Source organism: Talpa europaea (assembly GCF_964194135.1).
Source record: "Talpa europaea genome assembly, chromosome: 4".
Lineage (NCBI taxonomy): Eukaryota > Metazoa > Chordata > Mammalia > Eulipotyphla > Talpidae > Talpa > Talpa europaea.
Genome location: NC_140070.1, coordinates 100,505,779 through 100,649,957, shown reverse-complemented (window position 1 = coordinate 100,649,957; position 144,179 = coordinate 100,505,779). Strand labels below are relative to the sequence as shown.

At 38.9% G+C, this 144,179-nt stretch overlaps 1 protein-coding gene across 4 annotated transcripts; it reads left to right on the top strand.

Moving 5' to 3' along the window:
• Window positions 1–27,524: 27,524 nt before the first annotated feature.
• Window positions 27,525–138,597, top strand: IGSF11 (immunoglobulin superfamily member 11; the record flags this gene model as incomplete). 4 transcript variants are annotated; one of them, XM_084232438.1, is made up of 7 exons in its annotated part: window positions 27,525–27,576; window positions 109,156–109,319; window positions 110,275–110,482; window positions 112,523–112,678; window positions 134,808–134,858; window positions 135,808–135,874; window positions 138,156–138,597. In XM_084232438.1, 7 exons carry the CDS (start codon window positions 27,525–27,527, stop codon window positions 138,595–138,597), a joined length of 1,140 nt encoding a protein of 379 aa, XP_084088564.1. The 4 variants fall into 4 exon arrangements, with proteins under 4 accessions (XP_084088564.1, XP_084088562.1, XP_084088563.1 ...); XM_084232436.1 differs by having other exon boundaries at window positions 135,724–135,874; XM_084232437.1 differs by having other exon boundaries at window positions 134,808–134,930.
• Between the last annotated feature and the right edge of the window lie 5,582 nt (window positions 138,598–144,179).

Below are 144,179 nucleotides of genomic sequence, written 5' to 3'. Positions count from 1 at the left end.
GCTGCCCGCAGCCTCTGTGGCGCTGGTTCGATCCCCGGCTGCTCCCCGGCCACCAGAGGAGGGTCCCACATGGCGCACAGACCTCTCCTGCCGCCCACTGCTCCCCTCAGCAGTGTACTTCGGTCCTTCTGCCTGCTCTGCTCCCCGCTCTGGCTCTGGTGAATTCTCTCACCCTCCCACGCTTCTGACTGTACCCAGTGCATGTATAAACAAAACAAACAAACAAACAAATAAATAAATAAATAAAACATGCCTCTATTAAAAAAAAAAAAAAACTTTAACCACTAAGCATATAAAAATCATAAAAGGAGAAACTTCTAGAAGTTAAGTTGAAAGACAAGAATACATACGGTTAGAGAGCCAAATGGAAAATTATAAAGGTCAAGCTAAGAAAAATTACTCAAGAAGGCAGATGTTCACATTGATAAGTACTTAATAGGTCTGTAATTTGGCCTAATTTTTATTTATTTTTGTTATTTTATGCATAAAAAAACTGAGATATAGGCCAGAGGTGTGGGGGGTGAGAAGACTCACCAGAGACAGAGAGGGGAGCAGAATAGGCAGATCCATTGAAATACACTGCTGAGGGGAGCAGCGGACGAGACAGGAGAGGTCTGCTGTGCCACATGTGGGTTAGCTCCCTGGCCAGGGATCGAACTTGTGCCACAGTGGCTGGTGATAGCTTGATAGCACTGAGACTTTAACCTCTATGCCACAGGTGAGGAATTTGGCTTAACTTTTAATGCTACATTGGCAAAAAGTTAAAGGGCTAATGAGACTAAGGACTCATAAAGGATGGTAATGGAAAAAACATGACTTGGAGTCAACTGGACTTGAGTTTAAGTATCTACTCTGCTTTTTACTGTAGTACTCTGATTTTTGAATGCTCTGAACTTTTTGAATTTTTACTTATTTTGAGAGTTAATGTCTTAGAATAGTATCATTTGGTTACAAGGAGCAGAAACTTCTTTAAACCATATTAAGTATAGTAGATGTACTGTAAGGAAGCAAAAGAACCTCATGGAACACAAGTCACTAAATGTACCTTGGCTTTATAGAAATTATAAAGTTTCTAGGCAGCTTTTCCTTTCTCTCGGTATCCTTCTAGATTCTCTTATTTCTGACTCTAGTGCAAGATTTGCATTTCCTGAAAAGATGCTCAACATCTTCAGGACTTGGAATTGCAAGTCAAAACCACAATGAAATATTACTTCATATCTACCCAGACAGCTATAATCAGGGAGATACTCAGTATTGACTAGGACATAGAGAGATTGGACTCTTTAGGCACTGCTAGTGGAATGTAAAAGGTCTAACACTTTAGAAACACCTTGGTAGTTCCTCAAAAGGGTAAACATAAGTTATTGTATGACTTAGCAATTCTGTCCTAGGAACACACCAAAGAGAAATGAAATAAGTCTACACAAAAAACATGTAGATAAATATTCCTATCAGGATTATTCAAAATTTTACAAAGTGGGAACAACAATCTTACAAGTGGAAACATGTCCATCAACTGACGAATGAATAAATTATATATATTCATATATATTCATATAGTGGAGTACTCTTCAGCATACAATGATACATATTATAACATGGATGACTCTTGAAAACATTATTTTAAGTGAAAGGAAACAGTCACAAATTCTATGATTCCATATATATGAACTGTTTAGAGTAGGAATATCTATCCAACAGTAGATTAGATTAGTGGTTGTTTACACATGGGGAGGGATTCTAGTGGGGATGGAGTGCATAATAACGACTAATAAATATGGGGGTTCTTTTGGGTGATGAAAATGTTCTAAAATTTTTTGTAGTTATGATTGCAGAAAACTGAGTAGACCAAAAACCATTGAATGATACATTTTAGATGGGTTATATGATAGGTGAATTATGTCTCAATAAAGTTATTTTTTAAAAAAGATTGAGTTATGGTGGTTTTGATTTGCTTATGGTGGAGAAGATTTAATGTAATACCTAAATATCCCAAACTCATACATAGTTTCTCAAAAATGGAGTGTGAGAGGAACTGATGGTTACTCTAATACAAAAATATTATATATACCTCAAAATTGGGGCATGGGGTTTAATGAGCTAATATGTAAAGTATCAAGAAAAGTACCTTTTGATTTAACTTTTACTTCTTGTTGAACTGAATCAGCCATTATTAGAGGTATCACTTATTGCAATTCTTTGTGGCTGATTGTCTGAGAGGCCAGGAAAGTGGGGTATTTTGCACAGCCTGGCATTGGGGTCAATTCTGATCAGCCTAGACCACACGGTCTTAAGGATCTTCCAGAATCTAGGGCCTCCCTGGTGGTGCAGCCGGTTGAGCGCCATGCTGTGAAGCTGTCCATAGCTTCTTCAATGCGGGTTCAATTCCTGGCCGGCCAGGGAGATTCCCACATGGCGAGGCAGACCTCTGCTGCCTCGCCCGCTGCTCTCCTCAGCAGTGCTTTCGGTCAATCTGCCTGTTCTGCTCCCCACTCTGTCTCTGGTGAATCCTCTCACCTCGCACCTCTGGCCTGTTCACCAGCTATTGTATAAATAAATAAATCTTTAAAAAAAAAAAAAGGAATCCTCCAGAATCTTTGAGGTTAGTGAGGTTCATCCTTTACCATGATTGCTAGGGCTGGGATAGTGGACTATGGACTCTGAAAGGACATTGGTAATGAACTTGAACTTGTTGAGTGACTGTCAGTGGTTGTGAGCCCCTCAAGTATTCCCAGAATTCTGGTGCAGCTCTGAGGCCTGTACTGAAGCCTGGGTTTTCTTGAGAACAAGAACCACCTCAGTTCAGATTCATACCAGAGGGTTTCCTCAGGGAACACCAGTGTCACCTAAAACAGAGAAGTGTTGGGCCTCCCTGGCACTCTAAAATAGAGAAGAGTTGGGCCTCCCTGGTGGTGCAAGGGGTTAAGACACAACCCATAAGGCTATCTGCAGCCACTGCAGTGTAAGTTCGATCCCCGGCTGGCCAGGGAGCTGCCCACATGGCACAGCAGACCTCTCCTGACTCACCCGCTGCTTCCCTCAGCAGTGTATTTCAGTCAATCTGCCTGTTCTGTTCCCCACTCTGTCTCTGGTGAATCCTCTCACCCTCCGCACCTCTGGCCTGTACCCCAGTTCTTGTATGCATTAATAAATAAATCTTTAAAAAAATAAAATAAAATAGAGAAGGGTCTAGAGCTGGTCTTTACTCTTCAATGTAGGCAAGTCAAATCCATGATAACTAACAAGTGAGCCTGTAGCAAATGATTTGCAAACTCTGCGTGCTTAATTTTAAACTTTTGTTAGGGGGCGAACTATTCAGTTTATGTAGTTGAATTTGATATTCTGGATTTCTAATAAAACTTTTGCCATGCAATTATGATTTTTCATATAAGGGTTGACTTGAGGTCTCCATTTTAACAGGTGTCTCATTAGACTGAGGCCCGTGCTGACCATGAGCATCAGTTAGTATTCCTATATATGTTGTTTTGAGAGTAGCCATCTACAGGTAGACACTCCCACATGATTACCTCCAAGACTTCTGATTATGTAAAATAAGCCTTTCTCAGCAGTAAGAACATTTATTTTCTATCAGTTTCTTTGTATACCTGGATAGTGTATACTAGACTAAAGTAGATCAGATCTTTCTATGGTCATGCAGGTTTGCTTGGGCTCCACTGGTGTTATAGAACAGAATACAGGCACATGAATTGCTTTGAGAGGGCCAAACATAGAGGTACCTCTGAATCCTCATAATTTCTCAGAATATACGAAGTTATTCAGTAGCTTTGAGAATCAGGCTCCAAATGATATGAACCACTTGCAGCAGATAAATGTAGGGTAGTACTACTGATGCTTCTGCATCTGTTGTATACATGGTTTGTTTTTAATAGGCTGCTTTCACATCACTTTATGTTTAATAGTAATATGAGTGAGTGAAAAGAGGATTGAATTTATAGGCAGACAGATTTGTATCATTTCCCCAATATCAGTAAAACATGAATTGTGTTCCTTGTAATTGTCTCTTGACCTTGGTAAGATGACCATAATTTTTCTTATTAAGTTGTGGTAAGGAGTAAATTGTGTATAAAATCATACAACACAGTACCTGGCACAAAGAATAAGATTCTCATTGAATAGTCATTTATAGTTGAATTCAGCAATCTGAGGAACTTTACTTATTCCTTGAGACCCTCTCCACGTTCTTGGTGATGTAATTGTAATTGGGTCTTTGCATTTTCTTAATCTCTTTAGACCTCTGTGGTAACAATTTTATCATGTTTTAAATGCATTGCTAGGAGACTATTTGAGTATTGGTGATTTTCCTTGCAATGCAGGCCTAACCTCTTTCATGCAGTGCTGTGATTTGCAGAGAACAGTCACTACAGGGAGTTATCATTTTCTCCCATGGCGTTGAATTGCTGGCTAAGCTTTCTGGTGATAAAGCACTGAATGAAAAACCAAGCATTTTCTTTCTATTTTTTTTTTTAATTATTTATTTATAAGAACTGGGGTACAGGCCAGAGGCGCGGAGGGTGAGAGAATTCACCAGAGACAGAACAGGGAGCAGAACAGGCGAACTGAGCAAAACACTGCTGAGGGCAGCAGCAGGTGAAACAGGAGAGGTCTGCTGCGCCATGAGGGTTTCTCCCCGGCCGGCCAGGAATTGAACCAGCACTGCTGAGGGGGCCAACAGCATCATAGTGTTGCGCTCAACCCGCTGCACCACCAGGGAGCCCGGAAAACCAAGCATTTCATCCTGATTTGGCATTCATAGTGTCAGTTGGTTCCACTTCCATCATATGCTCATTAGTTTTATAAAAATTTCACTTGTCTTCTTAAACCACACCAAATTTCTCATCTCTCATTCCAAGAATTTCACCTTGTCTCCTTTTTCTAACTGAGAAAACCAAGATCAGGTTGGAGTTGCCTTTTCAGATACCTGCAAATTGTACCTTTTACTTCTTGCTTCCTGTCTCTGTTGTAAAGGTATTCTTCCTTTACTTTCCTTCATAATCAAAAGCTATGAAAGAGAAGCTAATGTTTCTGTACTTTCTTGTGTCCCCTTTATTCTTTAGCCCATTTTTTTCGACTTGTCTACTATCTAAGAATTTCTTACTGAAGTAACTAGGACTCAATGGGATATTTTCTATTCCTGATCAATGTCCCCAATTTTTTCTTGTCTTTATTCCGCAAGGTCCCCCATACCTCTCTAACTCCCCTTTCCAAAAACAAAACAAACCTTAAAACAAAAAATAAAAACACAAGAGCTGAATACAACTCAGTCCTGCTCCTCAAAATGTGCATATACTCTAAAGATCTATGTTTGTTTGCAACTTACACTTCAGATCTGGTTCTTAGAAGAACAGGTAAGCTACCCTGGTACAATTTTAAAGCATCTTAAAGTGATTAATTTTTTAAAATTTTACATAGATTTTATTTATTTTTAAACATCTTTGTTTTTTTTTTTTCACAATAATAGGATTTTTTTCACAATATAGATTTCTCCCTTCAGTAACACTTGAAAGTATTTAAATTTTGAGTCTACCTAAAATATCCATCAGTTGTTACTTGGTATGCTTACATTATCAGTTTGATTCCCATGACTTCAAAAATATTCCAAATATGTATTTGTTTTATAACTAGAACAATATTGTAATATATTATTTCAGGTACAGATATATCTACCAGCACTGAACACTATACATGGGACCCCAGTAAAGGAGGTAAGCCCTTTCTGTTGCAGAATTGTTTCTTTTTGCTTTGAGTTTTCAAAAGAATAAGAAATACACGTCTGAAATTCTTGCTGAGAACCTGGGGTTAAAAGTTATACTACCTGCTTGTTTCATTTGAAAGAACTGTGTGTGTGGGGTAAAGCAAGAGTTCTGAAGTCAAAAACACCTTAATTCCAATTGAACTACTTATGTATTTTTTTTTTTAAGATTTATTTATTTATTTATATAAGCACTGGGTACAGTCAGAAGAGCGGGAGGGTGAGAGAATTCACCAGAGCCAGAGCGGGGAACAGAACAGGTAGACCAACGAAATATACTGCTGAGGGGAGCAGTGGGCGCAGCAGGAGAGGTCTGCGCACCATATGGGACCCTCGCTGGTGGCTGGGGATCGAACCAGCGCTGCAGAGGCTGTGGGCAGCTTCACAGCCCAGCACTCAACCGCTGCGCCACCAGGGGAGGCCCTACTTAAGTATTTTTGATCAAGGTGCTTTTTTGGACCTCAGTTTTCTTCCTTGTAAATTGAAGACACTTTTCTACTATTCATGTCAGGATTAAATGAAATAAAGCAAAGTGCCAAACACTTAGCAGGGGCTCAACAATTGTTATTCTTCCTACCCAATGCTTTGCAGAGTTACCTCATACTTCAGTGAATTGTTGCTATATGGAATTTCAGAGCTGGGAAGAAATAGATCTCAATTTTCATTGCCATGACAACAGAATCAGAGAAGTGAAAAATTTCCTCCTAAAACAGTGAGCAACTGTTAACAAAGTAGCGCCTTTTTAATTGGTGGCAAGTATGTGATTTCTTTTCTTCTTTTTTCCTTTTACTTCAACTATAGCTTCCAATTTGTTTACTCTGAAAATGCCAAAAGGAGAAGTTGGTGATTGATTTTCTTCTTACTGTGAAGATGTTAACAATGATATCTGCTACTTTTATATCACCTGCTTTTTAACCTCTGCCTGCAGAAGAATATCATGGAAGGTAACGGCAGTTTTATTATTACCTGAAATTAGGCCTTCTCATAATCAATAGCTGCATTTGTCAAGTGTGAAGTTATATTTTTATTCTCAAAAAGCTACAGTAGTCTACTCTTGCCCTCAAATTGGATCATTTCCAAAAGAAAATTTTCTTTTTATTTTGATATGCCTAAAGATGACTCAATTAGGGCCTCCCCGGTGGCGCGGCGGTTGAGCGCTGGGATGCGGGGCTGCCCGCACCTCTACAGCGCCGGTTCGATCCCCGGCTGCTCCCCGGCACCGGAGGAGGGTCCCACGTGGCGCGCGGACCCCTCCTGCCGCCCGCTGCTCCCCTCGGCGGTGTGCTTCGGTCCTTCTGCCTGCTCTGCTCCCCGCTCTGGCTCTGGTGAGTTCTCTCGCCCTCCCGCGCTTCTGACTGTGCCCAGTCCTTGTGTAGATAGATAAATAAATAAATAAATAATAATAATAATAAATCTTTAAAAAAAAAAAAGATGACTCAATTAATTTCCATGGTAACATATATCTCTTTCATAGTTTTTGTGGTCATAACCAACCCAACTTATGAAAACTTAAGCATCTTCTCTATTGTCAAAGATAGAGAAAATAGTTACTAGTAAAATGAATCTGTGTATATTCTGTTTTTTTTAAGATTTGTTTATTTATGCATTCAAGAGCTGGGGTGTAGGCCAGAGGTGCGGGGGGGTGGGGTGGGGTGGTAGGGGGATGTTGGTGAAAGGATTCACCAGAGACAGAGCGGGGAACAGAACAGGCTGATTGACTGAAATACACTGCTGAGGGAAGCAACAGGCCAGAAGGAGAGGTCTGCTGCACTATGTGGGTTAGCTCCCTGGCCAGGAATTGAACTCATGCTGCAATGACTGCCAATATCTTCATAATGCTGAGACTTAACCCCTTGCACCACCAGGGAGGTCCTGTGTATATTCTAATTAAGAAAGACACATAGTTATGATCTCTTCTTTAAGATACATAAACTGTTGTCCTTTTATCTTGTGACATAATACAAAGCTATTTTAAAACAATATGGTCTACCTAAAACATTTGTTTAAATGTTGCCTTGAAAGCCTGATTCCTTAAAAGCAGTTTGGCAGAGATCTGCGACCAAGGTCAGACTTCAGAGATCAGTAAAAAAGTCATTTCCTGAAAAATTCTTATTTGAAAGAACAACTGAGTGATATAAAAACATATTGCTAGTAAAATTATTTCCTTCTCATTGATAAAGGATCACCGCAGATGGGGAAGCAGTGCTTCTTGCATGCAGATATGAAATAGAACTCTCTTTGGGCTTTTGATAAGGTATTTGGAACAGAAAATAATTTTCTCTTGTGTAATTACAGAGAGGATTTTATTAGTTAGATAAGACAGAAGCTAAAAGAAGTGCCAACTTTCCACCTATTATCCATTTTCTCCTTTCTCTTTATCAAGGGAAGCCCACTTTTCTTGGGGGTATTATGTATTCAAGTGTCAGTGCGCAGGGGGAAATCTTGCATCCCTCTGGATTCTTCTTAGGTCGAATAAGTAATCAAAGCACTACTGGGGTAACCAAGTTAAAATCAACTTAATAATGTGCATGGGGAGCTACAAAAATGCAGATCCTGTCATTGGTTAGGGAGAAAAAGGCAAAAATCCCATATTGAGGGCCGGAAACATCAAGGAGAGAGGGGAGAGACTCCACATGGGAAGGAGGGGATGATTTACTTCTTACTTTCAGAGTAAAGATGAGATTCTCAGATAAATAGAACATGTTTACAGATAAACCTACACCTGAATGATACCGTCTCTCCCCTCCCCCCAAATGATGATATTCTAGGTCTAGGAGAGCAGTGATTACTTCTTGATTAGGACAAGGGCAAAAGCTTAGGGAGTGACAATCTCTTATTCAATTAGGGAAGGGCAAAGGAATCAGGCAAGAACAAAAGCTTCTCATCCTCCAGAGATTTTATTGCTCTTAGCTCAAAATAATGCTATGCCAGAGTGGGGCATGTTGCAGAGACCAGTTCTGAGAATTTTTGGGTGGTTTGATCAGTCACCTTCTCAGGTTAGTGCATATTACATTTCCTTTATAGACAGAAAATGGAAGTTTAAGGTTAGATTCTGGGAATATTTCTTTTTTTTATAAATTTTTTAAAAATATTTTTATTATTTTATTTATACAAGAACTGGGGTACAGGCTAGAGGCACAGAGAGGTGAGAGAATTCACATTCACCAGAGACAGAGTGGGGAGCAGAACAGGCAGACGGACCAAAAGTACTGCTGAGGGGAACAGTGGGTGAGACAGGAGAGTCTGCCATGCCATATGGGTATCTCCCTGGCGGCTGAGAATCAAACCCGTGCTTCAGAGGCTGCAGACAGCTTCACAGCGCTGAGCTCAACCTGCTGTGCCACCAGGGAGGCCCTGGGAATATCTCTTAACAGTAAGTGATATGTGACTGGCATGCCTTTTTTTTTTTTTTTTTTTCATAAACTATGAAAGGCATAGTGGATGGGGATCCATTTATTTATAGATATGAGGAAAACTGAGGATTACAGTTACCTTAACACGACCTCATTCTTGTAATAGTTTCTTTGATGAGTGTTACTTAGGATTGCCGTCTTATTGGAATCTCCAGAGGATCTTTAAAAATCTAAATGTTGGGACTTGTACTTAAAGTAGGATATAGGACAGGCTAGTGTTCCTGTTGGAAAAGCCAGACAAATTACAAATATATTTCTAAAGGTATCAGAGAGCTATAAAAGCATTTTATGAAAAAATTCCAGAGAGAAAAGAAATATTTTCAGGCAGCTTATGAACAATAGCCAGTTCTCTCCCTGGGGTCATTCACCAAACTCTGAGTATGGACTAGGGATCTGAACTGGCTTAGGCAAAGGGACTCCACTAAGAGAAAGAGAAATGTATAAAGTGTTTAGTACTCATGCAGACCTGGAGTGAAAAAGGAGATTTGAAGCACTTCAAATGCATTTATTGTTTCCCCCACAGGACTTAGCCAAACTTTAGGTAAAAGTTTAGCAATGTAGCTACACAGGTAACTGAGGCGCTAAGTTGAAAGCTTTTTAAACGGCCGAGTGAAATTCTCTGCAGTCCTCAAGGTACTTAAGGGCACCTGCCTCAAATAACTGATCTCTCCTTCAAGACCTTGACTAGATTTTAAATGTATGGAGTTAGGGACTGAAGAGCTGGACTGAACAGTTTGGAAGGGTAGAACTGGCTCTTCCACAGTTTGTCAGAGCTCAAGAGGTTGAAAGTAATCAGCACTCAATAAATATTTCAGGGCATCCGGAGGAAAAGAGAGGAACCAGAATTAGACTTGAGTGTTATTAAAACTGAAACTCGACCCCAACCCAATGTAGTACTTAAATGGATTGAGGTAAAACAGTCTCTCATTCTCTATGCTAGAGGAAGACAGGAAAAATTTTATTTGGTGGAAGATATTAGGATTTGAAGATTTTGTATTTTTTAATACAGTTTGCCGCCAATAAGAAACAATTAGAAATGCAATGAGGCAAGACAAGTAGGACCGATAATTAAGAGAAAAGGAAGACAATTGTGGCAGTGCCATAGGCGATTCAGATAATGAAATTTGCAGACAAGGATTTTAAAATAACCGTTTTTGATATGTCAAAGAAAATAAGGGGAAATAGGCCAAAATAGATGAAATGATGGGGGGAAAAAATCTCATCAGAGAATTGGAATCTATAAAAAAGTGAAGTGGACATATAAAACTAAAAAAAATACAATATTTGAAAATAACAACTCAATAGGTTTGTTTTATGAGATTGAACACAACCCCATACAGACTTAGTAAACTGGAAGACAGTTTGAAAGAAAAATACCCAAGCATAGATAGACAAACAATAAAATGGAAAGAACAAAACAGATATACCAAATGAGTAGTGATATGCTAGTACTTCCACAGCTTTAAAATAAATCAAGATAGATTAAAGGTCTCAGCCAGAAAAGTGCTCCAGAACATAGGCTGCAGTGATGTCTTTGTGGCTTTGTCTCCAACAGTAAGGAAAACAAAATCGAACATAAACAACTGGGACTGCATCAAACTAAAAAGCTGCATAGTGAAAGAAACTGTCACTAAAGCAAAAGGACTCTCTAATGAATGGGAGAAATTTTTGCACACCAGGCATCTGACAAGGGACTGATATCTTAGAGCTACAAAGAGCTCATACATCTCAACACAAAGAAAGCAAATGACCCTATTGAAAAATGGACAAAAGAGCTAAATGGGTGGAAGAAGGCATACACATGGCCAACAGGCACATGAAAAAATGCTCCTCATCATTTATGATCAGGGAAATGCAAATCAAAACTAGAATGAGAACCCACCTCATAATTTTGAGGATGGCCCATATCAAAAAGCCCAGAAACAGCAAGAGATGGTGAGGATATGGAGAAAAAGGAATTTTTACACTGTTGTTGGGAATGCAAGCTTTTCCAGCCCCTATAGAAAACAGTCTGGAAGTTTCTTAAAGTATTAAAAAAGGATGTACCATGCGATCCTGAATTCTACTCCTAGGTGTCTACTGGAAGAATACAAAACACTAATTTGAAGGAAATGTGTACTTCTATGTTCATTGCAGCATTATTTATAATAACTAAGCTATGGAAACATCCTAAGTACCAAAATACAGATGAGAGCCTGAGGAAGATGATGGTCTATATGTTACACAAGGGCCTCCCCGGTGGCGCAGCGGTTGAGCGCTGGGTTGCGAAGCTGCCTGAGGCCTCTGCGGCGCCGGTTCCATCCCCGGCTGCTCCCCGGCCACCGAAGGAGGATCCCACATGGCGCGCAGACCTCTCCTGCCGCCCGCTGCTCCCCTCAGCAGTGTACTTCAGTCCTTCTGCCTGCTCTGCTCCCCGCTCTGGCTCTGGTGAATTCTCTCACCCTCCCGCGCTTCTGACTGTACCCAGTGCTTGTATAAACAAAACAAACAAACAAATATAATAAATAAATAAAAACATGCCTCTATATAAAAAAAACTATAAAATAAAAAAATATATATATATATGTTACACAATACATACTACCCAGCTATCAAACAAGATAAACTCCTGCTATTTGTAACAGCATGTGTGGAACTAGAGGGGATTATGCTAAGTGAAATAAGTCAAAGGAGCAAGACAAATACTGGATGGTGTCATTTGTATTTGGAATATAGAGAAACAAAGGGTCAGATAAAGCCAAATTACTAGAAATCTGATCATAGATTGTTTTGGCATGTTCTTGGATTGGGAGACCTGATACTGTAAATATATATTTTTCTCAAATCTATAATTTCAGCACAATCCCAATCAAAATACTAGGAGATTTTGTTATGGAAATTGAGGTGCTGATTCTAAAATAGAGAATTTTTTTTTTAAAATAAATTTTATTTTTATATTCCCCATACAATTGCAACCCCCTTATTTTGACCCCAATCCCTCCCCTACCCGCTCCCCACACCCATAGAGTGTCTCTGGTTCATAGTTGTTTGTTGATTTTGATTTTCACTTTCTTATAGTTATTCTTTTTCCTGGTCCCTTATTTAAGTTTTCTAGATTCCTGCTATGAGTGAGACCATCCGGTATTTTTCTTTTTCTTTCTGGCTTATTTTGCCAAGCATGATCCCTTCCAGCGCCATCCATGTTGCTGCAAATTGCATGTGTTTATCTTTTTTGAATGCTGAGTAATATTCCATGGTGTATATGTACCAAGAGCATTAGAATTTTATTTTTTAAAGGTTAACAAAAGGTTTATTTACAAGGAAAGGCGAATGAGGAAATGTACAACTCAGGGAGAAAAAAGGGAGATAAATTTTTTTTTTTTAAGATTTATTTTTATTTATTAACACAAGCACTGGGTACAGTCAGAAGCGCGGGAGGTTGAGAGAATTCACCAGAGCCAGAGCGGGGAACAGAGCAGGCTGACAAGTACACTGCTGAGGGGAGCAGCGGATGGCAGGAGAGGTCTGCGCCATGTGGGACCCTCCTCCGGTGGCCGGGGAGCAGCCAGGGATCGAAGCCGGCGCTGCAGAGGCTGCGGGCAGCTTCGCAACTCAGCGTCAACCACTGCGCCACCAGGGATGCCCAAGGGAGATAAATTCTTAAATGTATCCTACCCATTCCGCTGACCTGGAATCCCAAATGACCCGCTGAGACCAAACCTGCCTGGTCAAGAGCACGAGCCAAGTGTGCCCGACCCCACTAACATGGCTGGTTTTTATTTACAAACAGAGAAAATGGCTGCTTAACTCCATCCTTAGGTCCTTGCCACTTCCCTTTGGGAATCCTAGGATTTGTAGTTCCCAGTGTCTTGATAGAGTGGGGGTGGCATCCACAAAGCCTGTATGGAATTAGCTTCACTTTTTGCCATCATTTCCATGGTGTTGAAGATCAAATGTATGGATGCTGGGGTACAGTCTCAGATGAAAATTTTTCTCAGGGTTCCCCACTGAAAAACAAACCAGTCTATCCAGGTATTGTTCATTGTGGAAAGCAAAAGTCCTCCGTTCCTGGGAAATAGTTTTTCAGTCCAAGCCAAAAAACAAAACAAAACAAAAAAAACAAACCACACACACACACAAAACCATCTGGAGGCATTAGCCAAAACAAAACAGCAAAGATATCAAATCTCAGGAAAAATATTAAAATTGATTCAACTTTTGCAAAAACAAGTTCTCTCAACCTTGATCCCAAATTGTATCAACAGCGTAGTAAAAGTTTGCAATCCAAATCTACTTTTAAACCATATTACCTATTTTTGCATAAAATCACAGAGCAGAATAACTAAACAGCAATTTTAGCTGCTTTGTTGGAATACACCATAAAGGATCAGAGCGAACTCTTGACATCCGGTCCATGTAGTAAAATAGAGTAGAATTTTAATAAACCAATCTGTTTCTATTTGCAATAGAAATGTAAAGTACCAAGAATAGCGAAGATATTGTTCTTTTTTTTTTTAAAGATTTATTTATTTATGCATACAAGAACTGGAGTATAGGCCACAGGTGCGGGGTGGGGTGGGGGGCAGGGACGTGGGTGAGAGGATTCACCAGAGACAGAGTGGGGAATAGAACAGGCAGACTGACTGAAAAACACTGTTGAGGGGAGCAGCTGGTGAGACAGGAGAGGTCTGCTGCGCCATGTGGGTATCTCCCTGGCCAGCTGGGGATCGAACTCATGCTGCAGAGGCTGTGGATAGCTTCGCAGTTCTGTGCTTAACCACTTGCGCCACCAGGAAGGCCCAAGATCTTGTTCTTAAGAAGAAGAATCTTTCTGTGTGAATCCCCTTGACTCATGTCTTTATACTTTAGAAGGAGCTACTGAAATTAGAAACAAATAAAATCACAGGCAATAATGATAAACAACTAGAATAGGTAGGTCTTTTCCCTAAAGCCTGACTACAAGAATGTGGCCTTATCATGAACTCAAAGAAGCAACCATTGTTCTCAAAGCCAAAGAATGACTTTCCCCAACATGCCTGTTCTGTCCTCTTTGCACACTATACTCATGGTTCGACTTAAAAGGGGTGGGGGGGATTGCAAGAAACATGATTTACAAAAGGAAATGAAAAAAGCACAGTTTTTGTTTCCAAATATCTCTTTTGTACATTCTATTCCCTGTGCCAGCAATCGCCTACCTCCCTTTTCCCTAGTTAGCCTCAGTCTTTGTAGAGGAATGATTTTTTTCAGGGAATTCTTCCCAGATCTCTTTAATTATGTTAAATTCTTTTACAATTTGATTATCACTCAATCTCCTTTATCCCACTGTCATATTTATTTGTAGGATTAAGTAAAACATTTTTGCCTTTTTCACGAAACTGGATGCTTCTTAAGAGCAAAGAAAGAATTTTTGCTTATTGCTACTTAATGTGTCGCTAGCACCTTGGAATGAGCCAGGGAGATAGTATATTCTCCAAACTGTATAACTCATCAATAATGAGAATTAGTATATCATGCAATTGGCAATTCCTATCTTATGTTCAACCCTCTTTCTAGGCCAGGGGTAAAGAAGATCAAGGAGGCTAATGTGCTTACTTTATAAGATAGGATGTGGTGAGTTTAGAAGGGTAAATGGCAGGTAGTTCTGTCTTAGGAAGCAGAGGGTATGTGCCTGTATCTTATGACCCAGTATTCTTGCATCAAACTGATGAAACAAGTGTCAACGAACTATTCCTGGAATCACTGAGGCTGCCCTAGAAATAACAATCAATACGGGGTCCAGAAACATTGCCCTCGCTAACTAAACTTTAGTTTCAAGTGCCACCAGGCGGCGCTAAACCATAGTCAGGCTAGGAATAGACAAGGATTCAGCAATAGCACCTCTGAAATTCCTGAAGAGTTAGCCAATTTACAACCCCAGTGATTTTATTAATCCCACAATAATGTGACTGTGCATTTTACATAATCTAATTGTTTTATTGACACTTAATGCATTATAGTGGGAATTTTCTATACTTGTTGAATTGATGAAGTATTGTATGGATGATGCAGTTACTAATGGAAGGACAGGATAGAGTTGGTTGTGAGGTGATGATATTTGTTAAAACTATAATGCCTTGAAGTCTCTCACTTCAAAAATCTATACAGAAGTCTGCCCAGTTTATTCTGTGGAGATATCTTGATTCCAAGCATTAGATAAATTCAAATATTTGTTTATGTCTGTAAAATACAATGCAGTAATAGTTTTGTTTTTTTTTTTTGGTGGATACCAAGAATAGCGAAAATATTGTTCTTTTTTTTTTAAGATTTATTTATGCATACAAGAACTGGAGTACAGGTCACAGGTGTGGGAGGGTAAGAGGATTCACCAGAGACAGAGTGGGGAATAGAACAGGGATAGTTCATAATATCGACATTTATCCCATGATAGATGACTTTCAAATAAAATCAATAGCCTATGAATAATAAAATAATCTAGTAATAAAACAATAATCTAAAAATGGTAATAATAGCAGCTAACATTATTTGTTAGACTGATAATCTGATAGACACTGTAATGGTTATCTTTACATACATTAATTTATTGGTCCCTTATCACAACGTGTGAAGTAGGAATTATGTTCCATTTTTATAACGGCAACAGTTGGGGCACAAAGATGTTAGTGAAATTAGGGCCTCCCCTGGTGGCGCAGGTGGTTGAGAGCAGCACTGTGAAGCTGTCTGCAGCCTCTGCAGCGCCGGTTCCATCCAGGCCAGCCGGCGAGGGTCCCACATGGCGCGGCAGACCTCTCCCTTTAAGCACAACACTGTGAAGCTATCTGCAGCCACTGCAGCACAAGTTTGATCCCAGGCCAGCCAGGGAGCTACCCACATGGCATAGGCGACCTCTCCTGTCTCGCCTGCTGCTTCCCTCAGCAGTGTATTTCAGTCAGTCTGCCAGTTCTGTTCTCTACACTGTTACACCCCCTGCACCTCTGGCCTGTACCTTGTATGCATAAATAAATAAATCTTAAAAAAAAAATGTTGGGGCCTCCCCTGGTGGCGCAGCTGTTGAGCGCTGGGCTGCCAAGCTGCCTGCAGCCTCTGCAGCGCCGGTTTGATCCCCAGCTGCTGGCGAGGGTCCCACTTGGCGCAACAGACCTCTCCTGCCACACCCGCTGCTCCCCTCAGCAGTGTATTTCGTCACTCTGCCTGTTCTGCTCCCTGCTCTGGCTGTGGTGAATTCTCTCACCCTCCCACGCTTCTGACTACCCAGCGCTTGTATAAATAAATCTTAAAAAAAAAAGTTAGTGAAACTGAGCAAACCTTTTATCATTTAGAAGTTCAAATGCAAAAGTTCCATTTTGTATTTGCCTTGAGTCAGATATCAAGGGAAGGTACATTACAGAGACCTGCTAAAATGTTGAGAACAAGAAGAAGTGTACTATCCCATAGTTTTTTGAAAATTTATTTTTTAAATTTTATTTTATATATATTTTACATCCTTCTTCCTTGCTCTCTCTTTTCAGGGGTAGTCCCTGCAAAATTCCCATCACCAATTCCCCCCTGCACCATCACCATAGCCCTTTGTGTAAGAAAACATTCCCTCCCCTGTTTTGACTATCCCATAGTTTTAAGTGTAATTTAAAAGAGCTTAATCTTTAAAAAAAATTATAATACAATCTTAGTAAGAACCATATACACAGATATATAAAATCTACCAAAAAATAGGGTTCTTAACTTGTGTTCCTTGGAAGGTTTATCCTAAGTCAAGAATTAGGTAGACTTCATTTATTTAAGAATTAATTTCAGGGAGTATGGTTAACTTATGGAGGAGTCAAAAAGAGAGGGAGAAGCAGCTGGCCAAGGATATATTTGTTGTTGGTTGGTTACTGTTGATCTTTTTTTTTTAAATCAATTTTTTTTAAAAAAAGATTTATTTATTTATACAAGCACTGGGTACAGTCAGAAGCACGGGAGGGTGAAAGAATTCACCAGAGCCAGAGCGGGGAGCAGAGCAGGCAGAAGGACCGAAGTACACTGCTGAGGGGCAGCGGGCGGTGCCATGTGGGACCCTTGCCCGGCGGTCAGGGATCAGGGATGAACCAGCACTGCAGAGGCTGTGGGCAGCTTAGCAACCCAGCGCTCAACCGCTGTGCCACCGGGGAGGCCCTGGTTACTGTTGATCGTCTGCAGAGCTTGAAGTCAATACCTTCTGCAGCACTTGATCAATTCCTTCTACCTTCAGAACAAGTTCCAGAACAGGAAGACAGAGGTACTTGGTATATGCCAATAGGAAGCAAGTCACTGTTAGGTTATACCTGTGAGAAATTTGGACTAAACTTGCAGCAGAGACTGGAATAGAAGCTTGGACTGAAAAGATCTGAAATGGCACATGAAAGTCCTAATACTGTGGTGCTCTTTCTTTAGGAATGAATGATATTGTGGTAATAATAATGATTTATAAATATATTTTTATTGAAATATTAAAATTGTGAACCAATTTGTACCAATTAAAATTATCTTTTAAGCCATCTATTTTTCCTCATTGTGTTGCTATAGAAACATAGCTCACTTTTTTTTTAAATTTGAATTCCAACTTTTATGGCTTATTACTGATTTTTTATTAATAGCTCATATCCAGATATTATTTAGTCTTTCAATCTTACAAATATAAATATCAGATTAAATTTTTAAGGGAGGTAGCATCCACTTAATTGTATTTATAAGTCTATATGTTTAAAGAGTCTTCATTAACAGATTCATCAAGGCAGGCTAAAATCTGAACAAACAATTCTTTTTAAAATTATTTTTAAAGATTTATTTACTTATACAAGAACCAAGGTACAGGCCAGATGTGCGGGAGGGTGAGAGGACTCACCAGAGACAGAGCAGGTAACAGAATAGGCAGACTGACTGAAATACACTGCTAAGGGGAGCAGCGGGTGAGACAGGAGAGGTCTGCCAAGCCATGTGGATATCTCACTGGCTGGTTGGGATCAAACCGGAGCTGTAGAGGCTGCAGAGAGCTTCACAGAGCAGTGCTCAACCACCTGCACCACCAGGGGAGGTTCCTAATTCTTTAGTATTAAAGAGTAGCATAGATATTATCAATTCCAAATTGTCAATCAAGTTGTTAATTGAAATAGAGATATCCAGGTATAATGGAAAGAAAATGGGACTTAGGTCAAGAAAATTGTGTTTTACCATTTCAGAGCTGTATGATCCTCACCAAACAGTTTACAGCTTCTCTGGATCTCAGTTTTCTTCATCTGGGGTATAACTTCCTATCCAACAGGGTTCTGTGAAGATTTAAATCAGACTATGTATGATAAAGCACACAGCATAGTGCTTGTAATATAATATAATATTATATTAAATATAATACATAGTAATATAATATAAATACAGTAATAGTAATATAAAGATTGAATATAGTAATATAATATGAATACAATAATATAATAGTAATATTATATAAATACAGTAATATAATAGTAATATAATACAAATACAGATTGAATTTAAGTCTGACATCAGCTCTGAGCCACCCTTGATTGTGTATGTTATCGGACCAGAGGCCAAGTTTTTGAAATTTCTGGTTCTTTTAATGAATTGTTTCTTCTTATCTTTTGATTTCCAGTCTAGATGTTACTGCTTTAGAAAAATCTCTGATGGTTCTAACCAAGTAGGACATTTTTACCCCACTTGAGATATAAGTTGATGAATATATTTAACCTCTTCCTAGAAAGACAAGAACCTCAAAATAATCCTAAAGGAAGTGTTTTTTTGGTGGCAAGCAACGGAAGTTGATGGTGGTTATTTAAAACAGAAAAGTCAAGGGTGTTGGGTAGTTTGTAGAAAAGATGGGAAGTTTAAAGGATCAGAAAACAAGCAGCATCCGAAGGAGGCCAGGTCACCACAAAGACAGCAGGGAAGCAGTATAGTGAGGATTCACTGAACAGTTCCTGCCGCCACCACCACTGCTGACAGCAGGTACTAGATGCCAACCTAACACCGAAGCCACAACTACCTCTGGTGAGTGGATAGTGAAATGAGCTCTTCTGTATGTGTTCCTTATTCTTCACCTGGTCATTTCCTAATTCCTTATCCCTGAATTTTTGAGACACCTGCTCAAGGCATAATAATTCCAGAGGTGAGCGCCTTAATTTGCTAGGTCTTAAGTTTTGTGACAGCACTTTGGTTGCTAAGAGATGGGGAAGCATTTTTGTCTTTTGCTTCCCACTGAGAGTTGAACTCTGGGAAACTCTGGAAGAAGCTATTAATGCTTAGCCATCAAATATATTCTTAGGAGTCTGCCACTTTGGATGTCAAACATCCACCAATACTTTATCCTCTCATTTATACTTAAATACATAATGTGTGTATCTTTATTACAACTGAAAAGGCACTCAATTCTTCTACATTAGGAGCAAACCAAAGTATTATTATTTACAGTTTATGCATTTAAATCCAATGATGATAATATAATCTTCGACTTGGGCTGTTCCTCTGTCTTGATATTCTTCAGCTGGTGGACTAACTAAAGGTTACCTGCCACCCATCACACCCTACATAAAATAATGGGGTAAAGGAAGAGGAAAGAAACAGTTACGTGAAAGGGCAAATATGTCAATAACACAGCAATAAATGAGGTAGAGATAGAGCCTACAGATCTTATTCGAAAATAAGGACATAGATATTTCAATGTTACATCTGTAATAGATAACATTTGTTTTAGCACACTCTTAGAAAGTACCGGAGTTTCAGACTAGGCCTTGAGCCCAGACTTTAGGGATTTACGTATGTTTTTTCTTTCTTATCCCTGGACTTGATTTGCTAATATTATTTGCATCTCTAGACGGTGAAAATTGGCCTGTTATTTTCCTTTCTTCCATTATCTTTGAGAATACCTAGTATTCAATATAATAATAGCATTATAAAATGAGTTAAGGAGTGTTTCTCTTTTTTTTTTTAAATTTTCTCAAATAGTTTGCAAATAATTAGAATCATTTCTTCCCTGAACATTTGGTAACTTGCTGATAAAATTGTCTGGATCTAGAGTTTTATTTGTTGGAAGATTTTAAAGTGTTACTCCTGTTATCTTAATTATATGGGCTATTCAAATTTTCTGTTTATTGTGAGTGAATGTTGGGAAATTGCCTTTTTCTAGGGATTTGTCCATTTCTTCCAAGTTTTCACATATTGAAAACTTTTCAAGAGTGAAAAATTTTTCATTATCTCCCTACATTTTTAAATATCTGTTGCAGGCAGGAAGCAGACAGGCAGGCAGGAGGAAAGGAGTATTCTGATATTGTTTGAAATAGCTCCATTTTTAATGTTGATCAATCTTACCAGGGTTTGGTTAATTTAATCAAACTTTTCAAGGTACCAACTTTTGGTCTTCTGTCTTATAAATTTTGTTTATTTTGCCCTTAATTATTTTCTTCCATTTACTTTTTTAAAAAAGATTTATTTGTTTATACACACAAGAGCTGGGGTACAGGCCAGAGCTGCAGGGAGTGTGAGGATTCACTAGAGACAGAGCCGGGAACAGAACAGGCAGACTGACTGAAATACACTGTTGAGGGGAGCAGTGGGCAAGTCATGAGAGGTCTGCTGTGCCATGTGGGTTGCTCCTTGGCCGGCTGGGAATCAAACCTGTGCTGTAGAGGCTGCAAATTGCTTCATAGTGCAGTGCTTAACCCCTTGTGCCACCAGGGAGGCCCCATTTACTTTTTTAAACTTATTTTATTTTCTTTGTCAAACTTCTTAAATTGTTTCTTAATTTATTTGTGTTTAGTCTTCTTTTCTAATATGAACATTGAGGGCTTTAAGTTTCCCTCCAAGATATATTTCCATTGTATTGTACTGGTTGTGATACAAAATATCTTTATTTTCTTCTAAATATTTTTCAGTTTCCTTTATGATTTCTTTTTTGATTTTGAATTATTCAGGGGCATTTTTCTTAATATTCAAATGTGTATGTATTTATATTGTTAATGATAATAGTTTTAAAATGTTATGGTCAGGGAATGTGTTCTTACTGATTTCAGTCCTGTGGAATTTCTTGACACATATTTCATTTACTGCTTCATCTATTCAAAATGTTTATTTAGCATCTATTTAGCACTGTTACAATCACTCAGAATTCAACAATGAATAACAGATAAAAATCTCTTTTCTCGCTGGTTTTATTGGGTGAAGCAGACAATAAACAAATACAATTGTAAAGTAAAATATAGAGGATATTAGTGATGGAACACTAAAGAAAAAATACAGTAGGGAAAGGGATTTTTTTTAACTTATATTTTATTGAGGTAATATCAGTCTACAGCACTCTATATAGGTTTTAGGTATACATTTTCTCACCTCATCAACTGTATATCTCACACCATGCTCACCACCAAATGTGGCCAGTCATCATCCACCACCAACCAATTGGTGTTCAGCACATATCCCCTATCTGTCTTCTCCGGTGACCACAATTCTGTTGTTTGAGTCTAAGGTTTTGTTTTCTCTGTTCTTCAATTGCTCTTTTCTTTATAGTCCACAAATGAGTGTGATCATATAGCACTCTTTCTCCTTTGAGTAAGGTGGGAAACCACTGGAAGGATTGGACAGAAGAGAGGTCTTGTGTTCTCTCTGGATGCTGTGCTGAGACTAGACTGCAGAAAGGTTTCTTCTTTCATCTAATTTTGGGCTTAACTTTCCATATTTTACTGAGAGTTCATCAATTTATTTAAGATTAAAAATATATAATTTCAGAGTTTTTTGGTAATCCAAGGTTTTGAGCTTGTTCTGTTGGCAGAAATGAAAGCCTGAATTGCACTTTAAATCAATCTTCTATGGAAAACTCATCAGAACTTGAAAAAAAAAATGAGATAACTGATTGCCAATTCCCCAATTTATAAAATCAAATAGCAGAGTTCGTAATGGATTATTTTAGATTGTTGAATACTTGTAAAGAGCCTTTGAAGAATATTTGAAAATTATCTTCTTTATAAGAGAGAGAATGCAAAAAATTTTCAAGTAACAAAATATTTCTGAGATTACTACCCTTTTCAAGTCCTAAAAAATACAATGGTGCCATTTAAATATTTCCATTAGAATGAATTCAACAGTACTTTATTATTTTTTAAAAGATTTATTTATTTATGCATGTAAGAGCTGGGGTACAGGCCAGAGATGCTGGGGGGGGTGGGGGTGAGAGGATTCACCAGAGACAGAGTGGGGAACAGAACAGGCAGATTGACTGAAATACACTGCTGAGGGGAACAGCGGGCGAGACAGGAGAGGTCTGCTGTGCCATGTCGGTTGCTTCTTGGTGGGCTGGGGAATGAACTTGTGCTGCAGAGGCTGCAGATTGCTTCATAGTGCGGTGTTTAACCCTTTGCGCCACCAGGGAGGTCCCAACAGTACTTTATCACAACGGGCCCTGCTCAGAGAGTAATTTTGCCTAAAAGCAAATGCTTTTGTAATGAAAGGATTTTGTGGAAAAGAGTCAAAATTTCCCAGACCGATGAAGATGTTTTTGAAATGTTGCTTCATCAGTATTCCTGATGGTGAGAAGGGATTAGACTGTGGAGGGGGATAGAGATGTTTACCTTTGAGTAAATCCTGTCTAACAAAAGCTACCAGAAGAATGGACAGAAACAAATATAAGAAATACTAAACTGACAATATTGCTAGATTATAAATTGATCCAAAGTTTGAGAAGGATGCTTTCGATTGATCAATGGTCTGTTTTTGTCTTAAAATATAATAAACACTTATTGGTTTGCTTTTTCCTTTATAATTCTTCTGAGTGTCACTCCTAACTTTTTTTTAATATATCAAATCCAGATTTCTACCTTTATTTAATTTTTAAATTAATTTGATCCACTTCTTTATTGTTATCTTAAAGCCTTTATTACCTCTTGACAAAGGAGAATGGAAAGAATTCCTCTCAAATTTTGCTTTTAAAAGGATCAAGCTCTACTTGATATTATATATGGTTCTAAGCAGCTGGGTTAAATTAGTTACAGAATGAGTTATTGACTCAAAGGAGAAAAAAAAAGGTATCTTCTATCTTTAAGAATCATGTTCATTCAAAACAGCTCATAGACAAATATTCTTAAAAACTTAAATGCAAGTAACCTTTAATTATATATATGAATGAAAAGGGATGGATGGTATTAAAATTTTTAAATAGGTAATTAAAAATAATTTCTGATTAGCTTTAGAAAGCCTTATAATCCCACCATCATTTTTTCTTCTTAATTACGTTTCTCTTAAACTAATCATAAAATTAAATTTCTATTCTCAAATGCAGAGTAACTAATTGAGTAAGAGATGAGTAAGCAACTAATTGAGTAAGTAATTGAGTAACTAATTGAGTAAGCATTTTGATGGGTGGAGAAGTGGTCTAGCATTAAAATTTGAATTTGGATACTCCATATTATAGAAGTTGACTATGTTCATATCATCAATATTTTTGAGCCATGATTATTATTACACTATAGCAGAGTCTTTTGTTAGGATTCCTTGTGCTAATTATTCCCCTCTCCATCTCTTCTTAATGAAATAGACCAACTATAGCTCCCCTGGTTGTGGGGTAGGGCCAGTCTCACCCAAATTTACAGCTATTCCTGTGGGGATGAGGGTGGGGTGGTGGTGTGTGGGTCTGCTAATCTTAAGTGGCCTATTCTGCCACCATTTTATTACCTAAGTTCTAAATCCTAAACAAGGTCAGAATAGCCAGGTCAGTTAGGTACAGGAGCCCAATCCTGCAAGGTGCCTTTCAAATCAATCAAGAGCACAAAGCTGGATCATGTTGGGAAGGCTATGCATCAGGAGGTAAGACAGGGAATGCTGGAGGGGGGGGGGTTGTGTGTGGCCGAGGATCAATGTATAACTAGGTACCCCAGAAGCTGATCAGTGGAAAGCCTTGTTGATAAGATTGAAACCATGGCTGGGGAACTAGGGCTTGATCTCAATTACAATACCAAGTCATCAAGCAGATGAGAAGTGCCTGGAGGGCAGACTCACAATCCTAGATTTTCTAGTTACATTCTTTCCTTTTCCTTTTTACCTTGCTCCCCTTTCTTTTTTCTCCTTCCCCTTACAGCTGATGCTGTATAATTCTTCTATCAATAGAAAGGACAGAATCTTGCTCTTCAGCAGCATCCTGCATTATGTAGCCTGCTCCACGACTCCCATTTCTTTTTCAGTGTGGTGTTGCCCAATGCAACAGTGGTGGTAGAGGTAGGATGCAGATGGGGTAAATATTGGCGAAGCTACTCACTGCAATGTTCCCTCAGATTTAAGACACTTAACACAAACTGATTTTCATGTGTATAAAGTCAAAAACTTTGTGGTGTCTTAGAAAAAAACTACAGGATGAATAGCAGAAGACCTTGTTTCCAGCTCTTCCTGTTAGTATTTCCAATACCTGAGGTAGCCCTTGATCTTTTTGAAACTCCTCTTGTACTATGTGAAGAGTGGGTAATCACACTTGCCTTACCTACCCCTTGGGGTTGCTGTGAAGATCAGTCAGATAATATACGTGAATGCACTTTGAAATTTATAAAGTATTATACAAACGTAAGATGTTGTCTGTTGCTTTAGCACTCAGAATACTTAAGCGACTTAAAGAAATCCCACTGTGGTCATAAAGCAGATTAAGATAAGAGAGCTGGTGAAACTCAGTATTTCTAATAAAAAAGTTACTCAGAATATGGGGTAGTGGTATTAACTCTGTGATTTAAAAAAAAAATTTTTTTTTTTTTTTTTTTCTGTGAGAATGTCCTTTTGGAAGCCTCTGTGTATAGCACGTGGAGTTTCCAATATCCCCAGGCTGCTTCCTTTGAGTTCACCATCTACCATCTGCCCCCATGCTTCTGGGCAGCCAAATTGCCTTCGGAAATGTGATCATCCTCATTCGCCCGGCAGAAGTTACACTTTTTTTCTACTTAAAGGGCTTGCTCCATGAAACTGTGAGCACTGCGAACTATTAATATGTCCCCAGCTCCTGTTGAGTAAGGCAGAGGTTAAACTATGGTGACTATATCTTCATTTCATTCTTTTCTTGCCGTTAGAGACCTGGTAAAGGATTCTAGTAATTCAAAGTCGTTAGCAAAGTTGAGGCAGCTCTAACTTATAATCAAACTATTTCTTTTTAGGGCATTTTTGTAAAGGTGATTGTCATTTCTTAATGTTTTATTTTACTTGAAATTATAATATTTATATTTATAAAATTGCATGTTTTGCCATTGTTTTCATTTTCACAAGTATCTTTCAATGTTTGTCTAAATGAATAGATGTTTTACATATTTACCTTTTTCATAGTGCACACTATTTTGGTTTTGAATTCTCTTGGAGGATTTATATCTGCCAGATGGGGGCTCAGAATTCTGAATGGAGCCAAGAATCCTAATCTAGGTGACAATTGGGATTGACAGGAATGGCTTGCATTCTTTGGCAAGTGTGTCCTCAAATTTAGAAAACTCAGGTTGGATGGAGGGTGAAGTAGAAAGTGACTATGGGCTCTCAGACAAACTAGCGATCTCAATGGGAAAAAAATATTAGTTTTTTTTTTTTAATAAGACAAGATGTAGGTAGGTATTTTAAGTAAGATAATTTCAGATGCTAGGAAGCTCTCTCTTCTCACACACCCAAAACAAACAAAAAACATAAAACTCAACAAAAGTTAACAACCATCCCAATAAAGGCACCTCATCATTAGTTAATAAATTTTTAATATTAGTTTAAGAAAGTTACCATAACGTGTAAAAGTGAAAATTTTAAATATTTTAAGTTGACATGAGTTTCACAAAACAAGATGGGAGTTTTTGTTGTTGATTTTTATTGGAATGGGACATGTGTTGTATGGTAGAGACCCTATGCTCTTTTCAAGGATGAAAGATCATAAACTTTAAACTTCAAAATTAAACTGGCAAACCCCACGAGCTCCCCTACCACCGGCAATAGTTCCTATGCACAGCTGCCTCCATCAGCATCAACATCCTAAGCATCTGCAGAGATAATGGTTAAGGTGTATCATTTCTTACCAAGCACTTGCTCACCCAGCCCTTTCTTTTAGCAAAAAGAAACCACAAGGCAAAGGAAACTCCAATGTAAAAAGCCCGACTCTACTCGCTAGTTTTTGCAGATAACCACTGACTTCCGCAGAGCCCCCCTGACTTCTTCCTTTCCTCCCTTGGAAAGTACTTTCAATAAACTTTGCTTTACTTCAAGCCTGTCAGTCTCTGTGGATTCTTTCACAACTCGGAGCTAAGCCAGACCCCTGCCCACCACATCAAAAACGTAACCAGAGGTGCCTCCCTGGTGGCGCAAGGGGTTAAGAGGCAACCTATGAAACTACCCGCAGCCATTGCAGCACAGGTTCGATCCCGGCCGGCCAGGGAGCTACCCACATGGCGCAGCAGACCTCTCCTGACTCACCCGCTGCTCTCCTCAGCAGTGTATTTCAGTCAGTCTGCTGTTCTGTTCCCCGCTCTGTCTCTGGTCAATCCTCTCACCCCCACACCTCTGGCCTGTACCCCAATTCTTGTATAAATAAAGGTAACCAGAAACACACACGCACACACACACTCAGAACAATCCCCCCGCGCCACCCCCGCACCCTGTAGAATAGAACACACCCCACTGATTGTTAATTTTGCCAGTCAGATTCTTTTAGGTTATTTAGGTTACCGAAGACAAGATTACGACTAAGTGAAATGACCAAATAGAAAACATCTGAAAACTACAACCGAAAAGAATCTTGCAGGTTCGGCGACGGCGCATCAGGATTGACACCATCGGATGCGGGAGCGCTTTAGGGTGGAGGAGGAGCCGGACCCGGGGACTTGGTTCGGCCTCTCGCGCGCGCGGACCCGGCGGGGCAGCGGGGGCGCCGCGCGCAGGTGCCGGGGCGCGCCGGGGCGCGCCGGGGCGCGGGGCTCCTCGGCGGGTGGGCCGCCAGGCGTCGCGCTGGAGCCGCGGTTGCCCGGGAGACGGAGCTGGGCGAGTGGGCGGCGCGGAGCCGAGCGGAGCTGGGGTGCCGCGGGAGTAGCCGGGCAAGAGTTGGGGGGAGTGGCTCCCCGGGCGGCGCAGGGGGCCGGCGGGTCCTGGGGCCGCGCGAGGTGGCCGGGCGCTGCGGGGCGCGACGGGCGAGCCCGGGACGCTCCTGCTCGCAGCTCAGCCGCCGCGGAGCCGGGGGCTCGGGAGCCGCGCCCGCCTGGTCGGCGCGTCCGGCAGTCGCAGCCCGGCAGAGCGGACCGCGGCCGGGCGGCGGGTCGGGGAGGACCCGGTTCCCCCGGGAGCGCCGAGAGCCCGGCCCGCGCCTCCGCTGCCGCGACCCGGAGTTGGGCGGGCGGCGGGCGCGCTCCCTGCGGCCCGGGATGACTTCTCCGGGCTCCGCTCTGGCGCCTCTGCTGCTGCTCTCTCTGCACGGTGAGTATCCCGAACCCTTCTCAAAGAAAGGGGCCAACCCTTCGCTGGGGGCCAGGTTGGGCCGGCGAGCCGGGGGAGAGCTGGCGGGGGACTGCAGACAACCTTGTTTTTTCCCGTGGCACGTCTTGGGAGCCTAAGTTTCTCGGGCCTGGTGGCTGTCGGCGGAGCCCGCGCGCCCACCCGCCGCGGATGCCCCCCCACCCCCCACCTCCCCGGCTCGCCCCCCGCGCAGCTCAGGTGTTCCCTGGTCTGAGAGGTACCTGCGGGCGCCCGGTGACTGCCCATCCAGTATCCGGCTCTGACCCTGCTGTGTGCTCAGGTTTGCACGAGGATCTGCCTTAAGGGGTCCGGTTGACAGCAGTGTTGAGGATCAGTTTCCGATCCGAGGCAGCTCCAGGAAAGCTGAAGATGCTTTGAAAATGATTGGGAAAACTTTAAGTTGTTAGCTTTGTTATAAGCTTCAAGAAGTATAAGAAGGCACTGACTGAAAATAGGATCTTTAATTATACAGTGTGCTACACGATATTCGAAAACAAGATTTTTGGTCCACTCTGGCATCTTCCCCAAGGGATTTAAATTGGCTTACAAAATACATACGGTATACTGATATTAGAACAAAAGAAAGAAACATGTGTAAGTTTCTTGTTAACGGTTTAAGATTTAAATTTCTAATTATATTAATCGTACATTTTATTTTCTTTGAGTAGCCATCATATATAATAAGCTGCTTATTATATTTTACGATGCCCTTTTTGAGAGTGTACTATTCTGTGGAATTAAGTTTTTTGTCTAAGTTAACTGATTGTTGAGATTTAGTGAGCTTTATACTCTATAGGCTATTTATAAAGCAGGTTCGATGAGTTAGAGAATATTATGGTTAACTCCCTTTCTTTTTCGGGGTATCAGTTCGTTTCCCATAGTTTTATAGTCTCATTTGAACTGATAGTGGACCCATTTGTCATGAATAACTTAATTTTAGGCTGCTCCAATTGTAGTAGGGGAAAAAGGAATATAAAACTTTTTTATACCTTTTCCATAGAAATCAGTGAAGAAAATCATCAAAATTGCGGTATGTTTTTAGTGATAAAGTGTAGGTAATAATTAAATGATGTCAATATGTACATCATATGAAGTCTTGCTTCCAGATTTTGTTCCCTTACCATTTGAAGAAGACCAACATTTTTCTCTGTGCGACCTTCTAGTGTGAAATAAGCTAAGTAAATGGATATTTTATATAATACCCTGGACATAACTGAAAGTATTATAAATATTACTATAGGAGCAGCTGAAATTTTTGTTTAAAAAATCTCAACTTTCGTATTACAATAAATGCCCTTCTATTCTTGTAAAATAACATTTGTATATAATCTGTTTTTGAATTATTAGGCAACACTTTTAGAGAGTTGATGTACTTTGCAGAATCAGCCTTACAAGGCCATCTGATTTGTTTCTTTTCCCTTGGCATAACTATTCCTAAGCTATACTAGGGTGTTTTTAAAGACTTCCAAGGACACTTTAGCCTTGTAATTATCTGTTCTTTAGAGGCACTTTCATCCTCAAAAAACCGTTCATTTGTTTAACAAATACCCAGCTACCTATGGGTGTCTGGTGGGGAGGAATGGTGGTAGACTATAAAGTTTGTCCACAGCCCTTAAAGCGTGTGCAGCTTTAGAACAGGCTGTAAGCGTGTACAGAGGAGTTATGATACAAGGGATATATGATGATTGCTGTTTATTTTATTTATTTATTTTAAGCTTTATTTATTGATGCATTCAAGAGCTGGGGTACACACCAGAGGGGGGTGTGTGTGTGTGTGTTTTGGGGGCGGGTGGTGGTGAGAGTATTCACCAGAGACAGAGCGGGAAACGGAACAGGCAGATTGACCGAAGTACACTGCTGAGGGGAGCAGCCGGCTAGTCAGGAGAGGTCTGCTGCGCCTTGTGGGTTGCTCCCTGACTAGCAGGGACCGAATTCATGCTCCAGAGGCTGTGGACAGCCTCATAGGTTACATCTTAACCCCTTGCTTGAGCCACCAGGGAGGTCCCCGATGATTGCTGTTTATTAATGCTCATATCAGGGAAGACTTATTTGGAAAGTCTTCTTTCCAAAGTTTACTTTCGATCTGAACTTTGGATGAGTAAGATTTGAATTGGCTAAGGTGGGAGTGGTAGAACGTTCCTAACCAAAGGAATAGCCTGGATAAAGAATATGAAGTAGAATATGCAGGGGCTTCTAGCTGCTAGAGCAGGAGATGTATACAAAGGAAAAAGGGCTAAAAAGGTAGTAAAAGGACAATAGAGGGTCTTGAATGCTGAGTTGGGCTTTATTCAGTATGCCATGGAAAAGCCATTGACACTTAGTTTCCTTAAGATGGGGAGCAGGAGGGAATGAATAGCTATTGAGTACCTTCTTGTGTTTAGCGTAACAGTTCCCAGGAGAATACCATTGCCTGGCTACATTAAATTCTTAAAGCAATCCATGGTAATGTTGTTTTGAACCAAATAGGGCCCATCCCTAGGCTTCCCATGTGAAATGAGGGAAAGGGATGGATATCTGAGCAAAGTTGGTTCCATTATGAAATGGGAACAGGAAAGTGGATGCTGGATAAATAACCATGATAGTGCTTGTCACTCAAATGGAATAATGCACCAAAGATAGAAACAAGGAGTCTGTTAAACTTTTGGAAGAAAATGGGTGTCAAGAAATTTGTGTTTTACTTTTGTGTAAGTGGAGTAGCTTCAAAGGGAATTTGAATTGAAAGGTTGACTTCTGTATAGTACTACCAGTGTTTTAGCTCTGTCTAAAGTGTTTCTTGTACTTCTTGTGGTACCTTGAAATAGTGAATAGCTTTCTAGAATCTGAGAAAACATATAAAAAGAAAAGACCACAGAAAATAAAGTGAAAGTAATTATGAGCCTACATGTTAGCATTACGAAAAGTTTATTGTAAAATTCACTTTCTTAACTTAGGTAACTGTTTTGGATGGATTCATGGTCAGTAAAAAAGAAAAAGTCTGTAGTTTGACCTCTGTGAAAGGTGACAGTCACAGGATAAAACTTTTAGAGAAATCACACTTAATACATTCTATATTCAACATGGACTAGACAGCAAGCAATTTAAATATGAAATCGACAAGTGCTTCTAAAATGTTATGCCTAGAACTGTTTTCAGACCCAAGGTAATGATGCAGTGGGTAAAATTCCCCCATCCCACCAGAAACAGTCTGTGGCACATTTTCAAATGTGTTTTTACACTTTGATGGTGGCAGCTTTTATAATGAAAAGTCTCATTTGAATCTTCATACTTACGCCATGTGATTTAGTGTCAAACAAGGTGATGTGCTGGTGCACAAGATTATTTACTTGTAGTGTGTTATCCAGAGCAAGGAACTGGAAGTACTAGCTGAATGGGGAGAAAGTTGGAAAAATTGACACCTCCCTACTAAAATCCTCATCAATAACTTGTTAATTTAGCCCAGGATTCTGAATCTATTGGTATCTATCTATTGATACCAAGTTACTTCCTGATTTAATCTGTGTAAGGCTGGATGTTTAAGGTACTCACTTGAGGTTCTCTAAGATTTGAAATTGAAGTTTGAGGTTTGAGGTATTCACTTTGTGTAAACAGTCCCTTCAGCTTCCCTTTGCAAGGTTGTGGTTTGCACTTTAAAACAGTCCCTTCAACTTCCTCTTTGCAAGGTTGTGGTTTGCACTGTAATGTCACCGTTGCATTTTGAGACCATCTAGAGGCTGGGAAATTCTCTCTTATATGAAATTGTTCATATAAAATCTCAGAGAGGTTGTCAGTTTTGAGGTATTATTCAAAATGGCATCTGATTTGAGCTGGGTTTGTTTTTAAAAGTGGAATGTTTATTGGTTTACTTACTAGTTAAGCTATTCTTGTTAAACTATGAAAAGGTTTTTGCTATTGATTAAGGTTTGGGTAATTGATTACCTCTCTGCCCTGTTTCTACTGTCTAAGAGACTATAACATTAATTTGCATTTGTGATAGTTTTTTTTTATTTAAATTTTTTTAAAATATCATGCATGGTTTTATTTTTTATTATTTTTTTGCATAGAACTGGGGTGTAGGCCAGAGGTGTAGGGGGTGAGAGGGTTCACCAAAAACAGATTGGGGAGCACAATAGGCAGATCTACTGAATACACTGTTAAGAGTAAAAGCAGGTGAGACAGAAAAGGTCTGCTGGGTTGTATGTGGGTTAGCTCCCTGGCTGTGACTGAACTCAGGACAGTGGTCATAGCGCTGAGGCCTGCATTTGTAATAGTTTTAAAATTATAGAAATGTGAAGTCAGCCAAAGAGAGAAAATTTGTTTCCTAACTTTACAAATGATAGACAGCATTGATCTGATACTAGTTTATCATTATCATTTTCAGGTGCCATATAGGGTGCTAAGTGGTGTGACTCTATCTCACTCTGTATTATAGAAAGATCATCTTTTAATAAATATTCCTAACATTTTTGTCTATTGGATAGGAGTAAACCAATACAAATTTGCCAAGGTGAACAAAAAAATCTATTCAATAAAAAATTTCATAGAAGTCTACTTACTATTTTCTCTTTGCATTTTGATGTTGTAAATGGTACTAAACTATAGGGTTAGCGGCACACTTTGGCATCGAAAAACATTGCAGGTAGAAAAAAATTAAACTTTAAAACTTTAATAAAAGAAGAAAAGCATAGCAGGTAAAGAAGTGGAGTTCCTAGAAACACAGAGGTAAGGAAATACTTGTATCACAGAGTTTACCAGAAAAATCTTCAGAGAATTAGGTTAACATTAGCTATATATGACAGTGCTGCAAGATTTATGGTTGGGATAGATGATTAAACTATAATACTGGTTTCTAGGATTGGAAATTCAGTACTTTTTTTTTTTTTTCTCTCACTAAGGATCACAATTATGTAATAACACAGTATATTGTGCCTATAACTAAAGTAATGGGGTCACTTTTTAGGCCAATTTTAAAATACTCATTAATCCACTATTTTAAAAAAATTAAAAAGAAATTTATTTACCAGTGTTTGTTGAAGTTCACACAAGTAGAAATGTAATAAATGTTCTACTGTAGAAATCCCCGTAACTGCTTTTGCCTGAGATCTCACTGTTCACAGAAATTGTTCATATAAAATCTTTTTTTCTCTCACCTCTGTATTCTCATTAATGTTGATTTTTTTTCCTCTTTTCTCATCTTCCTTCCATTTTGGAGGATATAGTCTGCTAATGGCATTGATAGCATTAGGTTTTACTAAGATACATAAATCTAGCCTTTTATAGCTGCTTCTACTTAGTTCTATTTTTTGGATTGATATAAAAAAAAAAAACCCTGAGCAAACCAGGCAGACCCAGAAATCCCCATAGAAGCTGGGCACTGGTGAAATATTTGGGAGTGTAGACCCTACCCACCTCATGTGTATAAAGCACTACAGATGCTTTTCAAGAAATAGGAGCATTAACCAAATAGCCCATTATAGAGCTTTGTGACAGCCCCCTAATTTTTATCCCCTTCCATTTTCTCCCCCCCTGACATCTATAAATTCTATAATTTTTCCCCCTTGTTGCATAAAGTAAATTTTATAATTCTGTGTGTGTGGGTGGGTGTGTGCGTGTATTTTCCCTAAAAGACAATTCTGTGGGTCTGCTACTCCTAGGCAGCCTATTCGGCCGCCATTTTGTCACCTAAACAAGGTCAAAATGGCCGAGCCAGTTAGGAACAGGAGCCCAACCCATAAGCCCTTCAAATCAAACAAGAGCACAAAGCTGGATCACACTGGGAAGGTTATGTATCACAAGGTATGTCCAGAATGCTGGGGAGGGGGGCTGAGGACCGATGCATAATATGTGCATCAGGAGGTATGTCCGGAATGCCCAGGGGGCTGAGGAACGATGCATAACACATACTCCTGACTTATACATCACGAGGTATGACCGGGAAGGGGTGGGGGGCTGAGGACCGATGTATGACAAGGGACCCCAGAAGCCAATCAGTGGAGCACCTTGTTATAAGATTAGAACCATGGCTGGGGATTAGGGTGTATCATCAAGTAGATTAGAAGTGCCTGAGGGCAGACTCACAATCCCTAATCTTCTACACCCTTCCTCTTTCTTTAATCTCCTTAATCTCCTTACAACCAATTACATGTGTCAATGAAAGGGCCAGGATCTTGCTCTTCAGCAGCATCCTGCATTATGTAGCCTGTTCCACGACTCCCGTTTGACAGTGTGGTGCTGTCCGTCGCAACACAATACCATGCCTGGCACATAGTAAGTGCTCAGTAGGTAATGCTTCCTAACTTAGGTGGTACTTCTGTGTGCTTGGAGTACTTGAAAAGAATCTTTCTTTTTCTTTTAAAGAAAAAGAAATTTCTTAAAAGATTTCTTTAGTGATGTGGTGTGTCTGTATCAGCTTCAAGTAATCTTTAAACCTTGGTATGTATGTTTTTATGGACCAGAGGTGATAGAGATCTATTTTCATAATCTTTTAAATTTTTTTACTTTGAAGTTTATTTTAAAATGCAGTGCTTATAGATGTTTAAAATTGAGTCTTAGGGCCTCCCCGGTGGCGCAGCGGTTGATCGCTGGGTTCGATCCCCAGCTGCTTCCCGGCCACCGGAGGAGGGTACTGCATGGCACGCAGACCTCTCCTGCCGTCTTTAGTCCTTCTGCCTGCTCTGCTCCCCGCTCTGGCTCTGGTGAATTCTCTCACCCTCCCCTGCTTCTGACTGTACCCAGTGCTTGTATAAATAAATAAATAAATCTTTAAAAAATAAATAAATAAAATTGAGTCTTAGCTTATCTTTAATCCTAAAACTTTGAAGTTCTCCATGTTGAAATTTTTTTTTTCTTGAGGAATTCTGAAGGTTTTTGCTCTAAGTAATAAAGAATGATCTTGGACTCTTAGAAATTTATTGAGAACCTAGAAGTTTTCTATTTCCCTGTCTACTCTCTTGTTCCTGAGAGCCTGTTTGTTACAACTAGTCTCCCAAGAATAGAGATAATTAATTAAAATAACATCCCTCCCCATGTCATGTGTAGAAAGTATTGCAGATGCTAATGTAGAAATAGGAACATTAACTCAGTCAGCCCATTATAGGACCCTATAACCTCGCCCCCTAATTTTTATCCCCTCCCATCATTTTCTCCCCCCTCCCTCTCCTGACATCTGTAAATTTCCAACCATATATTCTTCTAGCCATGATTCTTGCCTTTATGGACCATCCTCTCACTTTGCAGTGATGATTATGGTGCTCAAAATGTCAAAAGTCTTCCTCCTAATCACAGCTGTACCCTTAACCATGTGCTTGAAGATTCCTGAAGTAAATCTACATCAATCATAATACTTTTTTTGTTTTTTAGGACCAGGCCCATCACTATGTCAGCCTCCATGTATCAGATCATTTGCCTGAACACAAAGTACATGACAAAAAGGGAGCTGCATCATAATAAATGTCACTTGTTATAGGGCATCCAAGTCAGTCCAGTGTTTTAGGTTTTCATTGGTTAAGAAAGTTTGTGGTACAGGTCACTTCTCTGCATGCATGTTTCCATATTAATGTTTATTGGCCAAGACTTAAAGCAGTATGCAGAACATGTAAAAAATGTCTTGAAAGTATACTGCAAAGATGTTCAGTCTTTTTGGCCTAGAGATTGTTGGAGCCTTAACAATTACTGAGACTGTAAAGAGCTTCAGTTGATGTGGATTATGTTTTTTTTTTTTTTTTTTAAATAAGCCCCTCTCTCTACAGCCACATCCAATTCGTTCTATTTCTTTCTTTTTTTTTAAATTTTATTTATTTATGCAAGCACTGGGTACAGTCAGAAGCGCGGGAGGGTGAGAGAATTCACCAGAGCCAGAGCGGGCAGCAGAGCAGGCAGAAGGACCGAAGTACACTGCTGAGGGGAGCAGCGGGCGGCAGGAGAGGTCTGTGCGCCATGTGGGACCCTCCTCCGGTAGCCGGGGAGCAGCCGAGCAGCCGGGGATCGAACCAGCGCTGCAGAGGCTGCAGGCAGCTTCGCAACCCAGCGCTCAACCACTGAGCCACTGGGGAGGCCCGATGTGGATTATGTCTATTGGTATTTACCATGTTAGAAATTAAAAGTGAAAAAATTTTAGAATATTTATGAAATCAATTTAAAAACAGCAAATCATTGCCCTCATAAATAATATTTCTGTGATAAGTAATAATTTTTTTCTAAACCCAGAAAATATTAGTGAGAAGAGTGGCCCTGTGACATATTTTGGAAGTGTCATTCATACTGGTTCATCAGAAGGCAATTGGGTGCTCCTTTCTGCTTCTCTGTTCACTTCATCGTGGTGTATTGTCTTGGTTCGGTTGAAAAATATGAAGGCTGTCTGGCCTCACACAAATTATGTAGTTAGGAAAGGACTATTTTGATAGTATTTTCAAATAATTTTGAATATGCTTTGATATTCCACCAAAATATAAGTAGTAGTTGCTTAAAGATTTATTGCGATGAAAATCAGAAACCGTATCAATAAACTTTCTTTACCCTGTTATATTAAAATCCATTGATTTATCTTGCACTTTGAAGAGCTCTTGTACTCATAGTATTGTGTGACATTACATTGATATTAAGAAAATATTGGCATACTTAATACAAATCATACAAATTTTGACATATGATATTAAAAAAATCGAACTTTTTAAAAAAGATTTATTTATACATACAATAACTGGGGTACAGGCCAGAGGTGTGGGGGAGTGAGAAGATTCACCAGAGACAGAGTGGGGAATAGAATAGGCAGACTGACTGAAATACACTGCTGAGGGGAGCAGCGGTCAAGCCAGGAGAGGTCTCCTGCGCCATGTGGTTCACCTCTCTGGCCAGAGATTGAACTCGTGCTGCAGTGGCTGCGGACAGCTTCATAGGACAGCTTCAGAGGTTGCATCTTTAACCACTTGCGCCACCAGGGAGGCCCCAAGAATAGTTTTTTAAGTATTGGGAAGCTGTCTAACTCATAATGGTAGACACAGGTTTTCCAAAATTTGAATATTTGCTCAGATTTTATTATTGGCAACAGTCAGCTGTCAGATATTTCCCCTGAAAGAATAGTTTCATTTTGTTCAGTTCTGAGAAAATACTTGCCAGATACCTAAGTCTGAATAACAATAGTCTGTGAGTTCTTTTTTCAAGTGAAGATGCTGATCCATGAATAAAGCGATTACTGGGTACCAAAATGGTGCTCAGTGAGAATTTGTTGAAGGGATGAATACATCTGTCTATGTTGAAATAGAAATTTTGAAACACTGACTTCGTGGTTAACAACCTTGGGAGGAATGTAGTTAGGGAGGCCAGAAACCATCATCACCAAAAAAAGGTCACTGAGTCATTTTGTCATTCAAATGTGCCCTGAAAAAAAAGAATGATGTAAAATATATATAAAATAAAAAATTTAAACAAACAAAATAAAATGATAAGTTCATGTAGCATGAAGCTCAGTCACTTGCAGGGGCGCTTTGCCTTGGGACATCCATTTTGCTTTCTCGTAAGCTGGGGGTTTCCTACTGCCCACTTTGTCACAGAATGTTATGAAAGGTCAAGATTTAATAAAATTATTGCTTCATTAAAGACATTCTGTACTGAAATGAAATTTTCTTTTAACTGTGAGTGTATCTCCATGAAGACTACAATGACCGCCAGTACAATTTAATGCCAACACCTTGTGCTCAGGCACCAACAGTTTCACCCCCACTGCTTCTGCACCCTCAGTGCAAATGTCAGTACAGGCAAAAGCATTTTACCTCTGTTAAGAAAATAACTGCCTCACTGATATTCTGAAAGTGCCTTAGAAACTCCCACTGTTTTATGAGCCATTCCTTAAATGCTAGGGCGCACTGTAATGGAATGTTAGATTTTTTTTTTGAAAATCGTAGAGACTAATGGCCCACCCTTTTTCCATGATATGTGGGATGACATTAAATAGACTGAATGTTTTATTTTAAAATGAACTCATTTTAAGTTCTATATTTTTGTATATAATTTTTTTAATTGCAAAAGTGAGATGAAGTGTATATAAAATTTAAGTAGTAGGGGCCTCCCTAGTAGCACAAGGGGTTAAGCACAGCACTGTAAAGCTATCTGCAGCCTCTGCAGCACAGAGTTCAATCCCCAGCCTGCCAGGGAGCTACTCACATGGTGCAGCAGACCTCTCCCATCTCGCCTGCTGCTCCCCTTCACAGTGTATTTCAGTCAATCTGCCTGTTCTGTTCCCCACTCTGTCTCTGGTGAATCCTCTCAAACCTGCGCCGACCCCCCCCCCCCCGCACCCCTGCCTCCCCACACCTCTGCCCTGTAAACCACCCCCCTTCTTACATGCTTAAACAAATCTTTTTAAAAAATTCAAGTAGTACAGAAGTGTTTAGGAATTGACTCATACCCCACCTCTACACAACCAATTCTCTGATTTTGCTATACACTGCTGCAGACCTTTTTCTAATCACATATAAAGCTTGTACATGTATTTTTTTTTTTTTAAAGAAAACAAATAGTGCCATAATTGTTCCACAACTTACTTTGAAAACTTCACAAAATGGACACTTTGCCATATCTGTAACATGGCAGCACCTCATTCTTTTTAATGATTGTCTAGCATTTCCATGGTGTGATAGGCTATAATTTACTTAGCTGTTTATCCATTTTTGGGCATTTATGTTTCCTATTTTTTTGATATTAATGGTGTTGCAGAAACATTTTTGCACATATAAGTTACAACTTTGTGTGTGTGTTTCTGTAGTCTAGCTTGCCCAAAGTACATTTGTTTGGATGTCCATCTTTAACAGTTTGAGGTACACAGTAGTATTTTGTAAAAGTTCATGGACTTTATGACTTTGAGAATGTTAGTTGAGTATGATCCCAAAGTTGAGTATGATCATCTCATAGAGTGGAGCTGGCCTCTCAGTGCATTAAGTAGTAATAAACTAAATGAAATGGTACATCACTCAAGTATCTAGCATAACATTCCCTGATATTTAAGAAATGCTTGGTTGGTGGCTTTTATTGTTAACAGGATTAGCTGCAACTTGAGTCAGGAGGCAAGAGTTCTATGCAGGGGGTGCCACTGGAGTGACCTTGGATCCTTCATGTAAGTCTGCAGGCCTGCTTTCATTTGCAAAATGAGGGCTTTAAATTAAGTAATCTTCTGTTCTTTTCCAGCTTTCTAATCTGGTGATTCTTTGATTTGATTTCCAAGTATGCCATTGACAGTGTTTCCCAGCTGTTCTTTTTGCATTTTCATTGAAAAGGATGTTTTCATATAAAGCCAGGTGGTCTCCAGAGTGGACAGAGTTAGTCCCATTAGTAGAACTTTCAAAATAATTCTGAGATTCATAAACTCACTGCCTACTGTGGTATCTTGGTAAGTGTAATTTGTTTTCAGATTGTTCAATTTTTCCTGAAATTAAGCACAGTAGTAGAGAAGGCGCTTGTGCTTTGTACTGCAAAATAGTTATAGAAACTTATGCATGATTCATTTTTGTGAAAATATTTTCTGAAACTATGACTTTTAACTTACCTATTCATGATTTCATTGTTCTCAGTGCAAGACATCTTTCAGTTGCCATTTGATCAGCCTGAATTTCCAGTTTCTGTCTTAAATTTGCACTTCTTTGGATAAACTCCTGTGCTTTCCCCCTCCCTCCTCAGTTACATCAAATTCAGGATACTCTTCATCTTTCTCATTAATAGGAAAGTCTAATGTTGTGAGCTGCAGAGTTTCTTAGAGCCCTTTAATTCCATCATGTCCTTGATCTAATGAAGCTGTTCAGTAAATCTCTTCACAATTTTCACTACCAAGCCATCTGCCTGCATCAAAATAAGTCAAATCTGCTTACTCCTTCAGTGTCTAACAAATATTCTATATAATGATGATGTAGAAGACCATGAACACCGAAATAATCTTGAGTGCTTCCTCTTGAAATCTCAGCTCAGATTCTCTTGACATAGTTGACTCCATTTGTTGCAGTTACCCTAATTTGGCATGTGAACTAATTCAGCTTTTCCACATTAGATCAAACGTCACAAGACCTTTATTTGGCCTTCTACTTCTTATCTAGTAATTAGGTAAGAACATCTCTTCATCTGCTGTTATATGTCACAGTTTGCATATATTGTTTTCTCTCTATCCTGTCTGTCTTTAAATCTCAGGTGGACTGACAGTGCACCTAGCCCAAGCTTCTGATGTTGCCCAGACTTTGGAGACTAGGGATTGTGGCTTCCTCACTGCACAAGTGCAGGGACCCTGACATGTTCCCAAGCAAAACTAATTTATTTTTTTTTTGCATCTGAAAACCAGTGCATCTTTAAAAATATTTCTTCTCAGCATTCTCCTTACTATCCTTTCTTTCCTCACCACCATTAATTTATGTCTTTATCAATTTACATTTCCCACCAGTTGTCCAGCTGGTCTTCACCTTTTTTTTTTTTTTAAGGTTTATTTATTTATACATACAAGAGCTGGGGTACAGGCCAGAGGTGTGAGAGGATTCACCAGAGAGAGAGTGGGGAACAGAACAGGCAGACTGACTGAAATACACTGCTGATGGGAGCAGCGGGTGAGAAGAGGTCTGCTGTGCCATGTGGGTATCTCCCTAGCCGGGGATCAAACTTGGGCTGCTGTGGCTGCAGACAGCTTCATAGGTTGTGTCTTAACCACTTGCGCTGCCAGTGAGGCCCCCACCTTTCTTTTTGATCTTTCCTTTACTCTCTTATGCCAGGTTGGTTTTCTGCCAGCTACTGCTTTCATTATATTCCCTTCTTTCAACAGCAGTAATAACAGTGAACCCCTAAAATCTTAAAGGGTAAATTTCCAAGGTTTTTAGAGCACCACTCAGTGTCCCCTACAGTTTTCCTCTCCTCCCTACTAACCCCCTGGTAACATCCTGCTGGTGTTTACTGCTCTAGCTTTGTTCCTACACTACCCATCCTCTTCAGGTGAAATACTTCACCTTCTTCTCTTGATATCCTTTCTGCCTACCCCACCAGGCCTGGCTCAAGCCTGTTTCCTTGGACACTGCTCGGTAAGATCTTTTCCTCTTACAGTTTCCTAAGAACTGGGGTCTCTGCTCCTATTTTGGTAGCACCTCCAAATGGCTGTGTCTTAGTCTCTTGCACTTCCTTGCAAGCTCCATATGACGAACACTGTGTGTGAAGCACATGACAGGTTCTTAATTTGTTGTGTCAATGGATGGATTTCAGATCTTTGCTTCTTAGCAGCCATTTATCTTGTATTAGGTCATATACAATTCAGTTCTCTTATTTACAGGAATTCCATAAATGAAATTGAGATATTCATGTGAATTTTAAAGTTTTTATGAAAGCATAGATATTCTTCATTCCCAAAAAACTATAAAATCCAGATTCTTCTATGCCATGGGTTGAATTTGCATTTCATGTATGCTCCAGTTTTGAAAAGGTTAATGTGCTTTCTCAGCCCTTCCTTTATGTGAGCTAAGTTAACAATATCTTTCCACTCTTTTCTAATATACTCCTTCTACTGTTCTATAATTTACGCTTTGTTCATTCCACTGAAGAGTGTTGACTTATATAGTCAACCTTTCTTTGATTAGGGTGTATATCAAAATTAATGTATTTATTAGAGAAGACAATTGCAACAGGGACTACATTTTATTTTATTTTTTTAAATTTATTTATTTACGCATATAAGAACTGGGGTAAAGGCCAGAGGTGTGAGAGGATTCATCAGAGACAGAGTGGGGAACAGAACAGGCAGACTGAAATACACTGCTGAGGGGAGCAGCGGGCGAGTCAGGAGAGGTCTGCTGCACCATGTTGGTCACCTCCCTGGCCAGGGATCAGACTCGCTCTGCCATGGCTGCGGATTGCTTCATAGGTTGCTTCTGAACCTCTTGCGCCACCAGGGAGGCCCCAGGGACTACATTTTAAAAGTGTAATATCCACAAAAATTTTAAGAATGCCACCTCATGAATTATTGTAAGAGAATATACTGGTGTGACTGTTGTCTAAATCCAAAGACAGAGCATTTCTAGCAGCCAGTAGCACCCCAGTGAATCTCAATCACCTGTCATTTCTTGCTTCCAAAGGGGTAACCACTCACTTTTTGACTCCTAACACCTGGCTTTGAAATTCATATAAATAGAATTATTAATATTCATTATGCATTCATTTGTGTCTGGCTCTTATAATTCCATATTGATTATGCAATTTATCCATGTTGTCACGTGTAGCGATAGTTTCTCCACCTTCATAGCTCTATTGTGGGAATGAATGCACCTACCGGTGACCAACATTTGGGTTGTTTTTAGTTTTGGCCTCTACTGAAGAACGCTGCTGTGAACATTCTTGTACAGATTTTTTTGATGTGTGCATGAGGTGTATACCAGAGCGCCAATTGTACCTTATTGGTTATCAGTCTGGGAGAAGCAAATAAGATACTGTACCAAGGAGGCCAGTAAAGACCCAGAGGACTTTGTGTGAATATGAGAGCACCTTCTTCTCCTCTGTCTTGGGTAGTTTGAAGACTTTTTTATGAAGTCAGATACTGTCTTAAAGAAAAACAGGACAAGAGGAAAGAAATTAAAAAGATTGAGCATCCAGTTCTCTGAGCCATCCAAAAGAGACCTTTAAAAAGTTATTTTACAGAGGCTGTTGAAATTATTGGATCAGCCATGGATGACCAGATCGAACTGAATTTAGTTCTGAATAACCTCCCTCACTAATCTGGTTTGAGGGTTGTTAAGGAATGACAAACAGTATGAAGATGATATTATTTTGAGAGAAAATAGACTCTGCTTCTTTGCATATGCTTGTTTATTAAAAAAAGAATATAAATTTAGTTATTGCCATCCTCGATACATTTGGTTTAGATGCTTGGCTAACCCCCACGGAATCTGGGATCCTCATCTGGCCTTATGCACCAATCTTTAGCTGTGTCCTAGTTTTTAACTTAAGCTGATGTACCAACATGGCAGCAAATGTGTAAGCAATTGCAAGAATCATACTACAGTGGTTTATTGAATGTCAGTAAATGATCTTTTCTTCCAAGAAAAGCCTCTTTATTCACTTGATCACTTGGAGTGCTTTTTTTAAATACTTGGGTTTGGCAGGCTTCTTGGATACTGGGGTGCCACAGTGAACTGAATGTGGTTAAACAGCTTGGAACACTGGAGTTGAATAGGCTCAGGGCACATGTGCCAAAGTGTAGCACGCCAAGTCATCTTGCCCCCATTGCCAGCTCTGATGAACTTCAATTCTGCTGCTGCCACCACTTCTGGATGTCTCTAAGTCACACACACATCTGTTTTTAGTGTCACAGCTCCATATATGTCCGTTATGGACATATTCCTGTGGATATAATATCCATTATGTCTAATTTCCATTAGGATCATAGCAGCCATTACTGGGTATCCATCAGGTGCCAAGCATTGCCTAGGCATTTTATATATGCTTACTCATTAATCCTTAAGAAAGCCTGTGTGAGAGAGGAGCATCGGCCCTATTTTCAAGTGTCTGTGCAGTTGTAGCATAGAATGAATTTCAGTACTTGGATTAAGTGCCTGGCAGATTAAGTAAGATAATATATAAGTTTCCTAATAGTGTGTTAGGCTCAGACAATCAGTAAGTAGATTACATTTTCTTTTTTTGAACTCTGTTTGACTTTGTGGGAGTTTTGTCTCTATTCTAGGGCCTAACAGCAGAAGAATTCAACTACCAAGTACAGCTGTGTTTCCCCCTCCCCCCAAGACAACTACTTTAAGTATCAGCCTTAAAAAAATCTCTTTTACCCCTTTTCTCCCCTGTCATCCTTTGCCAGTGGCTTAAGTGTTTGTTTGGTGTTGGATAACATAGCACTAACCATAACAGTTTAAAATTTTATTTTTATTTATCTCAAATAGTAGAGGATTTATTTACATGTCATCAAATGCAAAGGGAGAATGGCTTAAAATATTACTGTTTCTCTTTTAGAGATTACTATTTGACAAGAAATCACCCTTGTCAGTTGTGTTGGATATTGCCACTGATAGAAAAGTATAAAACTCCATTCCTGCCCTTTATCGGGTTTATAGTTGTTAAGAAGGCAAGGGAGGGGACATTTCTTTTTTTCTTTTTTTTTTTTTTAATTTATTTATGTATTTATACAAGAACCGGGGTACAGGCTGGATGCGCGAGAGGATCCACCAGAGACAGAGCAGGGAGCAGAACAGGCAGACTGATGAAATACACTGCTGAGGGGAGCAGCGGGCGAGACAGGAGAGGTCTGCCATGCCATGTGGGACCCTCGCCTGCCGGCTGGGATCAAACCAGCACTGCAGAGGCTGCAGACAGCTTCACAGCGAGGCGCTCAACCGCCTGCACCACCAGGGGAGGCCCGACATTTCTTGAATGTCTACTGGATAGCAGTCCTTTGATATGAATTATGTAATTAATCTTTGCCAACCTTGCATTTTTCCCATTTCATAAACAAGGAAACTGATGTTCAGAAAGATTAGATAGACAGCACATGTCTTTTGGTTTCTGAAACCTACTTCTTGTTTTAGGAAAAAAGAGATCAAGGAAATACTATTGTTTTTACTCAAAATTCCTCTTTTCTTGTGGGCCTGGAAAATGATGCTTATGCTTAAAAATGCAGGTTGGAGTTCACCTCCCATGTGGTCTTTTGGCTTTTTCCTTCCCTGACTCCCTATAACCTTGTTCAGTTTTAGCCTGAACCTGTTTTCTGTCATCTACACACACACTCCTTGTTTAACCACCCTCTCCTCCTTTCTCACCCTACACCCTGTGCCTGGTGACTAATAAATTTTTGTTTCCTAAATAGTGATAACTTTAAGGCTGTACCTGCAAATGGAATTCAAAAAGATTTACTGGGACAGGTGGGAATTAAAGGGGTCTCCAGCATCTGAATAGGATTTAGATTAGCACACCAGATTGGGGAGGGGCAGGGCCGGACTACATCAGAGTGGTCAAGTGGAAGGGAGCGATGCTAGTTCCTGCTAGGAAGCAATGCAAGTTAAATTTGGATGCAAAATTTATTCTCTCAGCTCTTTGAAAACTGCCCCTAATGATATCTCTTTTCTTTTGTTTCCTCAAAATTAATTATCTTTTTGTAGCTATGGTAACTCATTTGAAGCTCTATTATGCATGTAATCTGTACACATTGAACTATTTGCTTCAGCATTCTAAACATTTTCCTGCATAGTCAATAATTCTATATTTACAATGTTCTTTTCTGGTGAAAATTGGCTTTTCCCTTTGGATTTTGAGAGATGATTCTAAAAAGAATTAGGAATGACAGCTTGACTAATAAATTACCATAAATGACCATCATCTTTGTCACTAATGTTCATGCCATTATTGGCTTGTATTGACTTTTTTTTTTTTTTTTTTGTCAGTTTTTACCCTGAGAAACTTTAAACATAAGACACAGACCACCATCCTGGTTTCCCCAATCTCCTCTGGCTCCCAGGACCCAACACCCTCACCTCTGAGATCGCCCCACCTCCTGCCCTCTTTTCTTAGACTCCTGCAGCCCAGCAGGACATCCTTTGTGCCCTGACTGGAGCTGGTCCAGCTGGTTACACCTCTGTGTGCTGGCTCTTTCCTCCTGCTGCTGCTGTTCGGTTGCCAGCCTCCCAGCTCAGCCCTTCTGTCTCCTGACTGCCTGTATTCGAGGTCCTACCTCTCTCTGAGGAGGAGTTTCTATCTGGCAGCTGAGACAGGCCACACCTCTCCTCTTGAGTGGCTGGATTAGATGAAGAAGTGGCCAAACACTTCGTGGGTAGTATTACCCTGTAACTTTCTTTCCCTGAGCCCTTGACATTGCAAAACTAATTTTTAAAAACATTTGTTCATTATGTGCACACTAGTTATTGAGTGCCTGCCTGTGTCACACAGACTCTTTAGATATGGGGCTATAACAGAGACAAAAATAGACTGAAAATATACAAACATGTTTTAATACAGTCAAAAACAAGGCAGTACTAATTTTAAAAATGTTCAGTAAGTTCAAAAAATATATCTGATAAAGAAAGATATTATGTTAAGAAACTTAAATCTCCCCAAACATGCCTTTTAAAGCATTTCCAGCCCTTTGGTTCTCTCGGCAGGGCCATTTCCCTAGTGAAGTCACGGGTTGTGGTGGTCACAGCTTGTGCGGGGTCTTTGTTTCTGAAATGCTGGCCTCTGGTTGTGTTAGACAAGCGGAACCCTGCAGAAGAAGTTGGAACCAACTTCGTTTTTATGGTTTTTATTTCTAATTAAGTGACTGTTGCTAAAAGCAGTAATAAAAACTAACAATTTTGTCTGAGACCATCTTTGCTCAGTATTGAATACACTACAGTAACTTACATGGGGAAGGTATTCCGGAAAGGTTTATGGCTGCAGAAAATGTTTATTTTTCCAGATGAGCCTTTCTACTCTCATCTTGGGGGTTTTATCAACAATTACATTTGATGTTTATCACCAGTAATAAATATCATCCTAGATAGTATTTGTTTCTCTTTTTCTTTTAACTTACTTTTGTACTTTAGAAATATAAAATTGTTGGGACCTCCCCAGTGGTGCAGCGGGTTGAGCACTGCGCTCTGAAGCTGTCCACAGCCTCTGCAGTGCTGATTCAATCCCCGCCAGTAGGCGAGAATCCCACATGGTGTGGCAGACCTCTCCTGTTGTGCCTGCTGCTCCCCTCAGCAGTGTATTTCTGTCATCTGTCTGTTCTGCTCCCCGCTCTGTCTCTGGTGAATCCTCTTACCCTCCCACGCCTCTGGCCTGTACCCCAGCTCTTGTATAAAAATAAATAAATCTTAAAAAAAATATATAAAATTGTTCCGTTTAAATCATTTATTTTAAAAATAATTCTAAGTAGTTCTGCCATTAAGTACTTATTTTACCTTCTAATATATATGAGACATGTTTTAAAAGATACACAAATAAATATTTATTGATTTGCTTCTGGGTTTAATTTTTAAATAATTTCAAACCACAAGGGGAAAATTCTTGTGCTCATAGTGACTTCCTTGTCGAAATGTATGCAGCTGTCATATGTTTGTAGAACTGTACATCCAGGAGAACACCTTGAGTCTTCTGGCTTCTCTTCTTTACTCAACTCTCTTTTCCTTCCTGACCTGCTTCTGGCCTTGCTTGCTTTATTATTAGAAACCCAGAGAGATAAAGTAATCTTCTTAAAACTACACAGCATATAAGTGGCAAAGTTTGGAGCAGGATAATGCTCTTCCCAGTAACATAAGGGAAATAATACTTCTAAGCAATATTTCAGTAACTTTTTCTGTCTTGTTCAAACTAATTTTAACCTCTTTAAGGCCGGCCATCATCTTTTCTTTGGCTTTCTCTCTATCACCCCGCCACCCCAAGATAATATATACAAGAAAATATATAATATGTACATGTACATAGGTGTGTATCTGCTGCATATGCTTGTGTGACTGTGGTAGGGTTATTTAGACATTATGGTGGAAGTATATTATGCATGTGTGAGTATATGGATGTATGTAGACACGTCTGTCTATCATTTTTTTTTTGATACCCTGTTCATAGCTACTTTTAAGCTTTGCCCTGTCCTCATATTCCAGACTGGGTAAGATGAAATAGAGAAGAAAATACTCAGATTTCATTTCAGAATCTGCAGCAGCTGGAGTGAACATCAAACAGATGGGCTTTTCCACCCTGATTATCCTAACTTCCTAAATTTAGAAATACATGCTTTAAAAAAATGTAAATTACCCGAGGGGGTGGTGTAGCACATGCCAGGCAGTGCTAACGAGTGCAAATAGATGTCATCTGCTGACTTAGATGAATCTCAGCTCCCACTTCTGGGTCTCAGTTATTTCATTCCCTTTAGATTTGTTTTATGTCACTGCTTTCCTTTCTGAAAATGTACTGCCAAGCCTCTTTTCACATATAGATTAATATTATTTTTAAATGTTGAGATTTATACAGTGTCTTAAACCAAAATAGTGTTTAAGCCGTTTTATTACTCATTCCTTCAAACAGGTGGAGAAGAATGTGAGAGAGACATTGGAGGAGGAGTCTCTTGTATTTTATCTTGGCAAGTAACTAGGTAGATGAATGTGGGTAAAATACCTCCTGTACCATAAATGAGTGGACTAAACTCAAGTCATTGGTCCCTAATGTACCTTTGAGTTTCTATAAATAATCTGTATCTGTAAATTATTTTATAGGTGTTGTATCCCTAGAATCCAGGCCAGTGCCTGGCACATCATAGGTGTTTAATAAACGTTGTCAAAAGAATCAATACAATCTTACATTTTCGATTAACAAAATTCACTGGGCAAATTGTTTAGAAACTAAGTGTTTTATGGTTCCCCTGCCGCTAATAGAATATGCTGTTTCTCTTGGATTAACTTGAGGATTAATTTTAGGACTAACTTGAGGAAATCAGCAATGATCCAAGGATATAAGAAAAGCAAGTGAGGGCCTCCCCTGTGGTGCAGCGGGTTGAGTGCCGCGCTGTGAAGCTGTCCGCAACCTCTGCAGTGCTGGTTCGATCCCGGCCGGCTGGCGAGAATCTCACATGGTGTGGCAGACCTCTCCTGTTGTGCCCACTGCGCCCCTCAGCAGTGTATTTCACTCAGTCTGCCTGTTCTGTTCCCTGCTCTGTCTCTGGTGAATCCTCTCACCCTCCCGTGCCTTTGATCTGTACTGTACCCAGCTCTTGTATACAAATAAATAAATCTTTAAAAAAAAAAAAGCAAGTGAGGAGGTTTGAGTGTACACATCACCTCTCATGGGAATGTGAGTTATGTGGGGAATTACATCTTAGATAAACGAATATGTTGGTAGAATCACCTTTATTCCAAAATTACAGGAGGGAAAGCAAAACTTAATTACACGTTTCTAAGTCCATCACTGAAGAAAGTGGAATGGTCAGGTTTGCAAGATGATAGCAGAAGCAGCAAGTCAGAAGTTCATCTCAGGGTTTGAGGTTTCCAGGAAGCAAGGGGGTAATGTGGAAGGGAGAGGCATGAGAGAACAGCTAACCTTTCTGGGCAAGGAGAGCAGACAAACGGCCGTAAAATGGACTGGGAGCAGCATGTGGTTCTGTATGACTGTAGGGTGAGGTTCAGGGGACTAGAAGCTGGAGATGGGCCAGAAGATCCTTAAAAGTGTCTCATTTCATTTCCAAGCACTTGGGTGTTTCCCTAGATATATTATTATTACTGATTTCCAATTTAATTCCTTTTTTTTTTCTTCCAAAGATTTATTTTATTTATTTATTTATGCAAGCACTGGGTACAATCAAGCGCAGAAGGGTGAGAGAACTCACCAGAGCCAGAGCAGGGAGCAGAGCAGGCAGAAGGACCGAAGCACACTGCTGAGGGGAGCAGCGGGCGGCAGGAGAGGCCTGCGCGCCATGTGGGACCCTCCTCCGGTGGCCGGGGAGCAGCCGGGGATCGAACCGGCGCTGCAGAGGCCGCGGGCAGCCTCGCAACCCAGCGCTCAACCGCTGCGCCACCAGGGAGGCCCTTAATTCCTTTTTGATCAGAGAATATCCTTTGTATGATGTCATTCCTTTTAAATTTATTGGAACTTATTTTATGGGAAAACATACACCCTCTCTTGGTAAATGTACCATATATAATTGAAAATAATATGTACTCTGCAGTTATTGGAGGTGTGATTGATAATGTTCTGATTCTCTTTTTCATTATTAATTTTTGTCCAGCTTATATCATTTACTGAGGGAAGCATTTGAAAATCTTCTATGATTGTAGAATTACTTAGTTCTGTCAGTGTTTGGTTTATATAATTTGAAGACATTTTTTAGGCAATACAGGTTTATGATTGTTATGTCTGATGAGTTAACTGTTTTATCATTATGGATTGTCTATCTCTTAATTTAACTGTTCCAGACTTTTTATACTTATCATTTGCATGGTATATCTTTTCCCATACATCTGTTTTCAGTCTGTGTCCTTGTATTTAATATAATCTTTTTTTTTTTTTTTGGAATATGATCTTCTTTCTTTATTTATTTGTTTATTTATTTAAATTTTATTTTTATATTCCCCATACAATTACAACCCCCTTATTTTGACACCAACCCCTCCTTAATATAATCTCTTGATGGTATACAGGTGGGTCTAAGTATATTATAATTATTTGTTGATATGTGAAGTATACTTCCTTATATTAATTTTTGTTGATTGCTCTAGAGATGGTATTAGACATCCTAACTTAGTATGGTATACTTAGATTTGATTTTCTGCCATTTCATGTAAAAATGTAGAAACTTTGCAAACATTTGCCATAACTATCACTCTCATTTATGTGATGGTTGTCATGTCTATGGCTATATATTTTATAAACCCTAAGGACAATTTAAGTGTTATACAGTCATTTTTATTTTATAAAAAATATTTATTTATTTATGCAAGAACTAGGGTACAGGCCAGATCTGTGGGAGGGTGAGAGGATATACCAGAGACAGAGCGGGCAACACAACAGGCAGAGTGATGAAATACACAGCTGAGGGAGCAGTGGGCATGACAGGAGAGGTCTGCAGCGCCATGTGGGACCTCACTGGCTGGCCGGGATGGAACCAGCGCTGCAGAGGCTGAGGACAGCTTCACAGTGCTGCGCTCAACTGCCTGTGCCACCAGGGGCGGCCCGTCATATTTATTTTAAAGAAATTACAAAGAAGAAATTATTTAATATTTACCCAGATAGTAACTATTTCTGACACTTTTCATGCATTCATGAAGCTTCAGGTTTTCCTTTGGCACCACTTCTCTTCAGCCTGTAGAACTTCCTCTGGCATTTCTTTTTTTTTTTTTTTTTTTTTTTAAAGATTTATTTATTTATTTATACAAGCACTGGGTATAGTCAGAAGTGTGGGAGGGTGAGAGAATTCACTAGAGCCAGAGCAGAGAGCAGAGCAGGCAGATTGACGAAATACACTGCTGAGGGGAGCAGTGGGCGGCAGGAGAGGTCTGCGGTCATACTGTGCACGATGTGGGACCTGTGGCCGGGGATCGAACTGGCGCTGCAGAGGCTGCGGGCAGCTTCGCAACCCAGCGCTCAACCGCTGCGCCACCAGGGAGGCCGACTCTGGCATTTCTTATTTTACAAGGTTGCTCATGACAAATTTTCTAGTATTCCTATATCCTATATCTGAAAATTCCTATATGCTGAATATAGTATTTCTAGGTTGGCAGTTTTCTTCCCATTCCTTTAAAGAGATTGTTTAAAGGAGGTCTGTGACTGCACAGAGTCTGCAGTCATGGGAGTCATTTCTCCTGTGTATGTAATGTTTCCTTTTCTCTGACTGCTCTTAAGATTTTTCTCTTAGTTTCTTTTTAGCATTTTTGCTATGGAGTCCTAGGTATAATTTTCCTTGAATTTATCTTAGTTGGGTTTTGCAGAACTTCTTGAATTTGTGTACTTATGCCATTCATCACATTTTGGGAGTTTGTGGTCATTATTTCTTCAGATATTTTTCTCTGTCTCATTTGTTCATTTCATTCTTTTTTTGGAATATAATTTCAATATGTTAACATTTTGAAATTGGCACACAAATCCCTTAGATTCTGTTCATGTTTTTAAAATCTATCTCCTTCAGTTAGGATAATTTCTATTATTTTTTCTATCCTCAAGTTCATTGATTCGCTTCTTACCATGCTTTTAAGTGTATTAGTGAATTTTAAAATTTCATATTTTTTTTCAGTTCTAAATGTTCCTCTTGTTCTTTTTAAAAATAATTTCTCTTTTTAACTGAGATTCCCTATCTTTTCATTCCTTATGAGTATATGTCCTTTTCCTGTGTTGAACAAAATTATTACATATATATATACGTATAAGTGTATATATATATATATATGCATATATGTGTGTCTATCTTAAAATCTTTGATAATTTCATTCTCTGCTTCATACTGAGGTTACCATTTGTTGCTTATCCTTTTCTTTAGAATGGATCAAATTTTCATAGGTTTTTTATGTGGAGTAATTTCAGATTACATTTTGCCGTCATGAATGTTGCCTTGTAGAGACGGTGTCTGTTCTTTTTTTCTGAAGTATGTTGACTTTCTCCTTTTGTACGGAAGCATTTTATTTGGTCAGGCTCAAACTGCTAACTTTCCTGCTACCTCTCATCTTAGGCTGCCTTATACCTGTCATGTACTTACGTGGTTGAAGGGCCAGCCAGAAATGTGGGCGTTATTTATATAAAATTTTGAGTTCTCTGCTGCACTTTTTTGTAGGATCTCTCCCTCATTCTTTGGTGTCCTATGTTGCCTTGGGCCCTTGTTTCTTCTGTCAGAAAGATGGCAAATTTTTCTATTAGATTTTTAGTCTCTGCACTGCATGACCGTAGTGGGTAGTGGCTCATATCACAGATTCATTTTGCTCTGGACCATGGATACGTGCTTCAAGGATCCATGAGAGACTTGGGCAGAAATTTTACACAAATGTCAGCATTTTCCTCTCTGGTTTCCTTAAACTCTTTTCTCTGGTTCTTGTGGTCATTTTGAGGGTAAGTCTTTAAAAATGGAAGTTTGGAAGTTTGGTTGCTTCATACCACCACTCTGATTGTGCCTGGTTTTAGGGCAAAGTTGCAATTTTGAACCTCACCTCATGCCAATCTCATCTTCCAAGTCTTCCAAACATGTTGACTTCTGTTCTCTTGCTAGAGCTATCAGGCAGTTGTTTTTTATATGTTGTCCAGATTTTTAGTCATTATTTGTGGAAGGATTAGTTTGTTAGGAGCTCCCTCTTCCACACCAGAAGTAGAACTTGCAATAATTTTTTTCCAACTAACTTTATCTCAGTAACTTCTAATTATAAAGGTTGGAGTAAATGACTTCTTAGTTCATGTTTAACTAGTATGATTCTTTGACTTTAACATTATATTTACTTAGGGCCTCCCAGGTGGTGCAAGGGGTTAAGACACAACCTGTGAAGCTGTCCGCAGCCTCTGCAGCATGAGTTCAATCCCCGGCTGGCCAGGGAGCAGCCCACATAGCGCAGCAGACCTCTTCTGACTCACCCGCTGTTCCCCTCAGCAGTTTGTTTCAGTCTGCCAGTTCTGTTCCCCACTCTGTTTCTGGTAAATCCTCTCACCACCTCCCCCCCACACCTCTGGCCTGTACCCCAGCTTTTGTATGCATAAATAAATAAATCTAGAAAAACAAACAAAAAAACCCATTATATTTACTTAAAGTGAATAGATAACCTGTTTTTGGCTACCACTCATGAGTGTGGGTACGACTCCTATCTTTTTTGCCTTTCCCTTTCACGTAATTTATTTTCCTTATTCCTCTTAAACGAGACTGCTGGGGAATCCCAGGTGAATCTCTATGACCTTATGTATAGTCCTTTTCCAGAGACAGCTGTATTCTTGGGTACACTCTGGAGGGGGATGTCCCGGCTCCCAGTCCAGCTGACTCTGAAATAGGAGTTCAAAGGAAAGGGAAATAAACTACACCACACAAAATAGCAGGGCCTAGAAAATGGTGCTTCTTTTTATGACTATCTCTACTTTCCCTCCATTTGTCACTCCTCCTTCCTTCCTTCCCCCTTCCTCCTTATTACTCTACCTCCTCTTCTCATTCTGCCTGCTCATTTTATTAAATTAATATTAAAAATTATAGAGAAATAGTATTTTGTGTTTCCTAGGCACTAAAAAATTTTACTTTTTAATTTTTTTTTTTAATTTGGAATCTAGGTGGTGTATGTTTCAAGGTAGAAGCCAGTGCGCTGGTAGTACTTTGCCTTCCTTCCTCAGTTGTGGGGTAGCTGAAAATAGACAAAACAGTAAAAAGGAGGCAAAAATGTTTATGAAACCTCTCAATTATTTGGCAGTTAAAATACTTGCAGAGACAGAATATAAACAAAATAATGTTTTCATCTGCTCATTTCTTATTCACTCTTCACAATTCATTTAAAGTTCTCTCTCTCTCTCTCTCTCTCTCTCTCTCTTTTGGTAGTTATGTGGAAGAAGGTATTCAATCAGGAGAAAGTTTGGGTAGTAGAATTTCAAATTTTGTTTTCTACAACTGTAGCTGTAGAGACTGAACTCAAGTGGATCAAGGAATGTATGAGCCTCATACTCAGATACATACACATGGGCGTGTTTTCTTGTAAAAGAGAGTAAGTCCTAATTCAGCAAAGTTTTGAGGATTTATTTATAATGACCAAAAATGTCTGAAAAGAGGTCTGTGGGGCAAAGCATGTGCGTGCACAGTTATCATTCGACATGGTTAACTGCCTTCTCCTCCTCCTGCGTCTTGTTTTCCTGTTTTTCTTTCTAACTCTGACTACTTCAGCTTTTATGCAGGCTCTGTCAACACTCAGATTCGGACTGTGTATTGCAGACAAGTGCATGTGCAGAGGGAAGGCCAGAGAAAAGGAAGAAAAAAGTTAACTTCTCTGAAAAGATTTCTCAGTGGAACTTTGTTGTTTGGTCTATGTGTTTAGGAATTCCTAACATTCAAGGCCACATTCCAAAACCATTTGAAATGGGGTTTGGATTATCTGTTGTTATATTTGTATTGACCTTCATTTCAGGTGCAAATGTGGCTTTCATTTTTCTTTTGTGGAGATGCCTAAAAAAAAAAAAAAAAACAAGGACTATAATATGTCTTCTTCTGGGCAGAAGGTTGTGGAGATCCCAGTCCACATTGATTCACTGTATAATATTGGTCAACTTAAGCTCTCAAGCATCCCAACTGCCTATTATTATAGTAATCTAAATGGAATAGATTGAAATTGCAGATCCCTTTCACTTTGATTCAGTGATTAGAAGGGCCATCTGGAAATTTGATAAGGTTATTTCAGTAGAGGATTTGAAACTGAAATACGTATTTCCTGAGAAAAGAGGAGGAGGCTTTGAATGTAGATTTCATATTTGGGCAGCATAGCTAGAAAAAGGAGAGGAATATGACAATAGTTGTAGGCAGCGGGTTTAAGAGAAATTTTTAAAAATAGCAAAAGAGCTTTGCGTTTTTGAAGGCATAAAAGAAGGGGCCAAAGAAAAGGGAGCGTTTGAAATGTTGATTTGGATAATGGGTCAAATAAAATCTTGGTGGAGTTTGAGAGATGCAAGAAAGGAGTTACCCTGCTACCTATGGGATGGGCACAAAAAGATGAAAGGCTAAGCAAAAGAATGTCCACTTTGGTATGGTAGAGAATTCCTTCCATTCCAGTAAAAATAAAAAGTGAACTTTTGCCAAGAGTTGGAAGGACAGGAGAAGGAGTTTAAGAAAAGAGAATCTTTGGAAGGGTCAGTCAGCGAGGAGCTCAGTGAGAGGTGAATGATGGGGATACCCATTTGAATTTTGATAGTAAATTGAAAAGTTAACCTTTTCAGTTTGTTTTATTTTACGGTTTTAAAATTGGTGATTTTTGTTTCCCAACAACTCTGGGTGTCAGTTGCTCATTGTACCTTGCTTCGTGCTTCCCCTTTTTTTGACTTGAGACCATATTTCTCAAAAAGCTCCTTATAAATAAATTTTGAAAAAACTCTGTAATTTGGGCTTATAGAAGATAATGTAATTAAAAGACAATTGATTTTAAATGGATATTCTATTAAGCACTGTGTTGTAATTTTTATATTTACAACATTATGAATGAGGCATTTTGAATTTTTTCATTTAACAAATGATGTGGTGTGATTAGAAAAAAGTGAATATTTTCAAAACTTTTTTGTTTTGAAGTCACTTCTTTTGGAGATTTTAAATAGTTCATCTTTTTACTATCTACTCCTTGTACCTTGAGAAAATGAAGAAACCCACTGTAGCTGCTATTTCAACCATTGCTGGAGCATAGAACAGGTTTGAGATGAAAGCAGCTCTAACTTGCTAGGACCCATGTGATTGCAGAGGCACATATTGAGCAGTTTTAAAATAACAGACATTAATCTTGGCAGTTCCTTTATAAAAGTTTTATTTATGAGATTATGTGTAGTCTAGTTACTGAATAATATATTTTCAAAAGCACTCATTTCTTTTAAGAGAACCTTATATATTGTTTATTTTTTAGAAATGTCATTTACGGGCCTCCCCGGTGGCACAGCGGTTGAGTGCTGGGTTGCGAAGCTGCCCGCAGCCTCTGCAGCACCGGTTCGATCCCCGGCCACTGGAGGAGGGTCCCACATGGCGCGCAGACCTCTCCTGCCTCCCGCTGCTCCCCTCAGCAGTGTACTTCAGTCCTTCTGCCTGCTCTGCTCCCAGCTCTAGCTCTGGTGAATTCTCTCACCCTCCCGCGCTTCTGACTGTACCCAGTGCTTGTATAAATAAATAAATAAATCTTTAAAAAAAAAAAAAAGAAATGTCATTTACTTTAAACATTTCTATGTTGGAATAGGTAATATATTCGCATGGCTCAAATTTCAAAAATAATATTAGAAGAATGCTTATTGAAAAGTTGTCCTTGGTCCAAATCCCCCAATTTGTCTCCTCCACAGGAAACAGTTATTTTTAGTTAAAAAAAAAATAAGTATATTTCTGGAGTTATTTTAATCATATACAATCAGATACATTTATATGTTCCTCAGCCAACTCGCATTTCCAACAGAAATAGTATCATACTATACCTGTGTATTTCTTTATTCCTTGTATTGATGCCCCATAACTTGTCTCCAGATTGATGAAAATTTAGAGAATTCCCATCTTTTACTATTATAAACTATAAACAGCTATAAATTTGTACAAAATGTATAAATTTGTACATATATTACTTTGCATATCTAATAAGATTGCTTAATTTGCTTTAAATTAATTACATAAAATGAACAAGACACTTTGACCTTTGAAATAATAAATACACTTTTAGGAATGAATATAGATTAAAGTGCAGACTGAAATTTTAAGAAATTATAAGAAATTTAATCAGATAAAGCAATATATTGAGCTGGTAAAAATCATCTTGAATTTATAGGCTTTAATGTGTGTGTTCTTTATGGACTTATATTTCAATAATTCTTATGTTTTTTTCTGTTTAACCAGTGGTCCTATGTATATATCTAGATATGTATCTAAATAGATACATATCTAGATATATATATATATAGGTAATGATATTGGTACAATTAAGGGGAGGGATAAGGACATTGGTGGCTATAATCAGTGTTTCCTACTTTTATATTTGGAAAAAAATTCTTATTAGAAACTCTCAGTTTACTTGTTGTGCACAGTACTTTATGTTAAAACTCTGTGTGGTACCATCAGAGCCCACAGTGAATCATAACTTAAGCGTTAGTATCTGAAAATCCTTAGAGTAGCCACATCCTAAAGGTGTTGAGATAACTTTTGTTTCTTAAACTGTTGACTTAGTAGTGACAACCCAGACTGAGCAATTAATTGCCTGGTGGTGGTGTCAGAGTACAGACTTCCGGGCCCCACCCCAGATGTATTGTCTAAGAGTCAGGAACAATTTATGATTAACTGATAGAGAAGTCATTTGGAAATTAGTAAGGATGTCAGGGAGCAGAGGGGCAGAGGTGTTGTGAATAGTTTGAAGGTGGTGACTTTGCTACCAAATTGCTTCTTCTGAAGATCCTCCCACAAACCTAGTACCAGATCAGTGGTTTCTGTTGTCCTTGAAATGTTAACTCAGCCCTGACCCAGAGATGCAGAATTTCAGATTAGAGAGGCACTGTAATCTTTTTAAGAAGCTGAGCTTGCTTCAAACTTTATTAACTTAGTTCATGATTATCTAAAATAGTCTTAGTCTTGTTTACCATAGATAGCTCTGCTTATGTTAGTCCTGAAATAGTGAAGGCAAATATAGTCAGGCTTATATTACCATTTGATATTAGGGAAGCTACTTCAGTGTCCCATAGATATGGCAAATCCTACAGACCTATAAACTGAACTTGTCCTCTTGCCCCAGATCTAATCATCTTTTCATTCTTTCAAGTACTAGGCATTTTAGGCACTGATTATCTCTAGATGAAAAAAACAAGACATGTTCTCTGTCTTAAGACTTTAAATACAGAGGGAATCCACTGAAAGGCTTTCCACTTTGTAAGTATCATCACTGTGTGTAGAATGGCTAGCAATGTATCAAGGAGGATGATTGGAGAAATCAAAGATTGAGGTAATGGTGGCAGTGGTGAGTGAGAGAAGCGGTGGGCAGATGAAACACAGGTTTGAATTAGAAACAGTGGCATGTGGTGGTAATTGGCTGTACGTGGGGCCTAGGAGAAGCAGTTGCCAAAGATGACCCCCAGTTTTCTAACTCCAGCACCAGCATAAGTCTGGGGCCACGTAGCTATGCAGACACGTTGAAATCCAGCATGGGGAAACAGGTTTGGATTATATTACATATATAGGTATGCCAATTTCTATTTATCTATTCATCAGGTGATGGACATTTGGACTGTTGATACTTTCTGGCTATCATGATTAATACTATGAACATTTATGTATAAGTTTTTGTGTAGACATATGTCTACATTTTTCTTTGCTATATACCCAGGAGTGGAATTGCTGAATCTGTGGTAACTCTGTCTAACTGTCAAACTATTGTCCAAAGTTGGCCGCACTTACATTCTCCCCAGTAGCCTATGAAGATTTCAATTCTCTGCGTCCTCACCAACACAATACTGTCTTTTTATTGTAGTCATTCTAGTGGGTATGATGAGATACCTCATTGTAGTTTTGCATTTCCTAATAACTAATATTTGTTAAGCATCTTTTAGGTGCTTATCAACCATTTGTATATTTTCTTCAGAGAATTATCTTATTTAAATGTTTTGTCCACTTTTAATTGGATTTTTTAAATTAAATTTCAAGATTTCTTTGTCCATGCTGAAAGCAAATCCCTTCCCAGACATGATTTGCAAACACTTTCGTCTTGTTAGTTGTCTTTTCACTTTTTTGATGGTTTCAGTCTGTGTACATTTTAAATTTTGATCAAGTCAATATATCATTTTTCTTTTATTATTTGTGCTTTTGTGTCATGTCTATAATTGCTTAACTCTGGTGTAATATCTTCAGCCTCCCTTTTCCCTTGAACTTTTCTTCATTCTCATGGTAGCCATGGGGTCATTGTGATTTATTTGAGGACCTGTTCACTTGCTATAGTGCCACCTCCAGACTTCCAAAGTCAGATCCATAGGTCCAATAAGTCAAATTGCATATGTGCTTGGAGATGGGGGTGACTATATGTCCTGCCAGTACTGAAGAGAATTTTCTAAAACTGTTAATCTGGTGAATAAAGGCTTTTTAAATGTAGATTCACTTTGTTACTAAATGTTCAAGGAACACCATCTAAATGAACCATGTCCTGGAATCTTAGACTGAGGTTTAAATTTGTATGTATTAGGACATGTGACAAGGGGGAACATTTGAGGGAAATCTACCAGTGTGGAATGATAACTGGAAGATTCATAACATCCACGTCTGCTATGTGAGTTTTTCAAAATGCTACAACTATAGTAGTCTTTTTTGTTTATTTCACATTTTGGAATATAGGCTGTGGTGGTTTCTGCTTTTCCTGCTTTTCCTCTTAGTGCCAGTTTAAGGAATTGCCAATTGTCCATTCTTGCTGGAAAGTACTGATTTCCATTTGAATATAACAGTCCTTTTGCTAAAACTTTCCTATGGTTGATTCGAGCAAATACAAGAAGCCCTCTGTTTGTGGACTGAATGTTCAGCCAGCCATGACGTAGTGACTGTTATCAATGAAGCTTATTCATCACTTTCCGTGCTGGTGCATTGTACGGGACTTGCAGAGGATCCCGGAGACTTTGAATGGAGAGCTTCTCCTCTGCTTACCTCCATACACTGTTGGTATTTAGTGATTCTGTTCCCTATCTTTTCCAGACCTTGTGGATAATTAGATCTTTTTGTTTTCTGTTGGCTCCCAGTAGTGTCTTGCAGATGGTAGGCACTGATTTGAGAATTTTGTTCACTTTCTAGTAGCAAAATGACAATTAATATTCTAGGAGATAGTTTCATGTTCTTTTCCTATACTGTGTAGGAGATAATTTTATATTCTCTTATATGTGGGCAGTATCTTATATTGATGTCATTTTGCAACGACATAGGTAATGTTATATTTTTATAAAATAAAATAAAAAGAAGTATAAGTTGATGATCTTAGATTTAAAGCTTATTATTCTTCAAGTAAATTAAACTTTTTAATATTTAATCATGTATACTTGTTAAATAATTAAAGTCACAGGTCAGTTGCTAATTCACTTGTGTGATACAGTTGTAGAGACACAAAAGAGGCAATTTGTCCAAGTTTATGAATGCAGTGGAAGTTGTCATAAAATGAAGTCTGTTATATATGCTGCTAAGATCATATTCTCTGAAACATAGCAGGCACTTATGAGAGCCTGATGAAGCATAATCAGATCATCATAACAAGGACAGTGGGCCTGTCCCACAACAATAATATAAGTGGTTTTTCCCTGTGTTAGTTGTGGCTACTGGGAATAAATGTTCTTGAATTGTTTGGTTTCATCTAACAACAGGCTTACATTTTTCAAAACGTTCCATGCCAAGTGGTATTTGCTGGCCCTGCATCCCCCATGCCTGTTGCTTTATCTCAAGGGTCAATGATTTTCAGGGGCCCAGTAATTCTGTGACCTTGATTCTAAGGAGAAGCAGATATCTGGATCTCCACGGAATTTACATTGAACTTGAAAGGACTACACTTTTCCCTGAAACTGGATGATTCCAGAGGAGCAGGTTCACTCAAATTTTCCCTGAAGTCATTTCAGTAAATGTTCATTTCTACCAGTCAAAGACTCCCCACTTCCTGCCCCGCCCCCACTAGCCCTCCCTTTCCCCTGCACACCCACCACTCTGCCCTTTATAGATTCCCTGATGTGTAGAATTTCCCTGGATTGAAAATGAGTCTCGCTCTGATACTTATTAAGTAAGTATCTCAGTTGTGGTGTGGTTCAGAAATTAATTCTGGACCTTCTCTAGGGTCTCTGGGTGCCCTGGAGTTGCCCCCTGGGGTTATTAGTGAAAGAATATTCTTATTCCCCCTTTTATCCCATAGTGTCTAAAAACTTGCTCTGAATGCAGATTGTGGATAATAAATGTGCTGACTGCAAGTTTTGACCAATTCCTCTTCTCCATTTATATATATATATATATATATATAATTATTTAGATTATTCCAAGATTTCATATTTGATCCCAGATACCTTCCCTATCTTTCAGCAGCACACTTATCGTATATTTTATTTGTTGAACTTTGATATTTTCATGTTAGAATCCCCCATTTTACCCCAGTATCTATCTAATCCACTAATCCTTATACTTATTGAATTAAATGAATAACTATTTAACTAAAGATCAAATTGGTAAGTAAGGTGTATTATACTTTCCTACCTCTAACACCTGTCCCTGAGCCATTTGTCTTGCCTGTTTTCCTTGACACAAGGCAAGTTCTCTTTTCCGCCCAAGTTATTCCAGTGTGTTCTTAACTGTCCCTCCATCTCTTTTCGTTTCCCTTCATATCCACCACAGTGCTGCCAGAATAACTGTAATGAAAATTTAAACATATCCTTTTGATTATTAAAAAATGTTCAATGGTTCTCTATCGTACTTTGGCTAAAACCAAAGCTTTTAAGCTATAAAGTCATAGAAGTCTGCTAGAATCTCTGTACTCTCTTTCTTAGTATTTCTCAAAGTTTATACTCTAAGCTGATTGCCCACTTTTTTTAAAATAAAGTTATTGATGCAATATTTTGACAAATAGTTGCTTTAAAGAAGAATGTTGACTGCCGGTGACAAATGAGATGCTTTTCCTTTTTCTCGTGTGACTGACTTAGCACATGCTGGTCTCCTCTCATGAGGGCAGCCAGCCATCACATCCCTCCTAGTATCCCATTCAGTTCATCAATCAGTTGTCTTAGAATATGTATTTTCTTTTTGAAAGCTGTATTTGCCCCATTTCGGAAGCCTGGAAATTGTCCCATTTTGTGTGATTTTGGAATACTGTTATAGTGGGAAGCACTTGAAAATCCGAGTCCAGCTGAGGCTTTGGCCCTAATTGATTGCATGACACTGGGCAGATCATACGCTTTATAAAATGTGTCCTTATTCGAAAATTCAGATTTGGTTGTTTCTAGAGTGTTGTTTTTAATTCTTCCCCTTAGTCCTTGTGGCAGTGGACATTTTCTTGTTTTTGTCTTTTAGCGCTCCTGGTGACCTTTGTGTATTACATATGCATACTCTGCCAGCAACTGCCGTATTATATTGGCATTCTCTTTGCTTTTTTTCTTTACCCAGTTTACTCTTACTTTTTTTTTTTTTTAAAGATTTATTTATTTATTTATACAAGCATTGGGTATAGTCAGAAGCACGGGAGGGTGAGAGAATTCACCAGAGCCAGAGCAGGGAACAGAACAGGCAGACTGACGAAATACACTGCTGAGGGGAGGAGCGGGCGCGGCAGGAGAGGTCTGCATGCCATGTGGGACCCTTGCCAGCGGCTAGGGATAGAACCGGCGCTGCAAAGGCTGCAGGCAGCCCAGTGTTCAACCACTGCGCCACCAGGGAAGGCCCTACTGTTACTTCTTCAAAAACATTTTAATCATCTTTGTATTGGCTGCTCTTGGCCCAGTGTGTCTGTTCATGCCCTGTTAATGTTGGTTGACGAGTCATTCTGAACTCTGTCCTTTGTTTTTGCCACAGAACTTGTTTAGCAGTCTGCCTACCAGGTGAGAAACCTTGCATTGGTTGCATATTTGATATCCAATTAATGTATTACAGAACTGTTTAAGGTTGTAGAAGTCACAAAGCTCAGAGTAGTGCTGAGCAGTCACATGCATGTGTACAACAGATGAAGTTGTGGTTATTCATTCATTGTTCTCCTTAGGAAGATCTCATTGATTATTAGCCTAATGAAGGATCTGGGTTAGTATTCTCTGTCTGGGCCTTCTTGGCCTCTGGCATCAGAGAGAAAGATGTGGATTCTGTGCCCAAAGACAGTACAGCCCTGCAGGGCAGCCTGCCAAGAGTCTCAGTCACATGCCCCAGGAGCTGCTGCTACATTTTTTCTTCCTTGTCTTTTTCAAGGCTGCTGTTGTTGGGCTCTCTGCCTAGTGTCCCTGAATTGTAGTGCTTTTGGTTCTTTGGTTCTTTGGGTGGTGAACTCCAAACATCATGCAGCAGTTGATGCAATCTTTATTGGGGCTGGTTTATGTCCACCAAGTAGGCCAAGCAATTTTTGACACCACACCCCCAGGCAGGACTTGCCAAAGCGGGAGCAGTGGACTTGTTCTCCTTTTGCCCCTAACCTTGCAGCCAGGACTCAGACACTGGGCCCATAGTCCTCAAACCCATAGTCTGCACCAGAATATCCCCAGCCTTGGGTATATGTTATGAGACACAGCTTGACCTCACCTTTTTCAGGAAAGGAACTCCTCATTCTGTGGGATGAACACATGAAATCACCTTCATACTTCACTTCCCTAGTTAGGCACTCCCCAGTGCACTGTTTGCAGAGCTCAGCCTTGTGCCTCTTCAAAATATCTTTCATGTACCCAAGTGTGCAGACACCGATAGGAAGGTGAGTAAAAGTTCTCTTACTTTTCCTGCTTTTGTACTGTGGTGATGGGGTGACACTAAGCCTCTACCCCCTTGGAGGACTAGTTTTCCTGTCCACGTGTTTGTGAGATAGTTCACAAGGGTTAGAAGTTTAGTAGATGGAATGAAACTAATTAATGCTTAAGATTATTGAACCGCTAACCTAACTTTCCTTAACAGGGTGTTCTCAGTAACAGCATGGCCAGGGAATGACCCTGTTACCCCGTGTCACCTGTTCTGAGCTGAGAAATGTGGAGAAAAGAGAAAACTGAGACTGGAGGAGAACTTAGAAAACCATCTCTTTATTTTTTGTTATCACCCTTCTTCTCCATTTAATTCCAGTGTTTTTTCTCTTCTGTGAGAAGCACTATTTTCAGATTTCATTATATTTCAATATTAGACCATCTACTTTCCAGCTATATAACATTGGGAGAATTTATTATCCTCTCAGAGCCATAGTTTCCTTCTCTGTAAAAACAGGACAATGCCTCTTATACTTACATGGCAATTTTGAACAGTAAGTATCACGTGAGAGTGCGTAGTTGGTATGGGAGACTGCTGACCTGGGGCATAGGCTGCTTGTCATCTTCCTGATAAATTGAGCACACAAAATATTACTTACTATAAACCCCTCTCTTGTACCTGTATTGAAAACTAGGAGAAAATGTTGTAAGTGGCATTAAGTAGAAATTGAGGCACTTAAAGAATATTTAGTTTAGTTCAGTGAACACATTGTGTATACCTGGTGCTTGTAGTGCAGACGACAACTCCTTTGACCTCTTAGCAATCTCATGAGTAACACAGATAAGCAAGCAGAGGATTTGGTAGAGCTAGAGCGTGGCAGGCACTGTAGAGACGTGGCTCTTGTGCACACAGATACCAGTTAAAGGAGGGGCAGAGGTGGCAGCAAGGCAGGGATGAGTTCTTGAAGGAATGGACTGTGGTTTACTGAAGAGGGGAAGGACATTACAGGCAGAGGGAACTGCATGAGAAAAGCCAAGACCTATGACATGGTACAGTGAGTGCAACTGTGAGCTCTTGAGCTTACTTAATTGTGACGTGACCAGTTGTCGAAGGTGAAGATGTTAGTGGCAGACTCGTGGAAGGCTTTTTTATTCATGCTAAGAAACTTGGTTTCTGTGTTACAGAGAATGATGTCCATCCATCCCAAGACTCTGTTCTGGGGTGTGGCATGATCAGATGGGCATTTTAGAAAATCCCTCTTGGGCCCTGCCATAGAACGTGTTGGAGGAAGACAAGATGAGGAGTGCGAGGTGTGATAAGTTAAGAAGCTGTGGCTGGGGGCTCAGAAGAGAGATGATGAGGGTCTAAACTGAAAGAGTAAGAGTAAGTGGCAGAGGTTTAAGGAGAAGGAGACCATCTGAGCGTAGCGTAGGAGGTAACATCTGTAACCTTTTTGAAGGATGACAAGTGTCCAGGGTGAATCTCCCAGGTCCTTGTCTTGGAAATGATTTTAGAAGATTAGATTTTGAGGAAAGATGATGAATTTAGTTTTGGACAAATTGAATTTGTTCTGCCTGTAGAATGTAATCCAAGGGAAAGAAAAATCAGCACCCAATTCAATGTATTGGTCAAGTGCTTAAGGGAGGGCAGAGCCAGAAATGTGGCTTTTTACCTTCATCTTAATGGATGCTAGTAATACAGGAACAACAAGTAAAATGGCCCCTTTGTCCTTGCATTGTGACAAAGGGGCAGAAATGTGTAATATATCATTAATGAAGTTGTCATTAAAGTGTAGACTCCCCCCCCCCACCTCCATTCCCTTAAGATGAGAGAATATTGTTGTCTCCCTTTTCTCTCTCAATTTCCATTGTACCTTTTGGTTTGGTTTGAAATATTGCTTTGAAATTAAATAAGATTGAATTTTGAAGGGTTTTAAATTTTAATGTGATACTTTATGTAACTCCAGGCTGCAGTTTAGTGTAGCTCAATATATCTTCTGATGCCTCTGGGAATGCTTCAAAGTAATTTTATCATCATCTCATCATCATCATCATCATTATCATCATCTCATCATCATCATCATCATCATCATCATCATCTTCTTTTATTAATGCTAAGCCAAAAATTTTGAGAAAATTTGGAGGAAAATCAGGGCTTCTAGGCTGTAGAAGGGATCAATGTAAAAATCTCAGCAATAGTGACTTCCTGTCCTCTCACTTGGTGGCCCTGCCTCCTCTCTCCCGGAGACTCTGCCATTTTACAGCGGAATCCAAGTGTCACTGAGGGGCAGCATTCAGTGACAGAGCTCTTGTCACTTGGAATTTTTTGGATAACCTTCCACACCTTTATCTCTTCCCCTTACCATTTCCTCCCCTTTCCAGCAAGGAAAGACAGGCTTCATCTTATTTCAGAGAGTCTTAGGAAATCATATTCTTGGATTTCTCATATTTCTTTGTGGTCTATACATATTTTCCTAAATTATCCTCTTGTCAGTATTGAGGCTTAAGGTCACTTGTCCCTTCCTATCCTCTTCCATTTGAATATATTTAGAGAGTCAGCCCTCTGTCCTCACTTCCTTGGAATTATAGATTTGTCTGTTTTTCTGCTTCCCCACTCCTGCCCCCAAATTTCTTTCTACATTTTTTCTCTTTCTTTCTATCTAAAAAGGTAAAAAATATTCTATTTCTAATCCCTCTTCCCCCTTCCAGATATACCTATTAAACCTCTGTTGCTTTAGCTCCAGGAACAACCACCCTTACCTTAAATACTTCTTGTACTAGGAAGCTCACAGTCTCCTATAATCCCTTTTAATTTCAGCAGTTTTAATTGTCAAAAGACCTTCTTTATGTAACAGATGATATTGTGACATATTAACCAATGTGCTTTCTGTTCCTGCTATTTCCTGCTGCCCTCTGACAGTTTTACTTTTTCTGTTTATCTGGGAAGGACAGAGACACCTCAGTACAATGCAGACAAGAGGCAAGTGTCTTGTGTTTTGAATTTTACCAATGTACAAACTCTCAGTGTGACTATAAAACTAAATTTGGAAAAGTCAGGATAAAAGATTTTTAGATTTTTAGTTCAGGAAGGAGGGTCAAGTAGAGACAGAGGAGAGCCTAGAAATGGTGCATGAAAGAAACTCTGTGGATGTGTGATGAGTTGTAGAGGAGAGTGGACTGCTCCTAAGATCTCAGAGCAAAAATGCAAGAATTAAGTTTCTGTATCTCATCTAAATAGGGGTGCACAACTGATGATATTAAGTTTAATTACAGAAAAAAATAAAGGAATTAAAGTTACACATCTTACCCATGTAATACTTTGTAGATTTGCATTTAATTTATTCTATATTGAAAGGCAGTGAGAGCCAATGGAAAATTGCTTGGCAATGGAAGCCAGATTGATTTGGATTTAAATCCTGGCTTTGTGCAATAGCCTTGTTTGTTTTCCTCATTTGTACAACTGGCATAGCAATGCCCATCTTGTGGGGGTGTTTTGATGCTTAGAGGAGCTGCATATGCGGCTTCCAGAGTGGTGCCTGGCTTCGCGGAGATGCTCAAAAATACTCTTTCACTTAAATTTTTCTTAAAACTGCCTCTGAAGACTTAGAGAATATATCTGTCCATCTTTTAAGGGCTAGCCCTACAAATATCAGAAAACCAGTATTCTTAACTGTGCTTACTGTTAAATAAGCTGCCCTGATCTCACATAGTTGAGAAGCAGCATGGCACAGTATTGTGTGGCCCATTGCTTGGATTTGTGTTCCAGGGAGACCACTCAGTAGTGTAGGTAAATGACTTAATTACTCTGGACCTCAGTCTCCTCACTTGTAGAATGGGGCTATGATGATGATGAAGATGATGATGATATTATTATTATCATTATTATAATGCCTGTCTTATGGGGGCTATACATGGTCTTCCTGATACAAGGTAATTCATTAAGTAGATAGTAAGCACCTCATTGTGACAGAGTCAGTGTTGCAAGTTCACCTAGTTCTGTTTTTCTTCCTCTTTAGAGTTGGTCTAAGGCTGCATTTTCCTGCCTTGTTTGCAGTTAGGTTGGGGCCATGCACATATCTTAACCTTTAGACTAAAAGAGGAGCTGATAGGTGTCATTTATAAGCCAGCATCCTTTGCTTTGTGAATTGTGGCTACTAGCATGTTCCTGAATCAACCCATTTGGAAGAGAGCTTCTTGATCCATAGAGGATTCTGTGTGTGCGAGAAATAAACTTTGTGTAAAGATGCTGAGATCTGAGTGTTAATTTGCTACTGCAGCATAATCTAACCTTTGTGGATTAATATAATATGGCTCTTATTATTAGTTGAATCACAAATGAAAGAAACTGTTGAGAGGTTATTTTTAATAGAGGTCTTTGAATGAAAATGTTACGAAGGAGGGTGATTTTATTTATTTATTTTTTTTGAATTTTTAAAGCTCAAAAACACGTTATTCTTATAAGTTATACATTCACTTTAATTTTTATTTTCTTATTTTTTCTTTAAATTTTATTTTTATATTCCCCATACAATTACAACCCCCTTTTTTAACCCCAAGCCCTCCATTCCCCGCCCCCCCACCCCCCATAGAGTGTCTCTGGTTCATAGTTGTTTGTTGATTTTGATATTTTCTTTCTTATAGTTATTCTTTTTCCTGGTCCCTTATTTAAGTTTTCTAGATTCCTGCTATGAGTGAGACCATCTAGTATTTTTCTTTTTCTTTCTGGCTTATTTTGCTGAGCATGATCCCTTCCAGCGCCATCCATGTTGCTGCAAATTGCATGTGTTTATCTTTTTTGAATGCTGTGTAATTCCATGGTGTATATGTACCATATCTTCTTGATCCAGTCATCTATTTTTGGGCATTTGGGTTGTTTCCAAAGCTTAGCTATTGTAAATAGTGCTGCTATAAACAGAGGGGTGCAGGTGCTCTTTGGAATTGATGTTTCTGTGTCCTTTGGGTAAATACCTAGGAGTGGAATTGCTGGATCATATGGAAGCTCTATGTTTAGTAGGTCAAGAAATCTCCACACAGCTCTCCATAGTGGTTGGACCAGTTTGCACTCCCACCAACAGTGCAGGAAAGTTCCTTTTTCTCCACATCCATCACAACATTTGTTGTTGCTAGTTTTTTTAATATGTGCCATTCTCACTGGTGTAAGATAGTATCTCATGGTAGTTTTGATTTGCACTTCCCTGATTACAAGTGATGTTGAACATTTTTCCATATGCCTGTTGGCCATTTGCATTTCCTCTTCAGAGAAGTTTCTTTTTAGCTCTTCTGCCCATTTTTTGACTGGCTTATTTTCTTTGTTTTTGTTGAGTTTTATCAGCTTTTTGTAGATTTTTGTGATCAGTCCTTTATCATTAGTGTTGTGTGCAAAAATGTTCTCCCAGTCGGTGGGGTTTCTCTTTGTTTTTGATATTGTCTCTTTTGCTGTGCAGAAGCTCTTTAATTTGATGTCGTCCCAGCTGTTTATCTTTGCCTTGGCTATCACTGCTTTGGGTGATGTGTCTGTAAAGATGTCTTTGAGGTGCATATCATGTAGTGTTTCACCTATATTTCCTTCTATGTATTTTATGGTTTCAGGTCTTATGTCTAGTTCTTTAATCCATTTTGAGTTGCTTTTTGTGCATGGTGTTAGGTAGTAGTCGAGCTTCATTCTTTTGCATGTAGCGACCCAGTTTTCCCAGCACCATTTATTAAACAAACTTTGTTTGCTCCAGTGCATATTCTTTGCTTCTTTGTCAAAGATTAGTTGACCATAAATCTGTGGGTTTGTTTCTGGATTTTCTATTCTATTCCATTGGTCTGTGTGTCTGTTCCTGTTCCAATACCATGCAGTTTTGATGATTATGGCTTTGTAGTATAGTTTGAAGTCTGGGAGTGTGATGCCTCCATTCCCTTCTTTTCTTTTTTTCAGGAGAGCTTTGGCTATATGGGGTTTTTGGTGATTCCATATGAATTTCATCAATAATTGTTCTATTTCTTTGAAGAATGACATTGAAATTTTGATTGGAATAGCATTGAATCTGTATATTGCTTTTGGTAGGATGGCCATTTTAATAATGTTTATTCTTCCAATCCATGAGCAGGGGATGTCTTTCCATTTCTTTGTGTCTTCTTCTATTTCTTTTAACAGTGTTTTATAGTTTTCTTTGTATAGGTCTTTTGTTAGATTTATTCTCAAGTATTTGATTTTTTTTGTTTCAATAATAAAAGGGATGGTTTATTTGATTTCTTCTTCTTCAGATTTATTGTTTGTGTATAGGAAGGCTACTGACTTTTGTGTGTTGATTTTGTATCCCGCCACTTTACTGAACTGATTGATGAGTTTTATTAGTTTTTCTGTGGAGTTTTTTGGGTTCTCTATTATCATATATTATCATATCATCTGCAAATAGTGATAGGTTGACTTCTTCTTTTCCTATTTGGATTCCTTGTATGTCTTTCTCTTGTCTTATTGCTCTGGCTAGGACTTCCAGTATTATATTGAAAAGCAGTGGTGAGAGTGGACAGCCTTGTCTTGTTCCAGATCTTAATGGAAATGCTTTCAGCTTTTCACCATTGAGAATGATGCTGGCTGTTGGCTTGTCATATATGGCCTTTATGATGTTGAGGTATGTTCCTTGTATCCCAAGAATTTCAAGGGCTTTTACCACAAATGGGGGTTGCACTTTGTCAAAAGCTTTCTCGGCATCTATTGATATTATCATATGGTTTTTATATTTCTTTTTGTTGATGTGTTAGATAACGTTGATTGATTTTCGGATGTTGAACCATCCTTGTGTCCCTGGAATGAATCCTACTTGGTCGTGGTGAATTATTTTATGGATACACTGTTGGATTCTGATAGCTAAAATTTTATTGAGGATTTTTGCATCAGTGTTCATTAGCGAGATTGGCCTGTAGTTTTCTTTTTTTGTGTTGTCCTTGTTCGGTTTTGGTATTAGTGGAATGTTGGCTTCATAGAACAAACGTTTTGGTATTATCCCTTCCTTCTCAATTTTTTGGAAGAGTTTGAAGGATAGGCACTAATTAGTTTCTGAATGTTTGGTAGAATTAATTTGTAAATCCATCAGGTCCTGGGCTTTTGTTTTTGGGAAGGTTTTCTATTATCATTTCAATTTCGCTGCTTGTAATTGGTCTGTTTAGGTGTTCTATTTCTTCTTTATCTAGCTCTGGGTGATTGTAGAGTTGTAGGAATTTGTCCATCTCCTCTAGATTGTTGAACTTGTTTCCATATAACTGTTCATAGTAGTTTCTGATTATTCTTTTGATTTCTGCTGTGTCCATTGTGATTTCTCCTCTTTCATTTGTGATCCTGTTTACTTGTGCTTTCTCCCTTTTTTCCTTTGTGAGCCTGGCTAGGGGTTTGTCTATTTTATGGATTTTTTCAAAAAACCAGCTCTTGGTTTCATTGATCTTTTGGAGTGTTTTTTTAGTTTCAATTTCATTTATTTCTGCTTTGGTTTTTATTATTTCTTTTCTTCTACTGGTTTTGGGTTTTTTTGGTTGTTCTTTTTCTAGTTCTTTGGGCTTCGAGATTAGGTTGTTTCTTTGAGTTCTTTCTTGTATCTTGATGTGAGCCTCTATTGCTATATATTTTCCTCTTACTGCTTTTGCTGCATCCCATACATTTAGGAAATTGGTGTCAGGAGGGTGATTTTATTGAGGAAACAAAAGCAGGGTTAAAGACAGATATGTTGGTGTTTCTTTTTGAAAGGACTTTCATGTAAATTCAGGGTTGGGTACTAAAATTCTTTGTCTTTTTTTTTTTTCCCCTATATCCTATAGTGGAGAAGTATTCGTTTTAAAGCTTCTTTTATCTTGTTAACTTTAAACAGATATATTCTGGTAATTGGTAATTTTATTAGTGAGTTTTTCAGATCCTGCATTGGGGAGCAAGTTTTATCAAATGGTATGAAGTGATGACTAAGAGTTCCAGTTTGGTTTTTGACAAAAGGAGGGCATTACATGGAAACTGAGGATGAAGCATGTTGCACCCCTAAGCAGAGTCAAATGGTCCTGATAGTCTGTTTCCTTCACATGCCCTGTAAGTGGAAAATGCATTTAATTCTTAGAAAACAAGTTTTCAAATATCTTTGAAACACTTGACACAAGCAAATAGGATTTTTCAAAATGTTTTCTGTATCATTTTTCTCTTTTTAATTCTTCATGTATTTCTCAGATTGAGTCTTCGTAAAGACAGGCAAAGAAATACCAGAATAAAATGTAAGAAAAATACAAATATTAAGGTTACTTACCTAGACTAGATAGAGGTCTAAGCAGACTAACTTCATATATTAATGGGAACTGATATGAGAAAAATTGTTGGAACCATACCATTACTGAATCAGTGATCACATATATTTACTTCATGTTACCCAAATTTTTGAGAAAATTGGTGCATGAAAATAAATGTTCTGTAAAATTTCTTTTAACAACCAGGGGCTCTGCGATGCTACATCAGAACAACTGATTAAATTCAGTAACTTTTTTTTCCTACATTGGAATGTTACATTGTAGAAAATAATAGAAGTATGTGTTCTTCTAGAACTTTTGTATCTCCTGGTCTATTCAAGAGTACCAAGGCAGGAGGAACTTTGAGACCCATTAATAATCTAGGTAGAACTGATTTTAGAGATCAAGAAACTTTGGAGAAGAGGTGTTCCTAATGTTCAGTTTCCAGAACATCCTCTATCTTCAGACTGGAAGGATAAGTTTAATTCTGTCTCCAGTTTCACTACTCCCTGGACTTTTGTTTTCCAACCTTGCACTCAGTTTCTGTGGTGGCACAGGGACTGGCATGGAACCCCAGATTCTGGCAGCAGTGATAAAGGGAGATGAGGAGAGCCCCCAGGTACTTGAGTGGTGGGGATGGTGATTTTGAGGATTTTGACTCAGGAACTTCCTGTATACAAGATACTGCTTGCTGGTACAGACAGTAACATGAGAGGAGTCTGAAAAGATAGCTCCAAGATATGAACTTGTTACCATTCATCAGAGAAAAGAAGTTGGGAAAATGACTTATTTTATTTTATTTTTATTTTTTAAAGATTTGTTTATTTATTTACACAAGCACTGGGTACAGTCAGAAGCGCAGGAGGGTGAGAGAATTCACCAGAGCCAGAGCGGGGAGCAGAACGGGCAGACTGATGAAATACACTGCTGAGGGGAGCAGCAGGAGGCAGGAGAGATCTGCGTGCCATGTGGACCCTCGCCGGTGGCCGGGGATTGAACCGGCACTGCAGAGGCTGCGGGCAGCTTCGCAGCCCAGAGCTCAACCGCTGCGCCACCAGGGCACCAGGGGAGGACCTTTTTTTTTTTTTAAGATTTATTTATTTATTTATTTATACAAAAATGACTTATTTTAAAGGGGAAGATACTGACTGAATTTTTGGATATTTAGTTTGAAGTAGTAAGTGATAGTCCATCTCTTGTGAAAAACTGGGACCAACAATAGTTTGGATAGAGACTTTGTTGTTGTTAGGCCCAAGTGAAAGATACTCTACTCTCCCCTCCCCCCCATTCTATATTTGATAGAGTATATCTGTGAGATTGTAGAAGTTGTGGACATATGTGATTTATTATATGAACTCTTAACAGATATCTTTCTATGAGTACATGTTTTGTTCAGCAGAGGAACACATTTATCTATTCTGAAAGTGGTCACAGAAGAAACCTACTTGAAATGAATTTTTTTTAAGGGAAGGCAGTATGGAAGAAAACAGAAAAGTGGGATAGTTTTTACAAGACATACATTTGGCTTTGTGAGCAAAATAACTTAGTTTTTCTTTTTCAAAGTTTCCTCAATAAGAGGAGAGAGAATTTCTTCTGTGTCAGATTCAATCACTAGCCATCTGCTGCTATATCTCATTATGTCTTCGTGTAATTAGAGCAATTAGGATGAGGACTGCACTATATATTCATCTTGGAAGGAGGGTTGAGCTATTTGCAGGCTTATTTTGAGAGACTGAAGATTAATGACTTAATCTTTTAGGTAACCTGATGGAAACTAAGACGTGTTTAAGCTAATAAACAAAGGACAGTTTTTCTTTTGTTTGTAATGTTGCCTTCTTATCACCATGGAGGTTAGGTATCTTGACAAATGTGTGTTTAATGAAATTAACTCAAAAGATGAAAGAGAAGGAAGAGTTTAGAATGAAAGAGAGGGCATGGCTTTGTGGTGTGGTCATCATAGTGAAGCCTCTCTCCAGATTTTTGACATTGAGCCAATTGGGAAGAGGGAATGGAGAGAGGAAGGAGAATTTAAAGGAGACAGCATTAATTAAAGATGCGCATAAGTCTCTTCTGAGAAGCTGGTCATATGAAGCACATCAAAAAGGGCAAGGCCATGTGGGTTCCCTTGCATAGGACTTGTAGTGCACATCAGACTCTCACAGGATTCACCACTCCCGATACAATAAGGGGTCTTGTAAACACTGACAGTTCTTTCTTCCTACCCTGGCTTCCCCTCTGCCTTGTCTTCATTGCAGTTGCCAACATGCTAGTGGTAACTCTTATTACCAATAACTAAACCTCTTGCATTATTTTTCTAACTGGCTTTCTTAATTACCTACTCCAGTTCAAGCTAACCATGGCCACCAAATAAATACATTCTTATGAAACATCACTTCATCTTTGTTTCTCTTTTTATTTGAATGTTTTCATAAAGGCTGTGAATTACCCACAATACCAGACTTCAGTCTGCCATTCGTGGTCCCCTGAAGGGGGACTGATTGGGTTCCTGGACACAGTTCCAAAGAGGGTGTGTGTGGAGGCTTCTCCACACCAAAAAGCAACTCAGCTCAGTTCTGATGGTCTACTTGGAGAGAGCATCTGATTCCACAGATGAAGGGCTCAATCTCCCAAGAACGCCCTGCACTTCAGATGCCAGTCACAAGCCCAGCCTGTCACCTTTGACTGGTTATGAATCAGAGGTTTCCAGGATCCCCCTCCTCGGGTTCCATTAATTTGCTGGAATGACTGACAGAACTCAGGAAACCAGTTCAGTTACTAGATTACTGTTTTATTAGAAAAGGCTATCACTCAGGGTACAAACATCCAGATGGCAGGGGTAATAGGGCAGAGCGCAGGACAGGGCGCAGCTTCCACGTGCTCTCCAGCTCCTCTGCTGCTCACCATCCCCTAAGCTGTCTGAACCCAGTTCTTTTGAGTTTTTATGAAGACCTCATTACATAGGCAAGGTTGATCAGATCATTGGCCTGTTCTCTCTCCCTGGAGATCAAGGGCGATGGAACTGAAAGTTCCAATCCTCTAATCACATGGTTGGCTCCACTGGCAACCAGCCCCTGTCCTTAGTGCTTTCCAAAAGCCACCTCATTAACATAACAAAAGAGACTTATCACTTCCTACACTTAGGAATTTCGGAGGGTTTGGGAGCCAGGAAGCAGGGACAAAGATTACATATATATGAGAAATATATTTTGGTGCTATGAATGACCACATATGTATTTTCTTATGAGTCACAATATCACAGAGAGTAATCTACATCGTCACAGTTTTTGTGCATGAGCCCTACTTCTAGCTAGTCTAGTATCTTTCCTGTCATAAAAATATTTTATGTTCTGGAGAGGATGTGGATAAAGAGGAATCATACTACACTGTTGGTGGGAATGTAAACTATTACAGCCATTTTGGAAAGTGATCTGGATTTATGTTCAAGTAATAAAAATGGAAATACCGTATGACCCAGCAGTACCACTTTTGGACATTTATCCAAAGAATATGAAGTCATCAGCTCCAAAAATTGTATGTGTTACAGTGTATACTGCAACATTATTTGTAATAACTAGGACATAAAAACAACCTAAGTGCTCACAAAAAGGGACTGAATTAACAAGACAGTGGAATATTGTTCAGCCATGAGGAAAGAAAATATTCAGTCATAAGGAAAGAAAATGTTGTTTGAGGGAATTATATATAATAAAGCAAGTCAAAATTATAGAGCATATATTGGATATTTGCAGAGCAGATGATTTGACAAAGCAAAATGCTAATAAATACTAGTAGACACATAAAGGAAGTAAGGCTTAAGAGGGACGGGAGAGGGAGACAGGATCAAAGGGGTATAGGAGGTCAAAGGGTGGTGGGAAAGTTGTGTTCGCAGTATTTAGCTTTATTGAAGGTATATACAATCAGGAAAAAAAATTACGAAATGATAACAGCCTCCAAATATTGGCATCAACAACAACGAAAGGATATCATAGCATGGATAATATGGGGCAAAAGTGTCTCTAAGTCAAAAAAGTAATTTTAGGACTAAAGAGAGTCAATAATCTAAACAAAAGTTTGACCATTGTGTGCAAATTTAGAGATAACATATAAATAAATAAAAATTAAACTGAAAAGAAATAAGATGCTAAAATGAAACCAGGGTCAGTTATTCACAACATACAGATTTACAGGGGCTGGTTGTTTCTAGCAATCATCAATTGGCTTTTAGAGACTCATGGGTAGAACCTTGTTTAGATTGTCACCATCCTCCCTCATCTTTCTGAAGCAAATAATTTGTCAACTGGGAGAGTGCTGCTTACTCATGGGTACTATGAGAGCACTATGTTCGTGTTCATCTCTGCTGTTGCTTCTCTGCACATCCCATCGCTCCTGTTTGGAAAAACTCTGGTTTCTGGATCTAAATCCCAAATTTTTGATACTGTTTTTTCTAAAAGATTTATTCATGCATACAAGAACTGGGGTATAGGCCAGATGTGTGGGAGGGTGAGAGGATTCACCAGAGATAGAGTGGGGAACAGAACAGGCAGATTGACTGAAATACACTCCTGAGGGGAGCAGCAGGTGAGACAGGAGAGGTCTGCCACACCATGTGGGTATCTGCCTGGCCGGCCAGGAATTGAACTTGTGCTGCAGAGGCTGTGGACAGCTTCACAGTGCTGCGCTCAACCGCCTGCACCACCAGGGAGACCCTAAATCCTAAATTTTTAAAGGTCCGACTCAGTACTTCACTATTCCAATCGTTTTCTACCACTGCAAGTCTCTTATATATTCACTCAGTAGTCCTTATAGAGTTCAGAATAGTAGTTTATAACATCGTGGATGCTGAAAAATTGGTAGGGGTTGAACCCCAGGTCTTCAGAAATGGAAGAAACTTTAGAGATCAAGATGACCCATTTTGTTTTTGAAATTCAAGTGGCTGCAACACCAGGTCTTTAAGAATGTAGACAGACAAATGAGTTTAAAGAAATGAATCAGGTTTTTATTTCCTTCTGTTGTTTCATTTTCTGTCATAGCCCTTGGTATCATTGAATTTCTCCACATTCTGACAATTGACAGAGAAAACCATTTTCTCCAGTTTTGAGGAGATTTGTTCTGGATGCCTTGAATGCATTTAGCCTCTGGGTGTGTGCCCAGTGCTGTGTGTGTGGAACAGTTAATTCTAGGGGCTGTCCATGCTCTGCTCTATTCAGATCAGGACTCATTTATGTGTGCCAGGCCACTACTGAGCTTGGCACATGCTGATGGGCAGCAGAGGCCTGTTTGTCTCTGCATTTGATGAGTTCTACTCCTGTGTGCATATGCCTGGGTAAGAGATCAGAGTGAGACAACAACAGAGAGAATTAGACACAAGGGTAAGAGCCTGAGAACAGGAAGGACAGAAGGAAAAGGAGAGATTATAAGTAGAGGAAACTATCCACATTCCTGGTGGGACAGCTGGGGAAAGCAGGGTTTTGGTGGCTTTCTCAGTGTCACACATCTTTACTTCCTAGCCTCACCTGAAGGTCACTAGTGCCACTTTATTCACTTATGTCGTGACTTACTCCTTTCCTGCTCTCTACTTTAAGAAGATGCTAATTCTCTATTAAAAGTATCCATATTTAATTTCTCCAGGGTCTACTGAACTCCTTAATTTGCTGTTAGTTTATGACAGTGATATCTTGGCTTATAAATCTGAAACTGTTGCATTTATCCTTGAATTATACCTCCCACACATTAAGCTATACCTTCTACAAATTTATAGTGTCTTCCCAAAGTGACCAGAATATAGTTGTCTAACCCTGTACCAAAATTTTATATTTTAGGCACTTGGACTTGTTGCTTCAAAATAACAAATTTACAGGATGTCAGAATTCGTACAGATCATGCAGATCCATCTATTCAACTGTTGATTGAGCTATATTCTTTGATATAAAAAATGCTAGGGATTTTACTCTGATGGAGTCTCATTTTATAGGTAGAGACAGACAATAGACATTGAGCATAATAAATATAATGCAGACTATGTTAGGAGGCAATTGGTATATTAGACACACAAAAAAGTAGAGAATGGTGGGTAGGTCAATTGAAAATATGTGGATGAGTGCCTCCCTGGCGGTGCAAGGGGTTAAGATGCACCTATGAAGCTATTTGCAGCTACTGCAGCACGAGCTTGATCCCTGGCCAGGGAGCTACCCGCATGGTGCAGCAGACCTCTCCTGTCTCCCCACTGCTCCCTTGAGCAGTGCATTTCAGTCAGTCTGCCTGTTGTTCCCCACTCTGTCTCTGGTGAATGCTCTCACCCCCCACCCCTGCACCTCTGGCCTATATACACCCTACTTCTTGTATGCATAAATAAATAAATATTTAAAAAAAATATGTGGATGACACAAAATAAAGTTTATTATTTTAAATTTAAACCTTGTATTTTAAGCAATATATAGTTTGTACCAATTGTGCCTTTCTTCTTTTTTTTTTTTTCCTTAGGTTGCAGGATCATGAGGGGTCTGACATCTAGGTCCTTGTTTTTAGACCTATAGGATTAACTGGTCAAAATTCACATAGATTTTTCTAGTTCAAGGTGATGGCTTTAAATAGCAGAAAAAAGGATTTGAGTCTTATTCTAGGAATTAGTACTATTGTAATAAAGTACAATAGTCTTTAGTACAATAAAGAAACATTTATTGAGAAGAGGCTCCCAAGCTAACAAGACACTGACATAGCCTTTCTGTTTTCATGGACTTGGGTGTCTCTCACCCAAGTGATAGAAGTGCATCTTGTTCTGATAATTATCTTGAATGTACAGCATTAATAATTTGTTTTGATTAAATACCTTCTTACTGGAAAGAATTAATATGGGAATATGTTAATACGCCATCCTTTAGTCTTATACACAAAAGCGTCAAGGTATAAGGGAATGGTTAAAACTGTAGTAAGTGAGGAAAGGATAGTAAGTTTCCTTAATCAGTCTACTTTACTGTCACATCTTTTATTTTTCCTGTTTTGTCCAGTCACTTCTTTCTAAGATAATCAGCATTAATTAACTGAGTAGATACATCTCAAAATTAGGATCAAACCACAAGACCTGGTATAATCTTGAAATTTTGACATTCCATTTTTCATATGCATGCACAAAACTAAAATGTTTTCCCTTCGTTCTTTTCTTATACTTGCATTTTCACCCCCTGGAGTTTGCTGATGTAACTGAAGATGACCAGTAATTTATAATGTGCAAACTCTCTCTGCCCCTGGTCAGTACAGTATGTCACAGGTGCCCTTGGGTACTTCAGTACCCCTGTTGCTTTGCACTCTTCGGTGCTGTAATTGACTCTTGCATTTCTTCAGGTTATGTAGACAGAGAGTTAGGGAATTGACAGTAGGTATAATATATCTGTCAGTTCCAAGCTTCACCAGGATTCACTGCTAGTCTTCAGAGGGTGTGTAAAGCTGGGACCTGCCATTGTTATTTTGTTGGCATTTTGCTGCCCATTCTGCTTCAGCTGCCCAAAGGCTGCTGAGAAACCAGCATTGTTCTTGGTCTCCTCCTCAGCTAAATGTATATCCTTCAAAGAATAAATATCCTTTGTACCCATTCCTATAAAAGAAGAGATCATTTAATAAAGAAGTATGAATGGAAAGGCAGGTTTTAGTGTGTAAACACTTTTTTTTAAAAGATCAGTTGTGCTTTTTCATAAAATTGTAGCTATTTGAAATCTGAAATAGTATTTGAAAACCATAGTAGTGAATGTATTACTGAGAAATAATAGTACTAGTTCCTAGAATAAGACTCAAATCCTTTTTTGCTGGTATTTAAAGCCATTGCCTTGAAAAAGAAGAATCTATATGAGTGTAATTCAAAACTAAATTCAGAACCTTTTTTGATAATGCAATAATTTTGATAATGTCTTGATAATGTAATAATTTTGTTAAGCTCAAAGAACTAAAAACCATGGTTGATTTAATTTCCTCTTTTATTCAATATCCTCTATTTCTGTCACACATTCCTCATAGTTTTTCTTTTTAGTAACTTTAAACTTGCCTATTTACTCTGCTTTGCCAAAGATCCTTTAGCTCAGTTCCTTTTAGTTTCATGTGATAATGATTTGAGATATTAACCAGTGTCCTCTCCTTATTTTTTCCTCTTCTAGTTGTTACCTCCCTTCCCTTTTTTTCCCCCAATTTGGCAATCTGACTTATGTTTTAAGGACACAGCAAACACAGAAAAACCCATACTACAAAATGCTTGACTTACGAATTTTATTTATCTGTGGCAACATTGGTTTACAACATTGTATGTGATTTAGGGGAATCAGTTCACAGCTCCACAGATGAATGTCACTACAGGACGCCTGTCACCGAATCACCCTTAGTCCTTTATTATTAACCATTGAGTTCGCTTCTCACTTTGTTCCTCATCCCATTCTCCCTCCCCATCTTGTAGCCTCAATTCTGCAGGGTTTGTTTTGGGTTAGTTTTATCAGTTCCTTTGTTTGCTTTTTTATATCCCACATATGCATAATTGTCCAGTTCACCTTTCTCCGTAGCATAATTGCTTCCAGTTCCATCCATGTGTTGCAAGTGACAAGGGTTCATCTTTTTTTTTTTTTTTTTAATAACTAAGTAGTATTCCACCCTGTGGATATATACCACATCTTCTTAATCCACTTCTTTGTCACTGGGTACTTAGGTTGCTCCCATAACATGGCTATTAAAATAGTGCTGCAGTGAACATAGGAGCACATATATCCCTTCAAATGAGTGCTTTTGCTTTCTTCAGGTAGATATCTAGAAGTGGAATTGCTGGAAAATATGGTAGATCTTTAATATTTTGAGGAACTTCTATACTGTTTTCCATAGCGGCTGGACCAGTTTTCATTCCTACTAACAGTGTACAAGGGTTCCTTTTTCTTTACACCCTCATCTGCTTTTGTTGTTTCTGTTTCTTTTGATGTGGACCATTATCACAGTCGTGAGGTGGTATCTCATTGTGGTTTTGATTTGCATTTCCCTGATGATAATTGGTGTTGGACATTTTTTCATGCATCTATTGCTCTTCTTTGGAAAAGTTGACTTTTGAATTTTTGAAATCGTGTTCCAGGCAGAAAGGGAATTGACTTGGAAGAGTCCAAATCAGTTATTCCTATTCTCGGTAAAGTATGGTTTGGGGTGGTGGCATCGAAATCTGCTGTGCCCAGTATGATTGGAGACCAGTAGAGATGGCTCTATGGGCTGTCTAATTATATGGACCTGAGATAGCTTTGCCAATTTTCAGTAGCCAGGATAACATAGGGGGTAGAAAGCATGTACCTCTGTTCCCAAAGGGACAGGGCATAGCTAGTAGAGAGTCAGACTTGCAGAGACTTGTGGAAGGGGTGAGGGAGGATCTGGTTAGATCTGCTGGTGGTAGAGCTGGTGATATTTGCAGGGATAAAGGCAAATAATGACTTCTACTCATTCTGCTCCCCATCCCAAATCTAGCATTTTGTAATCCTATGGAATTTATATTCAGCTTTTGAAAAAGAGGAAGCCAGGGTAATTGAGATTTTCCTGAATTGACTGAAATTTAGCTTTTGCCATACAGTGGAATTGAGGCTTCAAAACAGAAATTAAATTTACTTACACAGAAATACCCTCCAGTTTCTTGCACATCTGAGTTTTTGCTTTGCAGTACTACCTGTTACACTAGTACTTTACAGTACCACCTGTTCTTTTCAGATGCTGCCTCTCTAATCTTGCTGTTTTTCAGTAGGAGAATCTATCATGGCTGCTTGTAATACATGGCCTGGATTATCCAGATTCTTCATTGTCTGAGTCTACGTGGTTGTTTCTCACTGTTCTCCAACAGTGAATCTCCCCTTTCAGCAGGCCAGTCTCCTTGTTATCCTCATGTCTGCCAGATGACTTCTCGGCTTCCCACCCAACTGCTCTTTCTCTGCTTATAGTTCTCCTTACATTCAAACATGACTTGTCCTCCTCTTCTCTTTTGGACCAGTCTAAATCCTGTCTATTCTCAAGGTTCAACCCAGATCGGGCTGTCCCTTTTAAACCTTCCTTTATTCTCAAATTGACAATGGTCTTGGTTTAAAACAAATTACAATGACACTTAGTGCTATTTGTTCTTTGATTTTTCTTCTATGGCCATATAGTTTTTTCTTTCTATTTTTTTTTAAAGATTTGTTTATTTATGCATACAAGAGCTGGGGTACAGGTCAGAGATATGGGGGATGGTGAGAGGATTCACCTGAGACAGAGTGGGGAGCAGAACAGGCAGATCGACTGAAATACACTGCTGAGGGAAGCAGTGGGCGAGGCAGGAGAGGTCTTCTTCACCATGTGAGTTGCTTCCTGGCCGGCTAGGGATTGAACTCATGCTGCAGAGGCTGCAGATTGCTTCATAGTGCGGTGCTTAATCCCTTATGCCATCAGGGAGGCCCTTTTTTTTTTTTTTTTAAGATTTATTTATGCATACAAGAACTGGGTACAGGCCAGAAGTGTGGCGGGTAGGAGGTGCGAGGATTCACCAGAGACACATTGGGGATCCACTGAAATACACTGCTGAGGGGAGCAGCAGGCGAGTCAGGAGAGGTCTGCTGCGCTATGTGGGTAGCTCCCTGGCCAGGGATTGAACTCGTGCTGCAGAGGCTGCGGAAAGTTTCATAGGCTGGGTCTTAACCCCTTGTGCCACCAGGGAGGCCCTAGTTTTTTTTCCCTTCTGCCCTCCAACTAGATAAAAAGTTTCTTAAGAATGTGGGCCACACACCCCATATTTTTCTTGCATTCTCGAGTGCTAGCTAACGCATGATGGGAAAAGAGTACAGAATAAAAATTACTGATTAATAGGGTAGAAGCCATTGCTATTTGCATTGTGTGTGAAATGAATTTTATCTTTATCTGTTTATTCTTTATGTACTTTTATGTCTCTACCACTCTAGCAGTTAACTAAATTAAAGAAGCAAGCAGTGGGTGGATGCACTGTGCATGTCTCTGGCAAGTAAAACAAAGCTGATTTGCTCCATTTTTAGAAAGCTTCATGGTGTTCATTTTTCAAGTGTCACTTAAAAATGGGTAACTAAATAAGTAGTCTGAGTGTTTTTAATGCAGTGCTATACTTTTGTAAAGAAGCATTTGCAATACGGGCATCTCAGGTTTAATATTTTTAGTTAATACTTGCTCAGAGTTGTTGAAGGATAAAGAAAGCTATTGCTTAATATTTTTTAATTATGAAAAATTATCTGACATTACTTTGACTCCCTTTTGAAGTTTACAAGCACAAAAGAATAATTTTGTCATGGATTTTAGTTCTGTGTGTGTTTTTTTTTGTTTGTGTGAAAGAAGTTCAGCTGGTTTCTGGCCTTGTTCTATTCTTTATTTTTCATTCTCTATTAGGGGCGTTTTATAGAAGGGTCTTCTATGGTAGGTTTTAGAAAGGCTGGATCTTCTCCCCATATTACTTCTCTGGCTAAATAATTCCCTGGAGGGCCACGCAGGCAGGAGAATTGTGGAAGGAAGGAGAAGAAACCTGAGAGGCTTCCGCATGCAGGGATGTTATCCTGTTCCTCTTCACCACCCTCCCCCAGCAGTACATCAGTTTTCGCAGTCCCCTAGGGAAACACAAAACCCATTTTGCACAAGTAGGCCATATGCCCTTCGTTAGGGATGATTTATATAAAATGTCTGTCTTTTTTCACATGTGAAAACATATACTACATCTAATATTTTCTAAACCTTCAAATGAGTCCTTATAAATAACTTGAGTTTTGTAATACTCTGCTTGTAAGGCAGGCTTATCTGAAGTGCTTTTTTATTAAGTAGCTCTCAAAATATTTATATGCGTAAATACACACATACACTTTGCTGCTGTAAAACACTAGAAGCCTGTGCCACGTTAAGGTTATCGGAGAGTATGTCCTTATTGTGAGAATAAGGAAGAACATGCATTAACTTGGGGAGGAATTCTTGTTTCATTTAGTGCCACTGCTTGCTAGAGCATATAATAATATAAAATAAAATAAAATAAATAGAAAAGCTTCTACTAGAAAAAGCGGTTCATTTATGTCTGTCTTCATGTTCATTTACTTATTTTTTAAAAATAGTTTTTAATAAATACTGGGGGAAAAAAACAGGGCATGATGGGAAGAAAGCAAGGAAGAGGGGGCCTTTCTGAGAAAGGTTCTTTAAGGAAATAAGATTGGAAAAGCAAATAGAAATCAAAGAGTTAAAGAGCTGAGAAAGAGGCAGTGGCCTGGAAGTTAGAAATGGCTGGGTAGGTTGGAGGACCTGATCCTGGACATGGGGCTCAGTGACTGATGGGAGAATGAGGGCCATGAGGGCGAGCTTCATTTAGAAATGCTCATATTTGATTTTAATGGATGATTCTTGAATCTGAGTGTGGCGTGTGGCTGTGGAAAGTGAACTGTATGCTATGGAGAATCAGTTTGCTGACACAGCAGGTTCTCCTAAAGTTGTATATAACAGTAGAAAAGGAACAGGGAGACTAATGGAGAAGGACAGCACAGGTTATACGAGGCACAGCGGCTTTTATAAATTTCTGCAGTGAGCAGAATTCAAATGCCTGGACATTCACTTGACAAATTATATATATGTGGTATTTGTCTTTTGGTTTAGTGTTGTTGGCATTAATTCTTAAAAACCAGTTTATTTAGCATTCCCAAATGTTTAGTAACTTTTAGAACTTGTCTTCTCTCCCTGAGAATATGGCAGCAATATGGTTCCGAACCCTCCTCCAAAATCCCAGGTTACCTTTGGAAGATGTGTCTTTCTTTCCTTTTCCTCCCCCTTCCTCAGCTTGTCTGTTCGGTAGAATTACAGCAGGTGGTGGCAGCAGTTGTCTCTTCTAGATGTGCTGCTGTGTTACCACCTCTGTGAGGTAGAGCTCTGTGCAATCCAAAGACGTCCTGGGAATGGAGTCAAAGAGCGGTGGGATGTTCACTTCGTGAAAGGATAAACTACATGTAAGAATAGGAAACAGCAAATCATTTGGCACTTGGCTATCTTAGATTTAAATCTAAATCTGGTTCTTAATGTAATCTGCTGCCTTTTATTTGTAAATATATAATGTTTGATATGGCATCTCAGTGTTCCTTTGTACTAACCTGGACGTCTTTAATACGTGTCATTGGAGGTACATGATATACAGGTCAATGTTGCCTTTTTAATTCGGCGCTCTAATAAGCACATTGTCCAATGCTTGATAAAGAAGTGGAAAAGAAATCAGAGAGGTTGGGGGTTTTTGATAGACTTATCACATCATTTCTGATTTTTACTTCTGTGGAATCGATAAGGTAAACCAAACAAGCTGTAGAGGAGCTTTGGGGCAAGGAAACGCCAAAATAATGGCCGTAGAGGCATTATAACATCTCAGCAATGGTTTAACACCTATTTGCTCACATCTGTTACATTTTTGGTATTTCCTTTCTGTCTCTCTCTCTTTTTTTTAAAAGATTTATTTATTTGTTTATTTATCTATCTATTTATTTATTTATACAAGCATTGGGTACAGTCAGAAGCGCAGGAGGGTGAGAGAATTCACCAGAGCCAGGGCGGGGAGCAGAGCAGGCAGAAGGACCGAAGTACACTGCTGAGGGGAGCAGTGGGCGGCAGGAGAGGTCTGCGCGCCATGGGGGACCCTCCTCCGGTAGCCGGGGAGCAGCCGAGCAGCCGGGGATCGAACCAGCGCTGCAGAGGTTGCGGGCAGCTTCGCAACCCAGCGCTCAACCGCTGCACCACCAGGGAGGCCCTCCTTTCTGTCTCTTAAAAAAATTATGTAGTGAACATTTGGATTTTCAGTGCAACCCAGATAGGCTTGTTACATTTATTATTTTTTTAAGATTTATTTTATTTATTTATGCATACAAGAACTGGGGTATAGGCCAGAGGTGCTGGGGGCAGGGTGGGGAATGGGGGAAGAAGATTCTCCAGAGACAGAGTGGAGAGCAGAACAGGCAGATTGACTGAAATGCACTGCTGAGGGGAGAAGTGGGAGAGACAGGAGAGGTCGGCTGTGCCATGTGGGTTAGCTCCCTAGCTGGGGATAGAGCTTCCTAGTGCTGAGACTTAATCCCTTGCACCACCAGGGAGACCCCCAGGCTTGATGCATTTAGAAAACAACAGCATCACCTTTATTTATGATCTACAGGAAAGGGGGTTTGTTTTTTTTTCTACACTTTTGTGTGAGGTTCCTATGATCATTAACCTGATGCATTTTTGAGCAAAAATAAGCAATGAAGTGGAAATCAGAAAAAAGGAAATCTCATTTACTTAGTAATTTATAAAAGATTTGATGCTCAACATGAGTCAATTTTATTTTCTTTTCTCTTTTCTTTCATTTTACCTTTTTACACTCCTTTTTAGTTCACAAGTTTAGCCTAGGAATGGAGCCTCACCAGATTTCTTTGGGTGTCTTATGACACTTATTAGAACCTAGTACGGTCCCTTAGAAGATATACTGATTTATGTAACTTGGAAGCTCCTGAGCTGGGGGTATCTATATTCTCTAAAATCATAGCAAAAATGTATTTATAGGTGCACTTCTCTCAGAGTATTGGTCTGTGAGTTTCAACAGATTTTCAAAGGGTTCTATGACCAGAAAAAAGAACTAGGATCTGAATCTAGGATCTAGTTATAACCTAGCCCTTGATTTTTTGTGAACGCTGGGAACGCAATAGTACCTCTCTGCAAAGAAGAGGGAGTTATTTGTACATAGTGTACATGGAAATTATAAAATATTAGTAATAAAATTTATGACAAATTGGATTTATTGGTCAGAAAAAGAAGTCCAGGGACAATTTACTACCAATCTGAATCATAAACTATTGTTACTACATTAGGCTAGCTATGAGCTATGAGATTTGGGGGACAAAATAGATAGTCTTTAAATTCTGGTATGATAGATTTGGGTAGACTATAAAGAGACATTTTCTGCAAGAATTTCAAACATAGGAATGAGTTTATGTAATCTCTAAGCCTGATAAAATGCTTACAATTTTTATTTGTGTGAGATGGTTTAGAAGTGATCTTATTTGGAGTTAAATAGGTTGGATTATCTGTGAAAGAGCCCATATCCTCAGTCTTAAAAAAACTAATAATATAAAATTTCATTTGCACCTCCTCCTCTTGCCCTGCTTTCCTTCTTGCAAATAACTTGTGTATTTGCCGTAATGCATGTATATGCCTCGAGCTAGTGTTTTCAAACCCTCTTCACCTGTGATATATTGGTGGGAAGTCTTATGCCCTGACCCTCTTCCTTTCCTCTTCAGTCCTGCCTGTTCTTTAGTCTATTCTCTGATTTGCACTTATTTTCTGTGTGTTACCTGTTTATGAAATACTGTGGTTACTATACAGTCTTAGAATCCATCTAGCTCTTTGATTTCTTACCCACTTCTAAGCTATTTTACTTGAACATCTGCAGTGCAAATAAGCAAATCCAGAATGTAATGATACCCCAAGACCATCTTTCCTAAGGCAGTTTAATTTAGAGAATGTTACAGATGAGTCGAGGAAATAACTGGAAGAACTAAAGAGAAGTGAGCAGAACCTTTTGACTTTGCATGTGTGGGTGTGGATAGGGAGTTGTAGGGCTGATTTTAGAAAGCAGTGTTTGGAAAGCTGAACTAGATGGCCTCTCCAGGATCTTCTGGCTCCAATATTCTGAGACCTACAAAGTGTTGCCTGTTTGGAGACCACTGGAAACAAAAGGTTTCTGTGTATAATGGAGCTCATTGTGCTCCTGACCTAGGAAGGTTGGCAGAGAGGTCCATCATAAGACTGTCATTAGTCAATTAAAGTCAATACCAATTAGGGAATATTAATTAAAAATGTAGCCTTCCTAGGGAAGAAAACATTGATACTCTGTCTCTATATATAAATAAAAAGATTTCTACATGTAAATAAATAGAAATGTGGGTTCTCTCCCGCAACATGTAAAGAAACACTTCCAAAAGAGTGAACTCTAGGTTTGGAGAACGATTTCAGGTAGAAGGACAAAATTGAAATGACTCAAGTTGTGTTTCTTCCATTACAAACACTGTGGTAGTCATTGTTTATTTACAATCTACTTTTCAGATACAGGACTAGGTAGTTGGAGACAGGGAAGAAAAAGAGTAATTACAGGCATAAAAAGCTGTAAAAGCAATGTGTATGTTTAAATCAAATCATCATAAAATCTACCAGCAGGTCACATGGATTGAAAAATCAGATCTTTACAAGAGTGGTAGATATGGCCACTGTATTTGCTGGTAAAATGCCTGTCTGTCCCTCACATATTTTCTAGGTGCTTCTGCAGTCCATAGCATTCAGCAGAAGTAAAATCATTGCTGGGAGGAAGGAGGGGAGTTAGCACTTGGAATGTATGAAATAGGATGATGACCTCTATTAATGTAGAGAATCTCATTTGCTGTTTTTATGTACCTCACAATGATGAACTCAATGCTAGCACAAAATTTGCCCTTAATAAATATCTGTTCTCTGTTCATCTATAATGTTTCTTTTTTATTATAATAATGCCTTATGTGATAATTAAGTGTTGAAGAACATTTATTATAAAATATACTTATTATTCTTCAGGTCACTGACCTTGTCACTATTTTAGTATTTCCCTCACTGCAATTCAATCTAGGGTTCTTGGGCCTCCCCTGGTGGTGCAGCGGTTGGGCACTGGGCTGCGAGGCTGCCTGCAGCCTCTGCAGCGCCGGTTCGTTCCCCTGCCGCCAGCGAGGGTCCCACCAAAAAAAAAAATAAATAAATCTAGGGTTCTTTTTTTAATTCATTTCAGTGGTAGAAGCAGCCATAACTTTCAAATGTTTATATTCCTTGGTGTTACTATAGTGAATATGCATATTCCTTTTCTATAATTTTCTTTATCTTGCTACTTATCACACCATTCTTGTTATTGCTCACTGACTAGGTGAAAGTGGAGATTAATGAAATGCATGATGGCAAGATTTCTGGCCATAGTCCTCATACAGGTCATCTCTGAGTACGTTATAATAAACTAAGAAAAGGCAAAAATTAAACTACCAAATTTGGTCACAAAATATGCCTACATTCCCTCTTGCTTTTCCCTTAAAAGCGTTGATGGTGGCCTCAGAGTTGGTGATTATGATACTTTCTGAATTCTGGTTCATTGCCACGTTGTCACCTTTATCTCTCTTCTTCCTTTATAGAAGAGCAGCATTGGTGTTTATCATGGGTACTGTTGACTGTGAACTTCAGCCCTTCCTCAAGTGTGGTTTTGAATTTTTTATTTTATTTAAATATTTAATTTCATTTATAAAATTTATTTTATTTAAAAAATTTAATAAAACAAAAATTTTATCTTATTTAAAGAAGCCCTCCAGTGTAAGACTGCTCCTTTCCCCCCACATCCTCACCATCATTTGTTGATTCTGGTATTTTCGATACAGGCTATTCTCACAGGTGTGAGGTGGTGTCTCATTATGGTTTTGATTTGCATTTCCTTGACAATAAGTGATGATGAGCAATTTTTTCATTTGTCTGTTGGCCATCTGTATGTCTTCTTTTGAGAACCGCCTGTTTAGCTCTTCTGCCCATTTTTGATTGGGTCCTCTGTTTTCATTTTGTTGAGTTGTATGAATTCTTTGTAGATCTAGGATATCAACCCCTTGTTGAATAAATGGTGTGCAAATATTTTCTCCCATTCATTAGGGTGTCTTTTTGTTTTACTAATGGTTTCTTTCACTGTGCAGAAGCTTTTTAGTTTAATGTAGTCCCAATTGTTTATATTTTCTTGTTTTCCATTCTCTTGGAGACATTTATGATGCCTTATGTTGTGGAGTGTTTTGTTTAACTTTTCTTACATACATTTTATGGTTCAGGTCTTAAGTCCAAGCTTTTTAATCCATTTTGAGTTGATTTTTGTGTATGGTATGAGAGAGTGATCTAGTTCTTTGCACACAGCTGTCCAGTTTTCCTTTGCTCCAGTGGATATTCTTGTCTCCTTTTCATAAATTAATTGTCTGTATAAGCGTGGGTTTATTTCTGGGCTTGATTCTATTCCATTAGTCTATGTGTGTCTGCTTTTGTTCCATTACCATACTATTTTTATTATCACAGCCTTGTAGTATAGTTGAAGTCTGTAAGTGAATTGTTGCCATTTTTCTTCTTTTTTTGTCAGGATAGTTTTGGCTATTCAGGGTCTTTTGTGGAGCCATATGAATTTCAGTAATGTTCCATTTCTTTGAAAAATGCTATTGGGACTTTGAAAGAGATTTTGTTCAATCTGTATATTGCTGTGGGATGGAGGGCCATTTTTGACAATGTTAATACTTCCAGTCCATTAGAGGGAATATCTTTCCATTTCTTGTATCTACTTCTATTTCTTTTAACAGTGTCTTATAGTTTTATTTATAAGTGGGATTGTTTTCTTAATTTATTCCTCTTCTAGTTCATTGTATAAAGGAAGGTTACTAATTTTTATATTGATTTTGTAGCCTGCCACTTGGCTGAACTGATTTATTCTTTCAATTAAATTTGTAGTGGAGGGGCCTCCCCGGTGGCACGGCGGGTGAGCGCTGGGTTGCGAAGCAGCCTGCGGCCTCTGAGGTGCCGGTTCGATCCCCGGCTGCTCCCCGGCCTCTGGGTGAGGGTCCCACATGGCGCGCAGACCTCTCCTGTGGCCCGCTGCTCCCCTCAGCAGTGTACTTCGGTCCTTCTGCCTGCTCTGCTCCCCGCTCTGGCTCTGGTGAATTCTCTCACCCTCCCGCGCTTCTGACTGTACCCAGTGCTTGTATAAACAAAACAAACAAACAAATAAATAAATAAATAAACATGCCTCTATTAAAATTAAAAAAATAAATAAATAAATTTGTAGTGGAGTTTTTGACTTTCTCTATGTTTATTATTATGTTGTCTCTGAATTCTTTCAGCTTCTGTTTATCTGAGAAGACCTTTATTTCTCCCCCATATCTGAAGGAACTCCGTGTAGGATCTTGACTAGCAGTTTTTATTTTTAAGTATTTTCATCATGTCATCCCATTCTTTCCTTGCCCCCCAATTTTTCCTTAGAGAAGTCAGATGTAAGCCTGATCATGGTTCCTTTATAGGTTATCTGCTTATCCCCCCCTTCATCTTGAATTTGTGGAAGTGTCACTACTCTGGTCTTGATGTAGATCTCATTCTGTTTATGTAACCTGGTGTTCTTTTAGCTTTATGGACTTGTATGTTTAGTTCCTTCTACAGATTCAGGAAGTTTTCCCCTATAATTTCTTTAAAAAAGTTTTCAGCTCCCTTCTCTCTCTTTTTGCCTTCTGGGTACTCATCATTCTTATATTGCCTTTCTCATAAAGTCAGATAATTTTCAAAGTGTTTCTTTATGTCTCTCTTCTTCCACCTGAATTCTTTTTTATTTTTTCTGTTTTTTAACGCGTTTTTTCACATGTAATTCCATATGACATCATTCACCCATTTAAAGTATATACTTCAGGGCCTCCCCGGTGGCGCAGCGGTTGAGCACTGGGTTGTGAAGCTGCCCGCAGCCTCTGCAGCGCCGGTTCGATCCCTGGCTGCTCCCTGGCCACCGGAGGAGGGTCCCACATGGCGTGCAGACCTCTCCTGCTGCCCGCTGCTCCCCTCAGCAGTGTACTTCGTCACTCTGACTGCTCTGCTCCCCTCTCTGGCTCTGGTGAGTTCTCTCACCCTCCCGCGCTTCTGACTATACCCAGTGCTTGTATAAATAAATAAATTAATTTTTAAAAAAAAGTATATACTTCAGGGGCCTCCCTGGTGGCGCAAGGGGTTAAGACACAACCTATGAAGCTATCCGCAACTCCTGCAGCACGAGTTCGATCCCCAGCCTCCCAGGGAGCAACCCACATGGCACAGCAGACCTCTCCTGACTCGCCTGCTGCTCCCCTCAGCTGTGTATTTCAGTCATTCTGCCTGTTCTGTCCCCCACTCTGTCTCTGGTGAATCCTCTAACCCCTCCCCCACCTCTGGCCTGTACCCTAGCTCTTGCATACATAAATAAATAAATCTTTAAAAAATATATACACTTCAATTACTTGTAATGTGTTTGTAAAGTTGTGCATCCATCACTATAATTTTAGAATAATTTCATTATCCCCCTCCAAAAATTCCATTCCCCTTTGCTGTTACCTCCCAAATACTAATCTGCTTTCTACTACTATAGATTTGCCTGTACATTTAATCATGCAGCATGTTGTCCCTTGTGACTCTTCCCTCACTTAACACCACATTTTAAGGTTCATCTGTGTTGTAGTGTATCAGTGCTTCTTCCTTCGTCCATAGTAGAGCAGCTGTTGCTTCAACAGAAGGGCCTATAAGTCTGGTTTAGAGAAGATGTAAAGGGCCTGTTTATTCTACCTGAATTCTTTGTGTGTTATTGTCAAGGTCACTGATTCTTTCTATCCTACTGAGCTTTTTACAACCTGTATCTCTATTATTTTCTTACTTAAAGCTTCAATTTTGATCTTCTGTTAATTTTATTTCCCCAGTACATCCTTTGTTTTTCTGAAATTTCTTGTCTATCTCTGACCAGCTTTTCTGTTTTCTTCCATTTCTTTGAATTTCTTTATCGTAGCAATTTTGAATTCTGTATTTCATAAGAAGAAAAGTTCTTCCCTGTCTTTGTTGGTATATTCTGGAGATATGTTCTTTCTCTGTGATGTAGTATTCCCCTTAGAACTCAGTTTGCCATTTGTTGTGTTTTTTCATCTCTCCATTATTACTTTCTGAATATTAAGGCTGCAGAGCTTCCACTTTTCCAGTGGATGGTGCTGTACACCAGGGAGAACTACTCTGTAGTGGGTCTTAAGTTAGTGGGGGAGGGTCCTAAGGGTTGTATTGTTCATGACCGTGCTATGTGCAGACTTTGCTCATGCCTGTGTCAGAGCTGCTAGCTCTTCTCTCTGGGCCTCATATCCAGGGCTCCACAGTCTACAGGCTGGGTCCTCACTGTGACCCTGCTGTGTTCCAATGTGCCTTCCATTTGTTCCCCATTTCTATTTGCCCGAGGGGGGAATGGGTGACAAAGGTCATCCTTTTTAAGCTTTGCCTTCCTCACTGGGGCCGTCTGCCTGTCTCACAACAGCACTCATACCCTTCCCTTCCATGGTCAGATCAGGAGCAATCAGCTTGCTCTCCCCTTCAGGAACTGGTATGATCTGCAGTTTCTGCCCCAGTGAGAGCCTCTTCCCCCATGTGCTCTTTTGTTCTGCTCAGAGTTGAGTTTCCTCTGATTCTGTTCTGTTGTATTCAGTCATTACCTGTCCCTGGTTGTCTTGAGGTACTCTGTCCTCACTCTGCATCATAGGGTCCTCTGAGCTTGTCTGTCTGTTCTTCCCAGAGGAAAGCAGGGGACTTCTTGTCAGGCCACCTTCCCAGTGGGTCTTGACTTTAAACTTTTTGAACATCCCATATCTTGTGAAACATTATAGAGAACTTTGTGACTATATCTGTGATTGCAAGAAAAAAGTTGATTTGCAAGTGATTGTAGAATAAGCAGTGCTAAGTTTAGGATTTCCTTTTTCTTCCGAATTTCTGCTTTTGGATATTGGCACCTTTGATTTTAGGAGGGCTGTGCAGCTTCTATAATCCTAGCTATTGTTTTCCTAATCAGGTTGGAAATACTTAACAGAATCAATGACCAGAGAAAGAAAAGATGAAATCTGGAGGGTGATGTTCCTTTTTGAAAAGATTACTTTGACACTTGCTCCAATTGTTAACAAAACTAGCTGTTCCTTTTGAGACACAGGGCAAGCTAGGGTTATTATGCAGTTTCAGGGACAGTGCAGGAGGGGACCTCTGAAGCCTCCCTAAATTCTTCAGAGGACCCCTCCTCGAGAACTAACCAATCAAAGAGAGACTGGTGGAGCTTTAGAATAATCAGGGAAAGAAGGTATATATATTCCCTGGGACACGACTCCACTTTGGCTTCCTTGCCCCTCCCAGGCCTGGTTCCCTGGCCTGGGAATCCCACTTTATTTCTGTTCTTTTTCTCCTCAATAAACTTTTTCTTTCTCTAAACAAACCTGCCTCTACTCGCTTGCTTGCCTGAGCGTCTGCGAAGTTCCTGCTGCGGCTTCGTGAGACACCAACCCGTGGGGGTCTAGTGGCTGGGGCTCAACGCTGCCCTGCAGCCTGGGATCCGTTCCTGGCTGGGAGACTAGGCCTGACAATTCCGGTATCACTTTAACAACCTCTGCTGGTGGTTGGCTGCTATTTCAAAGTAGGGATTATTTTAGCTAGTAGAAAGCCAGGGTAAAGTGGGGACTAGTGATTGTATTGAATAATTTTATTTGAAATATGTTGCTTGTGAAATAAGCAATGATTGGATGAAATCAGCTAGCCTGTGAGGAGTGGGGAGAGTGGTGGTGAAGAGCCTGCATGGATTCTGGAACAGGCTTCTTGTGTTCAGAATTCAGCTGTGGCCTGTATTAAGTTGGAATATTGTTTCACTTTTCTTATCTGTAAGACAGGAATAAAATATGTAATGATAGTAGCTATCTTTTATAAAAATTCTAAAAATTGAGTTAATATGTGTAACCAACTTAAAATAATTCTTCAACACAGTAAGTGCTTATTGAAGGGCTGGATATTATTAAAACTATTATTTTTAAAAGAAACATCACTATACATTTAGTAATACATTACTATATGATGTTTTGTGAGAAGGAATCTGGAAAATAATACCACCACCTGTTGTGATAATAGCAAAATCAAGTGTGGTGTGTATGTGAGTGTATGTCCAGTTTGAGGAGAAAATTCTATGGGGAATAGTAAGGGTGGTGGTTCTTCCCCCAGACAGAAGGATATGTTATTAATACCTTTCCAGGAATGAAAGGGAAAATTGAGTTGGTGTATATATGTGTTTGTATGTAAATTTCTCCCCACAAAGAAAAATACTTTAGTGAGAAACTTGAACATTTAACTGTTCTCTAATATAAAATGTATATTGCCTTAGGATTTTTTTTCTCTGTCAGTAATACTATAACTCATGGTGGTAATCAATATCAGTAACTGCTAGAATAGTTTTTTCATGTACAACAGGAAATAGCACAATTTGCATAGTGATTTGAAGAATTTTGCTATGCTCAAACTTAACTGGAGAAGTTTGAGCTGGTGGTGGGTGATACAGAAGGTTAAATCCCTTAGGTCTGTTCAGATTAGTGAATGGGGTTACATCTCTGTTCCCATTTATGATAGAGAGCCCATGTTTTACTCTTTCAATAGAAAAAAGCATAAAGCACAGAGGGGATTGTGTGTGCTACATGAAAACTGGTAGCATGAAATATTTCATGTTGTGTTTAGAGTTTCCTCTAAACAAACCTGTACTTCCATTCCTGACTCAATAAATATATGGTTAATTCTTTTTTTCCTCTTTTTTAAGCTTCTGTTCCTTTATCTCCCCGATCTAATCTAATGTACACCAAATAAGACTTGGGCTTGAGGATTACAACCAGTTTTCTTTGGTGAATTTATTTTAGATATTACACTCAAATTAAAGCAAATGCATCCCTTCTCCTACACGTGAAATATAGAGGCATATACTTATGACATTTTTCATGTCTATCGTATTTCAAACTTTTTACATTAAGGTATGAAATCATAGTTAATTTCATCTTATTTAAATGCTCTATTTATTTTTGATAAGTAATCTTACTAATCCAAGTTAAAGAACTTTTGATTCTTTAATTTTGGTCCTGATTAGAACAATAATAGCTGTTAGAAATCCAGCTTGATTTATGATGTAATTTTTTAATACAAGCATCTAGACATATAGGGGTTCTCAGAGATCTGGAGCCTATGACCTTCTGTACTTAGCTGTTCATTGTGTCTTGATCATTGAAGCATCACCTTGCAAGCTTGGCATGGCTACCAAGGTCTCCTTAATTGAAATGAATTAGTGCTTAAATCTGCTGACTCACACTTGCGGGAAGACTCTAAAGTGAATCTTTACCTACCTCCCCAGTTCCCAGACCAGGGAATTTTTGTGTGAAGCCCACTGCCTCCCACGCCCTCAGTTCCTTGTCAGAGTCAGGTAAAGGTCTTGCCCAGAATCCTTGTCTCCCTGTGGAGTCTCAGTACCAACTAGTGAATAGCAAATGGAGTTCTTTACTGACTGGACAGAATAGCAATGCTACCATCATATATGATGTGGCTCATTGCTCTTTTTCATCCCTTAACTGAGATATCCCTGATCAAGTTTATGACCCAGGGATCAGCCCAATCTGCATATTTTTGCACTTGGAGTGGGGGGGACGGGGGACTGCCAATGATCTGACTAATATGGTTTGTAGAAGCAGCAACAACAATTTCTTATTGACGTTTACCCAATTGATGTTAAAGAACTCTTGGGATCTTTTGCTTTACAGATAACTAAAATATAAATCGAGGCCACACATGACTCTGCACATACTAAAGGTACAATGAAAGACCTCACCACATACCCCATATTCTGTTTAGAGTTTCAGATGCTAATTTCACTTCTCAAAATATATAATAGAGGATTTTAGAACAAACATTCAACAGAACATTTGCCTTCCTTATTGGCCGCAGGTTGTGGACCTTATAGAGCACCTTACAAGCTTAATTAAACCAGTTGAAATATAATAGAGTGAAACATGGCACATTTTAGTCATCAAGTATTGGGGGTGGCTTTTAAAAGAGTCTGACTTCATTTTTATTTTGATTGCTAATGGATTGCATAACCTTATAAAATTACTGCTCTGACAGTCCTAGTCCGTTCATCTGCACCAGACATTTTGAAATCTGTTATACTCTAAATGATTTGTTTTTAGTAAAACAGGCTCAATTTAGAGACTAAATCTGTTGTAAAGTACTGTATGTTACAAACATATGTGATCAAAAAATTGCAATTATGTTATGACAGCTTAATACTGGTTTTAAATGGTTTGTCTTCTATGGCAGTATGAGGTTTCTGAGGAATGTCTAAATGTATTTTAAATCATTACTGACTTCAGCAGTACTACAGGATTTATATATGTGTGTGTATAACGTAATATGTATATTTTTTATCTCCCCATCTATTTCTTGCCATTGCACTTCTCTGGTTGCTATGGAGAAGGTTATGATAAGGGAAAACATCAGGAGGTTAAAAGTTCTTCCTGCATCTAGGACAGAAATAACAATCCCCCCCACAGCCTGTCTTTGCGCTCTCCCCCTCATGTGATCATCCTCAGGATTGCTCTGCCTCTTGCTGAGGGGAGGATGGCCTGATGTTCTATTTAAAAAACTACACAGCGGAGCTCATTCTCTTCCTTCTTTCTTTTGAGCATTATCACCCTCATTTTAGCCTAGGCACAGAATGAAAGGAAGGGGAAGTCACATTTGGGTGATTCGTCAGCTCAGGACCTTTCTGTCTTATAAAAGTAATTTTTTTTTTCATTCTATTTGTGTGTTTAAATTTTCTATTTATTTTGTACTTGTTGTTCTGAGGGAAGAAAAGCTTAGAGAAAGGACCTGATGTAGAACAGTTGGGATTTGTTTAATCTGCTTAGAAATAACACTAAATCGGGAGATCAGATGCTGTCAACAAGACAAGCGCCCCAGTCCCATTATCTTCCTCATTTTTTGCCTGCTTATTCTTCCTGCACTATCCTTGGCTTCATTTTGATTATCTTTTTATTTCCTAGCAGCTATTTGCTTTCTAATGTTTCTTATATATATTTACTTCACATTTCAATTTTGACTTTCATTCCTGCTTTGTCAGGAGAAAGTATTCAGTTTCCTGGCTTTTTACTGGGGAATAGAGGATACAGAGGTGTAATAACAAATATACCAAATGGAGTTTTATCTTATATAGATTTCAGTAATTAAAAAATCACAGCTGTTAGGTGTGTGTCAAAACAGGTGTGCCTCCATAATTGTCTTGAGAAGTTTCATGTCACTGTGACAGTGATGAGTCTAAAGTGAATACATAATTACTGCTTTCTTTCCTCTTTCTTACTGCTTACTGCTATTATCTTATTTTCCTGAAATCAATTACTGTTTATTATGAATCTCCTTTATGCCAGCCACTTTAAGGTACACTTCTTTAAAATGATCTTGTAAGGTATATATTTTTATCTATTTTTTTTAAATGCAAAAGTACTCAGGTTTCAGGAGTTTAAGTATCCTGTCCACGGCTGGGCACCTGGATTCTAAGTCTGGTGCTCCTCTCAGCAGGAGTCTGGCAGTCAGACTAGGCATTGCTTTGGATCCCAGTTCTATCTGGGAAAGTTCTTTTAATTTCTCTGGGCCTTAGGGTCTTCATGTGGAAAATGTGTTAATAATCATAATACCTCTCAGTCTTGTCTGTTAGAAGGCTTATATAAAATGGGCTAGAACAATGTTTGGCACAGTTCTTGGTGAATATTATCACATACATATTGGGCATTTGCTCCATGATGGTCATTATGTGCTGGGACCTGGGCCTATGGCTTCTTCTAAGAACCTGTGGGAAAGACCTAAACTTGGAGAATTTAAAGCATTAACAACAGTTTCAAGGGAAGTACAGGTACTCTAGAGGCATTTAAGAAGAGATGTAACTGGTTCTGGTGGTCAGAGAAATTTTGAAATCTGAAGGAGAGGTGGGTATTAGAAGGAGTATGTGTGTGTGTGTGTGTGTGTGTGTGTGTTGGCCTGGAGGTGGGGGAGGGTATTTCAGACTAAAGAAATTTTAAATCTGGGGGGGTTTTCAGTGTCTTCTTAGATTTTACAGCACAGAAAGTGCTGTAAAACTGAAAAAACAGGCAAAGGCCAGATTAAGCAGAACCTGGGATGCCATAACAAATAGTTGGATACATTATGTCAATACAGAATTGTGATGCCACATTGCCTCATTCTCTGCAGCCTTAGATTTTTAAGGGTTTCTAATAGAATAATCAAACTCTTTGCTTCCTCATTTCAAATATCTTATTTCATGTTGTACACACTAAAGAATGCTTTAAACTAGTTAGAAGTTAAACTAGTACAGGCAAAAATATAGCCCCTAAATCCAGGAAATTTTGAAAAATTGTGTTTGGAAAGAGGCAATGTTATTGGTGAACAAGAATAAAATATTTCAGTTAAGCCATTTTTAAAAAAAGAATTTAATTGGTTTCAGAATATAACATCCTTCCTGATGCTTTCAGATGGTTGTATTTGTTCGTAAATAACTCTACTTGTTGATTTAGCCTCTTTTATCATATGAATGCTTCATTAAACAAATGGAACCCTATCTTTATAGCCAATGGAGCTATATTCTATCAAGTGGTGAAGTTGAGAGTATGCGGTTGCATTTAACAGTAAAGGCTGTTTATTTGGTCTTTTGCCATCTGGAAGCTCTAGTAAGTATTTCACAATATAAATCTTCAGTCTGGTAACCAGGATGATGATACTGGCATTTAGCTATAGTGCACAGTGTTGGAAAGGCCTACCAAAGAATAAAGTACACTGTGGTTTATTGAGAAAAAACAAAGCAAAACTCACCAGTCATTGTTCAGATTTAGCCTAGATTTTTCAGAAGTTCTTTGGAAATCTGAACAGCAGAGCATTTTTATTTTTTCTCCCTAAAAAAGGATAGTCACTTGCATGTTCAGATTGGCTAGTAGTAAGAGGCACTCCTCAAACACTGAAAAAATAGCCCATAGACTGTCAGTTTTCTCTCTCTGTATCCAACCCTGCTTTAAACTATGACTTCTAAAATGTCAAAGCCCAGGGCTAAAAAAAAATAAAAGTCCTTCATATAATCCTTGGGGCAGTGGACTTATTTGTCCATTATACTTTCTCTAACAACCCCACAAAGATTAGCAAGAAATGTCTAGTAATCTTTTATTTGTCAAAATTTTATTGATTTGCCATTCATTTACCAAAATATTCATTTATTTTCTTTACATCTAGTTAAGTATAAACCTGACCCTCTTTCTTACCAGTATGGCAGGGAATTTCTTACCAGTATGGCAGTTGTATTGGGGCTTCCTCCCCTACACAGCACAGCCTGTAATAGAGCCCAAACATTGGGGGCCCCTCTGGTCTTCGATGGAATAACTACTAACATTCCCCACATTTGAGCCTGCAGGGTTCTTTGAAGTCTTGTTGCTCCGCCACTTCTGTGCCTCATAGAACAAAGAGGACCTTTCAGTGACAGAGCCCCCAGTGTCCAGGGGCAACCAGCCTCTTTGAGGCGCTGCTATTTCTCTTGGCCTTTGAGGAAAGTAGAGCCTGAGTCCCCTCTTCTCCGGGAACTTGGCCCACTTCCATGCGCTTCCCAGCCATTCCTTTTCTTCTTTCTCAGGCTCAAGGTAGCCCCTCTCGTATCCCTTCCCCAGTATAGTTTCCTCAGTGAGCACAGGCTTTGACTAGAAACAGGAAGCCTGTTTGTCTTCAGGAGTTTCAGCTTTCCACCTTGCAAAAGCCTGTAAGGTAAGGAAATAGAGAGAGCTTGAAAAAACTGGAAAAGGCAGAGGAAGAGGGAAGAGAAAGAGCAACAACTTTTGCTGTCTTCATTTACTGCTTGCTCTAGTCAGCATTTGTCCTGTGCATGTCTGGCCAGCATATTTTGTATAGCATCGCCGTAGTTGGAGAAATCCCCATGTTATGAGCCCACCTCAGAAATGAGAACTCAAATTTTCAGCTTCTTCTGCAGTTTGGACTTTAGGTGTCCAGTGAGATGCACACAGGTGAGCCATGGCTGGGAGAACAACATGGAGAAGCAAGCTCTGTGCTCAGCTGCCTTGAGCCACTATATAGAACAGCAGAAGACAATGACTGTGCTGTAGGGTGAGTGCCTGATATACACCTTGGCATTGATAGTTGTGGCATCGATAGTTCCGGTGTCTAGGGTTTGGAAACAGGGACAGCCCTGTAGCAGCTTTTTCTTCAAACATGTTCTACATGTTGTATAACTTTTGGATGTTTCCTAGAAGTTTAGCCTTCAGCTTGCTTCCTTGTCCATCTCAATGATTTCTGTGAGTGTCCTTTTTGTTTTTCTGTGAAAGATCAGGGCCTTCCTGGTGGCATAGGGGTTAATTCTCAGCACTATCACAGCTGTGGCCTGAGTTTGATCCCTGGCTAGGGAGGTGACCCACATATGGTGCAGCAGACCTTCCTGTCTCGCCCGCTGCTCCCTTCAGCAGTATATTTCAGTTCTGCTCCCCACCTGTTCTGCTCCCCACTGTCTCTGGTGAATCTTCTCACACACATCCCACCCCCGCATCTCTGGCCTACATCCCAGTTCTTCTGTGCATAAATAAATAATTCTTTTTTTAAAAAAGAAAAGATCAGATTTGTTGAGGTATCATTTACATAAAATAAAATTATACTCTTTTTGGAGTACAGTTAATTGAGTTTTAACAAATATTTATAGTCTTGTAAATCCCATCATAATCATGATATAGAATATTCCTGTCACCCCAGAGAGTTCCTTTATGTACCAGGCAGTCATTCTTTGCACCCCCATTCTCCTACCACCCCAGCTGCAGTCACTGGCAACCACTGATGTTCCTGCCCTCTGGTTTTCCCTTCTCCATAATATGGAATGCCATGGGGTCCTTTGAATATTTTGCTCACTCTGTTCCCAGAGGGAGGCATTCCAGCAGCTGGGTGATCCTGAAACATAAGCACATGCTCCATAGACATCCACTCTGTTTTGAAATTTCAGTTGGATCGTGTGGACTAGTCCTGATTCTGAACTTCAGGCGTTCTCAGCCAGATGAGCTTGCGGGGGAGGTTTCATGTCCTTTGAGTCCAGCAGTTGGCAGATCACTGTAAAAAAGTCCTTTGTTCTCTTGATTATATAGTTTGGATGATCACTCTTAAGATTTTTAAGTACTCTTTGATGCCAGTTTACTTTCCTCTAAAATGTACCTCCTGACTGGAGAACATGTGCATTTCTTTCTAGTATCAATCATGGAAAATAGAGGTTTAAAGAAAGAGTATAGACAAACTATTATTTATGATTTCAACTTCTTAGAGGAAACAGGGCCCTGTATTTCATGTTTTTCTTATATAATTGGTTTTTTTTTTTTAAAGATTTATTTATGCATACAAGAACTGGGGTACAGGCCAGAGGTGCAGGGGGTGAGAGGATTCACCAGAGACAGAGTGGGGAACAGAACAGGCAGACCGACTGAAACACACTGCTGAGGGGAGCAGCGGGCAAGTAGGAGGGGTCTGCTGCGCCATGTGGGTAGCTCCCTGGCCAGGGATCAAATTCGTGCTGCAGTGGCTGAGAATAGCTTCATAGGTGTGTCTTAACCCCTTGCACCACCAGGGAGTCCCTTCTTATATAATTGTTAAGAGTCATTCAGAATTCATGGGTTGACTTAATTTTCTTGGATGAAATTACTAAGAAAAGATTCAATTCTGCAAAGTGCTGCCAATTCACCTCTTAAATTATGCATTTTATGTGTAAATATTGCAAATTGTAAGATATTTTAAATGAATTTTTAATCCAATATTTAACATTAAAGTTTCAATTCCTGTCTAAAAATTTCAAACATGGAAATGAACTCTAAAATGAAGTAGGGTTTTTAGTTGTTTTTTAACAAGATAGAAAGAATTAAGCATTTAAAGGCAAATGAAAAACACCCATTTCCCTCCTAACTCTTTCTAAGAAATGTTCAGTTTTCCTCAACTCAGTGAGTATGCTAAATAGGAATCCTAATTCTAATCACAAAGCAAATTTATTTTGTCTTTCAGATCCATTTAAATTTATTCAAAAGCTAGTTCTTTCCCTAGATGAACTGGCTTTTGAATAAACAAGTTATGCAACTTTTCTGATCACTCTGAGCTTAAAAAGAAAAAAAAAAAATCTCAATTTATAGTATGTGTGCAGTTCCCAGAATGCCAATGATCCACCCTCTAGGAAACCAGAGTTCTGCCCCCAGCTTCCTGCTCCTGGAGTCTTATTAGACAGCCCTGCTCCAGCTCATCGTGCACTCACATCGGAGCCATAGGACACACTCATGAGACTTTTGTTCTGGTGGTCTAGGGGTAGCTTCCCTGGTGGCCTAGGGGTTAAGTCTCAGCACTACCACCACAATGGCAGTGGCCTGAGTTCGATCCTGGCCAGGGAGGTGACCCACATGGTGCAGCAGACCTTTCCTGTCTCGCCTGCTGCTCCCCTCAGCAGTGTATTTCAGTAGATCTGCCTGTTCTGCTCCCCACTCTGTCTCTGGTGAATCCCTCACCCCCTTCCCCACACCTCTGGCCTGTACCTTAGTTCTTCTACATGAAATTAAGTAACTAAAATCTTTTTTAAAAAGAAAACATACACCTTTGTGCTGCCTTGAAATGGGATGGGGACATACAGCACACCACAGCTCTAATAAGAAATTCTCACCATGAAGTCTCTTTATAATCTCTTTATAGCTCTTTCAAAAGATTATTACCTGTGTGGTCCTAAAAGTTATGTAGCCAGTTTCAACTCATCTTCTTTGTGCAAATCCTTCAGTGTAATCTATTTTAAAACTCACTTTGTTATCTGATAATTTAATACCTGACATCTTAAACTTTTGGATGAATTCAGTTCCATAGAGAATTTGGTAGCTAAAGATAGCCTTTTTTTAATGTTAAATGTTCCATCTGCAGTAGAGTGAGAGCAGAATAGATCTATTTATAAATAAATCAAATTTTAAATCCTTACCGCTAATTCCTTTGTTAGGAAGTAGCCCATTATGCTAATCCATAACAGGCAATAATATCATTTGTTTTCTACCATAGGGCTTATGAGTTTCGTTTGGTAGAAAACATACTGTATCAGAAGTCAGAATACCTAGTCCTAATCTTAAGGACTTGGGCACGTTTTTCCCTTTGGGCTCTGGTGTTTTCCTGTGGAAATTGAAGGAATTGCATAAAATAAACTCATCAGCATGTATATATTGAATACAATATATACAGCATGTATATATTGAATACAATGGCTTACCATAAAGAAGTTCTTTTTTTTTTTATAGATTTATATATTTATGGATACAAGAACTGGGGTACAGGCCAGAGGCGCAGGCGGTGAGAGGATCCACCAGAGACAGTGGGGAACAGAACAGGCAGATTGACCAAAGTGCACTGCTGAGGGGTGCAGTGGGCAAGTCAGGAGAGTTCTGCTGCGCCATCTGGGTTGCTCCCTGGCCAGCCTGGGATTGAACTCGTGCTGCGGTGGCTGCAGTGAGTTTCATAGGTTGTGTCTTAACCCCTTGCGCCACCAGGGAGGCCCCATCATGAAGTTCTACGTGGACTTTACAGTGTTCTGGTGAGGCTACCTTAAATAAGCACAATAATGACAATATGATTACAAATTTCAGAATTACAAGTTTCAAAATTACAAGTTTCAGAATGAAACTTGAAAGAAACACTGTTTTCTGAGACTCTAATCTAGGCTGAGAAGTCAGGAAAGGCTTTTTTTAAAAGGAAGATAGCACTTGAGCTTATATGATGGAAGAGTAGGAGATTACTAAGTAATCTGATTTAAGCAGTCAAGAGAAATTTAGTTGATAAATGGGGTCAAATTTGATCATGGATTGAGTTTGGAAAAGTGTGTAGAAGTAAAAAATATCTTGAAATTTCTGACTTGCCCAACCTGGTGACTTATTGATCAATTTATTAATATAGGAAACACTGCAAAGGACTCATAAGGGGAGGCAGGTGTGGAGGAGATCAAGACATATTGACTTGGGGTGTCTTTGAGATCACTATGGGGAGATGTCTAGTGGGTAACTAGATACAAAAGAGTTTTGGGCTAGAGGGACAAATTTGGAAACTATTGGTATGCATATGAGAATTGAAGCCATGGATGAGAGTGACTAGGAAGACAGTTTAGAATGAGAAGAGGAGGCAGCACTTGGAGGAATTACCAATGTTTAATGACCATGTAGAGAAGGGTAATACAGCAAAAGAGACCGGGCAGTATTTAGAGATAAAAGAAGAAAGCTAGAAGTAAATCATAAATTATATCATTGAATCTAAGGGAAAATGTTTTTCAAAGAGAGGATGATGGTCATCCCTGTCAGAGGCTACTGAGTGTCCCAAGAATGAGCACAATAGTCACGAAGCCACCAGGACGTCCCTGGGAAACCTAGATAGAACTATTTTTTTTTTTAAGAAGTGGTGGGGGCTGGGCCTCCCTGGTGGTGCAGGGGGTTGAGGCATGACCTGTGAAGCTGTCCACAGCCTCTACAGCACGAGTTCCATCCCCAGCCAGCCAGGGAGCAACCCACATGGTGCAGCAGACTTCTCCTGTCTCACACGCAGCTCCCCTCAGCAGTGTACTTCGGTCAGTCTGCCTGTTCAGTTCTCTGCTCTGTCTCTGGTTGGTCCTCTCATCCCCTACACCTCTGGCCTGTGCCCCAGATCTTGTATGCATAAATAAATAAATCTTAAAAAAAAAAAAAAAAAAGAAGTGGTGGGGGCAGGAGTCAATTGAAGACCAAGTGGTGGATGAGTCGCTGGAGAAAGTAAATGTAGACAGTTCTTTCAAAAAATCATGTGTAAAGTACCAGAGAGCAGGTAATCCCTGGAGGGGACTGTCGGGTATAGGCAGTGAAGAATTTCATTTAAGTGGAAATACTTGAAGGTGTTTAAATGCTGCAGGAAGGTTGCAGTGCAGAAGGAGAGGTTAAAGCTACAGGAGAGGGGACTGTCTATGACAAGGGTGCTAAGGAGACCAAGAGGATGGGATATAAATCAGGCTCAGATGAGGGCTTGGTCTTAGGTGAGCTCCTCTATTATACCAGGACAGAGAAAGAAGATGATGAGGCAGATCTAAGCTGATTTGTAGGTTTGGAAGCAGAAAGTTAAGGGGATTTCCATCTGATGACTTACATGAAAATCTACATTAGTTTCAAGTTTTGTAGAATGATTTCTGCATTGAGTTATCGGTGGTGGTTAAGTGTATGTCCTCTGTAGATAAACTGCCTGGATTTGAATCCATCCTTTACTACTTCTTAATTGACCTTGAGTTATAGGACCTCGAGTTTTTTGTTTTTTTTTTTAATCTCTGGATCTCAATTTCGTCTAAAATGTTAATAGATACCTTATAGGCAGGATTAAATCAGTGTGTGTGTATATGTGTGTGTATGTGTGTATACATGCATGGCACTCTGGGGGCTTGCTGGATGGTTGGTGTGTCCTGAATATTGGGCAGTGATAGAAATAGTGGTAGCAGTTATCTTCACCCATCAGCATCTGGCCCTGCCCTCATCAGCCCTTTGGATGGTGAGATGCTAGTATTCAAGCTTGTTTTACAGATGAAGCAACAGAATCAGAGATTAAGTAACTTGTTTGTGACTGCATAGCCAAGTAGACAAAAATGCCAGATTTGAAACTATGCTGTCCAGCTGCAAATCCATACTTTCACAAGCAGCTTTTATTCTTCCTTTATGTAAATCTTGTATTTTGGTGTTTTCTCCCATGTACCTCTTTCTTTTTCATCCTTAGTTTGTTTACTAAATCCTATCTATAACTAGTAGTTTTCTCCATCAACCTTTTTCATCCTTAGTTTATAACGGCCATGTTTTTCTTTTAAAGACTTTTACCAAAGGTAGTGTGAATTCAGCTCAAAATCAGCGAAATGAGGATAGAGAATATGTATGATCCTGGGTAGTTCAAGGGGGCATATTCCATTCACTTCTTCCTTGTGTTAATATGTGAAGAATGAAGTGATGGAAAGTTTGTCACCAGTTTGTCTTTCATATTTATCCTTAAAAACATTTCCAATGGGGGCCTTCCTGGTCGTGAAAGGGGTTAAGCATTGCACTGTGGGACAGTCCACAGCCTCTGCAGCATGAGTTTGATCCCAGAGAGAAACCCACATGGTGAGGCAGACCTCTCCTGTCTTGCCCGCTGCTCCCCTCAGCAGTGTATTTCAGTCAATCTGCCTGTTCTGTTCCCCATGCTGTCTCACCCCCGCATCTCTGGCCTGTACCCCAGCTCTTGTGTGCATAAATAAATAAATCTTAAAATAAAACATTTCCAATGGCATATGATAATCATTGTACCATATATACTATCCTATCCTCTTTGATCCTATGAGTGGCTTGTTTCCCTATTCACTACTTATTACATCATCAAATAGCCTTCCATTTATGCTTCATAATGCTTGGGGTGCTTTCAACTTTCTTTTCTAAAACTTAGAGACTTTCCTTACTGTTATCCTATCACAGATGGCTTATTTTATGAACCATTTCATCTGCAAATATAACTCCTGAGAACATCATAAGACTATATGTGAAGAACATGCAGTTCTATAGAAGGAAGGTGTTATGTACATTTGTTTTTTAAATTAATTATAATCATAGCAGTATGTTATTGTGTTGCTTTTGGGGGAAGAAATGAGATAATATCACTTCAAAATGTGATCTTAATGTATTTTTCTCGATTAGAATAGTTTCCTTTGTTGGATCTGCCTGACCTACTTAATGGCCTGTTAGTCCCATACTGTTCTGAAGTTCCAGATTTTCTTTTCAGAAGAAATAACAGTTTATTTTGATTTTGTAGGAGTTGACTGTGGTCACTGTTTTCTTGAGTTTTAACAACATTACTACTAACAGCATTACTAAACAGTTTTAACAGCATTTTACAAAATCCCCCCATATAGAGTATACAAATAAATTATTTTTAGTTGATTTTCAGAGCTGTACAACCATCACAAAAATCCAATTCAAGAATTTTTCTGTCACCCTAAAAAAGTCTCATTGAACTGATTTACAACAATCCTCCCTTCTCTTTAGCCCTATACAACCTCTCATTTGCTTTCTATTTGTCTTTTCTGGACATTTCCTATAAATGAAAAGTGATCTTTTTCATCTGGCTTCTTTCACTTAACAAAATGTTCTTGAGAGGCACATTATCAGTAAATTGTGGCCTTCTATTTTTGAACAGTATTTCATTGTATGGATATACCACATTTTGTCCATTCACCAGTTGACGGACATCTGTATTTTTTCCTTTTGGGAGTATGGTTTAAATAATGTTGCTGTGATCATCTGTGATAGTTTGATATATATTTTCATCTTATTTGGGTAGATTCCTAAGAATGAAATTTTGACTTGTGTGGTAGGTTTATGTTACAACTTTTTAAGAAACTGAAATTATTTTCCAAAGTGGCTGTCCCATTTTACACTCTTACCAGTACGTGAATGAAGATTCCAGTTTCTTTACAGTGTTGTCAGTACTTTTCCCCCCCTGATTTTAGCCACTACAGTAGATGTGTAATGGTATCAGTTGTGGTTTTAATATGTAACTTTCTAATGAGTAATAAAGATAGTGTCTTTCCATATTATTATTAGGCCTCGTTGAAATGTTTATTCAGATCTTTTGCCCATCTAAGTATTTTTTTTTTATTATTGTTGAAACTAGTTCTTTATCCTCTATACAAATTCTTTATTAAATTTACATTTTTTTTTCCTAGTATGTTCCTTGGATTTTTATTTCTTAGTTAAATCTTTTGAAACACAGTTTGTTTTTTCCTTGTTTCACTTTTAATAAATCTCAATTTATTGTTTTCTTGCATGATTTATAGTCCTGATGACACATCTAAGACCTTAGCTAACCAAGGTCACAAAGCTTTTCTGCAATGATTATTTATAGAAGTTTCATGATTTTAGCTATTACACTTAAGTCTGTAATACATGTTGCATTGATTTTATTGTGTGTATGCTGTAAAGTAAGTGCATGAGTTACTTTCCTTTTTTGCAAATTAATATTAAGTTGTCCCAATACTATTTGTTCAGATGACTTCCTTCCTCCATTTAATTGTCTTGTACTTTGTTAAAAAGCATTTTACCATAAACTTAAGGTATATTTCAGAACTCTCTATTATGTGCCATTTACCTGTTAGGCTAGACTTTCAGCTACTGCCTTCCTGGCTTTCTTTTTTTCTTTAAAAAAAAAAAAAGATTTATTTATTTATGCATACAAGAGATAGGGGCAGGGGGTGAGAGGATTCACCAGGGACAGAGTGGGGAACAGAACAGGCAGATTGACCAAAGTACACTGCTGAGGGGAGCAGTGGGCGAGTCAAGAGAGGCCTGCTGCGCCATGTAGGTTGCTCCCTGGTTGGCTGGGAATTGAACTTGTGCTGCAGTGGCTGTGGATGGCTTCATAAGTTGTGTCTTAACCCTTGCGCCACCTGGAAGGCCCCTGTACTGTCCTGATTACTATCACTCTATAGCAAGTTTTGAAATTGGGTAGTGTGAATTCTCCAAATTTGTTCTTCTACTTAAATATTATTTTGATTTTTATTTCTTTGCCTTTCCATGCATTTCAGAATTAGTATGTCAATATCTACAAAAATCTCGCTTGGATTTTGATTGGATTTGTTCTGAATATATAGATAACACAGGGAGGACTGGCATCTTACCATTATTAAATCTTCCAATATATGAACATTGCCTATTTATTTGCTCTAATTTGATTTTTTTCTCATAATTTGAGAGTTTTCAGTATATACACACTGCGTACGTCTTGTTAGATATATACATTATATATATGACTTTAGTTTTAGTGTAATTGTAATGGTACTTTTAAAAAGTGGTTTATATCTCATCTTTTGCTGTCGTTGCAAGTTTTGCTCAAACCCTATTCATTGAATTCTCCCATGTTGTATTTGAATCTTACCAACTGTCAGATAATGTCTTAGCAAATAGTATAAGTAACCTCTAATATTTTTTTCAATTTCAGTTTCTAAGAGGTAAAGGGATGACATTTTTGTGATTTTTGTCTCAGTGACTGATAAGTAATTGTTTAGTAGGATTGCCATGTCAATCTGTTCACGTTATTGATAATATAAGACCCACAAACCTTTTCTGAAAGAATTTGGTCAGGAAAGGTAAGCACTGCATCTCTTTGTTTCTTCTTCTGAAGGTGTTGCAGCTTCCTTGGAGGTCTCAGAGAGCCCTGGGAGCATCCAGGTGGCCCGGGGTCAGACAGCTGTCCTGCCCTGTACTTTCACTACCAGCGCTGCCCTCCTTAACCTCAATGTCATTTGGATGGTCATTCCGCTCTCCAATGCTAACCAACCTGAACAGGTACTTCTGTTTCATCCTGTGCTACCTCTAAAATATTAATCTTTTCAGAAAAGGTGGATGGGAAAGTTTCCTAAGTACATATTTGATTTCTAGAATAAGGTGGCACTTATTATAACTACCCCATGTTGTTTTAAGCCCTATTCCTACATTATTAGTCAACTATAAGAGATAAGAAGTTATCCTCTTTTTAAAAGACCTTTTTTTATATTACATTAACAGATGTCAAAGGGAATTTCATCAAAAGACACTGTTGACAGGAAATAACAAGACAGAAAAAGACAGTATATTTTGACAGGAAAGGACTGACACAGGTGGATGACATTAGCTGGTAGTACTTGATTTATTTGGCTAATTTTACAAGTATTTAAAAATAAATACAGCCAGGAATACTGGCATAAAGAATCTCAAATTAGGGTAGGTACACGAAAACAGAATCTAGTAACCAACAGCCTATATCAATTACATGTAAAAGGTCCAAATTTTGTAATACCTACTACAGAAAATAAAGCTCAGAAAATTAATGAACTGTGGTGATGACTACACCTTTATTCCCAAAGATAATCTATCTTTGTTGCAAAGTTTTTCTGCCTCAGAAAAACTTCATAGTACCTTCATAGTGCTGAGACTTAACCCCTTGCACCACCAGTAAGGTCCCATCTAAAAGTTTATTTCTTAATTGATTTTTTTTTTCTGAAGGTGGAGAAAAGTAGCATAAATTACTATCAAAAATTATTATCAAAAATATTACTCCAGCACCATATTTAATGTCCATATATATCTTGGGGTTCTAAATCCTTACATAACAAATTAGAATAACATAGTTTCCTTACCTAGTGCATCAGCATACAGAAAATGTCTAATGTTTGGTGCAGTCTACTGTCTACCAGATAGTTAACTGTTTTGTAGCTGGAAGGGGATGCAGAGGCCAATTTATTTGTTTTGCTTCCTTTTGCAGGTCATTCTGTATCAAGGTGGACAGATGTTTGATGGTTCCCCCCGGTTCCATGGTAGGGTAGGATTTACAGGCACCATGCCAGCCACCAATGTCTCTATCTTTATTAATAACACACAGCTCTCAGATACAGGCACCTACCAATGTTTGGTCAACAACCTTCCAGATAGAGGGGGCAGGAACATTGGGGTCACCGGTCTCACAGTTTTAGGTGAGTGACAGAAAATATTTCAGATACCTTCACTTTACTTACGAATCTCCTGTCAAGCATGTATACTTCTTTCATTCTTCTTGCCTGTATCCTTTTACTGTCTTCTCCCTTCTAAGTCACATTTTGACTCACCATATTTTGTACAATTTCCCCATCCTTTTCTCCATTTCAGGTGACTTTCAAAAAGTTTATTTCTTTTTTTTTTTTTTTAAGGATTTATTTTTATTTATTCATCCATACAAGAACTGGAGTGTAGGCCAGAGATGCGGGTTGGGAGGTGAGAGGATTCACCAGAGACAGTGGGGAGCAGAACAGGCAGACTGATTGAAATACACTGCTGAGGGGAGCCGTGGGCGAGGCAGGAGAGGTCTGTTACACCATGTGGGTTAGTTCCCTGGCCAGGGGTAGAACTTTTGCTGCAGTGGCTGCAGGTACCTTCATGGTGCTGAGACTTAACCCCTTACTCCACAAGTAAGTCCCTATCTAAAAGTTTACTTCTTAATTGATTTTTTTTTCTGAAGGTGGAGAAAAGTAGTATAAATTACTATCAAAAAGTAGCCTCTTGGACCTCCCTGGTGGCACAAGGTGCAAGTTCGATTCCCCTCGCCAGCCAGGGTGCTACCCACCTGGTACAGCAGACCTCTCCTGCCTCGTCCACTGATCCCTTCAGCAGTGTATTTTGTCAGTCTGCCTGTTCTATTCCCCGCTCTGTGTCTCTGGTGAATCCTCTCACCTCCCATACCTCTAGCCTGTACCCCAGTTCTTCTATACATAAATAGATAAATCTTAAAAAAAAAAAAAAGTAACCTCTTAATTTTCTTCATTTTCTGCCAGTTAGGACTTATTGTTGAGAGCAGATTGAATTAACAATGATTTATGAACACTAAACACAAGTTTGAGCACATGTGAGAATAAACACTATTTCTTCATGTCCATGGCACTCACTCGGTCTGCCACAGTCATCACCTTCACCTGTGGCCTGGCACAGTTTTCACACTGCTTTCTTTTCTCTCAAAAGTATCCTTGTTTGAGTGATTATGGTCTTAATGGTCTTAATACAGAGGCCAGATAGATTTAACACCTTTTCCAAGGTTACGTAAATGATGGACAGCAGTGAAGTTTAGCTTCTTTAGGTCTCCTAACTCAACCAGTACTCTCAGTAATTAAAAAATAATAATTTTAGTAACATGCACATAACATCAAATTTACCATCTGAGTCAAGTTTTATATTTATAGTTCAGTGGTTTTAAGTATATTCACAAAATTGTGCAACCAGTCTCCATGAATCTTTTTACATCTATTCCATACCCAAACCCCATAATAAGATCCCCCCACCCATACCCCCCGCCAGCTGCTAGAAACCACTATTCTAATTTCTGTCTTATGACTACTGTGTATACTTCCTATGTGTGGAATCATACGTCTTATTTGACTTTTTCATGACTGACCTGTTTCACTTAGCATAATTGTCCACAAGTTTCACCCTGTTATAGCATGTATCTTAATTTCCTTCCTTTTTAAGGCTGGGTAGTACTTCATTGTGTGGATATACTATGTTCTGTTTGCCCATTCATTCATCTATGGACTGTTTTTCACCTTTTAGTTTATGTACATAATGTTTCACCTTTTAGTAATTTTGTGAATTACTAAATAATGGTTGTATTCAGTAATGCTTTTGAAGGCAATGTGGTATAAAGGATATTAAGAATTCTTCTTTAGAGGAAGCATAGCAAAAGCAAGACTTACGCCTTGAAAATGCAGTCATAGGAAGGGCATTCCTCAACCAACTACCTCCCCTCAAACTACCTCCCCTTTTACATGTTGCTGCTTGCTAGCTAAAGTGGCGGGCCCTGCACCTATATTCAAACCCTAGAAATAATATACAGCTATCCACTGAGCACCTGGGGTAGTTTAGTATATGTCCCAAAAACAGTGTTATGTGAGTTTTAGTGTACTAAGTATTGATGTTTCCTCCATCATCATTTGGCTCATAGTAAATGCCTTGCTTTTTTTACTTTATTGCTTTCTCTTCTATTACAGTTCCCCCTTCCGCCCCACACTGCCAAATCCAAGGATCCCAGGATATCGGCAGCGATGTCATCCTGCTCTGCAGCTCAGAGGAAGGCATTCCTCGACCAACTTACCTTTGGGAGAAATTAGACAATACCCTCAAACTACCTCCAACAGCCACTCAGGGTATGTGCAGTGTTGCTTTACTCCTTTCACTAGTTATCATGGAAAATTCAAAGACTCACAAAGTAATTAATTTTATTAGATTTTGAAAAATGACACTTTGTATTTGTAACTGCTAAAGAAGCTATCTGGGTCATTTTATGTTCTCAGTACTACATAGAGTAAAATGCTTTCTTTGTCTTCTCGTTGCTCACTTTATGAAATGCACCTTACCCTGTGGTAACTATAAATGGAAATTCTGTAGCTTTTTTGTATTGTTAAGTGTAAGATAATCCTTGATGTTTATAACTGACAATCCACTTATAAGACAAAACTGCTTATTTTATTATGAGAAACATCAGCATAATCGTGAGAGGGTTAATCATCCTGCTTTCAGCCTCAAGTCTAATTAGAGGAGTAAGATGGAAAAGAAAACAGGAAAAGGCCTCAAATCATGGAAGATCCAGGAGTTGATCACACCAGACAGGTAGAATTGAAGGAGGCACGAATATCATGAATGGTTCTCTACATATAAATCCAGCCATTTGAATTTGTTATTAAAGGAAACAACCCTGAAAAATTGAGGACAATTTATATAATGAGGGGAAATTATAGAATTATATATAAAAGTTTTCTATTTTAAGAAAATGAATTTTAGCAGCCTCAAGTATTGCATCATCCCTGAATAAGTTTCCTGGACCCAAGTCCCATATGAGAGCATCTGTAGACTTCCCTACACCAACAAGTAACTCTTGGACACCAGCAGGATGTCCCTCCAGGCACTATTTGCCTGTTGACAGCATAAGAGTTCTCAGGTTAAGGACTCACTCTCCCACCTGCACTCTACTTCAGGTGCCAGTCTCAAGCCCAGACTGTTGTTATCTAAGCTTCTGAACAATCAGTGGCAGATTGGAATCTATGTGAGCCTTTCCTCAGGTTCACTTTATTTCCCACAACAACTCACAGAACTCAGGAAGCCCATTTACTTACTAGATTACTGATTTATTACAAAAGGATGTAACCTGGGGACAGTCAGATGTGAGAGATACATAGGGCACATGGTGGGGAAAGGGTGCAAAACTTCTGTGCTCTTGCAGGAGTTCCATTCTCCACCCTCCGCCCCCCCAGTCTTCGCATGTTCACCAGCTGGAAGTTCCCCCAAAGCCCTTCTTGTATCTTTATGCAGGCTTCATTTCTTATGAATGATTGATTAAATCATGCTCCATTAGTATTTGAATTCAATCTTTAGTTCCTTTACTTTCCTTAGAGGCTGGGGAGGGACTATAAGTTCCACCCTCTAATAATGTAGTTGGGTCTCCAGGCAGCCCACAACTTTATCATTCTTAACACGGAGGAAATTCCAAATCTTTTGGGAAGTGGGAGCCTGGATAATACTACATATAACTACAAATATATAGGAGAAATGTATTTTGATTATTTCAATAGTCATATATATATATATACATATATTTCTTATAAATTACAATATTACAATCCCCAGTACAGAAAATGTTTCTGGTATAATTATCAAGGCAGACTTACAAATCTTAATGAGTTGACAGTTTATGGAGTAGCCTCAAACAATATTAATTATGCCTTTAAGTTTGAATCACACTGGTAGCATATGACTGTCATGAAAAATTAAAGTCCCATGTTGTATGGTCAAGTTAGACATAGTAAAGTATGTCTATGTCTAAAGTAAGTATAGCTTCTTAAGAGTCTGTAAGTTTCTGGGCCTCCCTGGAGGCGCAGGGGTTAAAGTCTCAGTGCTATCAAGCTATTGTCAGCTACTGCAGCATAAGTTTGATCCTGGCCTCCTCTGTCTTGTCTGCTGCTCCCCTCAGCAATGTATTTCAGTAAATCCACCTGTTCTGCTCCCTACGCTGTTTATGGTGAATCCTCTCACCCCTATCCCCAGACCTTTGACCTACACCCCAGTTCTTATATTCATAAATAAATAAAATAAATCTTAAGAAAAAGAGTATCTTTAAAAAAGAAGTCTGTAAGTTTCCTCAAGAATTCTAGCACAAGTATTCATAAGACTTCTATTACCTATTAATTAACATGGGCCAAAATTAATTATTTAAAGAACTTCTTTTCAATATAATAACCTCTGAAGTTACTCTGACAATGGTAACTGCAATACTGTTTTTCCCTGTTGATTGTTCATTGCTGAATGTTTCAGCCTCACTGTGGGCTAAATAACTCGTTTAGTGGACTAAGCAATTTCACTATTGTGACATATTTAAAATAGTTCTTAGCTTGAAATGGGGAAAACTACATTCACATTCTTTAATTTCCAGTAATTATCTCTGTGATAGTTCATCTCTTTTGGTCTGTGTTGCCTTTTTGTAAAATAACAGGATTAAACAAACTTCAAGGTACTCCATATCAGAGTTAAACTTCAATGATTTACTTCATAATATTTCTTTGAAAAATTAGACTGAGTTTCTAGGATGAGCCTTCTGTGTTTCTGAGTAGATGTACATCAAATTTTTGGTATCTTCTTTACAACTTGAATATTCCTTGGTAATTTAGGTGTAAGTGTGAACTTGAATGCCAAAAACATCAAACAAAGGTGAAGACAAAACTGCCAAAGATGTAAAATTTGTCTTTTAAAATTATAATTTTGGATTGGTTATCAGAGTTACTTTGAATAACTTCACTTATCATAAGAATGTGCATTAAATGAGTCTGATATTTAAATTATCCATATTTGCATCAATAAAGTAAATCTCAAAATAGCACATAATTCCCAAATTACTTAGAATTTTTTTCACAAGATTTATTCATTATGTTTAAAGTTGCTTAGTGAGTGTTCTCTGAGAAAAGATTGTCTGGCACCAAGGGGAGGCATCCCAGAAATCTGATTAGAGCAGGGGCATAATATTTGGGGGTTAAAATTATCCTTGTGTATAGGATCTAGCTTTAAGGTACTCCTTGTGGTCAAATCTGGGACAGTTTGAACATTAAAATAAATATATGATCCACTGGAAAAATGAAGATCCCTGAAACCCTACTGAGATATATAAATATATGATGGAGAAGGGAAAAGATTTTCTTTTGGTCAAAAGCCATATATATCAATAGAAAGAATTATGGAGTTATAAAATCAATGATGATGTCAAAATAGTAGACAAAAATTTGAAGAGGAGGGCCTCCCCGGTGGCGCAGCGGTTGAGCGCTGGGCTGCGAAGCTGCCCGCAGCCTCTGCAGTGCCGGTTCGATCCCCAGCCGCCGGACGAGGGTCCCACATGGCGAGCAGACCTCTCCTGCTGCCCACTGCTCCCCTCAGCAGTGTATTTCATTGGTCTGCCTGTTCTGTTCCCCGCTCTGGCTCTGGTGAATTCTCTCACCCTCCTGTGCTTCTGACTGTACCCAGTGCTTGTATAAATAAATAAATAAATCTTTTAAAAAAAAGTTTGAAGAGGAAAGGATATTTAAATAATTCTGAAGTATGTTGCCACCAATTATTACTAGGTACAAAGGAAAAATAGTAACTTTATAGTACAGAGAATTATTGGATGCCACTCTAAGTGATCAAAATGGACATTACCAATATTTTGATGAACTGATATCCTGTGCTTCCTAACATATGCACTGAGAAAGACATAGCATCATTTCTGCAGTATTTCAGTCAGAAGCACATAATGTGAATCTAATCATGGGAAAACATCAAACAAAGGTGAAGACAAAACTGCCTAAGGTTGATTTAAACTAAGGAGGTAAGACAACTAAGTGCAGTGAAGATTTCTACATTTTGGCAGTCATATTACAACATATAAGTATATCAAATTAACATGTTGTATGGGTTAAATTTGCAAGTTATAGATCATATATGTTTCAATTAAATTTTAAAAAGAAAAACAATCCCAGTTATTTAAGGGGAACTCCACAGTCAAATAAATTGAGAAAAGACAAGAAAAATTCTGCCTTTGTTATAGCAATGTTTGTGCAATTAAGAAAAAACAGTAGGGCCTCCCCAGTGGCGCAGTGGTTGAGCGCCGGGCTATGAAGCTGCCCGCAGCCTCTGCAGCTCCGGTTCGATCCCCGGACACCGGGAGGGACCCACATGGCGCGCAGACCTCTCCTGTCGCCCGCTGCTCCCCTCAGCAGTGTACTTCGTCAGTCTGCCTGTTTTGCTCCCCACGCTATCTCTGGTGAATCCTCTCACCCTCCTGCACATCTGGTCTGTACCCAGTTCTTGGATGGATAAATAAATAAATAAATAAATAAATAAATAAATAAATGAATAAATCTTTGAAAAAAAAAAAAAGAAAGAAAAAACAGCAGTTCACAGCCTCTGCAGCGCTGGTTCGATCCCCGGCCACTGGCAGCGAGGGTCCCACATGGTGCACAGACATCTCCTGCCATGCCTGCTGCTCCCCTCAGCAGTGTATTTCGTCAGTCTGCCTGTTCTGTTCCCCGTTCTGGCTCTGGTGAATTCTCTCACCTTCCCACGCTTCTGAGTGTGCCCAGTGCTTGTATGTATAAATAAATAAATAAATAAATAAATAAATAAATAAATAAATAAATAAATAAATAAATAAATAAATCTTAAAAAAACTTTAATAAAAAAGAGTAAAGAAAAAACAGCAGTGGATGATGTAAAACAGGAACAGCATAAAGACAGAAAAACAAGATCGTGGCAGTTAAAACGACTGGACCTAAAAAAACACTACACTCAAGTTATAAAATATAATGAACGGCTTCAACAGCAGACAAACTCAAGCAATGGAGAGAATTAGTGAGCTTGAAAGTATGATGAATGGAACATGCAAATGAATGGAACAAAAAAGAAAAAAGAAAAATCAATGAAAATAGTCTAAGAACTGTTTGGGATTACTTAGGAAAAATAAAACCTGTATCATGGGTGTCCCAGATAGAAAAGGGCAGAGAAAACTTATTTTAAGAATTTATTGCTTAATATTGCCTCAACCTAAGAAATGAACAATACAATCTGATCCAAGAGTCTCAAAGAGTTTCAAATAAAATAATAACAGATAGATATATGCCAACACATGTTATAATAAAATTATTAAAAGCCAATGACAAGAAAAAAAAATGAATGATGGACAGAATATTGACAACTTTGAGAGAAAAAAATAGAATGACGACTAGGGAACACGAATTAAGACTTTTCAGACTTTTCATTAGAAACCTTACAGGCAAGAAAGGATGACAATAGATAGGTAAAGTACTCAAAAAAAAAGATTTCTAGTCTAGAATCATTTACCCTGCAAGATTAACATTCAAGACGGAAGGGTAAGGAGCTTTACTGAAAAGCAAAAACTGAAAGAATTTCTCACCAATGAGCCACACATGAAAGAAGTGCTAAAGGGGTTATTATAAAGCAACAGAACAACAAATATAGAAGTAACAATCATCTAAGTTATACATGGGGAGGAGGAGAGTAGCTGTGGATCATGAGAACACGTTTGATACCAAACTGTATAATGGGCCACATAAATAATCTTCAACCAAAACTCAATAGAAGTAACACATAAGACAATAGAAATGTAGCATAAATGAAACATAAAAGAAATTGATGTCAAAAATAAAACGACAAAGACAAACCAAGAAAGAAAAACAAAAACGAAACATAAATCCTGGTTAGAATTTGGATAGGGAAAGAAGTAGCTATAGAGTATATTATTGCAACAGCTGATAAAATGAATGCGTAGGAACTGTGCATTAGATAGTGTGTCAATGCTAAGTTTTTGAATTTGCTATTTGTACTGTGATTATGTAAATATATTGTTCTTAGGAAACAGTACTCAGTGATAAAGAGGCATAATATCTCATTTTAAGATGTTCAGAAAGATATACATTTAATGAGAAAGTGATAATCTAATCTGAATAGGGTAAAATGTAAATAGATGATATAGGATATACAAGAGTTCCTTACAGTATTCTTGAAACTTTTATGTAATTTTAACATTGCTGGCAGATATGTGGATTAAAAAAAGTAGTATGCACAATGGACTGTTACTCAGTTTTTTAGAAAGATGAAATCTTGCCATTTGTGACAATGTGAACAGAACTGGAGGGGACTATATTAAGTGAAATAAATCAGGGAAAAATAAATACTGGATGATTTCACTCATATATGGAATATAAAGAAACACAATAAAGGAACATACAAAACTGAACCAAAACAAGCCTTAGAATACTATAAGATTGAAGCTACTAGAGGTAGAAGATGGAGAACGGAGAACAAAGGGGGAAGGTGGGGACCCATGTTCTGTGGTGGAGGATTTATTGATGCTTTGGTGGTGGGTATGATAGTATACACCTGAAAGGTGTATGACCCTGTACTCTTACATCATGCAGCGTAATAAACCTTTAATCAATCAATAAAATTCCAAGACACTGTGAAAGCTATATTTAAGGTAGAAACTATTTGAAACAAACTGTAGCAGTTTGGTTTGTGCTTCTGAGGCCTGTACAACTGGCCCAGGTTCCTTTAAGTGGAAACTTACGCATGGGAGAGTTTACCCTCCTCTGCAAGTGTATCAGTGGGTTTCAACTGAGCAGTTCCATTTGGCAATATCTGGAGGTATATTCAATTGTTACAGCTGGTCTGATAAAACTACTAGCAACTAAAGGCTAGGGATGCTGCTAAACATCCTTTAATGCATACGGCAGCCCTCACAACAAATAATTATCCAGCCCAAAAATGTTAATAATGAATTATATTAATAAAATTTCTAATGTTAAAACATCTTTGCATTTTGGAAATAAAGTATATGTTATTGTGATTATTTTTTTAATAAGTTGCTCCTTTTTGTATGCTAACACTTTAATAGAATTTTTGCATCTATGATCATAAATGAGAATGGCCTAGACGGAATGGTTTTTTCCATCTTCTCTTGTCCTGGTTCAGTTTTAGTATCAGACTATATGATGGGCCATATAGTCAATTGGGGAGCTTTTCCTCTTTCTTAACTCTGAAAGAGTATGAATAAAATGAAGATTATCTCATGATTTGGTAGAATCTGCCTGTAAAATCATCACTTCACTGTCATGTTTTTCATTGATTTTTGACTAAGGTTTCGGCTTTTCCAATAATATTGGTTTATTTAAATTTCCTGCACTCTGATTTTTTAGAGAATGTCTGCGTTATCTTATATGCATGTTGCTATCAAGCTGTTCGTAGTATACGCTATGTGAAAGCAGGAGAATGTATTTATGACAGCAGATTCTGGAGTCAGAGGACATAGCTTGGAATCCTGGCTCCAGAATCACTGACAGTGTGACCTTAATTTTCTTGTATGTAAAATGGAGACAATAATAGTACTTGCCTCCCAGGGAGGTATAAAGTTAAATGTAAAACATTTAGAACAGAATCTGGCATGTATAAGCACTTAATCAATATTGGCTTTTCTTTTTTTTTTTTGCTATTTTTTTAAATTCTCTCCAATATCCCTGAATTGGTTAAATGTGTTTTATTATTTTTTTTAATAATAAATTTTATTTTTATATTCCCCATACATTTCAACCCCCCCATTTTTTTGAAATAATAAATTTTATTTTTATATTCCCTATACAATTGCAACCCCCCCATTCTGACCCCAATCCCTCCCCTCCCGCCCCTCCTCCCTCAAAAAGTGTCTCTGGTTCATAGTTTTTTGTTGATTTTGATTTTCGCTTTCTTATAGTTATTCATTTTTCTGGTCCCTTATTTAAGTTTTCTAGATTCCTGCTATGAGTGAGACCATCCGGTATTTTTCTTTTTCTTTTTGGCTTATTTCGCTGAGCATGATCCCTTCCAGCGCCATCCATGTTGCTGCAAATTGCATGTGTTTATCTTTTTTGAATGCTGAGTAATATTCCATGGTATATATGTACCACATCTTCTTGATCCAGTCATCTATTTTTGGGCATTTGGGTTGTTTCCAAAGCTTAGCTATTGTAAACAGTGCTGCTATAAACATAGGGGTGCAGGTGTTCTTTGGAATTGATGTTTCTGTGTCCTTTGGGTAAATACCTAGGAGTGGAATTGCTGGATCATATGGAAGCTCTATGTTTAGTAGGTCCAGAAATCTCCACACAGCTCTCCATAGTGGTTGGACCAGTTTGCACTCCCACCAACAGTGCAGAAGAGTTCCTTTTTCTCCACACCCTCGCCAACATTTGTTGTTGCTAGTTTTTTTAATATGTGCCATTCTCACTGGTGTAAGATGGTATCTCATGGTAGTTTTGATTTGCATTTCCCTGATTACAAGTGATGTTGAACATTTTTTCATATGCCTGTTGGACATTTGCATTTCCTCTTCAGAGAAGTTTCTTTTTAGCTCTTCTGCCCATTTTTTGACTGGATTATTTTCTTTGTTGTTGTTGAGTCTCATCAGCTCTTTGCAGATTTTTGTGATCAGTCCTTTATCATTAGTGTTGGGTGCAAAAATGTTCTCCCAGTTGGTGGGGTTTCTCTTTGTTTTTGTTATTGTCTCTTTTGCTGTGCAGAAGCTCTTTAATTTGATGTAGTCCCAGCTGTTTATCTTTGCCTTCACTATCACTGCTTTGGGTGATGTGTCTGTAAAGATGTCTTTGATTTGCAAATCACGTAGTGTTTCGCCTATATTTCCTTCTATGTATTTTATGGTTTCAGGTTTTATGTCTAGTTCTATAATCCATTTTGAGTTGGTTTTTGTGAATGGTGTGAGGTAGTAGTCAAGCTTCATTCTTTTGCATGTAGCGTCCCAGTTTTCCCAGCACCATTTATTGAACAGACTTTCTTTGCTCCAATGCATATTCTTTGCTCCTTTGTCAAATATTAGTTGACCATAAATCTGTGGGTTTATTTCTGGATTTTCTATTCGATTCCATTGGTCTGTGTGTCTGTTCTTGTTCCAATACCATGCAGTTTTGATGATTATGGCTTTGTAGTATAGCCTGAAATCTGGGAGTGTGATGCCTCCATTCCCTTCTTTTTTTTTCAGGAGAGCTTTGGCTATTCAGGGTTTTTGGTGATTCCATATGAATTTCATCAATAATTGTTCTATTTCTTTGAAGAATAACATTGAAATTTTTATTGGAATAGCATTGAATCTGTATATTGCTTTTGGTAGGATGGCCATTTTAATAATGTTTATTCCTCCAATCCATGAGCAGGGGATGTCTTTCCATTTCTTTGAGTCTTCTTCTATTTCTTTTAACAGTGTTTTATAGTTTTCTTTGTAAAGGTCCTTTACCTCTTTTGTTAGATTTATTCCCAAGTATTTGATTTTTTTTTGTTTCGATAATAAAGGGGATGGTTTTTTTCATTTCTTCTTCTTCAGATTTATTGTTAGTGTATAGGAAGGCTTCTGACTTTTGCATGTTGATTTTGTATCCTGCCACTTTGCTGAACTGATTGATGAGTTCAATTAGTTTTTCTATGGAGTTTTTGGGGTTCTCCATGTATATTATCATATCATCTGCAAATAGTGATAGTTTGACTTCTTCTTTTCCTATTTGGATTCCTTGTATGTCTTTCTCTTGTCTTATTGCTCTGGCTAGGACTTCCAGTATTATATTGAAAAGCAGTGGTGAGAGTGGACATCCTTGTCTTGTTCCAGATATTAATGGAAATGCTTTCAGCTTTTCACCATTGAGAATGATACTGGCTGTTGGCTTGTCGTATATGGCCTTCATGATGTTGAGGTATGTTCCTTGTATCCCAAGAATTTCCAGGGCTTTTATCATGAATGGGTGTTGCACTTTGTCGAAAGCTTTCTCGGCATCTATTGATATTATCATATGGTTTTTATATTTCTTTTTGTTGATGTGTTGGATAACGTTGATTGATTTTCGGATGTTGAACCATCCTTGTGTCCCTGGAATGAATCCTACTTGGTCGTGGTGAATTATCTTATGGATACACTGTTGGATTCTGATAGCTAAAATTTTATTGAGGATTTTTGCATCAGTGTTCATTAGGGAGATTGGCCTATAGTTTTCTTTTTTTGTGTTGTCCTTGTTCGGTTTTGGTATTAGTGTAATGTTGGCTTCATAGAACGTGTTAGGTATTATACCTTCCTTCTCAATTTTTTGGAAGAGTTTGTGAAGGATAGGCACCAATTGGTCTCTGAATGTTTGGTAGAATTCATTTGTAAATCCATCAGGTCCTGGGCTTTTGTTTTTGGGGAGGTTTTTGATTACCATTTCAATTTCGCTAATTGTAATTGGTCTGTTTAGGTGTTCTATTTCTTCTTTATCTAGCTTTGGGTGACTGTAGAGTTGTAGGAATTTGTCCATCTCCTCTAGATTGTTGAACTTGTTTACATATAACTGTTCATAGTAGCTATTAATTATTCTTTTGATTTCTGCTGTGTCCGTTGTGATTTCTCCTCTTTCATTTATTATCCTATTTATTTGTGCTTTCTCCCTTTTTGCCCTTGTGAGCCTGGCTAGGGGTTTATTTATTTTATTTATTTTTTTCGAAGAACCAGCTCTTGGTTTCATTGATCTTTTGGATTGTTTTTTTAGTTTTGATTTCATTTATTTCTGCTTTGGTTTTTATTATTTTTTTTCTTCTACTGGTTTTGGGGTTTTTTTGTTGTTCTTTTTCTAGATCTTTGAGCTTCGAGATTAGGTTGTTTCTTTGAGTTCTTTCTTGTTTCTTGATGTGAGCATCTATTGCTATATATTTTCCTCTTATTACTGCTTTTGCTGCATCCCATACATTTAGGAAATTGGTGTCCTCCTTGTCATTCAATTCAAAGAATTTTTTAATTTCTTCTTATATCTCCTCGTTAGTCCAGTGGACTTCCAGTAGTGTGGGTTTCAATCTCCACGAGGTAGGAGAGTACCTTGCCTTCTTTTTATGGTTTATTTCTAGTTTGATGCCTTCATGGTCAGAAAAGATGGTTGGTATGATTTCAATCTTGGTGTATCTGTTGATGTTTGTCTTGTGCCCCAGTATATGATCGATCCTAGAGAATGATCCGTGTGCGCTTGAGAAAAATGTATACTCAGATTTTTTTGGGTTTAGTGTCTGTTAAGCCCAAGCACTCTAGATCCTTATTTAGAGCTTTAGTGTCTTTACTTATTTTTTGTCTTGTTGATCTATCCATTGTTGATAGTGGTGTGTTGAAGTCTCCCACTGCGTATGTGTTTTCTCTGATGTCTGTTTTCAGAGATGCCAATAGTTGTCTGATATATTTTGGTGCTCCTTCGTTTGGTGAATATATGTTAATGAGTGTTATTTCTTCTTGAAGTATTGTCCCCTTGATCATAATGTAATGACCACTGGGGTCTCTTTTTATCTTTTTAAGTTTGAAATCTGTTTTATCTGATATGAGTATAGCTGTTCCTGCCTTCTTTTTTGGTCCATTTGCTTGTAGAATTGTTTTCCATCCTTTAACTTTGAGTCTATTTTTATCTTTTGCAGCTAAATGTGTTTCCTGGAGACAGCAAAAGGTTGGGTTTTGTTTCTTAATCTAGCCTGCAACTCTGTGTATTTTTATTGAAGAGTTTAGTCCATTTACATTTAGAGTTAGTATTGATATGTTAGCATCTGTATTTGCCATTGTGTTTGTCTTTCCTTTGATTTTATTTATTTATTCTTTTAATAACTTTCTTTGGCCTTCTTTTGTTGTTATTCGTCCCTCTGAGGTTCTGGCTTTAGGACTCCTTGTAGTATTTTTTGGAGTGGGGGTTTAGTCGTAATAAAAGTCCAGGGTTTCTGTTTGTCTGGGAAGGTCCTTATTCTTTCTTCAAAGAGGAAGGAGAGCTTTGCGGGATAGACTATTCTTGGTTGGCATCTGTTTTCGTGGAGTCTGTTGACTATGTCCCTCCACTCTCTCCTTGCCCGTAGTGTTTCTTCAGAGAAGTCTGATGTCAGTCTGATTGGTTTCCCTTTGAATGTTATCTGTTTCTTCCCTCTTGTTAGTTTCATTATTTTTTCCTTGTCTTGGATTCTTGGGAGCTTTACTATTATGTGTCTTGCTGTATTTTTCCTTTCATCACGGAAGTTTGGTATTCTTCTTGCTTCTTGTATATCAATTTTCAGCTCCTTCTTCACGTTTGGGAAGTTCTCTTCAATTATATCCATGAATATTTTCTCTGTTCCTACATCTCTCTCCTCTCCTTCTGGGATTCCTATAACTCTTATATTTCCTTTCCTCATGGAGTCAGATAGTTCCCGAAGTCTTTCTTCGGTCTTTTTCCTTTGTACTTCTCCTTCCTTTTCTGTTTTAGTTCTTTTTATTTCTGTGTCTTCAAGAGTACTTATTCGTTCTTCCATTTCATCTATTCTGCTTTCATTGCTTTTCCCAGAGTTCTTTAGCGTCTCCATTAATTCTTTGATCTCCTGCATTTCTTTTACTTCCCTCTTTAGGGACTCAATTTCATTCTTCTGGTCATTAATTATTTTCCCCTTATCATTGTTTTCTTTTATGACTTCTGTCAGTTTTTTAATCACAGCAATTTTAAATTTTCTATCTGGAAGGCTCAGAAGTTCTTCCAAGTTACCGTCGTTGCAATCTGGTAGATGGTTTTCTTTTTGCGGTGTGCTTTTTTGCTGAGGAGTTGCTGGGTTGCATGTGGTTTTTCTACTCCCTACTGCCTGTTTTCTAATTTGCCGTATTCCTTGTGACACTGTGTTGCTGGTACTGGCCGGCATCTTGGGCGACCTTCCCAGCTCACCACTGGCTCCTCTGGGGAACTTCTGCTGGGTTCACAAGTCTCCAGCAAAGAAAGGTCCCTGCTGCAAAATGGCGATGTGGAAACGCGCTCCCCTGCCCGCCCGGTCTGCCCCAGTGGTGGGTGCTGCTCCCCTCTGGGTTGGAACTGCAGGCTAGAAGGCGCCCGGCATGGGCAATCCTCCCAGCTTACCTCTGTCCCCTCGGTGAGCCTTCTTCTGGGTTCACACAGTCTCCAGCAAGAAAGGTCCCTGCTGCAAAATGCCGGTGCTGGGGACGCGCTCCCCTGCACGCCTGGTCTGCCCCAGCGGTGGGTGCTGCTCCCCTCTGGGCTGGAACTGCAGGCTAGAAGGCGCCCGGCATGGGCAAGCCTCCCAGCTTACCTCTCAATATTGGCTTTTCTTTATCATTCATATTATTTTCTTACAAACTTTCAACTCTCTTATACATTTCATTCCTAATTCTGCTCAATTGTGCTCTAACTCTTTAGTTTATTGGTCCGTCTGTTGAATGCAGTTTTGATTTTGTTTGTCCTCTGTATGCTTTTGTTAATCTGTTTTTCATTCATTCGCTTCTCAAATACTTGAACATGAGGTGCTGAAATCCTTCCCTTTGTAGAACTTACATTCTAATGGGTAGAGAATTGAACATAATGAATCAATAAATTGCAGAGTATGTTACATGATAAATTTTATGGTAAAAAAAAATAGATCAGGGTAAAATGGATTATTTGGAGCATGAGGACTTACAGTAAAAGAAGATGACACTCTAGGAAAGATGTAAAGATGATGATGGCAGGCCTTCCTGGTAGCGCAAGGGGTTAAGCACCGCACTATGAAGCATTCCACAGCCTCTGCAGCACGATTTCGATCCCCGGCTGGCCAGGGAGCAACCCACATGGTGAGGAAGACCTCTCCTGTCTTGCCCTCTGCTCCCCTCAGCAGTATTTCAGTCAGTCTGCCTGGTCTATTCCCCACTCTGTCTCTTGTGGATCCTCTCACCCCCCGCACCTCTGGCCTGTACCCCAGTACTTATATGCATAAATAAATAAATCTGAAAAAAAAAAAAGATGATGATGGCACAGGCATATGAATGTAGAGGTAGGGAGTGCTCCAGACAGAGGGAAGGGAGCTCTGAAGTCCCTGAGGTAGGAGTGAGGAGTGTGGGAGTATGCCAGTGTTTTTCTAATGACTAGCAAAGGTGCCTGTGTGTTTGGAGTGGAAAGAGCAAGGCAGAGAAATATAAGACCTATTATGTCCAATTACAGGTGTTAGGACATATAAAATCTCATATAAAGTGCATTAGTAGTATTATTCAGCTAATCTGTACCTTTGCCAATATTTTACCTGCTTCAGATACTTTATGAGAGATATATGATTAAAAATCTCACAATATGATTATAGTTCTGTCAGTTTGTTCTTGGAGTTATACCATTTCTCCCCAATCTTGAGTCTGTGTCAAGACTGGGGCCTAGAGAAGGATACAGATCTGCCCAAAGTCTATGGATAGACAGCACTCCTGTTGCTCTGCTGTGCTTGGATGCCTTAGGAATCGTGATTCTCTTTCTTGAGCTGCCACTGCTGATTCCCTTCCCAGGGATAGTGTTGACATAATTCTGTCATGGGGAGCAATGGGGCGCAAAATGTTTTTACCTGCTAAAGTGGCTGAATAAACAGGAACTTATTTCCCCTTAATCAAAGTGTTAATCTGATCCAAGACAAGATTTTCTCCTCTGACATAAAACATCATGTAATATTCAGTACTCCCTCTCTTTTTGAATGATTCAATACCAGCAGGTATCACAACTAAATTCATTTGTTTATAAATTCATCTACTCTTTGGTTCTGATTCTGTGCAAATACTTACTTCAGGGTAAAATAGGGGAAGGTAGAGAATAAAATAGAAATACAAAAAACATGTCTGTGCTCTAGAGTTTGCTGTCCCATGGAGGAGACAGATACAAAGGATAAATATAATACATGTTTAATGCTATAAAAATGTTTATAGTGCTGTAATATTAAACAGAAGTATTACTTCTTCCTGAAGAGTCTAGGAAGAATTTTATAGGAAGATTTCCTGAAAAAAAAAGGATTTTAGAGGATGAGTAGAAGTTTTACCACCTACGGAGGCAATTGTAAAGGTTTGAAATTTTAAAGTGAGAAGATCTGTGAAGCTGACGTAAAGGTCATGGAGGCCAGAGAGGTGGTTGGCATGTTAGGTCCGATTATAAAAGGCATTATATGATACACAGGGAGTCTGGATGTTGTTTTTGGCATTTATAAAGCAAGACACAGTATCCAGATGTGCACTCTAGAAATAGCTTTAGCAATCAGGGTGAGAGATCATCGGCCTGGTCACTGATAGGAGCCTTTGATTATAGTTCAATCAAGAAATGCTGAAGGACCTGAATTAAGGCCCTAGTAATGGGGATGGAGAAGGGACAGGAGACTGAGTGGGATTCAAGAGAGATTGAAGATAAAAATCAGCAGCACATGGACTTGACTATATGTTGGAACTCAGGGAAGAATCAGTGTTAACTCATATTTCTGTCTTGGGTCGTTGAATGACTAGTTACAACTCAAAGAATTACTTGGACATTTGCTTGATGAAGATAGTAACTAAGATAAACTACTAGATGGGGACTGAAATAATGGTAACAGGTAGCATACTTTGAGCAGCAAGCGCCATTCTTCTTTGAGAATTCAAGTTCAACAATCAACATAGAGACATATTGATTATAAAGAGTCCCTGATGTCAAGTTAAAAGCAAAAGTACTGAGAGTCAACATTTCTGGGAACTCAGACAGGGAGTGTGTAGGAGGGAAGCAGTCACGATCTGATCAGTTGGTGTTGCTTGTAGCTGTTGCCATGTTGTAAGTATGTGTTCGTGATCCTGTCTGTTGCTAATGGTGAGTCATTCTTGTAAATAAATATGAATGTGTTCATACACATAGTATATTTTATATAAATGCCCTGAGTGGTATGTCAAGAAATAACAAATCTTAGATGTAAAATAAGCCCTTATATTGGTAGTTTTTGATTCATTATTCTATATAATATTGTTAATTAATATTACAATATTCCATCTCCAAGTAGTACATTATTACAAAATTACCCAATATTGTTAACTGGTGTTTTCCAGTGTTGGAATGTTGCTATACTTTTCGATTCTTTGTGAATATGTTAGTAGCAGAAATGCAAAGAGAAGAAGATGGGAATGTTGCTGTGAATACACTTACTTGAATTCAGAAGTGGATTTGAAATGTGAAAGGTCAAAAGCAACATCCATTTCAATGGAAAAACTAAAACCTGGGCAAACAGACAAAATATTTTCAGCATTTTTTTTTTTTAAGATTATTTATACAAGCACTGGGTACAGTCAGAAGCAGAGGAGGGTGAGAGAATTCACCAGAGCCAGAGTGGGGAGCAGAGCAGGCCAAAGGACCGAAGCACACTGCTGAGGGGAGCAGCGGGCCGCAGGAGAGGTCTGCGCGCCATGTGGGACCCTCCTAAGGTGGCCGGGGAGCAGCCAGGGATCGAACTGGTGCTGCAGAGGCTGCGGGCAGCTTCGCAACCCAGTGCTCAACCGCTGTGCCACTGGGGAGGCCCTATTTTCATCATTAAATGATGGAAATGAACTAATTTGGAGCAGCATATATCCTAATATCTGCCTCGAAGTTGCTTTGGAGCATCCTCTTTATGGGGATAAGTCTCTCTCCATCCCTTTTCCATCTACATCTTAATTCAGTCAACATTAAGCAAAAATGAAATAAAGTTTTCTTGGCAGAAAACAAAACCATGGCCTTTGATGGTGGACTTACTGCTAGGTAGTGTTTTAAAATTTTTTATGGACTGACAGTTTAAGTATTAAATATTTGTGATATTATCTTTGATTTTTCAAATAGATTTTAATTTGGCATTTATTTTTTGTTAGTGCTCCCTTTTTGTTACTTTTTTATGAAATGTTTGTATCAGGTTTAGATCATTTTTTACATTTTTTTAGATATATGATTTTGTCATATTGGTTCCAATAACAGTAGGTCATCTGTTCGTTTGTTTGTTTTCCTACAGAATACTTCAGAAACTTACATAAGATGTGGCTTGCCATTTGTGACCATGGCTATCCATTATGTAAAAATAGATAAATCATATGAAAATATAGAATAATTTATGATTTAGGAATTCTTATCATTTCTTAACCTCAAATCTTAAGTATTAATATCTATTAAGAACTTACAGATAAACTATATTTTCCCAATTTTTTTACTGATTGTCCTTATGATTCAGAAAAATAGATGAAGTTAATGCCACAAAGGAATTCCCACATGGAAGCATTGCTGGGCACTGCACGCAGCTTGACCCTGCATTGCTTCATTTACTCCTCACAGTAAGCTGTGCTGTGTTGCAAGTCGGTAGCTGCATATTACACATGAGAAACTCAGAAATAGATGAAGAAGATAAACACATTAAGATCATACAGCTGAAAGGTGGTAGAGCTGATTCCAAGCTATGAGAGTATAGAATGCATGCCAGTGCACCATCCAGTAGGCAGTCAGAGAAGTGGTTCTGGACCTAAGGAGAAAAGATCAAAGTGGCAATATGCACTGACATGTCTCTCTAGTTCTGAAGGGCACATATCTGGGTGCAGGGCTTGTGTGGGGGCACTGTGTTGTATGAACTGAAAGAGGAGACAATGTAGTGTTGTTTGCACTTTCCAAACTATAGTTCCACATAACTGAATTTTCCCTAGTCTCTAAAAGAAAGAAAGTCAGAAGAACATTTATTCTCTAATTTCATTCCAACAGTTTACTTCTGTGCCAAAACAGGCCAAGTGAAGTGACAGATTGAGCAACCAGTCCTCCTTGTTTCAGAGAGGGCCACAAGCTGGTGGCTGGCAATAGTCTGTTACTGGCTATTACTGGCTATAAAGGTACCCCCCTAGTCTGGCCTTGACACATAGACAGCCCAGTTTTGCTTCTGGTTAAGCCTCTCTGATCAATGTGTCTGTCTCCTTCCCTGGTTACATTCTGAGTTAGTGATGGCATGGATGTCAACATCATTTAAGAATACTTTCTTACATCTGTCTGCTCATGGTGTCTGCATACATAGAGGCAGAGGGAAGTTCAGTAACTTCACCTTTAATAGACTTTTTAAAGCAAGAATCTATAAAGTTTATCTCTTTCTACATACCAGAATGCTGTTTAGAATGGCTGTTGTTTAAAATTTCCCAAATTATATCTATGGAAATGTCAACAAAATTACTGGTTCAGTCTAAACTGATCAAATTCCTAGAATTTCAGGGCTTAGGAAAACAGCAGTACAATGTGTAGAATTTTTGATTTAGTTGCCCAGAGATTATGGTTTTCTTCATGATGACATTAGGGCATGTATTGAAAATTGAGTTAGGGAGATGATTTAATTTAGTACTAATAACATGGAAACATCACATAGTTAGGAAATGTCCTATTGATGCACCCTAGGAAATATGATAGTTTTTAATGCCATACTGGACACCCAGGGATGTAATTGTGATTATGAGCTTTGGACATGGATGGACCTGATTTTTATAGACTGCTGTTTTCTGTGTGATGTTCAATAAATTGCTTATTCTGTTTGAGTTTTTTCATCTTTGGCTAGTAGGAATAAAAAAACCCCAAGTTTGTCATGAAGATTACATGAGACATTTGTAAAGTTCTTGGTACAGTGCATGTGGTACACAATAGAAATTAAAGAGAAGGTAGCCCCTTTATTTATTGAGCACTTTCCTGTGTACTGGGTAATGGTGATGATAAGGACAAACAAGACAAATCCAGTCCCTTATCTTAATGAGATAAACAGGTAAGAAATTACCATAAGTGGAGTAATGTTAGCATTAGGGAGCACATAGAAGGGGAATTTAATGGGGACCTTGGAAATCATACAGAATGTGAAAAGGTAGAAACAGTTTCTTCCAGATGCCCAAGTATCTGAGTGAACTCACTGAAAGGCCCACCAGGTTGATATCCTCTGAGTTGTTTGTTTTTAAGAAAAAGAAATACTACGCAAGTGCAGCACAGGTAATCATCAAGTGTATTGGTCTGGATGTGTACAATACAATCCAAATGTCCAAATTCATCAAGCATCATGTTCTTCTGGATAATCAGAATACCTGCATAATGTGGGTTTCTCTCTAAATGCTCTCATTATTATTATTCTACCAAAAGAGATATATAAATTTAATATAATCTCCTTTAAAATGCAAACAATATTCTCAAAGAAATTTAACAAAAAATATTAAAACTTATATGGAGCTATGGAACCATAAAAGACCTCACAGAACAAAAGCAATCCTGAAGAAAAAGGAAAAACACTAAGGGCATTATGTTATCTGACAATAGAAAAACAAATAACCAGATTAATAAATGGGCAGCAGATCTGAAAAGACCTTCACCAAAGAGGACATCCAGAGGCCAGTAGATATATGGGAAAATGTTCATTATTGCTTTTTATAAGGGAGATGTGTCAAAACCACAGTGGCATATCATCTCATACCTGTGAGAATGGCATATTAATAGGACCCCAATAAAAAGCGCTGAGATGATGCAAAGAAGGAAGAACCCTATCACACTGTTGGTAGGAGTGTAAACTGGTGAGCTATTTTGCAATGCAATCTGGATTCACCTTAAAAAATTAAAAATGGAAATACGTGATGACCCAGCAGTCCCACCCTTGGGCACCTCTCTGAAGAGCATGAAACTATCAACTGAAAAATTAATGTGCCTACAATGTTTATTGCTGCCCTATTCAGAATAGCTAGGACATGGAAACAACCTCAGTATCCATTGATACGGGAGTGAGTTGAGAAGATGTATAGCCACAAAATGGAATGCTATTCAGTTAAAAAAAGAAAAAAAGAAAAAATGTTGCATTTATAGCAAAATGGAAGGGTTTTGAGGATATTATGTGAGATAAAGCAGGTCCAAATAACAAAGACAAATATTTGATGTTTACATAGTAGATGATTTGACAAAGTAAAATACTCCTAAAAACCAGTGGACACTAATAAAGGAAGTTAGGCTTCTGATGGCAAAAGGAAAGGGGGAAGGAGAAAGGGTCTAACGGGTATAAATGAGGGTGTTGGGGAAAAGAAAACTGGACTGAAGGGCAGAGGCCCATGACGAGAGTAATAAGAGTTTTCTGGCTTATTCCTGTCTCTTTTCCCTAGTGCCAGGACTCAGGAGAGCTCAGAAATTGTTGTGGTTCATCCACAACAATTGCCAGTTAAGTTTATGAAAGGATATTTTTAATTTTCCAAAGTTATATTCCCTTGACATTTAAACTTTTATGGTACAAGTTGAGTAGAAAGCAGAGCCCTGGGCAAAGAGTTCATGATGTGGCTTATTGGGTGATACAGTCACAGCACAGCAAGAGTGCAGGGGAGGAAGCTTCACAGCATGAAGCAGAGAGGAAAAAAGAAAATAGTAAGTGTTCTCATTAATAAAAAACAAAAACAAGAAAGGCTCCTTTCCCTGGGCTCTATATCAAAGTTAATTCCAGTGTGTGCTTGATGATTCGAAGTCATTTATTAACACTATCCACTATATTTTGTTTGAAAGCATAGAGATAACCCTGAATGCTCTCAGTGCCTTAGCAGTATTCAGAATTCACTCATCCTCATCAGATGCCCGAATGTGCACCCTAGAACTATGTTCTGGAATACAAGCACTTACCCCATTTATTGTGATTGCTTGCCTACTTGTCTCATTGAGGAAAGAGGCTGGGTTTGTCTTGTTCTTCACTGCAGTACTATCCTCAGAAATTGCCCGACACATAGAAAGGTTCCCAACAAAAATTTGTTAAGTGACTTAATACATAAATGCATGCAGCCTGTGGTCAGGGCTGCTTTTGCTGACCCCTTTGGTTCTGCCATTGATCAAGTCAATCTAGATAGAAATGGAGGTTGCCAGCAGAAACAAGATAAATCTCAGTGTTGTATAAAAATAAGTCAGCTCACGGAAGGTAGCTCTAGATGTTGCCCAAAGGAAACATGGACTTTGTACGAAACATATGATATTAGGGGGCTTTTCTTCTTGCTCCTAGATGTGCAGCTATTTTGAGTGTTTGAGATGGCTTGGTGTATTGTGCTCTGCCTACAGGAAGTAGGGAAGCCTGAGGCTTAGAGGTTTGGCAGCCCTCCATCCCATTCCAATTCTGTGTAATCCTATTACCCATCTAAAGCCTCAATCTCCTAATCCATAACAACAGTACATGGTTAGAGTCATTGTAAAGATTGAGACAGTACATATAAAAACTTAGCCAATGCCTGGCGTATAGTAATAACCATTAGCTTTACTTTTCATGATTACTATAAATAGTTTGTGTTCTATTTATAAGGAATAATCTCTGCTAATGTTGATAAATTACTAAAATGTGAACTACTTAAACACTTCTTTGTAATATCAGTGTGGTGGCCCTAAAAATGCACTGCTCGGACCCTCTGCTGTGGGGAAGGAACGAGGTTGATGAGGCAGCCCCAGCTGCATTGCACTCAGGCTAGTCTTTTCCTGGGCTGCTCCCAGCCAGTAACAGCACAGTGGGACGACCAGTGCAGGACTATTGCTGCAAGGACTCCTGTATTAGGTAACTTGGACTCAAGCACTCCCCAACAGCCTGGTGAAATGTCCTCAAAACTGTTGCTGTAGGGGCCTCCTTGGTGGCGCAAGGGGTTAAGCACCACACCATGAAGCCATCTGCAGCCTCCACAGCATGAGTTCAATCCCCGGCCCGCCAGAGAGAAACCCTTATGGCACAGCAGACCTCTCCTGTCTCGCCCACTGCTCCCCCAGCAGTGTCCTTCAGTCAATCTGCCTGTTCTGTTCCCCACTCTGGTGAACCCTCTCATCCCCTATATCTCTGTCCTGTACCTCAGCTCTTGTATGCATAAATAAATAAATCTTAAAAAAAAAAAAAAAACTGTTGCAGTAGATGCTCCCTACCCAGCCCTCCTTCCTTCTGAGACCAGACCTACACTGCAGACTAAGCTCCCCCCATATTCTCCAGCTTCCTCTCCATTCCTTTCCTGGTATTTCCTCCAGTAAGCCTTTGCTTGTTTTGGTGTCTGCTACTTGGGGGAGCTGGACTTAAACAAATGTTACAGGAGTTGTTGGTATGGAATAACAGTCTAAACCTTGGACACAGTGAATATTTTTTCCATGAAGCATCAAGTGAACATTGTCTTAATGAATTTAACTTCATCTTTATGTTACTGCATTTCCTCAGAATTGAAATTTGGTGTTACTGAGTATGGGTTCTTTGGGATAGGCATTAGCTGCCTTCTGGCGTAATGTTTAGGACATCATGCTAATTTGCAGATTAAGTTGGAGGTTGTCCTTATTTGGGATGTTCCTCTGTAGCTTCAGGCTATAATATAATGCGATTTTAATATTTCACATTCATGAACCAACAAATTATTGATAGTTCTTTAGTGGTAATGTATTTTTATAGTCATGTCTTCTGCTGATTTCTCTGGTTTTCTTATTTTTGTGATAGACCAGGTGCAGGGAACAGTCACCATCCGGAACATCAGCGCTTTGTCTTCAGGTTTATACCAGTGTGTGGCTTCCAATGCCATTGGGACCAGCACCTGTCTTTTGGATCTCCAGGTTATTTCACGTAAGTATGTAAAATTCTGATGTCTATTCTGGGTCAGAAATGCTAAGATCCTTTTTCAGCTTGGGAATGAAGAGTTAATTGTTTCTAGGTTGACTATTAATAAAAATTCTTTTAATCTTTATGAAAAGTTATTTTTTATAATTGCGCCTCAGCAATATGACATCTTTATGGCAAAATGTCTTTATCTTCACTGTCATTAGAATCAAATGGGTTTGTATAGTGTTTATCTATAGACACTATAAAATTGTATAGTGTTTATCTATAGACACTATAAAAATCTGTAATGATCTTATGGCTATGACAAGATTTATTTGTTACTTTTTTCCTAATTACATTTCCTAATTACATGTACTTAATTTTGGGGCACCTGGGTCTTAAATAAGCAGTGCAGAAAATTTCTCTTTAGTTGAGAATTCTGGGCTATTTGAATTGCACTTGCCAAAGGGAATGATCTAACTGGGACGAGGACAAGTCATCCTGCCAGGGTACATGTGGGTGGGTTAGGTTGGGTGGCTCTGCTCTGGCTGTGGCCCTCCTGCAGCTCTGAGTGCCTTGTTTATTCAGTCAGTGTCTGCCTGCTGTGTTAGTCCTGCCCCTGGGGATACAGAAAGTTAAGTGAGATTTAAATTTCTATGAATGCAATACTTTAGACAGTTATGCACTTCAGGAAGATTCTTTGGTAAATATATATGTTTATAAAGTTGTATAAGTACATTCTTTCTTTTTTCTTTCTTCTTCTTCTTCTTTTTTTTTTTTTTTTGGTTCTTAAATATGCCTTAAATATATTTTGCAGCCCAGCCCAGAAGCATTGGAGTAATAGCTGGAGCCATTGGCACTGGTGCTGTTATTATCATTTTTTGCATTGCACTAATTTTAGGGGCTTTCTTTTACTGGAGAAACAAAAATAAAGAGGAGGAGGAGGAAGAAATCCCTAATGAAATAAGGTTTGTGTGTGTTAGATAATTTGTCCTGTTGTCCAATGTCTGTATTTTGATTTATTTTGCCAGCTGGGGGTTCTTTGCTAGTCTTATGACTGTCAAGAGAAAGTGATCAGTGATATTTTCTTGTATCTTATATCACGTTTCCTTATGGTACTACTCAGCTTTCTTTACTAAATCACAAAAGGGGAGGAGGGTCTAGCATGTGCCCAACTAGGAGGACACAAGGGGAGAATTTTCCCTTCCCCTCCCGTAACTCTAGGATAATAAGGTTTAGGTCACTGCCTTAGTAGACAGGTGGGACTGTAAACTGGTACAGCCATTATGGATTTACCTTAAAAAACTGAAAGTGGAAATACCCAGCTGTCTCACTTTTGGGCATCTATCAAAAGAACATGAAATCATCAACACAAAAAACTACTTGCTTTACAGTGTTTATTGCAGCACTACTTACAATAGGTAGGATGTGGAAGCTGCATAAATATCCATCATTAGATGATTGAATCGAGAAGATGTGGTATATCCACACTGTGGAAAACTCTTCAGCTGTATGCAGCCATTTACAGTGAAATGGATGGAGTTTGAGGGAATTGTGGCATAGTAAAGCAAGTAAGAGTGACAAAAACAAAACTGGATATTTACATAATAAAGGATTTGCTAAAGTAAAATAGGAAAACTAGTGAACTTTAACAAACACTTGAGGCCTCTGAGGTTAAGAGGGAGGGGGATGAGAGAGGGACAAGGGATATAAAAGGCGAATGTGTGAGCAAAAATGTTGGTGGGACAGCCAGATGAAAGTTTTGCAAGCAGCTGATAATACCAAGCTGAATGTAGAGCTGCAGTTTAAGAAAGTGGTCAGAAGTGGAGATAAAGAATAGAAGTCATTGACCTAAAAGCAATAGTTGAAGGTGAGAGAGTGGATGAGGTCACCATGGAAGTATAGAAAATGGAAAAGAGAACTTCTGAGAAGGGAGTCTTGGGGACAGGAAGAGATGGAAGTCCTGGAAAAGGATTAAAAGAAAGCTGGTTTTGTAGGACAGTCACTGATGACCACTGAAGATGAGGGAAGGACTTCTCAATCTCAGATGTGGTCAGTCGTTTATGTTGCAAAGGAAGAACTGTATTTGGCTATGGCAGTGTTCTGGAACCTGGTATTGGGAAGTGTTCAGTGGGAAAGATTTGGGAATCATTAGATTAGCCAGCACCACTCAGTAGGAAAAAAAAAAAGAAAAAAAGCAGCCAATGTCGAAATGAGGTAAATTTAATGGGGGTCATACCCCACTCAGATTGCAGCATATCACATCCTTATTGAATATGCTTTAATGACAGTCTACTTAGCATGACATTCAGCCCTCAGATATGACTCTCCCCTGCTTCCCTGGACTTAACTTTTCACCACTTTCCTGATCACTTTGTGTTCCAGTCTGTTCTGCATTTTCTCATGCTTTACTCTAACATCTGTTCTCCTCCTGGATCATTCTCCTTCCCTTTTTATCCATCTCTTCAGTAAGTTCCTTGATGTGATTCAAGACTAATTTTACCTCCTCACCTAAGTTGACTTTAGTCCCTTGTTCAGCCTTTCAAACTTGCAGATGTTTCTATACTGATTATCACCCCAGTTGATCATAAGCTTCTTGGGTATAGGAGCGGTTTATTTTTTACATGAAGCATCTAGTAGAATGCCTGGTACTCAATAAATGTTAAATAATTAGTTGACATATTATGTTCAGTTAATGACTTCTCTTAGCCTCTTGTAATTCTTAAGAGTTTGGACTTAATATAGGTAGGGATTTCATCCCAGCATGAGATTACTGGAAAAACCTTTCATCAGCCCATGACAATGACTTCTTCAATCCCAAACCACAACAAAATCAGGCCAACTCTAATAATTTCTTGAAGTCCCCCACATCCACCGTTAAAACACACACACAGGCATGCACATCTATACACATCTATATTTATATATGTATTTGTGCATATAGACACATATGCGCACACATACATCCATGTATATATTTCAGTTACATTGGAAGATTGTCTTTGGGATATTTGCTATTAGCTTTCCTATTCTTGAAGAATGAGAAGCTGAGGGAATATTTTCTTGAGCATTGTCTCCAAGGGAATGAATTTGTCAAAACCGGTTCAGCTTTCATGATAATGTGGTCTGACCTGAGGGTTTGTATTTTATAGACACCTTGGCCTTAATGTGAGAACCAAGTCCTGGGCAGGAGGGTAGGGTAACCTCAAGTTCATCCTAACAACAGCTTTTTTTTTTTTCCTGTTTCAGAGAAGATGATCTTCCACCTAAATGTTCTTCTGCCAAAGCCTTCCACACTGAGGTATCCTCCTCAGAGAACAACACACTGACCTCTTCTAATACCTACAATGGCCGATACTGGAGCAACAAGCCCAAAGTTCACAGGAACACAGAGTCCTTCAACCACTTCAGTGACTTGCGCCAGTCTTTCTCTCTCCACTCGGGCAACGCCACTGTACCTTCCATCTATGCTAACGGGAGCCACCTGGCCCCAGCTCCACACAAGACTCTGGTAGTGACAGCCAACAGAGGGTCGTCACCGCAGGTCGTGTCCAGGAGCAACGGCTCGGTCAGCAGAAATCCTCGGCCTCCGCACATACACTCTTATACCGTGAGCCAAGCAACCCTGGAGCGAATTGGTGCAGTCCCCGTGATGGTGCCAGCCCAGAGTCGGGCCGGGTCCCTGGTATAGGATATGAGTGCAGAGACAGAGAAGAATCGGGGGATGCCCGCATGCAAGGGGGCAGGTGGGGTGGGAGAGTGCTAGGAAGGATCCACTTGCCTGATCATGATACTAGTAAAAAGCACAAAGAAGCAGGCATTGAGTGGCCTGGTCACTGAGCTTTGGGAAATGAACTGAAACGCGCCATCACGAAGACTTGTTTTTCCACCGCCCCGTCCTAGGGTTCCGTTCACAAAGCTGGATCTCAAAGATGTGCCAAAAGCCAAGAAAAAAAGATAAAAGAGCAGGATAGCACTTAAAATCGCAACTGCAGCCCAGAGGGGCTTGTTCTTTAATTCATGCCTAACTTAATATTTTTCCAAGAGACTAAAGTGCCAGATGGAATTTAAATAATGAAATTATTTAAAAAGATAGGTGTCTTTAGAAAAAATAAGGAACGATCCTGTGATTTGTTCTGCCTCTTTCCATTCCCTCTTTGTATGGAGGGTTTGATGGCATAAATGGTTAATGTTGGTCATAACAGGGTTGGCTCTTGTATCATAGAATCAGAACTTTTTACACAAACAAAATTCAGTAAGAAATGGGGGAAAAACAAAAGTACATCTTTGAGAAACCCTTTCATATTTATTTATTTATCTCTTCCTGAACCATAAATTTCATATTTGGAATATTACTATATTGACAGATTCTTGCCTGTCTGCATTTTTTCTAGGGTCTGTATAGGTCCATGACAGATGCTGTTCATTATTTCCTGGAAAACATTTTTTTTTTAAAGAAAATGTGGTTTTTAGTAAAAAGATACAAGAGACACTGGGCCACGAAAGAAAAGATGCTTGTTACTTCTGTGATTGTGTTCCTGGAGCCCCACAGGAGATCCATCCTGAAAGAGCAGGGTCATGTGGGCAGCACAGGGCGGGCAGGAAGGCAGGTGGAAAGGGCTTTGGCTTCTGGGCAGCCCCTGTGCAGGGCTGTTCAGGCCTCCCCCAATGTCACACTAGCTTCCTCCTAATGAGGCAGTACCTGATGCCTTTCATTTGTCAGTAGATGACTTTCTCCTTGTTTGACAAGTAAATGTTAGTGGGTTGTTACAGGAGTTGTTTTGTTTTCAAAGTAATTATTTTCACAAGAGATAAGATTGAGACAAAAGGTATGTCTTAAGGTATGCTCCTGGGAGAACTGCCGTATATTTGTCACAGCTCAGGTTTGCAATTTTGCTCAAATGCATTTTACACCACTATAAAGAGACTCCTTTTTTGATTAGTTATCTGGCTTGGATGGCCGTGCATTCACCAGATATTTTACAAAATCCTCACTCTATTTTGTGCATTGTAGATCTCGTCAAACTTGTTTTGGTGAATATCTCTTCTAAGTCACACATTAAGCAATGTACAAATGATTTCTTCCCAGATTTGTTTCCCAAATTGTTTACAACATTGAACCTGATAATGATTTGAAAAGAGCGGCTTCCACCCCCCACCCCCCCCAGAATTGTCTCACACTCACTCTTCCCACTGTGCTTTTTGCCCTCATTCCTGCAAGCACAGTTATCACAGGGAGTGGCCTCCTGATTTTCACTTATTGGATTAAACAGAAACCATCAGCTGCTGCATGTGCTATTTTTCTCAGAGGGCTAAACTCAGAACCTAACCATTGCAGCCATCCCAATATTGATGGAAAGCTGAATTTCCTTTAGTATTACTTATTTTCTCCACTTGATGGTTCTTGACTTTGTAAAAATTTAAATAAATGAATGTCTATACTTTTTATAAACAAAAGTGAAAATACTATGAACAGGAAAAATGCTACTATCAGATGTTATTTAGAAAGCATTTATCTTGCATTTCTTTATTCTTTCTAATTATCTAAAATTCAATAAAAGTTTATTCATATAAAAACATGTTGTCATTAATTATTACACACCAATGATTTTGTTTTCGGTATTTCCATTAATGTTAAATAATCTTGCCCCATCCTGTTAAATGGTATAATCATTTTAATGAGCATTTTGTATTCCAAAACTTGTTTAACCTTTCTCTTATCGTTAGAAATTTGAGTCCAGTTCCCATATATATGAATAATGATGTAATGACCCTTTTCATGCATTGAACTACTCTCATATGTCCTAGTCTGACAGTTCACAAAGGACACAATCCAAGACAGCTCTTTTCATCCCTGAATCTTGGTCATCTAGCAAAGTGCCTAATATGGGTGTTGAATAGATAAATACTGATGATTTCCCAACTCAAGTTGCCAAGTTTCAGCTTAGAAAGTTATGATGGTGATTGTAGTTTTCGAATCTTTTTAAAAGTTTTCTGTTTGTTTATGCATATAAGAACTGGGGTGCAGGCCAGAGGTGCACAGGGGGAGAGAAATCACCAGAGACAGAATGGGGAGCAGAACAAAGCAGGTTAACTGAGATACACTGCTGAGGGGTGCAGTGGGTGAGACAGGAGAGGTCTGTTGTGCCATGTGGGCTAGCTCCCTGGCTGGGATAGAAGTCTTGCTGCAGTGGCTGCTGATAGTTTGCTAGCGCTGAGACTTTAACCCCTTGCACCACCAGGGAGGCCCATAGTTTTTGAATTTTAATAGATGTTCTTTATTTAAAATTTTTTATTTTGAGATAATGTTATATTAATATGCAATTGTAAGAAATAATAGAGTTTCATATACCCCTCACCTAATTTCTTCCAGTGGTAAAATCTATTAAACCATTATACAGTGTCATAAATCTACATGCATGCAATTCATCAACTTTGCTCAGATTTCAGCAGTTAACATGCTGTCCGGTGTGTGTACACACCTGTATGCCTTATATGCAATTTTATCACGTGTAGATTTATATGATCAGAACAGTCGAATGTTTCCCTGTGCTATCCTTTTTTTTTTTTTTTTTAAGATTTATTTATTTATTTATACAAGAACGCAGGTACAGTCCAGATGTGTGGGAGGGTTAGAGAATTCACTAGAGACCGAGCAGGTTAACGGAAAAGACAGACTGACGAAATACACTGCTGAGGGGAGCAGCGGGCAAGACAGGAGAAATCTGCAGCGCCATGTGGGACCCTCGCCGGCCGGCCGGGATTGAACTGGCGCTGCAGAGGCTGCAGACAGCTTCACAGCGTGGCGCTCAACCACCTGTGCCACCAGGGGCGGCCCCCTGTGCTATCCTTTTATAGTCACAGATACCCTCCACTCTTAATCCATAATTTGTGTTCTCCATCTCTGCAATTGTAATTTCAAGAATGCACTATGAATGAAATCATGCAATATGTAACATTTAAGGAATGACTTTTTCTCAGTGTAGTTTTCTTGAGATCCATCAAAGTTGTTTCATGTCTCAAAGTTCATTCCATTTTATTTTTGAGTCGTATGCCATGGTACGGCTATACCACAGTTTAATCACGTACTCATGGAAGGATATGAAGGGTATCTAGTTCTTTCTAGTTTGGGGCTGTACAAATAATGCCACTGTGAACGCTTTTTGTACAGGCTTTTATATGACTGTAAGTTTTCATTCTTTGAGATAAATGCTTAACAGTGCAGTTGCTCCAGCACCAATTATTGAAGCTGTCCTTCCAATAAATTGCTCCTGTACCTTTGAAAAAAATTATTTAGACCTCCTCGTGTGGGTCTGTTTCTGAATTCCTTAATTATTCCACTGATCTTTTATTTACCCCTTCATCAATATTATGCTAATGCAGTAGCTATTTAACAAGCTTTCACTTCTGGTAGAGAGGTTCCTCCCACTTTTTCTTTTTCAAAATTGTTTTAGCTATTGTAGGTCCCATGCCTTTCCATATGAATTTTAGAATAGATGGTCTATGACTACAAAACACCTTGCTGTTTTAATGGAAATTTCATTAAACCTGTAGATCAATTTGGTGAGAACTGGTGTCTACTATAATGAGCCTTCTCTTCAACGAACATGGTATGTTTTTCCATTCATTTTTGTTATTTTCAGGATATAGATACTGTATATGTTATATTAGTTTATGCCTAAGTAATTTTCTCTGAAGCAATTGCAAAAGTTAGCTTTTTGGTTTTCTATATTTGTTGTTAGTAAGTAGAAGTATTATTTTGTCTATTGATTTTGTATTCTGCAACCTTTGCTAAGCTTACTCTTCAGAGCTTGTTTTGGTTTTCATTTTGTAGATTCCTTGCCATTTTCTACATTTATAATCCTGTTGTCTGTAAATATTTTTCAAATTTCTTCCTCTTCAATCCTTGTGCCTTTTTGATGCTTCATTGCAATGGTTGGTGCTTACAGTCCTATGTTAAATAAAAGTGGTGAGTGTGCTATCCTTCTTTTGTTCCTACAGGGAAAGCATTAATTCTTTTACCATTAAATATGATGTGAACTATAGGCTTTTGTAGATTTTTTTTATTTTTTTTTTTTATTTTTTTTTATTTTTATTTTTTATTTTATTTATACAAGCACTGGGTACAGTCAGAAGCGTGGGAGGGCGAGAGAATTCACCAGAGCCAGAGCGGGGAGCAGAGCAGGCAGAAGGACCGAAGTACACTGCTGAGGGGAGCAGCGGGCGGCAGGGAGAGGTCTGCGCGCCTGTGGGACCCTCCTCCGGTGGCCTGGGAGCAGCCGGGGATAGAACCGGCGCTGCAGAGGCCGTGGGCAGCTTCGCAACCCAGCGCTCAACCGCTGCGCCACCGGGGAGGCCCGTAGATTTTTTTTAATCATCTAAAGAAGTTTTACTCTATTACTAATTTGTTGAGTGTCTATCATGTATGGGTGTTGTTGGATTTTGTCGTGTTTTTTCTGCGTCAATTGAGACAATCTTTTTTTCTCCAGTCTGTTTATATACTGGATTATACTGACTTATTTTCAAACTGATCTTTTTCAGCCTATTTATATGCTGATTATAATGAGTGAACTGGACTGGCATACCTGGAAAAAACTGCAGTTCATCATGGTGTATACTTTTTTAAACATTGCTGGATTTAATTTGCTAATATTTGTTAAGAAGTTTTTTCTATAAGTGCTTAAAATTCTCTAGTAAAATCTCTGTCTATAAAGATTTTTTTACAAGCTTTTAAAACTGTTAATTCAATTTCTCACTCAATTCTATAGATACAGGATTATTCAGGTTGTCTCTTTCATCTTGGTTGAGTTTCAATAGCTTGTGGGTTTTGAAGAAGTTATTAATTCTATGTTGTCAGTTTTATGAGCATAAAGTTATTTGGATTATTCACTTATTAGCCCTCTAACGGGAGTAGGCTCTCAGTTGATCATCTCTTGTTTTATACCTGATGTTGGTGATCTGTGCATTTCTTTTTTATTTTTATCAATTTTATCCTGTTTGTCATTTTATTAACATTTTTCAAATAGATCTCTTTTAAATTTATTTTCTATTTTTTTCAGTTTAATTGATTTATACATTGTATTATTTCCTCCCTTCCACTCACTAAGGGTTTATTTTTTCTTTAAATTTTCTAAGGGTAAAGATTATTGATTTGAAGCTTTTTTTTTTTTTTCTCTAATATAAGCATTTAGAAGTAGCATTTCCCCCTTACACTTCTTGGACTGCATCCACATATTTTGACATGTATTTTCATTTTCATTCATTTGTATCTTT